Source organism: Colossoma macropomum, unplaced genomic scaffold (genome assembly GCF_904425465.1).
Source record: "Colossoma macropomum unplaced genomic scaffold, Colossoma_macropomum, whole genome shotgun sequence".
Lineage (NCBI taxonomy): Eukaryota > Metazoa > Chordata > Actinopteri > Characiformes > Serrasalmidae > Colossoma > Colossoma macropomum.
Genome location: NW_023494894.1, coordinates 1,907,650 through 2,022,585, shown reverse-complemented (window position 1 = coordinate 2,022,585; position 114,936 = coordinate 1,907,650). Strand labels below are relative to the sequence as shown.

Here is a 114,936-nt window from a genome sequence, read left to right as displayed (position 1 = left end):
TGCTTTCCCACATATGATCATAACTTAACTGTTAAACATGTTGATGTGATCTATGACATTTCTTGTACTTATACAGGTGAGATTCCTGTGTAAACATGGCTGTTGAGGTGAGCTGGTTGAATTACAGTGAGACAGCAGATAGACGTCAAGCCACCTGGCCTGTTAAGAAAAGTACCCTTTATATCAAATTTAGTTCCACTTCAGTGCTGCCTGTATCTATATAATCCTGTACAAAAAGCCACCTGCTTGTTAAGGTGAATATTTTAGGATCCTCAGATCACAGAATCAGGATCTGCACAACATACACAACAGATTCAGGTCTCTTATGAGTAAAATAATCTTTCAGTGCTCATACATTCAGGCAAAATGGGTAGTTTCAAGCTAAGCTAAGCAAAGACGGTAAAGTTCCTGATTCTGTTCTTTTTTACTGGTTATTTACAGTTTTAATGGTCAAATGAAAGCCAATACATCATGCAAATCTGCCCTGCTAACACATCCCGCTAACCTGCCCCACTAACACATCCAGCTAATTTTCCACCGCTAACACATCCTGCTAACATATCCGACTAATCTGTCCTGCTAACACATTCTACTAACCTGCCCTGCTAACACACACATCCTGCTAACCTATCCTACTAACCCATCCTGCTATAACCTGCCCTGTTAACACTTCCTGCCTACCTGTCCTGCTAACACACCCTGCTAACCTGCCTTTCACTCACAAAAAGTGAAAATGTTCTGTTAAGGATAAAGAAATTCTATTTACAAGCAAGATCAAGAGTTAATGTTAATATTTCATTATAATTGTACTCGTTTTTATCTTTACCTAATTTTACCCAAATTTTATGTTTTTAAATGGTTGATTATTACTGTAAACTGTGATATTTTTGACTACATTATCAAACATCTCTAGACCCTCTAGATCACATGATCTACTTTTTGAATGAACAGTAATGAACAGTTATGAATGAGTAGTAATGGTGAATAAGCTGTTTTGGCTCTGAGCGTATCAGCGTGTGTGTGTGTGTTCCGATATCTGTTCATTATCTCTAAATGAGTGTATAATGTGTGTAAACTCATTGATTACTGCATTAATCACGTGATTTGTGTTTAGTTGCAGATAAAATTTCTTTCACAGAAAATGTGTCATTTTAGTGGGTTAATCTGGGGGAATTCTACACATGTTAAGAAATTACTTCATAAATAGCAGGTTTTTAAATTTTTTACGGTTTTACATTGTATAATTTCACTGAATTAAATGTGTCCTAGTACTTTTTGCTGTAAATATTAAATCCAGAGCAAATAGTAGAACAAAAAGTCATGGAAAAAAGGGTAGCCTGTGCATGTAATAATAAAAGTGATAAAAAAGAATTTTGCGTTTCAGGTGATAGGAAAATGAAGGGAAAGTTGCTAAAAAGTGAAAATATACCTAAACTGAAATATCAGCACTCTTAATCAACTCATAGATCTATTTTATATAGTTTTTATAAAGGATTATAATAACTTCCACATTTGTACAAATTTATTTCTTTCAAATATTCTTTACATTAGTTTTTTCATAGAATAAATGCTGATATCAAGTACATCCAGCAGAGGGCAGTGTAGGTAAAGGCTGTTTAGTAGCTTGATTGCAAATTTACACTTCAGTCTGATACTGAGTAATGCCGGACATGATAGCCTATATTAAAGCTTTTCCATTAATGTTAAATAAACAGCCACGTGAACTTATTGTTTATTGAAATGCTTGGTGATCTGCCAATATACAGCATTCATAAACATGTTTAATATTTTTTTTCCAAATATTGGGCTAGAATAGTCTTTTTTTTCGATAGTGAAATTCAGTGTTCAGCTCTGTGTCTCTGACTGCTGTAAGTTTTCACACATTACTGACCAAACTTCACAGTGTTCTGCCATTTGGAAAGATCCAGTACTTTAACACAACAGTGCTACGTTCTTTAAGGAGAAAATACTCAAGAACACGTCCAGCTGAGCCAGCGTCCAGCACAGCAGCATAACAAATGAATGTTGACATCAGTCTGTATTTTTTAGCTTCATCAGAAATGACAACATCAAGAATATCAGCATTATCTTAATAAATAAATGCACGTAGTCACTCTACAGAAATATTACACAAGCCCATAAAAATATTTAAATAACTTCAATGTAGACACAAATATCTGTATTTACTGCAAATAATTTAACTGCAGGTTGACAGTTTAATTATTTAATATTAGCTGTAGGACACTTTACTATTGGCTTTAGGTTGGTAAGGCTGTAATATCCAAAAGTTTCTCAAATACTGTAATAATAAGTGTAAAATACTACACAACAAATGTCAAACACAACATGAGGCCCCTCCTAACACAGTGCTTTTACAGGAAGTGTCTGTTTTGAGAATTCAGCAAGAAACAGGAAGATGGTGCTGAATCTTTTATTGCCACCATCATCAAACTGGACCCCATTAGCACTTTTAGCTCTGTAACACTTTTATGTCTGTAATCCTTTCAGCTCTGTAACACTGTCAGCTCTGTAACCCTTTCAGCTGCATAACGCTTTCAGGTCCATAACCCTTTCTGCTCTTTAACACTATAAACTGCACAGCGCTTTCAGCTCTGTAACGCTTTTAGTCCCATAAGCCTTTCAGCCCTGTAACGCTTTCAGCATTGTAATACTTTCAGCCTTGTAACCCTCTTAGCTCCATAATCCTTTCTAGACTGTAACATTATAAACTGCACAACACTTTCAGCTCTGACACACTTTTAGTCTCATAAGCCTTTCAGTCCCGTAACGCATTCAGCCCTGTAACCTTCTCAGCCTAGTAGCCTTTTCAGCTTAACACTTTCTACCCCCATAACCCCCATCAGCCTTGTAACTTCTACCTATCTATCTAGATAGTGAGTAAAATAATCGACATACAGTGTGAAAAGGGTTATGGAGCTGAAACGGTTACAAGGCTGAAAGCATTACAGTGCTGTAAGGGTTACAGGGCTGAAAGCATTACAGAGCTGAAAAAATATATATATAATACAAAAACATTTTTACTGAGAAACGTCCACATCACTAAAATTGAATCATTTGTTAATTAAACAGCACTCCTGTCATTCTTAGAAGATTTCTCAAACAAATAAAATGAAAAAAATCCTGACCATCAGCTTCAGCAGGACAGGAGTGAAGACGGTAAATCTCATTTTATGTATTTACTGTAAAACGAGTTTAAAATCTGATAAACTGAACAAATGAGCCGAGTGAAGATCTCAACCTACCTCTCAACCTACCATTCAAAGCTTTAGTTTATTTAACATCTGTTTCTGAAATAAATATCTGGGTTTATCTCTCACATTCGAGTCTTTGTGAGTAAGAGAAGCACTAGGGGTGAGCCTCAAAGGAAACAAGTGAAGAGAAAAAGAGACACACCAAAGGAAACACAAATGAAGCTCAGATCTCAAGACCTGCTGCAGAAAATGAGTGGCTTTTAAAGGGATTTTGGGAAATATTGCGTCTAAAATGACAAGAAAACACGGCAGGAGTTCAACTTCCAACTTGAACAGAGATCAGATTTATACTGAATAAATAAACTATTAAACTCTATAACTAGCATAAACATAAAAAGATAACAAAGATAAATAAGAAAAAAGAAAGAAAAGTAACATAAACAATAAAAGATTAGAATGTAATATTATAGATTTTCTTCTGCCATAACAAGTTCAAATCCAAAACTGATATTCACAAAATCACACTCATGAAATCTAAAATAAACCTCATTACTGAGAAGTAAGAAGGAATAAATTAGTGGTTTGGTAGATGTGAGGTTGTGATGTGTAGCTGTGAGATTGTGACCAAAGAAGGACAAGAAGGTGATTTTAAAGTCTGCTTTAATGACTCAAATGTCAATTTAAAAAGAGAAAACTACAACAATATGTAGTAATATAAAATATGTATGTACCTATAACTATAAAGTATTCAGACTTTAGAAATTTACAAGGATTATATTATTATCTGTTTAAACCCAAGGCATTCATTGAGATAGTTATAAGCTAAAAATATAGGAAATCATCATTTATAGGGTACTTTCTATTGAGGTGGCTGTCCCAAATTCTAACCCCTTAATTTCAGCTTGTGAAAATAAAACTTACTTTTTTCTGCATTTGTGAATGGTTTGTGCTAAAAGTTTCAAATGAAATTAAAAACTCCACAAGCAAAATATTGAATATCAAAATGCCCCAAATATGCTGCAGTTTTTGCTTTAGTTTTTATATATTTGTTGATTTTGATGCTATACTTTTTGCTTGTGGAATCGTTTGCTTCTGAAATATTTCTTTTGCCTCTGACTTCTGGCACTTTTTAACAGGGGGTGGGTCTTAGAATGAGGGAGTTCACCTGCACTTTCTATTGGTCAACTGATTTGGAGTGAAAGAACAGGTTGCCACTCAGCATGAACTTCCCCAGTAGGGTGATACAGTACACATTCAGTACACACTGTACTGAGTTCTGCCATGGGTTTAGTGTTGTACTGGCATATCTGACATTATAAGCAATATTTATCATATTCCTTTTGAATTATTAAAGTAACACGTGTAGGGATACTGTGTCAACCTGTAATAAAGGATATAACTGCTATTTTAAGCATTGACAGACATAAACTTAATAGTTTATGAATGTATGAAGCTGTACCACCATTCGAGTTTGCACCTGTTAGCGCTAGCTATCCTAGCAATGTCCTCTATGGTAGAGCTCTGCACTCCTGCAAAATCCTCCTGGACTTGGCACAATATCTTGCAGCATTGGGCTAATTTTCAGTGTTATCCCAGTAAACACAAAGCAGAAATTAAACAACAGAGTGGTTAGTTTTAATGTTTTGCTGGGCTCAGCAGCTGTGGCCATTAGACTATAGGCTCCACTTTCTCTGTAAGCTACAAGAATTTGCAAATTTGTTGTTCACATGATTGGTTGCTCGCAACTCTTAAGAAAGACTTCATTAGTTTTCATTTTTTTGTTATCGATTTATATTGTTAATATGTATGATTTAGTGATCATTCTACTTTATTTAGGCTAAGCTGAAAGTTGAAGACATTCAGCATCTGTTTCACTCTGTGGCTCACAGACGTGTATCAAACTGTACAGTGTATCAAACTGTACAGTGTATCAAACTCTACAGCAATTATATAATATTTCATAAATATTGCAAATGATGTAGATTCAGTATATTTAACTGATCATATTGAAGAAAAACTCAAAATTCCTGTTAAAGTTCTCTTTATTATTCAGATTCACTCCAGATATCAAATTCCCACACTGCCCAAAATTCAAGGTATAAAACATTCAGTTATGTCTGCGCTTCCTCTGCTAATTTCATTCTAGATTAACTTTATTGCTGATATGTGGTGCAGTAACTGATTGTGTTGTGTTGACTGAGTTGACAGTGTTGACACACTGAGATTCAACGCTCATAATAATACACACTAAAAGAAAGATAAACAAACAAACAAATACATACTTACATAAAAGTCTCCAAAATGCAGTATATTATTATGTTAGATGATCTTTTTGTGTTTCAAAACAATATTAGGCTGCTTTGGGGCTCAGAACTGGCCTACAGCTCTGTAAACATTTTTCCTCTTTGAACCTCAACATGCTGGTGTTTTAGTGGCTCTCAAAGCTCAACAGGTGTCAGACTCTCCTCTACGTTGTGCACTCCTAACACTGAAAAGTTCTGTTACTAATTTAAACTATTTAAACCTTTGCTTTTCACGTCCAGCACTGAAAACAAGTCAACAGGACAACAAATAGAACAAAAAAAGTGGCCGTTTTATAAAGGCACCAATCCACTTTTAAGTAATAGAAGTCAATACATAATTTTTTTTTGAAAATTGTGTGGATGCAAAAATGTAATCTTTTAAATGATGTGATATGATGAACTGTTCTTTATATGACCAGGAACATGAACTAACGATGTAAGAAAAAGCTTAGATTTCAGCTTAGATTTCAGGTTCAATTTGAACCTGCTCTACTGCAGCTGTACGGCAGGTGGCAGTAGTGTGCTCTACTGCTGTGATTGATTCCACAGAAGAAGGAGAGAAGTGGAGCTTAGCTCTGCTAAACAGTTTTAGAATAAAAACATTTCAAAAACTCTAAATTATAATTTTAATAGTTCGCTGACAAATCACGCATTTATTCCAGATTGACCTTCGGGACGGATTAAACCTTCGTGCTGCAGAATGGCGTCGCCGGTGAGATTTTACAGCTCTAAGTTCGGCTGAGTTTCAGAGTTTGAGAGATTGTGTTTGTGTTGTTTCAGGTTCTGTGTTTGTTTGTGTCTCTGAGTATCAGTTTTAGCTGGAAAAACGAGTGATTATATTGACATTATATCATATTTAGTGTGTTTTTTCAGAAACAAGGCTGAAGTTTGATCCTTAGTCGCCAACTTCTTATTCGAATTTTCCGTTCCACCTTAAACACTTTCGAAAATTCGATTAAGAAGATTAAAACTCCTAATTAAAGTGTAAACCGTGGGTGTTTGTTTGTTTACTAACTTTGTTTTGATGCCTCGTGGCTTAAAACGCTCTTAAAGTGCAGCTGATGTGGAAAAGTTAACGTTTAATAATAAAATAACTTTAATAAAAACATTGAAGACAGCAGTGAAGCCGCGAGTCTAAAAGTGAAAGTTAAACTCTTCATATTTGTGTAATGGTATGAACACCAGTAGAGAACAGATCTACACTTTGAGAAACACTTTGTTTACTGTCTTCTTGTTCTGTTGTCTGCTTAGATGAATTCAGTGCGGTTATGATGTGCACTAATGTGAGCAGAATTCCTGCTTCAGCTCTAGATCTGACTTGCAGTTAAAATTCGTTAAAGGGGAACTCCACTGATGTTTAAAATTGCTGCAAATTATATGGTTGAGATGTAAACAAAATCATTCAGAGGGGTTTGGTGTGAAATGCTCTGTTCTAGAGAAACTTACAAAGTCAGAATTATTCACGGTGGTGGAGACAGGAACCAAAAGTCCGCCTCTAAAAGCTCCCCCACAGAAAGTTATTACATGAAATGTTTATGAATACGCTGCCTGATGTCTAAGACATTGTTTTATGACCACTGTAAAGAAAAACGAGTCTCTACAATGAATCACTCTCAACCACAATGCAGAAATCTGTGGAATTCTCCTTTAATACAGACCCAAATTCTGCACTAAATCTCAAGAAAATTGAAGAAAACTAGTTTTTATATGAGGAGGTTATTTGTGTGTGTGTTTTTGTGTTTGTGTAGACAGTGGGTGAGTTGCTGAGCGCTCTCAGTGAGATGGGCTTTAGTCAGGAGCAGATTCAGGATGCTATACAGGCTGGCTGTTTCACCGTTACAGAGGCAACAGAATGGTAAAGTAAAAGTTTATTATTATTAATATTATTATACTTCATTAACACACTTGTTTAATCACATTTAGCTTTCAGAGTTTGTTATTTTTGCTGCTGATAGTGTCGCTTAGTTGATATTTATGTCCTATCATCAGTGTACTGTAATAAACAGTTGGATGGGGGGCGCTGTTTCCTCATTTACAGAACTGTGACAAACTTCTTTGGAATTTGTATTTCCTGATCAGAGAGGCTGTTTTACAATAAATTCTGAAGTAAAACATGTTAATGGAAGATTAAGATTAAACAGAATTAGAGTTTAGAATTGTGAAAGTGATGGTGATGATGGTAATGTTGAGAATGGTCTTGACTCTTTGCTGTCTCTCTCTTTCTGTTCAGGCTGTTGCAGGGCAGGGGTCCGCGTCACAGATTAACAAAGCAGGCCGAGTCACCCACAAATGCCTTCTCAGCGTTTAACCCACCAAAAAACACCATTGCGAGCCCCTCACATTCACAACAAACAGGTCAAAATTATAATAATAATATCAAACAATCAAATGACAACAATCGCAACACCACTAATAATAATAATTTTTTCATCATGATTAAATTCACTTTGATTAGGTTTGGTACAAATCAGATTTATTATTAAAAATATACTGAATACAGAACTATTTTCACACAGTAATGGAATATAGACAATAAAAACAGTCCTTTAAACTTTTTCTCTTTTTGTTTTTGGACATGTAACAGTTTACGTTTACATGAACTTTATTTTAACCAAAATGTGAGCACATGCTTTATTGAATATTATTCTAAACAATTACAATTGTATGTTACGTGGTTTAATCACCAACTTCACCTCTTTTGGTTTCATACGATAGAGTACAACTTAATAAAGTACATCTGAACATGTCAGTGAACTGTCAGAGCACCACGTGGGGTGCTGTGGCTTTCTGGATAATGGAACTTTTTTTTTCTCTCTCTCTTTTCTTGCTTTGAAGGTCCTAATCTGGTCCTGAATCACCCTTCTCTGAGTCCTGCAGCAGAAACAGAACTGCAGCCATTACAGTCGAGAATGAAGCAAGACCAGAGCAGCTTCCATCTGCAGCAGAGACACAGAGAGGCTCAGGAGGCTCAGCACGAGAGGAGGCAGAAAAAACAGGTAAACAAAAACACAAACACGCTTTAATCAGAATTACACACACAGATCGTCACCTTCACTGCTGGTGTAAAACTCTGCCATTCGTATTTCAATTAAGGGGAGTTAAAAATTATGGTGACATCCTTAATGTGTGAATTTGTATGTGTTAGGCTCTGCTGGATCTGCATTACTTTTCCCCAGTTAGGTTCTGTGATATAATATGGAGGATTGGTCAATTGATTTAGGATAAAATATCTGTGTAATCCCCCCAAATTTCCACAGACGGCTGTTATAATCCAGATGGTCACATCAGCGTTACACCACAGGGCATGCTCAATAACAGTAATAACACACTGTATGATCGTGTTTGTAAGCACGTTTTATTTTTCCATTAACTTGAGGTGGATCAGAACAGGACTGCTGTTCCAGAGAGAGCTCCGAATTCAGCCAATTAGAGAAGAACATTCACCAGATTGCAATAACTCCACAGTTGCAGTACTGTGGGACTGTTAAACCTACACATGCTTTAGATTTATTCTGGATTAAAATCACTCCACAGTTATTACTGTCAAACTGTAAAAACTACACATGCTGCATATTCATACCGGATTAAAATCACTCCACAGCTTTTACTGTCAAACTGTAAAAACTACACATGCTGCATATTCATACCGGATTAAAATCACTCCACAGTTATTACTGTAAGATTGTAAACATTACCACACATTAACACACTGCAGATCTATACTGGATTGAAACCCGTCTAAAACTAATCCAGGACTTTGCCTAACTGTGTTGAGCAATAATCTGGCTCTGAGAAAGCAGCTGTGGATGTTCATTTGGTAAATTTTGTCCAAAGTCAAAGTCAGTGTTTTTGGTGTCCCTCAGGAGCGTGAGTTAATCCTGAAGAGAATTGCAGAGGACCGGCGCTTGCAGCAGGAGAAGGCTCAGGCTTCCACGACCAGTAGCCATGGAAACACAGCAGTGGGGCATCGCCAGAGCAGCGTAGATGATCAGTGCATCCTTATGGTGAGGTATCGAATAACATAGCAGCATCTTTAACGCTTAGTCTCCTTGCGCGTTTGCTTTGAGTTCAGGTATAAAATCACCATCATGAATCTGTTACTTTTTTACATGTTGTTTGAAATCTTCTGTTATGTGTTTTTTGATCTGTAAATCAGAGAACTGCTTTTTAAAATGGAAACATAAACTTTCAGATTCTGTTAAAATGATGAACAGAAGTGATTTTGTTTGGTGATAGTCGGTGTACTCAGTGAGACTGCTGGACGACTGCAGACTTTTTTCTATCTAACTTGATCTTGAAGCAAACAGAGAAACTTGCCCACTTTGACTTTACAACATCACATATATAGCCATATTACGACTGGATTACATTAATATGTGGGTTTGGCATAATTTTAACCTCTTTTACAGCTGCTACTCTGTGATTTTATTTCCATCTGGACCGACCATGTCAGTGTTTTCTCCCTTTTTAGACCAAATTACTTACTATTTCTACTAAGTCAGCGGTCATCTGATAAATTTAATCCCATCCAGATACAAATCTCTCTGATTTCGTGGATTTTCCAAGCAAATGTTATATTGTGTTGGTTTTTTTTGCACTCTGCAGCTTGCTGTATTTAGTGTCCTAGCGTGCATAGCCATGGTAAACATTTTCTGAATCGTGAAACGGTGGATGCCTTGGAAGTATTTCAACCATTAGCTTGATCTGAGTGGTAAAACTTTGTTTTCATTCTCTGTACACTGGGAGAGCATTGCCAGAAGTAGAAGTCTATTAGAGAAGCGAGGTCTCAAAGGCTGATTAAAAGAATGAATTAAGGTGTAACAGTTTAAGTGTACAGTATTCGATTGATGCGCACTCATCATATGATCCTGATACTCAAGACTCATGAAAAGACCAGGTGTAAATGGAGTCTAAATCTTGTTTAAAAGCTTCAAAGAAGACTTTTGGATAACTTTTTTAAAGATTTATCATACTAAGTGAAGAATATGTTACATATGCATGCCATACAACTTTCAGTTGTCTGTGCTTAAAATAGAGCTGAAGTGTAAAAAAGTAAATGCACGCTCCTGTCTGTTTGACGCTAATATAACTGAAGATCTTATAGAAAATTATAATTAGCATCATTTATAGAGTTATAATAGTTAAATAAAGTGAAGGTTATACATTAAACACTGTATTGAAATGCAGTGAAATTGAAATGTGATGGGACCATGTTCATGATAATCTGACGGGATATTAATGATCATGAAATGAGTGGAATATCTCGGGCTTTATTTTATGTTGTTACAGATTTTTTAGTGTTTTCAGCCTGAGCACCATCATTGCTCTTGTGCATCCTTGTTTGTTCATAACAATATAAAATATTATATAAAAAGTTTGTAATTGTTCATGATGGTTAAAAATGGTTAAAATGTTTATTACTGCTGTTAAATCCTATTTTTACTTAAGTGTGTCACAGTTTAGCTTTTCTGATTGTTGGTTGTTTGTTTTCTGTGTAGATTCGTCTGCCCTCCGGTGAATCGATGCGCGAGTGCTTTCCGGCTGATGCTCTGCTCCGCAGTGTTGTTGAACACGTCGCCACTCGTCACCCATCTCTTCCTGCGTTCTCACTGCTGCAAGGTTTTCCCCGTAAGCGTTTCTCTGAGGCAGAGCTGGCATCCTCCCTGCGGTCTCTGGGTTTAACTCCAAACGCAGCTCTGTGTATTCAAACAGCACCCCCTGTCAACGCGCCACAGGATTCCGAGAACCTTCCTGATCCACAGCACAACGAACCTCCACGCCTGCAGGAGGAAGCAGAGTTACAACAGCCTGTATTACCACGCCCATTTCCACACCAACTTTGGGAAGAAGCAGTAGGGCATGCTGGGTTTGGACCTTCAGGACCTTCTCACTACTGGGGTATAAACCACTAAACACTGCAAGCGTCACTGTACATAACACTATAAACATATGTAAGCACAGTCTGTGCTGAGGAAGATTCATATTTTGGTAGAATCCAATACAGATGCACTGAAATTTTAGTCACAAAACATTTTTGGCTAAAAAGAGTCAAAATTGGCTCTTTCTGTTTTCAGTCAAAAGAGAAAAAAGACCAAAAAATATTTGTACGTTCTATAGAAGAAAAAATGTTCTATATGCTCTTTCACTTACATACTTTTAATATTAACTGATAAAATGAATATATTTAATGAAAATTACACAAAGTTTTGCAAGTTGTGACTGTAAACTCTTGTATTGGTTAGATCCTGTTGGCATGGGTTCAGGGCTGTTTTTTGTCTGAATGACAAACACTAAAGCGACTTGTGTGCTAATAGCCTCCCCTGCTGGAGAAACTTCAGCCTGCTAGACAGAAGTTCTAAAGCCATGCCCACTCGCTTTACTTATTAAATAACAAGGTCTTTTCTGTCATTGTGACGGAATTGCTCTGGAACTCAGCTTTGGACGCCTTTGGGAAACCATAAAATGTTACATTTTTTAGAATTTTAAATATTTAATATTGTTTAGCAAGCTGTTTGTTGGTCCTCAGTTAGCCAGTTATCGCCTAAAGCATTGTGAGCTTCATAGCTTCACATTAATTCAAAAGCATAAATAAAACACCAAATTATGTATAAAAGAGCTGTTTCTTTTAGTTTCTGTTTCAGAGTGAGTCCTCAATTTCGGTTTCGGTCAAGAATTTTTATTTCGGTGCATCACTAGAATCCACGTTAATACTGCGAATGTTTCAAGATTTATCGTATGATTAACCAGGTATAACTTATTTTAGGGTTGTTATCTTTTACTTTTTCTCATTATGTGTGTGATGTCATACTCCCTGTTCAAAAAGGTTTTGATGGGATTTGATAGAATTTTCTCTAAAACGTTCTCTTATTGGTCAGGGCGTGGTCAGCGGCTGGTTCCTGGTGAGGCTGATGATGAGCACTCAGATGGCGAGGAGCAGCCTGAAGAACCAGCAGTGCCTCTTTTCAATGGTACTATATTAGAATGACAAATTGAGCCATAGTTTAGACAAGATCAGCAGTATATGTGGTTCTGGGTTAATTTTTTTCTTTTACAGCTGCTGGTCTGTGATTTTATATTCATCTGGATCAGCCATGTTAGTGTTATTGTCTTCTGACTGAATTACCTTCTGTTTTTCACTGAACTCTGATCATTTTAGTCTCGTCCTGGACACACTTCTCTGTAGCTGTCCAGGTAAATGTCATACCTACGTTAAATCCATATTAAAATTGCGAAATGATGAATGCTTTAGAACCATTTTCTTGGCCTGGGTGGTGAAACTTTGTCTCCATTCTCTCTACACTGGGTTAGCATAATCAGGAGGAGACAGAAAATAAACTCATTCATAACATTGATGTCCAGCTGACTAAACGGTAGATTATAATACAGATACTGGTATAAAGCATCTCTTTATATTCAGTGTGATGAATTATTAGTTGTCTATGATCATGTGACCAAATGTGATGCAAACGTGTTCATAGAAAATACAACCACAATAAACTCTCATCATGTGTAAAATGTTATTACAGATGTTCTCCTGATAGTCTAGTCTTAATAGGACTCATTAAGATAAAGCGACCCTTATTAGTCCCACAACGGGGAAATTTCACCTCTGCATTTAACCCATATGTGAAGTGAAACACCACATGCACACTAGTGAATGCACACACACTAGGGGGCAGTGAGCACACTTGCCCGGAGCGGTGGCCAGTCCTATCTGCGCCGCCCCGGGGAGCAGTTGGGGGTTAGGTGCCTTGCTCAAGAGCACTTCAGTCACATACTGTCGGCCGAACCAGCGACCTGTCGATCGAACCAGCGACCTTCCAGTCACAGGGCTGGTTCCCTAACCTCCAGCCAATGACTGCCCCCATTTTTCCTCGCATAGAACTGTTTCTGAGCCAACCGTCTAAACTTCTCTTTATCCTGAATCCCAGCAGTCTTGGGCCAAGGCATCAACATCTGTAAACACCTGTTAATACCTGGTGTAGGTGTGGTGATGTAAAAATGTGGCTTGGCTGAACTGGATGGGTTTCGAAACACTGAGCTCAACTTTTTGTCCAGCTGCATTCTTTTAGACTCTCTTTAGAGTTATTTTATGACTGTGACTGAGAGACTTTAACCAAACTTAGCTTCAGTAAAGTAGGACCTGGTGATGGTTCTGATCCAGTGTTTTGTTAAATGATTGTGAGTCAGATCTCTATTTCAGAAATTCACAGTTCAAACATGGGCAGAGCAGAATTAAAGCCTGTTCATACCAAGTGCGCTTTGCCGTTTGTCCCACTGAATCTGAATCTGAAACTGACTGACTGACTGTGATTCTGTGTAAATTTTTCAATCAGAGCCAGTTGTCATGGTTACAGTCAATCATGTGCATCATGATGGTAGCAGAGCAGTTTGGCTTGGTTGTATCAGAGCACAAAAACTTAACGTATGTGTCTGTGTCTGTGTGTGTGCGCATCCATGTGTAGGAGTTCCTGGGCTGCCGTTTGGAGCTGGAGTCGTTCTGGAGCCGCAGCATCTCTGGCCTGAACAGGGAAACAGACTGAGGTACAAACCTACAACCCAGAACCAGAGCCCCTCCCTCAGGGAGAGATAGCATTCCTTGGTGTAAGAAGCGTGACAGAGAGTGAGTAGGGAGATTAGAGGCTCTGAATGAGAGAATGGAAATAAATGGAGGAAATGCCTGAGTACCCTGAACAAACTGCTGTTTTGTTGATCATAATATAACAAAATGATTCCTGTTTTTTCGCTTTAACGTTTCCTACATCTCCATTCTTTAACAAGCTACGAAGCTTCTAATACAGAAAAAACAAAGGTTTAGTGAGACGAATAACAGCAGATAATGCTGCGACCGTTAAGGATCAATTATGGCACTTTGCCGGCATCTCAAAAACTAGTTTCCTTACATCAGTGAATGGAGTATAACCAACGAAAGATTAAACACTAAGGAAAAGTATGCAATAATCGACTGGTAAATATCTGCATATTATTTTTTTAAATAGTAAAATAACTGAAAATGGTATGATTTATGTAGTTTCTCAGCCCACATAAACACCTTAATGATTGTCTGAACAACTCATAAATCTCCAATAATTAACTTGGGACTAGGTCTAGTCAGCTTAACTGATAGCAATTTCCTTTGTTTTACACCAGAAAAATAAGTTGAAGGAGGGCAAAGTAGCACGCATCTATAACTGGCAAGCCAGCAAACATCCAACCTATGCTCTTTTTACGCTAATTTAATTTTGTTTCACAATCTTCAAGCAATAAAAGGTATGGTGATGTTGCACAACAGCTATTAGCAGACAGTAACCAAAAAAAGGGTTTCTAACAACTGCTATAAATGCTGTTAAGGTTAGGTTGATTGAGTGAGCTGGGTGTCTACAGAGATGTGACCTCCCACTGACCTCACACTCTATATATAACGTTTCACATCTTTTATAAACATCCCAGACAGAATATTATCATGAATCATGTCTTCTCTAATACTCAGATAACTCGTGTTCACTGTTCCAAATGAGCCATTGATGAGATATGTATTAGAGCTGAAGAAGTTTACATTTTGTTCTTCAGTCGTTATTTACAAAACAAAATGTTGCACATTTGTGCTCTTATATTTGTTGTTGCTCTGTTGATGTAAGCCAGATCATAAATACACCAAGAGTTTTAATGAATATGAAAAAAGTGAAACAATATGTATTCTTATGGAATTAGGATATTGTTTAATAGTCTTACTGCATTCATCATATTCATTATCAATCATAGCAGATTTTGCCTCAAAGCCGAATAGCAGCTCTGTAGTTTTACTACAGTAACTATTTGTTATAAACAGTTGAGACAAGTAAAAGTATATTGGCTGTAAAGTGTAGAATTGTCCCAGTAAAGTAAATGTCGGGTCAGTATGACCCATCAACAGTACATTGATTGATGAGTAGCGAACAGAACAGAAGAGTTTAGCATCTACGTGTCTTAACAGCTTCAGTCCTGTCAATTCAGGATTACAGTGGTCTCTCTGATGAGTGAGTGTTCCTGTGTGCTCTAGTCCACTCTTTCGAGCAGAACACAACACTGACTTCCCCACATTCCAGGATGAGACCTGTAGCATGTCTCTATGCTACGGTTTCAACAGACATGGTTAAGAACAGTCTGACTGACCAGCAAAATCACCTTAATCTCAATCGCAGATGGAACAGCACATGCTAAAACAGAAGCACAGGAACTCTAAAATGTGCACCAAGTCAGTGTTAGAGTGCACTAGAGTGGACGAGAACTCTCTCAGACTGACTGCTGTAATCCTGACCTGAAAGGTCAGGAGCTCTCATTAAGTTAAGGTGATGCTTAACCAAGTATTAGAAAAAAGGAGATGCATGAGACTAATTATCATCCATTCCATGTTTTAATATAACAGTAATAATAATAACAATAATAATAATAGACTTCATAGAGCACTTTTTGTATTCATAGCAGCTCAAAATGCTTCATGTTCAAATATTAAAGTTTATACATAAAAGCAGAAACATGCAAGGACAGAAAAATAGAATTAAAAAAGATCAAGAAGACAAAGATAAAATGAGAAATAAATTGAATTACGTAAATATTTTAAATAACAACTAAATTAAGGATTAAAAGGACAAATTTTCAGATGTCTGTTAAAAATGTGAACTAATGTGTCCATCAGTAGTCACTGATTTTCATAGATGTACTTCTCATTTGTTACTTTGATAGATCTCATTGGTTGTCATTGGTTAATCTGAATACTTCTGTCCAGTGACAGGTTCATTTATTTTCTTTTCCTATATCCACTGCTGTACATTAATAGTTAATTCTTTATCCTTTACACTTATTACTCTTATTGTGTTAATGGTTTGCTATCCAATGTTGACCAGAGGAGGATGGGTTCCTCTTTTAAATCTTGATTCTTCTCAGTTGTTCTTCCTCTTTCTCTGAGGGAGTTTTTCATGGTGATATTAATTTGTGGCTCCAACTCGGATTTTCTTAAAGTGGCTTTGTGACCACACGCTTTATAAATAAATTTGAATTGAACTGAATTAGATCAATAGTGAACGATAACAAGTTCCACAGTTTATAAGCAGAAAAACAGAAATATTCTCTCCACTATTTCTGTAATTTATGGAGGGAATCTCTGAAAACACTGTATTATCATGACATGATGAATTGACCAACAGAAGTGATCCAAAAGTACTTAGAATACTTAGAGTGATTGCAGGAAACATTATGTATCCCTCCTGCTTTATGGTGTGTTACAGAAACATTTTTATTATTACTGTAATTTATTTATTGTTGTCATTAGGCTCTCATCATTTGAGCCCAATATGATTTCATATGAATATGATTTCTGTCCTTCTGTCCAGTATGGTCATCATGTATGATATTTGCACAGGCAGACCTTCTGAAACAAAACTCATGAACTCCTGACTGAGTTGATTAACATCAGTGTGAACAAAACAATAACTAATTTTTCTGTGTTGTGACAGATCTGTGAGTGAAACAGATCTGTCACAACACAGAAAATCAGGGAGGGTCTCTGAGCTCACTATGCGTTTTTGTACATGACAAGTGGGATGGTGTCCCCACCACACGGGGGAAGAGAGGGAGGAGAAACACGGTATTATTGGTCAGAGGTGTGGACTCGAGTCACATGATTTGGACGTGAATCAGACTCAAGTCACGAATTTGATGACTTCAAACATGAAATTAAAAAGATTTACAACTCACTCTTGGACTGATGCAGGATGTCTGTGTTGAGACTTGCCTGTTACTTGCAACTCAGTGACTCATTTTCACTTCTGTAATTTGTTGATATTATTTTTGCCCTGCCCACTGGTGCACAGTGGAGTCATGATAGGATATGATGTGATGAATTGTGCTTAATATGACCCAAGAGCACAAACTAATGAGGTAAAAAAGGTTAGAAATGCGTTGATCTTTCATGAGGTTTGGATATGGGAAGTTAATATGGTGAGAAGATGCTGGATGTGATACTGGAAGGTTAATAAAAGAATGACTGAGATCTGATCCTGTAACAGATTTGTCCTGAAACAGCTCTCACTCACACTGCATGTTGTGATGTAGTTGGCTGTGTTGTCCTTTCTGTGGGGTTAGTAGTGACTGAGTAGCTGTAACATCACAGACTATGTTTACATTATCCTCATCATCCTCATGTGCTTCAGTAAAACACATTTTAAAGCACAGTAGTAGTTAAAGAAGTAAGTTTAGATCAGTATCTGTATCAACACTGTTTCAGTATTGGAAAATAAAAGCGATGTTATGCCATCTCTAGTTTATATGGATCATCATAATTGTTAAAAAAAATCCTGTAAAATTGTGACTGTTGATTGAAGTCTTTGTGTCTTCTTTGCACACTGTAGGTGGGACAACAAACAACAGTCCTGTAAAATTCTGACCAGTTGTATAAATTTACTGATTGTCTTTCTGTTTGTGTTTGTGTATGCATATAGAGAGCCAGGTCCTGCTGACCCTGCTGATCCGGGGGCAGGGCGGATGTTGCCGGGTAATGCAGCAGTTCAGCGGCTGCAGAGAGCAGCTCAACATGAAGAACCATCACCACCAAAAAAACCCTTCAGACCCCCCAGCGTCCCCTCGCTGTGTTCTCTCGCCACCAGAGCCAGTGTCTCACTCATTACAGGTCAGAGAGAATTATGATCATAATATTATTACATACACATATTGTACTATTAAAGGGTTTAATCAGTCATGTTTTTACAAATAAATGGGAACAAATACTGTTTATTATAATTCTATTATTTAAAAAAAAATGCAAATGAAAAATGTAATTTTAACTTGTGCTAAAACTGATGTTTAACTCTTCTTGTTTGTGAGGTGAATTATCTATTTTATAAGCTTTTATAATTTTGTAAGCTTTTTATAAGTTTTTCGCAGACATCTTTATCAGAACCCAAATGAGTTTATTCAAACTAGTTCGCGTGAGTTTAACTGAACAAGTTTACAAGAGTTTACCTGAAAAAGTTTACCCAAGCAAGCGTGTCTGAACAGGTTTACCTGATGAGCTTGTTTAGGAGTTTAGATGTGATGAGTAACATCTGCGAGCAGCTCTTGACTTTAAAGGAGTAAACAAATAGTCACCCATCGCTCACTGACATAAAACTCTCTTTCTTTCTCAATATCACTCTCTCTGTCTCTTTCTTTCTTTGTTTCTTTGTTTGTCCTCTCTTACTTGCTGTCTCTCACTCTCTCTCTTTTTTCTCTCTCTGTCATTCTGTCTCTTTCTCTTCTCTCGCTTTGTCTCTCTCTCTCTCTCCTTTCTCTCGCTCAGCTCCCTGTATGCAGTACAGTAGCAGTCTGTCTGGTTTGACCCCAGAGTCAGCGGAACTCCTGTTGGGTCACATGACCTCTGGGCGCATCCTGAGGCCGCGGACACTTGAGCTGTTTTTCGGCTGCCCACTGCAGAGCTTTATTCTGAACAGCTACCCATACACCACCAACGAGTTACTACGGCAACTCAGAGCCTTCACTGCACTGAAGCACCTCAGCCTGGTCAACTCTCCGCTCATTACCGGTGCGTACGTGTGTGTGCGTGCATGCATTTATTTTTTTTTATTAAAATTTTAAACTGTTCTGTCAGTGAGTTTGAGTTTGATTTGATTTTGGAATGTGTAGCATATGTTCCTGTTCTGTCCGGTAGATGCTGGACTCTCTGTTTTGTCCGGACTGTTGAAACTGCAGCACTTAAACCTTTCGTCCTGCAATAAACTGACCGACTCCTGTCTGCAGCACATCACCAGTGAGTTTATTCATTCACTCTTCACCTGTAACTGTGGCTGTGCAGTAAAAACACAGCAGTCTTGGTACTGCATATTACCATAAAAGATATCAAGCAACACAAAATTTTGATCTTTAAATTCTGTTTTGTGTTCAGAGTTGCAGTGTCTGACCTTTCTGGCCCTGGATAAGACCAAAGTAAGTGATGCTGGATTACTGACGTATCTGAAGTCTGCTCCCTCTGTGCTCATTCATCTCAGTCTGAATGAAACAGGTATTACTGAGACCACACTGACTGCCCTGCCCCAGTGTGTACCGCAACTTCGTCTGCTCAGCATTGCCCGCACAAAGGTACCGCACACACAACCGCCCACACATAACTACCTACACACAGTTACCTACACACAACCCCACACACACATCCATGTACATACAAACAGCACAAACAACCGCACACACACACAACCCCTTACGCAACTGCGCACCCACACAACCCCATACACACATCTATATAGACAAGAACCACACAAATAACTGCACACAACCTCACACACATACAACCCCACATACCAAACCAACAGTTTTGGCTTTGTATGTCATATATGTGGATAATGATGACACAAACAAATATTTACACAGTAATTTGAGCAAGGTTATATTTAGTGTTATTTTTGAATTTATTTATTTATTTATTTAACACTAATAAACAGCTGGACATAAATTGAATGACCTCTTGAGACCTCTGATAACATGAGAAATTTCTGGATTTCAAATACAGTGTTTGTTGGTTTTTTTCTGATTTTTATTTTTAATTTTAATTCTACTGGTGGGAAAAACATTTTCTTTCAAAATTAAGAGTTTGAGTCCCTAAAAAGAAAAAAACAAATGTTTGAGACTAAATAATGTTTTTTAAAGTAACCCTAAAGTCATAATCTAAACCACCAAAAATGAATCAGTGTTGAATAGCTGTAGGGTAAATACTCACTATAAAGTACTGTATGGAGACCTGTTGGTCAGACTGGGTTGTTGCAGATGGACAGCGTGCTCTCCGAATAAAGACCTCACTCCTGCAAACCCTGCTCTCCTGAACTCTCTTCACTGGTGCAGAAAAAGATTTACAGCATTACTGGAAACTCCGTTTACAGTGGAAAAAGTGAATTCTGTGCTATAACACATTTGTTAGGATTTTTAGTCTATATAATCATATATAATCAACACCCTCCAAGTGGAGTTAACCATTAAAAAACACTTTTTAAGTAAGGGAGTTAGTGTATCAAATTAAATAATGTAACTTTGTTTGTTTGTTTTTGTCACCTCAGGTGAGTGACGTATCAGCATTGGCTGAACTGCGTTGCTTGCAGACTCTTCATCTGGATGGTACAAGTGTAAATGAAGACTCCCTTCAGGCTCTTAAAGCCCATCCCAGCTTGTCCACACTCAGCCTTGCCTGTATTCCCGTCGCTAATGGCAACCATGCGCTGGAGATCATTTCTGGTGAGTTTCTGTGTTGTATGATGTCTCAGTTTGGGTGGCAATACAGACAAAAAGTTCTGCTGAAGATATTTATCTACTGCTTGAGGATGAGCATGATTAATCAAATATACAAATATCTGATCTCATCTTAACATTCATTTACCAATATCAGTTATTTGAAAGCGTCATGTGTAAATTGAAATATAAACGTGAAATATATGATGTAGTGTATAAATAATTGGTAGTGTGTGTTTGTATAGCTGCATAAAATGTGGTGAAAAATAATCAGCTGATATTTGTGAATCCAAATGAACACGTCCAATCAGAGCCCTTCATAGAAACATTTCAAACTATAAGATGGTACATCTATACAGTATAAAGTTTTACCATGTAAAAGATTAGCTCTTACGCTAGCTAGATGCAGTATTTCTTTGTTCATTGCAGTGTATAATGTTTCACACTGGGATATACAAATGCTGTTTATTTAACAATTAGGATATCTAATCAAAAATATTTAAAATACTCATCGCTCTGTCCAAGGTGGTTGGCTCATGTGCCGCATGCAGATAGCTACCAGCACAGACCTGCCAGTGTAGAGTTTCTTATGTTTTTACACTTATGACTTGAACTGAAAGAATAGCTATATGAGTCTCACACAGGAATTTTAGCATTGGTCACATGCACTTGTTATATTCTGCATCTCTCTCTGCTATAGCTTTGAGACTGACCCACCTGACGCTGCCTGGCCGTCACTCGCTGACTGACGCTGGGTTGCTTCACCTCTCCAGACAGATTCTACTCTCTGAGGTGGACCTGACCGACTACACACAGATCACTGACCAGGGCATTACACAGCTCTCCACCATGAACAGGTACAAATCACCTAACGCATGAGGACCATGCATTAATCAAAACAAACAGGGTCACTGTGGGTTTACTCTGGTTAACTGTGAGTGTATTTAGGCATACTATGAGTGTATTCAGGTCTGCTCACATTTACTATTAGATTACTCAGGTTTCCTGTGATTTTTCTCAGGTTTACTATGAGTCTATTCAGACTTACTGTAAGTTTATTCAGATTTACTGTGAATTTATTCAGGTTTACAGTTACTCTCTGTAATAACGTGATCTTTTATGGTCAGAAAGTCTTATATATCTTTTACGTAAACAGATAAATTAATAAAGGTAAAGTACTTACCAGTTGTTATTTCTTCAACAGGCTCAAGAAGCTGTCTCTCAGTAACACTCAGGTAAGTGATGCAGGACTGGTTGCCTTGGTAACTCTGAAGGAGCTGGTGGAGCTGTGTCTGGACCGAACAGCGGTAAGCAGCCGGGGTGTTGCTGCTCTCATCACACACCTGCCTTATCTACAGGTACTCAAACGTTGCTCTCCTGCATGTGATATTTAACTGAATGTTAGCTGCATAAACTGTGAAATGTGAAAAGTGTCATATTTTCAGTCACTGCGAGTTTGACTTGTGTGTAATTATAGGTGATCGGTTTGGCCTGTACACGTGTGGGCGATACAGTGGTCAGACGTGGTTTAGTTCACTGCCCTCAGCTCCTCAAACTCAACCTCAGCAGGACACGAATCACTGACCATGGTACGTCTACACACATACGTCTGGCTGTCTTAAATTTCAGAAATAACCCAAAACATCCAAATCCCAAACCTGACACCCTCATTCAAAGTAGTCAAATATGAAAAGAATTTATTGGCTGGGCTACATGCCACCCATCACTGATTTAATTTTATCTGCACTCTCATTGCTGTGTGTGATCGCCCCCTACTGGGTACATTAAATGGCACTAACAGGCTTACAATTATGGAAGTTCAAAGATTTAAAAATTTAACCTGATTTCTTTCTGTTTTGCAGGGGTAAAGTTCCTTTACTCAATGAGGTTGAACCAGGTGAATCTGGATGGTACAGGTGTGACTGTGGAGGGTGTGGCCAATCTGATCTCTGCCTGTCCTCAACTGACCAGTGTCCGAGCAAGTAACACCCGCAGCATCCCCCCCGATCAGCAGTCCGATGATGATGAGGATCACCTGCTGCCCTAAGGGGAAAAAATGGCCGCTTTATATGGAAGACATAAAACGATAAACATTATCTTTTCTTTTTATATTGTGTTTTACAGTGAGCACAGTTTGTATCATAAACTGGATTTAAACTGCGGTGCTGGAAATTTTATATCTCAGTGAATACTTCTGTATAGGAAGTTCCTCAAATAACGGCCTTGAAAATGTGTTTATCGATCAACTGTCAGTTCCTTAGAATCACTGCTTCTTCATAACTTGCAAATCCAAACAACAGATTGTTCAAAGGAAAAAAATAGAAGCAGCAAATTTGGACAATTACAAGCAGTTTTGCTTTATTTTTGCTCATGAAATATTTACCTGCAATTTTGGTAATACGCATTTCGTATAGATATTTAGTAGTAGCTCTAATTGAATAAATGTTTTAAACATTTAAAAAATGATCTTACTGCTTAAGATCTTAGATCCTACAGACTAGGCAGTTGCAAAGATTACAATGTTTGTAATGCTAGTTTGGAATGCTATGCAACGCTACATAGATTTTTCTTCTTAAGACAATTATTTGTACAATTCTAAGTAAGTCATGCAATATTTTTGATTATCCAGTCTTGTAATGTAAGCAGTAATATATTTAAGTCCCTATTAAGCTTGAAAGTATAAAACTGTAAATTGCTACAGTCCATTAAAAAAAATCTCATTGTAAAAATTATTTAGCATTTGACAATACTGTATTTTGTAAATGATTTTGCTATTAAAATATACAAACATTAAACCTTACATTTTTAAACTTTTTTATTTTAGTGTTCACTAATTAATTAAGAAAGTCCAGTCACTAGCTCTGCACAAACTTATCTTACTTATGCAGAGCCACGCTTCGGACTCTACCTCTTGTGCCTGGTCATGTTTTTAGCCCAGCTGTTAAGGAGACTCTAGCTTTACTTTTGTCCTTAACAGAGTCACGCAAACTAGAGAATGCAAAGCCATTTTGTTTTCATGCTTGCTGTTTGTTGTCTGGCAGCACAGAGTGGTGCAAGACAGATGGACTGGGAAAAATGCCTGGCAGCATATCAACTTTCTTATGCTGTGGGTGCTCTGGCTAGCACCAATATTTTCTCCCAGCCCTGCAAGGGAGACACGTTCTTGTCTGCTCAGACAACTTCTATGCAGTTTATTACGTGAACCACTGTGCTGGCACCAGGTCATGGGGTGGTGCTGAACTTTGCACAGCAACTGTGGACATGGGCTTACCCCAGCTTACTCTTCTTGGGAGAAGAACACCTAATGAGTATGACCAACGAGACGGCGGATGCCCTCTCACACCGCACTTTGAGCTCCAGCAACTGGAGATTGTGTCTGGATATGGTCAGGTTGATTTTTGCAGCTGTTCAGAGAGGCATGGGCGGACCTGTACACTTTGTCGGACAGGACCCACTTCCAACTGTGGTTGTCGGAGCAAGTCCAGGACACCCCATTAGATTGGGCTGCTGGGACTTTTGAACTTCTGGATCAGTCTGCTCTTAAGTGAGTTACTTTAAAACCTGCACAGGCTTTCCGCAGCTGACCCTGTCTGTGAGTTATGCGCTTTCATTACCCCACTGTGTCTCCAGTGGAGCCTGGACAAAGCTATGTCCTGCTGAGGCCTAACCCGGCCTTCTTACCCAAAGTTCTTAACCCAGGGTTCTTTAATCGTTCCATCTGCATAGTTTTCATGGATGTCACTCCTACAGATGGGCTTGCAGAACAGATCAGGTGTTTGTATGCTACTTTGAGGCGAGATGGGGTTTGCTGCTCTCTAGACGTAACGGCTCTCCCAGTGGATGTGATCAAGCTGCCGTATGTGGGGCTGCTGGCCATTCCCTGCTACACCTTTGATACACTCCACTAGAGGCATAGCAGCCTCTGGAGTAACCCTGAGAGATGACCTTCCTCTGGATATCTCTGAAGCAGCTACATGGTTGTCACTGCAAGTTCTCCCACTTACAACTTCAACATTCAACAGTTACAACTTCAACACTGCCACGTCAATGTATTACTAACAGTCCGTAACCGAAAAAAAGTTGAAATTTTACATCAATTTTAAAAAGTTAAATTAAGTACTTACACCTAGTAACATTGCATTCATGTTGAGCCAGGGTGCACATTTGAATCATGTAAAATGAAAGCAAACTTTGTTTTCACTCCCTGTAACATTGTATGTCATCCACTCAGTTGAGAACCACCCTCACAGTCAGAAGGTACAAAACACTAGTCACATATGTACCTGTGGTTGTGTGAGTAGCTGCCAGGGTTCCAGGTCATTCAGAGTTCCAGGTCCCAGAAGAAGCTGATCATTTGGTATACTTTCTTGGTCTGCAGCTAGAAACCTATCCACTCTGTAAGAACGGTCCTGGCTTTTGTTCACTACTAACTTATCCACAATTACACACATAACTAGCGTTAACTTACATACATACATACATCATCTAAACCGCTTATCCTTCTGGGTCGCGGTGGGGTGCTGGAGCCTATCCCAGCTGTCATTGGGCAGAAGGCAGGATACACCCTGGACAGGTCGCCAGTCTATCGCAGGGCAGACAGACAGACATACACATTCACTCACTCACACCTAGGGGCAATTTAGCATGTCCAATCAGCCTGACTGCATGTTTTTGGACTGTGGGAGGAAACCGGAGTACCCGGAGAAAACCCACACAGACACGGGGAGAACAGGCAAACTCCACACAGAAATGACCCTGGTCACCCGACTGGGAATCGAACCCAGGCCATTCTCGCTGTGAGGCAACAGCGCTACCCACTGCGCCACCGTGCCGCCTAGCGTTAACTTATCTGTATAAATTTGAATTATGACCTTTTTTGTCTGTATCGGCTATAGTAGACTAAGTTAAGAGAAGCTAGCCAGCAAGTTAACTAATCAAGCAGTTTAGCCACAGCTACTGGTTTTCTTATTTACTGAATTAGTACAATCTGAAAATAAAAGAGTTAAGTATCTGTTCTTTTAACTCAGGAAAGTAAGGTTTGGGGTTTAACTTATGGTAATGTCACTGTTGTAAAACAGTTTGTAAGGTTAGTGATTTCCATGTTTGTAAATATGGAGATTTATTGGCTTTTAATTAAATTGAATAGAAGAGGTGGGAGGAGAAAGAATGATGGTCTTTAAGAGTTTTTAAATCACTGGCATTTTCTTCCAGTTGATTTGAGTTGGACAGGATTAAATTTGGTAAAGAAATTTGCTAAAATAATGTCATAAAAGTACATTTTGTATATTCAGAAACACTGAGGGTGACTGCAGAGACACAGTGGCAGCGCACACAGAGAGAGACAACAGCAATATACACATACAGCAGCAAAGAAAGGATATTTCTAATGGTTATACCACAGTAAATACATATTAAGACATTAATAGGTTAGAGCCTCTTCTTTTTTTATACTGCTTTCCCCCTTAAATTATGTAGCACGGTATCTTTATCATGTTGTTGTACCGCTTTTCTTATATACATAGTACAATAAATTTTCCCATCGTATTAAATTCTCAGACTGAAGTACTACTATAGATCTATACTATGACATTAACCAGCTCTGGTGCTTATTTCTTGATACTTCTTCATGATATAGATGTGGCTCTTAAAATACTGAAGTTTGAAGAGAACTCTCAAAATGAAAAGCTTCTCTCTGTGTGCAGAAAAGGCTATTTCCAAAGAGCCTACGATGTTAACATTCAGCAATCAAGATATTAAGATAGGAGTGGGCGATATGGCAAAAAAGACATTTTAACAATACATGTGATAAGCCTCAAGATATTTAGTTTTATGAGATGTAATAAGTTGGAATGGACAAAATAGAACCTGTAGTGCCACATAAAAAATACAATGGCAATAATAATAAACCTACAACTACACTGATTTTATTCAAGGTTCTACAAACTGCACTGCACTATATTCAACTAAACAGGCCTAATTATGCCCAAATTGGAATAAAACATGTCAATCGTTTTTCTTTCAGTTCTGACGATATCCACGATATGCTCAGGGAATTGTAAAATACAGTAATATTGTCCACCCCTATATTAAGATGTCAGAGTTAATTGTTCTGCAAAACAGTTTTGCTGAAATTTTGATCAATATCTCAAAACCTATTTTCACTTAAGAAACCATACCATTTGACCGATGGTTTTCTTTTGCATATGACTGTACATATTTGTAAAGATGATGACCTATGACAAAGGGTACCTCAGTCATGGAATCGCCTAAATATACCTGTGTTTAGGTAAAAGTATTACAATTTGAAAATATCAAAATTTTATTTGAACACATAAAACTGAATACATGCAAGTAGAGGAACTATGGAACTGGCCCACCTCTATAAAGAACAGGTCATGATGGTAACTGTGGTAATAAACCCAAGTCCTGCTGAATCGTACACTTCATTCATTCCGTTCCTATTTATCATACTGTAAAGGACACAGTAATTTTGCTTTCCTGCTTTATGAGCTCGTGAGTCAGCAACCAGCTACCGCGGTCTTTCCCGCAGCCTGCTTACACATACAGGACCCACCAGCGCGTTTTAACTTCATCACGTTTCTCAGCTCCCTCACTTGCTCAGCAAGCCGAAGTGGGTTAGTGTTTCTTCTGTGGGGTCTTCGGCGTTACTCGTAGTCTGTGTCATTTACTGGCATGCGCCGCTCGGAATGTTAAAATGTGGTGAAGGCCTTTTAGCTGGGCGCGCCCACGCTCACTCCGGGCTCGCAGGAACGCGCTTGCGTTTCTCTTCCCACGCGCAGCCCTTGTTGTGTTTTTTACCCTACCCGTACTCCGGCAGACTCCGCCCCTTCGCGATACGATTGGCTAATCGGTCCTGTTCGCCAGCGGTCTGCAAGTTCTCTGAGACGTTGTACATTTGTTCATACATTTTATTTATTAATTTTAGGCGTTATTTTTGCACCCGTATTTAGACGAGCAGTCTGTAGTATTTTTTGTGAAAAAAAAGAAAATATAAAATAAAATGTAGGCTATGCGAAGTTGCGGGCCTCACAAGTCGCCTGTTTTTCCGACGTTTAGTCCTTTAAAGAAATCGAAGCAGAAACACAAACACACACGTGTGAATACAGACTACTGGCCAATCCCAGCGCAGAAGGCGGGGTCTGCCGGAAAACGGGCGGGAAGGAAACCTTAGGGTAATACCTGCAATTGGAAACCTACACACGGCCCCATATCGGGGAATCCTCATGGGCGTTGGCGGTAGAAACTCCGCTGTACGGTAACATGTCTTAACATGTAACATGTCTTAACCTTCTCCCCCAGTATTCCCTCTGTATTTAAGGCAACACTGCGGCCGATGCAGACCACCAGAACTCTCCAGGCAGGGTACTGAACACTTAGGCCCCCAAACCGGTGAGATTTGAGTTTTTATTCAAACCGTAAAGTTGTTTTTTGTACATTATAAACAGCGTAATGGAATACTGTAGGCTGAATGCAAGGCTCTGGAATTCTTAAACTCCTAATCAGACCTGTGTAAAAGTAACCTTTAAAATAGATATATGGCAATTCTATAAGATTTCTACAGTAAGATTTCTATGAAATACGTAATCTGTAATATTTTCATTTTTGTATAATGTTGCTGTAATACTGCTTAGAATACTTGTGCAGTATCATGTAGTAACTGTAGTTACTGTCTGAATGTACTGTAAAATTCTTATCATCCTTGAAAGAATGGTTCTTCAAAGGTTTTATGTTAAAGGCAATGTTTATCTACAGAGCCATGAACAACCAAATAAACATTTGAATTCTTAAATGGTTTTATAGCATGGCCTCTATGATGGCTCTTTGAGAAGCTTTAAAAAAATAGTTACATATAGCACCAAAATGGGTTCCACTTAAGTTTTTTTTTGGTACTATATCAAACCATTTTTGCTAAGAGTGTAGGAATGATGTAGAAATGTAGTATTATGTAGTATCATACATATACAATGTATACATGTATATATACATATATACTGTAATATACCAATATGCCACTAATATTATAATAGTTTCCAGAAGTAGCCTAAATGTTTAAAGCATACTTGTTTGAGAAAGAGAAAGAAACTGTTTGCACTGGTTAGCCTACACTCATCTGAATGAGAAAAAAGAGCATGAAAGGGACTTTCTAACAGTGTGTTTGTGGGTGTATGGTTGTGAGAATGTTGACTGAAGACTGCTGCTGATCTATTTCACAGAAACAGCAACCTTCAGTAGTGCTGTCTACCACAGAAGAGCAGAGTGGAGTAGAGAGAGGAGAGCCATGGATGGACAGCATTCGGACAGGTAGTTTGTACATCCACACCTCACCCTACATGGAAAAGAATACACTGAAAAGAGTATTCTTATTCAATACAGTACATATGTAGGCTCTATATATCATTGTTGTTGGAAACAAAAGCAGTTTTAAATTGTTTTTCTACATAATTTAAGGGGCGAGCTGCCTATCACATTGTGTCTTACATGATACAGGAATAGGACACATTAATGTATCTTTACAGTAATAATTTGCTCTTTTTTAAAATGTCCTTTGTAGATGTGATAGTAAAGAGCTTGACATTCATCCAGGGTTTTGGATTAAAATGGGCTATCCTACCCACAATCCATCAGACCATGACACAACACACACACCTGATTCACAGGTGAGGAAATAATGAGCGCTGAGTTTGTATATGTGTGTGTATGTGTGTATGTGTGTGTGGGTAATTTTTTGCGTGTGCATTACTGGAAATTCAAAGCAGCATCTCTTCATCTTCAGGGCACTGAAACAGTGCTGATATGACTGTTCCTTCATTCTTATTTGACTGATAAGATTTCAGTGTGAGACGTGACGCGTGTTTTACAGGTGTCAGAAGTAAGCATGCTCAGTTTACACATCAAGCTTTTGAACCTGAGGAGGGAAAAAAAAGAGGTCAGTATTGTCAGATTCAAATACACATATCAACAAAACATGTAATTTGAATTAAATTGGGGTGTTCATCTAAAATAAAAAACTTCTTAACTTCTTAACGTCTAATGTATGTAGCAATATTTTGATATGTCATTTTGGTCATGAAATGTAAATGTAAAGGACAGCTGGCATTTACAAAATAAAAGACCCTCCACACTGTGTAAAAATAGATGTAGACATTGGCGTAATTTACAGAGGGGACATGTCCACACTTCTTTTTGAAAGTGTATTCTGTTGAAAATATTTGATATAATAGCTCGCAGCAGAAACCGGTCCCACCATTTACTAAAAACATTACAAAGATCATGCGGTAAAGTGTCTTTGGTCATTACTTACTATTAAATTGACACGACAAAACTGACATGTACAACAGGGTTATTACTGAGGTCCCCACAATTCTCAAAGCAACTTTACACACATTAGTGTAGATTTGCAGAAGTTAGTCTAACATTAGTTTAGCTTGAGAGCAGTCGTTCAGGTTCAAACGTACCCAATTTTAAGCTAAACCTTTATCACAGTAACCAAAACATTGGATTGCCCTTTCAGTTATAAAAAATGAAAAAGCACTTTACAAAGCCTGGACCATTTAGTTGTTACTCGTTGTTAGGTAATTTACACAGACTTTGTAGAATAGCCCAGTTCCTCTTTGTTTTGTTGTACAAAGTCAGGACATTTTATGAGCTGATACATATGTAAACATAACTGAAGGGGAATGTTTTTATAACTGGCTTGTATTCTTGCTATCATCAGCTACTCTACATAAATAAGAAATGGGCCGAACAGTACAGTAGCCTGAAACAGCATTTTGAACACCAGGTAAGGACTTTCTCATCTCAGACACAGAAGATAACACCTTATAAACTACAAACTAACTTTACTTCTCAGCCCTTTTCACATTTGAGCACTTCTCACTTTAGAGACAAATGTAAAACATGGTGTGTAATTAGCAAACTATTTTTCTTCAGATCACCGAACTGAACAGAAGGTTGAAAAGCTATGAGCAGAGGAAAGAAGAGAAAGAGAAAAGGATGGAGGACTTCTCTTCCCTTACAGATAACACTAAAGAGAGCGCACAGGTAAAAATACTGATCTGATTTAGAATTATTTGCACTTCAAACAGAAAATGTGAATCTATTTTTAAAAAGTGAATCAGTAGTAAGTTATCTTAGAATCAAAACCTTCTGAGTGAACACAATCAAGTTGACAGCTCTCGATGACGCTAACCCATAGAACAGTGTGCACAGGAATAACCCTGATTACATTACGCGGAATATGACTCAGCACATTACCATTTTCATTTCTTTGAACAGAGTGGTGCAAATGTCAGATTGATCCTGACATGTAAGGTTTTGAAATGTAAGACTTTAACTAATTTGTTGTATATGCATGAGCAAATACTTGTATAATTACATGTACAAATATCAAGGCTTACATGATTACATGTATAAATATCAATGCCCTCACTTGAAAATATTACAGAATGAATATTATATAAAGGAATTATATATTTTTGATATGTTACTTTCTGCATGTATAGATATAATGTATCAGTTCAGCTTCTATATAAACAAAGTCCTACTGTAGCTCATCAGACAGTTTGTTGGACACTGAACAGGTGCTATCAGAAACACAAGTAAGGGCTTTGTGTGGTGTGGAGCAATTTGGTAGTTTCCACTGATGTATTTAACCCAGTTAGTCACTCAAAAATATGAATACTAGACGGTCCAAAAGGTCTGGACAAGTGTAAACTAGGCTACATCTTGTCCAGCCAGTTCTCCTACCCCTTTAATGACACACATACCACTTATCTATGAAAGGAAACCTCCTTGTCATACTTGTAGTGGAATAGAGTAGCAGGAAAATAGCTGTTGTGATGTTTTTGACAGGAGACTGAGCTGAAGTCTCGCCTTCAGAAGGCAGACAGAGAGATAAAGGGGCTGAAGAGACAGTGTGACACTCTGACCAGCAGAGGGCAGCAGCAAGTGGAGGAAATCGGGAGACTGAACAAGGTACAAATAATAATTTTGATTTTAGTAAAGCACAAAATAGAACCTACAAACGTCATCACTTCTTTTGAAACATTTGATTTTCACAGTTACTTTTCAATTAAAAAAAATGTAAGTTGTTTTAAATGGACTTGAAAAGCTTTCTGCACACAAACTTTTTTATTCTGAATTATTGTGTAATTTAGTTAATTTATTTGGAATTATTGTATTTGATTTCTAAAGTGGGAAAAAAAAAAACTAATCCTAGTTTGAGTTTATAATTTTTTTAAATTCTTTTTATGTGTCATTTAAAAGTACAAAATGACACATAAAAAGAAGAAAAAACATATAAAATGATCCAGAAACTTTACACAGGTATAATGTGGTATTACAAGTAAGTGCAACTGTTTTTCTAAAGTAGTTGTGTGTGTTTAGGTCCTGCAGAGGGCACAGAACAGCTTGGCAGTGCAGCAGGAGAGCCAACAGACAGAGGAGAACATCTGGAAACATCAGGTACTGAATCAAAACTCATTATATGCTGAGATACTATACACTTTTTCAGTTTATTAGATATCTACATTGTGCCAACACTCACTGAACGTTTTATCAGGTCCATCTACCATATAGGTGTAAATTAGCTTTGCTGAATAAGTCTCTTCTCATACACTACATGACTAAAAGTGACCAAAAGGATACCTGGTCACAGCCTCAGACACTCTGCCCATAGACGTACAAACTGTTTGATATCTACTGCACCCAAAATTGGCCACAACTACTGGAAGTTTGCAGGTTGCATTCTGATTAGCCAGCTGCACATCTGTGTGTATAAACCACCTATGCAGTGGTTTTAATCCGTCAAAGGGGAACCATTACCTGCTCTGTGTGCAGTTATGAGTTGTTTAGAGTAAGATATAGTAGCTGGATTGGAAAACGTGATTAAAGTTCATGCCATCCCATGTTTAAAAGATAATCATCAGTTTTCTTTAAATCTTTTCAAAGCTAGTAAAGGAGAGATCCTCACATGTTTGTCAACGCATACCACTTAGTTTTTTGCTGTAGCACTGTTTTGAAAACCAGTGTGATATGTGGTTGGTTATTTAGTCTCCTTCTCATCAAATTAGGTGTATCCTGGCCATGTTAGGAGAAAAAAAGCACTAAGTTCTCTGATGATAGGCAAATGTCAGCCAATGTGTCATGTGTCAGCCAATGTGCTTTCAAAACAATGGCCATTAAAAAAATGAAAATAAAATCTGGATTTGCATCCAAAAGTATTACTGTCCCAAGAGCATTACTAAGATCAGGCATTTAGGAACTCAATAGTTAGTGTTGCAACCGAAGACTGATGATTTTTACATGCTGTGTGCTTCAGCACTGGTCAGCAGTGGTCCTGCTCTGTGAGCTTTGTGTTGCTGCTAGACATTTCCTTTACCCAATAATAGCAATTACAGTTGACTGGGGCAGCTGTAGCAGCTCAAAAATGTGACAAATTGACTTGTTGAAAAGTGGCATCCTATAACAGTGTCACGTTGTCACAGAGCTCTTTAGTACGATTCTACTGTCAGTGTTTGTCATTGCAGATTGCATGGCTGTATGATTGGTTTTATGCACCTGTTAGCAGTGGCTGTGGCTGAAAAAGCCAAACCCAATAATTAGAAAGAGTGTCCACATTCTTTGACCATGTAATGTATTTTCTTCACTCAGTACCTTCTTTTCTTTACCTTTTCCCCATGTTTAGTGTTAAAGCTGACCACTACAGAAACTGTGTGTTGTTCACAGGCACTAGTGTATAAAGAGGACTTCTTAAAAGAGAGGAAAGACAGGGACAAGTTAAAAGAGAAGTATGCAGAGCTGGAGAAGAAATACAAGAAAATCCATGCAGACTTACATATGTACAAAGCACAGGTGAGCTTCCCTGGCATCTCCATTTTTGCACAATTCGCCAGAAGGCAAGACGTATAGTCAAGTTAAAGAGTGAATGAATGAGTGAGCAAATGATTGATTGAGAAATAATGATACAATATAATCTTTATAATTCTTGATCTTTCTAGGTACGGTGGGATACATCAACCTATACAGGCCCCTCACCACACACGTGACCCATGTGACCCTTTATCTGAGTCACATTCAGCTACACCACAAAAAGGGCACTTTATTCATGGATTGCCCTAAGCTGTGGCTATTTTCTCTACATCTACACATAGAAATGTGCAAATGTGTTTCCAGCCTTATGTTAGTGTATATAGCTTGTACTATTATTTAAGCCCATAAATAAAATAATAAAGGTAGATTAAATTATATAAAGTCAATAAAGTTATGTCCACCATTACTGATTGTGTATTTAGGCCCATGTTGACCAGACTTTCCAACAGGGTCATAAAGATTCTGTGATTCAGTGAACACAAATGTATTTTCAAGAAGGTTGTTCACACTGACCCTACTGAATACAATTAACAACTAATGCTGTGGTGCTGATTTGTGTTGGGTAACTTTATTTGAGATTAAATTATTGAGTTTTTAAAACTTTTTACATCTTAATTTGGGCCCTGAACACAAAAGTGGTAAAAACATTAGCTAGTATGAAACATTTCATTAATTATGCTAAGAATTGGTCCAAGATAAGTTTTACATGGCTGTAGTCAAACTACTCATAAAAGCCTGCTTAGACACACAATCTAATGTTCTAGGCTTGATTATATGATATGCTTTGTAAACTATATTAACTCCAGCCTTATTGCTTGGAGTCTGAAGCGGCTAAGAGAATTTCAGCCAACTAATGATGTTACTAACATTGATTTATTTTTCTGCTTTTTATTTGTTTGTTACTTTTTGTTTATTTATTTTCATTTTTTTCGGTTGTTGCTTTTTTGCTGCTCTTTACCCACTGACACGGCGCGACGTCTGAGTAGTAAATGTATTTTCACCTAATTCTAAAAGATAAAGTCATGACATAAGCTAACATACTTTGTGAGTAAATAAGGATGTTTACTGGCCAGAGGGAGTTCCTGCGTATCTACCAGCCACTACATACACCACTAGCAACTAGTCAGGTGGATTCAGACATTACAGGATGATGTGTTATTTAACCTATTCATGTCCATACCTGATGTTTCAAATCAATCCCTGTAGCTAAAACATTTTATGACTTAATTTGCCATATTAAATCTAGTCTTTTGTTCACATGGGACTACTCGTTTTTAACAAAATAGAGAATAGTTGATTGTGAATAAAATAATAAAAATGACATGTTACTACTATTAAAACTATTACTACTATTAAAGTGGTCACTGTTAGCTTTTAAAGCTTCACTATATAAGTTTTGGGGATTTGAAGACCTCTCTGGTGGAAAAATGTAATTGCATGCAGCGTGTGGAATTGTCCACCCGTAAGTGGATGAATCTGATGATTGCGTGTGCATTGAAAGGGTATTCAAAGAGAATTCAGTAAAAACTTTTGGAAGGACTTGTCGTCCGAGGATGCAAGTGAATTATCTACTTTTATCACTTCTTCATCAGTTTAATGCTGATTTTGCATTTGAGCTCTAAACACTGAACCTGAGCCTGGTTGTGTCAAGTTAATACAAAAAGACATATGACATGGTCTGAAAAACTCAGGACCCGACACCTCAGACTTTTAAAATACTATTTCAGGCTTTACTGAGTGACTTGCAGCAGCTCATGAACACTATATTTTAGCATGTTTTTTTTTCTCCTGACTCAGTAATGCCATTTGTTTCAGTTTGAACAAAAATACCTTACATAGTTCAGCTTTAATCTGAGGTATAACTATACAAAATGTATTATTTTGAACCAACTACAACAAAATCTGTCACATTCTTCCATGTTGTAGGGGAGATGGCCATGCAGAGCGGCCACTGCATGTCCAGGGGCTCTGCTGTAACTCTGCGGGGTTACTGGGATGGCTGACCCTTGATTGGGGGCTATGGAGTGTCCCGCTGCTGGCTCATGCTGATAAGGGAGCATTGGAGGCTTTGCCATGCATATCGGCCATGCACACAGGCTTTAGGAAGCGACTTATTTACAATAAATGTTTAGCAAAGCCTTATTGTAAAAAAGCTGCTGTTGTTAGCTTAAAGATGTGCACATGTGTTGTGTCATTGTGCATCAGGTAGTTTGCATGGGTTGGTGTCTACCGTGAAGGATAGTTGTGAATGGTTATAAGTGACTGTTTCAGCAGTGCTGAGTCGCCTTTAAACGCAATGTTTCCAGCATCTTTTTTCGCTGATGCCACAATAACTAATACCATACTAATTTTAGATACTGTTGATATGAACAGTTCATAGGCCCTGAGAAAGCCATTCTTTTATTCAGCTTCCCACTGCATTCTATTTCAATTAGCCTTTTTACAGTATTTCCTTTTGCTGATTTATTAAGAATTCATTAGTAAACCATCAGATGAAACTCAAATTACTGACTGTTTAACTATCTTATATTATATGGTGTCCCATAATACCTGAATCCACCACCTTTTGCTGCCATCATGCATTTTCTGTGGCTAAAACCCATCTGATCCTTTTTAATACTGATATGCAGCCATTTGGTTCATCACTGTGCCCAAATCTCCACGTTAATCGGGGGTTGAAAGGGGGTTGCCTACGCCAGGTTTGTGTGCAGCGCTGGATTACACAATCCACTAGGTCCAAGTACAAGGCCTTAAGGCCAGTCAAACTGTAATGGCAGCGCCAGTGAAGACCACGCGGTGGCGCTTGTAAAGCCTCTGCAGCGCTGCAGGCGTTGTGCTCACACTCTGGCTTCGTGTTCCTGCTGCAGATGACAGTGATGAGTCATACATGAGCACCCATCAACGTAGCGACGAGGGCTCATGCAAAGCGCATTTCCTGCTCGTCCGGTCCGCTCGTCCTTTACACAGCCAGACGTCAGCCACAAAAGGGCTTTGATTTAGTCGCTGTGCTCATGTGAGAGGAGGCGCGTTCACGTGGCTGACTGTGTGTAAGAAATAACTGGGGGGCAACAAGACCTTCCACCAAAGGTATGCCGCTGAAACGCGCCAGAAAGTGCCATTCAGCCGTTTTTTGGTCAATATTTTTGAGTATTTACGACTGAAAACCGCACCGTGGTGGAGGATGCGCAAAAGCGGCTAACGGAACGCGCGCGAGACCGAATTTGGTGAAAACACTGAAAATATACGTCGCGTGCGGTTTGTTTACGCGGGAAATGCCACGAACAGGAACAACTGACAGCAGCTCTCTTCACACAGAAGACTCGCTCGGCTAAAGGGAGGTTCGTTGCTTCGTTTTCGTCGGTTTGATGCGAACTGGCTCCAGTGTTCTGTCATGTTTGGACTGACCGGGAGATGTAAGTGCAGTCTGGCACTGTCGCTCGTCCTCTCGGCGTGCTGTGTGTTCCTCTTCTGCGAGTATGGCATCTATTTCCCCGCCATTCTGCGCTGCTCGTGGCCGGAGATGAAGCAGAGTGAAGACTCGCCCCGACCGCTGAGGGCTCTCTTCTTATCGGACCCGCATCTCCTCGGAGCCATCAGAGGACACTGGTTCGACAAACTCAGAAGGTGAGAGCAAAGCCAAAACAGAAACTAACACAGAGCTTCAGGACACCGCCTGAAACCGGTCACTGCTGCCTGGCTTTGTTTTCTGACTGGACCTCTTGACCAGGGGCGGATTTAGTGATTCTGGGGTCCTAGGCAAAAGACAAGAATGGTACCCCCGGGATGCACATTTTGAAATTAGCCAATTTTAAAATTTTGTGGGTTTATGTACCAAAACACTCATCATTTATTTCTACATGACACATTTCTAGACTCTCTTTATTCCTTAGAATTAAACAGGCTGTTTTTGTTACTGTGCCTTGAAGACTGATATATGTAAATGAGCTCTGTTATGACTGGCTAAATGTAAATAAGTTGGGTTTTTCATGACATCACAAAAACAGTTAATTCAAACCTGGCTGTTTCTAAAATGTGTGTGTATGTGTGTGTCATATTAAGTGATTTAACGTCAATACATGCAGTATATTTAATCTGTATGTTCATGGGGCCGTTATCACAATCATGGAAGTCCAGGCAGATGCATTTACCATTAGCTCATGGTGTAGTAAAGTCTGCACCGGTTTCATGGCAAACATGCATTATCCAAAATAAATATGACCAAATCTCCTGGTCCTGTAATGTGTCATTTCCTGTTTAGCGAGATTAAAGACTGTAATTCAGAGCTGGCTTTGGAAACCAGTGCTGTAGATATAGATGCATACTAAACCAGTGGAGTAGAGTGTTCATTTTTACATTTTATTTGTATGATACATTTCACAAAAGAAATTGTCACAAAGCAGCCTTATAAATGTCCATGTTCTGACCTCCAATGAACAATCCGAGGGTGACAGTGGCAGGAAAAAACTCTCTAAAAGCAGGAGGAAGAAACTCAAAGAAACCAAGACTGAAAAAAGTAACCCATCCTCCTATAGTCAACACCAGACCTGGGAACTGTAATACAAGCAGTAAGTTTACATGTTTAAACTTGCTCAAACAGCAGATCATAGAGAGGAAAGATCCATTAGATAAACCACTGACGAATGTTAAACCAGAAAAAAATATCTAGTATACTACTGATTGTGTTAGGATATTAAGGACATTAATCTGCTTAATGCCTCAATCAGTGTCACCCATTTTATCAAATGCTAAGAGCTTTGCTCGTGATTGAACCTGGTGTTATATAAGTGAAGAAAAAATTAATTGTCAAGCAAAAAAGCTCATTCAGTTACTCCTGTGTCAGCCATTGCCCTAGTTCATCCATTTCTGACCGCTTGCAAACGTCTGTGCTTATCAATTCACTTTCAACCTTAAGCCACTGTTCTGCTTCTTCTGCCTGATGCAGATATAACATGTTCAAACACGCTGACTTCAGTCTTTTTGGTGCATAAAAATAGTGGTCACAGCCCCAGTAGGCAGCCTATTTAAGGAGATTCAATAGGGCAGTAATTGGACTTTGTTTTCAGGGCTTGGCAGTGTAGCGTTCTGATGTATTGACATTTATGGCAGTTGCGAGACGCTCTTATCCAGATTGATCATTTTACAGAGGTAGACAAAGGTAGCGTTGGGAATATTTGCAAAATGACTCTTATTAGTATAGTTAAGGGTGCTTGAGGATCAAACCCCAATCTGCATCATGAAGGGCAGAGGTGTTACCTCACTACATTATACCAACAACATAGATGTTATCATTGATCTACTTCTGTTGCTTTGCAACATTTCGTCCAGTGCCCTAGCTCTATTATCTCGCTGTGTAGGTCTGTTCAATGTGGAGGTAAAAACATGCAGTATAGTATTTTTGCTAAGACACAACATTATTGCAGTTATAACAAGCTAGATGTAGTGCTACTTATTTTGACTAGTCTGTTCTGAATTTTGCTGTGATACACCTCTTTCAAAATAAGAAATACAGCATAGTAAAACCAAAAAATTAGATTTCGGAGTAGATTGTTTTCATAGACATTGTACAGATGGGTTGACCCAAATGTAAAAGCACATTGGCCTATTTGCATACTCTGCTTTTACCAAGTTACACACAAAAGGCCTTTCAGTAGAGCAGAGGGAAAGAACACATTCAGAACTGTGCTGATGACGTACATGAGCGTAAGGGTGTGGTTAAAAACCTGTCTTCATCTGAGACTTCTTTACATTCTGCAGAGAAGAAGCTATTAACATTTCTCAACCAGAAGCCATGGTATGACAGTGGCATGCTTCCTCAAAGTGTGAACTTGCCTTGTGTAACTGCTTCTGCGTCTGGCTGGACGTCAGGTTCAGCCTCCGCCTTTGGGAATGCACATGTCCAGTAATTTGGCTCAGACAATAATTCTCAAGAATGCTCAGTGACAGATTTTTTTTAAACACAAGGCACGTCTTTACTTACTCAGACAGTTTGGTCTGCACGAAACAAGTCTGATGTAAAAGCACCTATAGTGTTCTGCATCTCTTATTTAGGCATGATGGGAGCTGGAATGCAATGGAAAAGTATACACTAGCTTTGGGGGACCTGAGGCTGGTAGAGAACTAAAGCCAATGGCAAATCAACCCAAAATTCTCCAGCAAACATGAACACTCTGATGTTGGCTGTTGGCTTTTCTATTTTTAGGAAAGAAAACACAGTGAATCATTGTAGGGAGAACAGTCTAGAGACTTGTTGGAGAATGCTGTTTTTATCTACAAAGCCTTAATGATGTGCGAAAGTATTAGTACAGAGAGTGTTGCTTTTTGCATCAGAGGTTCTTTGAAGAGAGACATTAATACTCATTAGTTTCTTTCTGCCCTACTAGGGAGTGGCAGATGGAACGGGCATTCCAGACGGCCATGTGGCTGTTGAGACCAGAGATGGTCTTTATTTTGGGCGATGTTTTTGATGAAGGCAAATGGAGCTCCCCTAAGGTAAGGCATCACAGAGGATGTTAACAATGAAGCGAGTGAGAAGCTTTAGAAAAAGTGTCATATTCCAAAACAATAACATGTAGGCCTAAGCCCAAACCTAACATAACTTTTCTTTGTTTTGTTAAAAGTACTTGTGAAATGAATGTTTGTTTTTTTTTATCCTCACCATCGTAGTTCTGTTCCTCTTTGTTTCATGCCTGCATAGTTCTGCAATCTCTCAAACTTTAACCAATCACATTTGAGCAGTGTTATCATAGTTGGCTAGATACTTGGCTATTGGCAATGACAGTGACATTCTTTACTTTTTGTCCTGTCATTGTTGTCCTCAAGTCCAACAATACCTTTCTTTGCTATTAGTAAGTTGCTAAAAGAATCACAGTTTGCATTTCTGGTTCATAATTTAGGATCAAATCTATATCCTGAGCATCAACTGAAAAAAATAGCTTAATTATTACTGTGCGTACAGATGACTTTGCTGATTAAAGACTGTTTGTTTTAGTTAATACTATTTAGATGGGTATTTAACTATATTTTGTAGGATATTAACTATGTTTTTATGATATTTCAGATGTTTACCATATTTTGACCAGTATTTTTTTTCTTTGCTATTTTTCCTACAGGATTGGGAAGATGACGTTAGACGCTTCAAGCAAATCTTTCGTCATCCCAGTGACACTGAACTTGTGGTCCTAATTGGCAACCATGACATTGGATTCCATCATGAGTGAGTTTGAAAGCAATCTAATAACAAAGTCTGAATAGAGCTGTTGACAGAGTTTACAAAGCATGCACATTTTATCACTGATGTAAAGTTGCCTAAGCTGTTGATTAAAGATTAAAATCTGAGTTGGCCTTGTGGAAATGTGTTTTGTTGTTTTGCCAGGCTGTTTATATTTTGCCTCTATATGGTGTCTCATTTCTTATTCTCCTCTAAACAGAATGACTCGCTATAAACTGGAGCGCTTTGAGAAAGTATTCAATGTGACGTCAGCGCGCATTCTCACCAAGAGGGGAGTCAAGTAAGCCGTTTTACACAGAGCCTTTCATTTTTCCATCACTGATTAGATGAGCCTTTTTTAGGCCTCTGCTCTTTGCTGTGTAATGTACCCCTTTCCTGCCAATTAACAGCATGTGTGTACGTGTGTGTGTTTTTAGTTTCTTGCTGGTGAACAGTGTGGCGCTGCATGGAGATCACTGTCCCATCTGTCAGAGTGTAGAGAATGAACTATACAGTCTCTCACAAACACTAAACTGCTCCACACAGGTAACACCCTCGTCATCGTAATCCTAACCATCGTTATAACCATCTCATAATCAGTACAGTCTTAGAGCAGATCACCATCATCATCTCGGATGTTACATTTCTTTCAGTGAATCCTAACATCCTCAGATACAGCTGTTACTGTTGGTATTGTGAACCTTTCATGCTGTAAATCCTTACAAGCTAGGAATGATTCATGTGAGATAAAACTGCAAGGCTGCTCTGAACAGCATTTTACAGGCTTTAAGTACTCATTGGTGTTTCTGAACAAATATTCAAATACTCACTCTTAGTACTGCTCTTAAAAACAATAATATTACATTTAATAATTAATCAGAATTTTAAGTTTAACTCTTTGTATGTTTTTAATAGCTTTTGATTTGTACACGTGTATACTTCCCTTTTTGCAATGGTCATCAAAAAGATGCTGTGAGACAGATATGCTGTAACATTAGAGGTGAACCAATCTGTGTTAATGCCGTGCCGTGCAGTGCTGGGCTGTTAAGGCCTGTTCATACCAAGTACGATTTTTTCAGAAGAAACAAACGCATGGGATTTCAACACAGTGTGACCTTCACACCAAGTCTTAAGTTGGTGTGAAATCTTTTTTTTTATTATTATTTTAAGCACTGCAACTAAACGGTGCATACACTAGGTACATCCCATTCTACAAAAAAAGAGAACAGCACGGGGAAGAGCTAGCTGAAGCTGCGTGATGAGCGATTGTGCAGGTATTTCTATGGATGAATTGGAGGCTCTGCTTCCACTTGTTGCTCCTTTCATTAAAATAGAGCGAATGAACTTCAGTTAAATACAGTCGCTGTAACATACTCACCAGCATTGCCTTTCATTCATAGCCTTTCAGCTCTCGTCCGCCATATATTGTCTTTAACCTTCGAATTTTTTAAGTTATGAGAAATTCCGTCCGATTGCCAGTCGCATATTTGGGCTGAAAACTGTCCGATACAGATACATAGCCATTTGATTGCTCCATCTCTATGTAACACTAGATAACATGACTGATCATAATGACTAGATTGTAGCGATGATACAGAAGTTTAAGACCTCTTTTAACGTCTTGGTTCAGCGATGTGCTTTCGTAGTTTTATACCAAATTTATATAGTTCTAAAAGCTGTCCATACAGCTAAATCAGCTAAACCGATTAGCTCGCCTGCTATCTATGTTTGTCTCCATATCTCAGCTCCATGTCAGGTAAACAAGTGATGGAAGATGCACTGAGCTTCTTCATCTGAATGTCGTTTAACAGTCAAAGCTATAGGCAAACAAATGAACGTGTAATTGGCTATTTGTCTTTGTTTAAACGTTCATTTTTAAACGTTAAATGAAACGAATATAATGAACATATACATGAATATTTTAAATACTGCCACATTTATTTTCTGAGTATTTTGTCTTAGTTATAGAATGACTGCCAGATGAAATACTGCGGTATAAACCCAGTGAAAATTGTATTGTTTCATCTCATCAATTGACATAAGAATTAAAGAATAAAGAATTCGCATAAATTTACCTAACCTGAAAAGACCATTACCGTCTTTTCAGAAAGTCACAGTAGGAGAATAATAATCTCCTCCATGCAAAGCATGCTCCAGGACAACACGTTTACCTAGTTATAAGCTAAACAGTAAACAGTAGTAGTGCTGTTGATAATTTCATGTTTATTTAAATTGTAGTTGATTTTTTGGTCTTGTAAAGAAATACAAGAGGTACAATGAAAAAGTATATTAATATAATATTTGCAGTGAAATGATTTCATTGTGAAGTGCTTTTTAAACATTTACAGTATATTTTAACAAAACTGTGATAATGTGAAAAAAATCAAATGTTGGTCACTGATATGAAAGGAAAAATTTCATCCTGCACCGTCCTTATGTTGTACACAGTGTACTTTAAACATAAGCACCTATTTTTTATTTTTTTATTCGCATTAAGGATTTGTGGTGCATTATAGTCAAGGTGTCCCTCATGGCCATCTGTGTGTAGTTATGTGTGTGATACAGCGCAGGACAGAGCGTATGGTCGTGATGGTGTAATCCCTGAGCTCATCACCCTCTATCATTTAGTCTTAAACAGGGACTTCCCCATGCATAGCTACTTGATGCTAAGCATCCTTTTCAACTTAGACGTATAGAGTTTTCTGCTTTGGTCTTTCCTGTGTGGAATGATGTACTCTTAAATTAGGGGGTTTCATACACATTATCTTACTGTTTGGCTGTTTTATCATTCATAATGTTTCATTAGTTTTGTGTTTTTAAGTGGCACTACCCTTTCAGCAAAACACAGAAAGAACACCCAATGTTGATCTTAACCAACAGCTTTGTTTAGTTGTGGCTTTGCAGTTTTATGGATTATAGTCTTAATATTGGCCATCATGTCCTCAGCTGACTAACATCTGGATCCTGCACAATTTCATCTTTAAAACAGGATCTGATTGAATCAAGTAAACCCTAATTCCTGGAAAACATTTTAGCGAGAGCTCTGCACTGTAATGTTCATCCGCTGGGTAGGGGTCATGCCTAAGCAGTTAAGCATGCAATTCACTGGATTAAATGACATGTAGTTGAAATATTGTCACCCAGATGGGAGGGCTGATGCAGGCATGTTGCTACTGTATTGTAAACAAGCTGTATGTGTTGCAAGCTTATTTAGAAGTTAATTTTCCTATGAAAGGCTTTCTCACACCTGCTTTACTAACATCATTTTAACCAGTGTGCACAGCAAAATAGCTCTTTTGGAAAGATAAGAATGGATAAGAAGGAATTAGCAAATTTGCAGAATTACAGATTTTAGACTATGTTTTAGGTAGGCTATTGCACTATTCTGCAATAAATTGTTGTCAGGAAACCACTCTGATTGCTCTTTACAATTTAAGGTATTATTTCAGGCAAGTTCTCATGGTAGGATTACTTCCTAAAAAAAACTTTACATCTGAGGAAACAAAAATGTTTGTTTTAGCATGTATTAGTGTCAGGCTAAATGTTTTACTGTTGAAATCCTCAGAGCCATCATTCTGGAAGTATGAGGCACCGTTGCAGGGACATGCAGACATATGTATCAACGCCTCCCATTATACTGCAGGTAAGCTTGCGTGTGCATGATGTAAAAGTGCAAGACTGAGTCTGAAAGATTCTAAAAGCATGGTAGTCTTGGAGTGAAATTTGATTTATATATAGCTAAAGGTGGGCGATGTGGAAAAAATATTGTATTGCAATACTTTAAAGGCATTTTCATGATACATGATGCATATCACAGTATTTTTTTTGTCTGAATGTAAAAATACTGTGATATGCTTTGCGTGTACTGAGAATGCCTTTTAAGTATTATAATACTTATATATGGTCCATTTTGTCCATTTTCCTGAAATTTACACACAATGTAAAAGGCAACAGGCATTTTCAAATTATGACAAATTCAAAATCGACAAAAACAATACAAAGTTTTGTTCAGACAGCAGTGTGTATGTGTGTATGTATATATATTTTGTTTTTTTTTTTGTATTATAGAATTGTCCAAATTTTGACTCTTTAGTTTTTTTTTATTTGTTGCTAACAAATACAATCAATGGTCACCAAAATTGTAAAAATGAAGCTGCCTCAAGCTCCCATAGTTTATAGTATATTCTTGGTTCTTATGACCACTGTTGTAAATAAATCTGTAAGAAATCTGAGTCTCTACAAGGTGCCATTTCCCATCAAACCATTCTGAATTACTTTCTTACATTCTGATTAATAGAAGGTAGAATTCCCCTTTAAATTCTAAGAGCTAATGTTTAATTCTCTGTAGCTAACATTGCTAACAAACATAATCAGTAGTCACCAAAATCTTTTTTTTTTTTGTAAATACATCCCAAAAACTTCTTTCAACGTGCTCATCCAGATCTTCATTAAGGTTGCGCAGACTTGTTGATGTGGTTTAGGAAATAATATGACTTACCATGAGCAACAACCCCATTTCCAAAAAAAAAAAAGAAATTGCTGTGCAAAATGTAAACAACAACAATGCAATTATGTGCGAAGTATTCAAACCTTATGTTGTTGTTCCCAAATGCTTACAGATTGTTGTTAAAAGAGGAGATGAAACACAGTAGTAAACATGCCCTCGTCCCAACTTTTTTGGAACGTGTTGTTGGCATCAAATTCAAAATGGGCATATATTTTTCGAAAAAAAAAAAAGAAGTTTCTTAATTTCATCATTGGATATGTTTTCTTTATGCTATTTTCAATTCAATATAGGGATTAAATGTTTGGCACATATTTGCACTCTATTTTCATTTACTTCCCATTTTTTTGCAAATGGGGTTGTATAAAAATGAACAAAACTTGCCCCAGCTGTCTTCCCTTTGACCGTCATGCGGGCAGTTGGTCACCACCGATTACGTTTGTGATGTCCTTGTTGTTTCCAGTTATAAATAGAATATATTATTTCATATTTTCAAACTGAAAATATGTTCATAAGTAGAAACAATAGAGATCACAAGTGTAATCTAGTGTTCATGTGCCTGCATGACGTAAATGCACTTGACAAGACTGGGATTCTGTGTGGGAATTTGGCACAACACCAGTTGTCTAAAATAGCTGCCTATAGCGTTCAGATGCACAGTTTGGTCAAAGTTTTTTTTTTTTAAATGTTTGTAGTTCACAGTAAGCTATACCGTGTACTAAACCGCATTAAGTCTTGGTGACCTTAATAAAGAACTGGATGCAGAGTTCAGAGACAGAAAGGATTTGGGTGATTTGAGATTTGATTTCTAGTGTTTGCTAGCAATGTTAACCTTGACACTAAACCAAAGAAGCAGAATGTATTTGGACGCCCAACATATCACAGCTGATCAAGTATCGAGTAGGAAACTGAAATGAGCAGCAAAGAGTAGGCTCATTCATGTAGTTATATTTTAACCTCAGTGGCATAGTGTCACGCACCTCCATGAGTTGTTTGTGTTTGTGTCTGTCACTGTGTTTTGTTTAAAGGGTGAATGCTTTGCAATGTTGGTCTATGCACTTTCTAAAGGGGAATTCAACAGATTAACTATTCCACTGATAAACAAAGTCAGTCAGAGTGGTTTGATGTGAAATGTTCTGTTCTAGAGAAACATGCAGAGTCAGAATTGTTCACAGTGGTGTTTATAATGAACCAGCCTCTAAAACCTGCCTTACAGACCTTAATGATTTATGATACAGTTTTGTGATGAAACCGTGGCCTACAACCTGTTTTTTCAATTCCTTAATGGCAGAGAGATACAGTCAGGGTGTAATAAGAAAAAATAGTACCAACAAAAATGTTTCAGATTTACAACTATTTTACCATTAACAGCGCGTCTTATAAAAACTATTGATGCTTCCTAGGCCTGTCATGATTAATACATAATTGCCTGATTGCAATGATTTGTGCTGACCGTGATTATTTTCTACAGTGATTTTATTTCAAACCCAATATATAAATTAAATGATTTTTTTATCACAACAAATAAGGTGAGACAAATAAACTGACTGAGCATTTGCTATTTAAAAACTGATTGCATAAAGGAAAAAAATAAAATGTACTTTTCCCTTTACTCCAGTTGTAGTTGATGAGTCAAGTCAATTTTGGTGTCTGAAGTTTGCTTCTTTAGTTTTAACACTGGAGCTACGAGGCTTAGCTAACGTAATGGAAGATTATATACATGGCTTAGCATCATTCGAACTGCATTTGTAAATCACCACACACTCATCAAACCCTAGCGAACCGCAAGCAAACTATTTGCTATAGAACATGCAGGCAAACTATTTTAAATGTAATTTGTGGACCCCATTGTTTTAAAGAGCAGCTCAAGCAAACTCTGCTTGCTATGGCTAAATTGCTTTGGCCAAAATCTCCTTTTGGCTGTCACAAATGCCTTAACAAAGAGCTAATGTTCAGCTCTGTTTGTTTGGTTAATGTTACCTAGCAGTGCAGACTGTGAGCAAACCTCAGGGAGCAGTGTTGTATTATGTTTCCTAAGCATGCCTGCTAACCTGATTTTCCCCTTAGTGAGGTGTCCATCTATTGGCCCAGTGAACTTTTTACGCATTCGACTCACCAGGTGTGAAATAACACCTGCAGGGACAGGCTGGTCTTGCAGATGTACAGTGAACATTCTAATACAGATGATTTTACCATATAACATGTCCACTTACTCTAGACTAAAGTTGCATGAGTTCAGGCCCCACTAGCCCTAATTTCCAGAACAGACTGCAGCCTGGGTGATGGTATGAACTGACCAATATTCATACCAGTCCCAGTACTGGAGACCCCATGCAGCACATTGAGGTTCCCATGCTCGAACACTTCAGTATGAGCTTGTAAAGCGCTCGACAATTACCTGATTATTTCTATAAAGTGCGACTGAAATAATCAGCTCCCGAAGGACCCTGGCATTAGGAACTTTTGAGGACATGATCTGAGGTCAGTGGTTTCTAAGACAACAACAGAACATGGTTAGCATTGTGTTTCAGCATGAATATCTGTTTCTAAGAAACAAGCTTGCTTTTTTGAAAGATGAACATGCTGTTCAAGTGAGTCATTTGATGTCATAGCAGCACACACAGCATAGCAGCAGTGTACGATCATTTTTCAGCCAGTCATAGGCTGTGTTCAAAATAGCCTACTAATACTACTGTTCATGTACTGATTGTGCCCAAAAGCATTAGATTATATGCAGCCAGAGCGATCTTCACGATATGCTGCATCCCAAAATGTAATGTGGCAATTTTAGGAGGACAAAACCACTTACGTTACCATCTGGTTTACGCTGAACAGTTTAATTCAGTCGTAGATTCAAAATTATATGGATACATAAATGATGGCAAAATGAAAGGAAATATTTTGTCCAAATGCTACTGTAATGCTAAAGTCCCATTATTTTGCTCTGCTGGTCTTGAGGTGGGTTTGCTCACTTCATCTATTTAATAATTTACTGCACAGATAACGTGGTTAAAACAGTAACTACTAAAGTTGGTCTCAGCCAAACAATCCACACCGCATTAGCTTTTTCACATTCATGTGTGGAGTCACACTTCTTCCTATTTGGTCAAACTTGCTCATGTTACTAACGTAGTTAAATGAATTAAAATAAAATGGACTGGGCTGATTCACCTTTAATAAATGTAGGAAAAACATTTGTTTCCGGAAACCACACAGTTTTACTAAAGTTGATGTTTTTTAAGTGTATTTTTGGCTTAGAGATGGGTAAAAAACAACACCCTCCATTCTGTCAAGGTATGTTTCAAAAGTCATCCAATCACAAAATCTGTTGACCGAAATGCATCCATATGTGCTGCTAAATAGCTGAAAAGTTAGCAGCGGTTGCAAAGCAGTGATTGGAGGACCAAGGAAAGTGGGGTGGGTCTTGAGATGGGTTTGATGGGTTCAGTCCCTCATATTGGCAGTGTAGTCAGTTAGCGTCCATACCTGGTGGATAGTTCTGTGCCTCCACATTGTTACCAACAGAATGAATATAATTGTTTTCCAGCATTACCCTCTGTATCGGGCCAGTGATGCTGAATGCACAGGTGTGGATGCAGCACCACCTAATGAACGCTACCAGCACTTTCATGAACGCTACGATGTGCTTTCCCAGGATGCCTCAAAGATGGTAATAGACATACACACACTTGCATATATGTACACAAACTAAATAAACTATAAGAGTGTCTTCTGTTGTATACAAACCACTAATAAACATGTATGAAGTGGTAAATGGTCTCATAGCAGTATGGGAGTACACTGAATACAAACAGCTCTCTTCTAATCCACAGTTGTTGTGGTGGTTCCAGCCCCGACTTATTCTAAGTGGCCACACCCACAGTGGCTGTGAGGTCCTCCATGAGAACCGTATCCCCGAGATCAGCGTTCCATCCTTCAGCTGGAGGAACCGCAACAACCCCAGCTTCATCCTGGTAACCATGACTACTGTCTATTCAAATACAGCGACACAATGTAACTTTTGTTTTTTGTTGTTAAAATCTGTTGGTCATTCATTAATTCTTACAGTCTTTAAGCAGGTTATATTCTGTTACGATTAGCTGTTAATGCTTTTTTGCCATCATGGTCCCACATTTAACTAATGAACATGCATTTTAACTAATGAACAATTTATGAAAATTGGCATACTTTTTGCAAGAATACTGGCTTCTATTGTTTTTTTTGTTTTTTTTGTAGGTTTGAGGGTTTCACTTATCTGTGATTTTGGTATTAACATGATTTCACCAGCTTGTCTCGCTTGTATAATTTAACTCCTGTGAAAAACAGTGTCAAACTGTATGCATTATTCGTTGGTTTCGTAACATCTCCACACCAGTTTATTTCAAATTCTATGACTGTGTTTTTATTAGCCTGCATCATGTCAGCTCACTGATGTTTTGACATGTTGTGTAGGGCTGTCATACTGTAATATAGGGGTTCCCAGTCCTGGCAGCCCCATTTTTGTGCTTTCTCTTATCAAGCACACCTAATTGAACTTACTGAACTAATTAACAAGCTTCTGTTGGGCAGGTCTTGTAGATTAAAGAAAACACAAAAGCACATGCAGAGCATGGCGTTGCCAGGACTGACTTTGGGAACCACTGCTTCCATGAACAGTGTCAAAGTTGTTTGTTTTAACCATCAGTGTTCACTGGGCTCCTCTTAGAGAGCTACATTTGCTATCTGTGGACACTACATCAGCTGTTTTCAGACTCATACAGGCATACAGGAAATCTGTGCTCAGCACGGAATATTTAACTAGTATTTCGTTTGATAACAGTCATGAATGAGATAATTTGCGTTTTTACAAGGTTTGTTCGGTTTTCTTTTTCATTCTCATTTAATCTTATTTGACTGTCCTCTAAATACCGCGCGCTTCGGTGCCGCTCTGCACGCGCCAGCATGAACAAGAAGAGACAGTGTTTTAAATTACTAATAATTTCATCAAATAATTATATAAATTAATGTTTTGTGCAGATTACATTCCATTTTCCTGGTGTGTGATCTGCCCATAATATCAGGAGACGACAGCAGTTCATAGCGCTCACATTATCTACTTTATCACAAAAGTGTATGATAACGAAAATGAAATTAGTAATATTAACAATGTACGTGTTCACCTATGATTCCTTTTCTTACTTCAACGTCTTTCCCCCAAATTTAACGTCTGTCATCAGATTAGCACGTAAATGCAACTTGCCTGTATCTCTCCATTTGGGCAGTAAGATGCTGGTTGAGTCCGCTCGTTGGTTGAGTAAAGCGGTTCACGCAGAAAACTCTGGTTCACGCTCACTGACGTCATTAACGTACATAAGCCACTGTTAGAAAGTCCTAAAACTGGAGCTCAGAAGCCTCAAAAAGTACGGCAGCAGTATTGAACTACGTTATGAATATAAATGCATATTTCTGCATAAATATTAGTGAGCGTTTACAATGTCCCATAAGAACAAATTGATTTTGGACCCGGAGCGCCCTCTAGCGTTTGACAAACCTGTAAGACATTGCGTTGCAGTTCTCCTCACTAGGAATTCTCTGCCGTTACTCAGAGAGGTGGTGCGTCAAATGGCAGCTCTCCGCCGTTGTTCCGGCAGCAATGCTAAAGGGCGACCTATCATAAATGCATTCTGGTGGAGAGCCCTCTAATAGGTACGTGCCTGATTGGTAGTCCATGTGTAAATTGATACTTTCTTTAAAAAACGCGTAACAGTGGAGAAAAAAAAGTAAAGTACAACAGAAAGGATTTTACAGAAATAAAACTACTTTAATGCAGAATGATTTACCGACTTGGAAATCAGATAAACCCGTGGAAACGTGACCTTCTGAAGAAGGCCTGAATGCAGAAGTCAACATTTAAGTCGATTCAGCCGGTAGGTGGCGCAGTTTGACCGTTCCCAAATCAAGTGCCTTAGGCGTTTTATATATATACAGTGTTTTTGACTATTTTGTTTCTGTTTTTTCTTTCCCACTGTGTTTGTCGCAGGGCTCGTTTTCACAGTCTGATTATGCACTTTCTAAGTGTTTCCTGCCAGAGGAGAGCAGTGTTATAGCGGTGTACTGTGGTAGCGCTATGGCGTTAGCACTGATCACTCTGGGCCACCTCAGTCTGTTCCGGGGAGCGCTACATACGGCAAACGTTCTCCTGGGAAAGCAGAAGTCTCTATGACCCACACACACAAATGTATGTGTACTTTCTCCTAGTGCACAACTGTGTGTATGCAGACACACATTCTCATACATACTGCATGTTTACACGAGGTACATAACTGGAACAAGCTTTCAGAAGCATCCAAGCACAAAGACCATTACATTATGGGAGGGCTACTATTACTTTGTCTTCCTATGAGCTGTATGACCTTACATGTTTAACACTTTAATGCTTTATGAAACAGGTCTGAGGTACTAAACAGGCATACTTTTACACTTTACTGTTAAGCTTAATTTTAAGTTGATAAGGAAACTTGAGCCAGATATCATTCCAGTACTGCACTTTATTACTGCTGAGAGCCATTGGATATCTTTTGACTGATCTGAAACTTGTGCGAGTGGACTCCAAGGCTTCAATTTTAGCTAAAGTCATTGGTCCATTCATTTTTTAAAAGTTTTTTCTTTTACACTTTTAAAAATAAAGGTGCCAACATGGTTCTGTGGAGTGATGCCATAGAAGAACCATTTTTGGTTCTCTAAACAGTTGTGATCTGTTTGGTTTCTGAGAACAACAAATGGAGAAACAAACTGGACATTAAGTGAACCTCTGGTAAATGAGAACATGCCTGCATACAGCCTCGAGATTTTACACAAATACAGTTTTCAGTGTTATATTGAAATGTCATCATGAAACTTGTGTACAAAAATCGCCGTATTTCTAGTCAAATATTCTGGCAAGATGAGGAAAGGAAGTAAAATAAAGTGCTCCTAAACTTATTTTGGTAGAACATCTAGTAGCAGTGTGACTCTAAACTAGGCCTGGACCATTACCATGATATTTTCTTATCGTTTAAATGTTTCTCTTCAAACTGTGCATCCAAGCCAAGAACCAAATTGGAACCATTACTTTTTAAGTTTAGTGAATTGTGTATGTGCAATTCCCAGCCTTATATAAATGAGCTATGTATCTTGAACAAATGGATTTAAACCTTTTAATTCCCAGGGAATGTTTTAACTAGTGTTGACATGCAATAAATATATCTAAATCTGATGACTTGTCTCACCTTGGTTGAGTAGTAAAACACACACACAATTTCTTTTAGAGGTATTTTATTTGCAAAATTACATTTCTCCTGACATTCTCATTCTAAACAAAGACAAAGGTCTTCTAATGTGCCTCTTTATTAAAATAAAAATTAAGAAACAACAACCAAAAAATGTTTAAGTCCTTGAAGGCCAGACACAGTTTTTTTTTGTTTGTTTTGTTTTGTTTTTCCTTCACTCAGTCATCACTCTTTTGAACATGTAGAAGCCTCAGAGGAAAGAGAATCTAGCCTATCTAGCAGTGCTGTAGCCTCACTGTACAGCCAGAGTCAACACACAGCCTCTTCCAGTCACCTGGACAGTGGATCAGTCTAAAAAACGGTGGGCAGATGTGTTTTGGAGCTTTTTAGGCAAACCTCAATGGACATTTCTAACTGTTTCGACTTCACTTCTGTGTGCAAGCTGTAGGCAGGTACAAAAGTCATTCAATACAGCCTTCAGACTGTCTCATTCATCGATTTGTCTATGCTGAAGTGAAATGTGGCTCAGAAGTACAGACCAGTGCTCTAAAATGAAATGGATCTGACATGCTTTACTGAATTCACATGGAAGGTGATGGTGGAAAGCTATGTATAGCAGATTAGTGCAAAGATATGGAGCAAATAAAGTCTCCCCAACAGGATTTTAATGCTCTAAAAATGAAAAAAAAATACATCAATAAAAAACATTTTGGTGACCTGGGTGTAGTTTGATGGTGAACAGATTGAAAGTAAAATTGATGTATAATGAATTAGTACAGAGAGAAAAAATGTCACTGACGTGATGCTAATGCTCTGAAAATGAAAGAAAATAAGTAAACAAAAGCAATATATTTTCATTTAGAGGTCTAGGTGAACTTGGCTTAGTTTGAAATCCCCTTGGGTAATTAATAATAAAATAAAAAGACGTAGAACAGATTAGTGTGAAGAGACAAGCAGAAAAGGTCTCTCTTTTAAATGGAATGATTAATAAGTAAATTTCACCTTACCGTAGTTTGATGGCCAAAATCCCTTTAAAGCCTAAAATAATTTTTAGAAAATCACAGAAATAATGGATGTAAACAGGAAAACACAATATACACTACTAGTCAAAAGTCTGGCAAACTTGATTGTATGTTTTTTTTTAATTTTGATCTAAATGCTTATGCTTAAAAAGTTTAGTTTTTTTCTACGACAAAAATATTCAATTTGACGCCTATGTATCAATTTATGTCCTAAACAAAAACAAAAAAAAACAAGTAGTTTTCATGTAGGACTTCAGTAAAATTTAGCGTCGGAAAATGTAAACTTAATTAGTGAAATGTCCGCCCTCGTTAATACCTTTCAGCCTATCAGTTGCGTTGTAACGAGGGAGGGTGGTGTCTAAATATTCCAATTTAGAGGAAAGTAGGGCTGAATGATTTGTGGAAAATATCTAATTGCGATTTTTCTGATCAATATTGTGACTGGCATTTAAATGCTATTAATTTCTTTAGATTAAGCTCTAGACCTTTTTCACCAAGAAATGCAGCACATCCATTTTTTCAGGCTTAAGGCTTGAGCACAATGTAGTGTGCCAGAATGCCAGTTCACAAGCTCTGCATTTTAAGGTCATGTTTCTCCCCTTAAAACTTGTTAAGAAAACTGGGATTAATGTAGGATATAATTAAAATCGTAGCTCTTGCGATTTGGAAATTGCACTCTTTCAAATTGTGAAGATTAATCTTTCAGCCCTTGTAGAAAGATTTCTGACTCATTCCATATGAAGTATTATATAGTTCTGATCTTCATTGTTATAGTAAAATGTGGAAATTGGTGGAAAAAAAAACTACAAAGAAAACCTATACGTATCGCCAAACTGCTGACTGGTACCGTATGTGTGATTACATATTAAAAACGAGGGTCAATGAGGGCACAATCTTTCTGCCAAGCTTTTTACATAACTTCAGTCTGATTGATGGCACGACCTGCTAGTGCTACTCTTACACATTAGACTGTCCAGTACTGAGCGTTTAGGCTGAAAAGGCTGTGCGAATTTCTGTGGCTGTGACGTGAGACGGTCAGTGCCTACATGTTCTGAACACCGCGCTGTCCTGAAAGTTGAAGGGACGGTCGACGAACCAATAATCTCTCTCGCCTTCCTCCTTCCTTCTAAAGTACACCTATGTATATGCATGGCTGTGCATAAACGACCTCGCTAGACATTCATAAATATGTATACGCGTAGGCACACACATTCTATGTATAATTGTACATATATATTTATAGAATATAGCTTCTTTTGTAACTTTTTATAAATGTATATGTACACATATAAATATAAAAATGCAGATGTACAACTTCTGGGCATAACACAATGTGTGGGTATGTTGGTGTACACATGCACACATGCATGCAGGCACACGCACATACGCACATTTCCCCGCTGTAACCCTGTGTACACGCCTCACACACACGCACACACAGTTCATGTCTAAAAAGATGCTTCCTACTCAAAACATCAGCAGGCTGCAAGTTTGGACACTGCCAAGGATTTTCCAATGGATTTTTAAAGCTGTCAATGAGTCCTAGAAAGGGGAAATGAAACTCGAAGAAGGAAAAAAGAAAAAGAAAAAAGGCATGTACTCTATATCTGCAACTTCTCAACATCAGCAAGTGGTTAATTTTGCATATTGTATACAAGATTTTTTTGCCTAATTTTCTTTTTATACTAAAGACCATATTGTTTTGTCAATCTTTATAAACCAGAGAAGAAAATGCGTTTCTACAGAGAGAGAGAGACAGATTCCCCATCAGCAGGCTGTGCTGCGGTTAAGATTTGACATCAAGCTGTACAACGCTGTCAAAAATGTACTTACATCTAAATCCCCATTTACAGGTACAGCCGTAATCAAAGGCACGAGGAGCTTCTACAAGTCAAAGTTTGTTTTTTTTTTATTTTTTGTTTTTTTTCTCTTTTTCAATGAAGTTGTACAAAATAACATTACATTTTGCAGGCCTGTACAAGATAAAGCAACCTTGCACGTTCCTTAGGATAATAAAACAACCCCCCAAAAAATATATTATATATTTATTTATATATATTTATATAGGACTAGCGCCCACCATATCGAGACACCTCCCCCTTGTTCTACGAGAGGTATCGATTGGCCAATCAAGTGTGGTGGTTCTCCCTAGGCAGAAAGCAGCTACTGCCTATTGGCCAAGAGGTGCAGAGGACTACAAGTCCAACAATCCACCACTCCTACGCCTAGTCTGTGCTCAATGGACAATTCCAACCCCCCTGGCTATCCTTGCAACCCTGCACTCTTGACAGAAAACCGAGCAAAGAAAGGCAAAACACATAAAAAAAAAATACTAAAGAGGAAAAGTGAAGAATAATAAATATGGCGGTGCTACATAGTGAATTATGCTTCCTGGCCTTCATTTAAGGAACCTGATGCAAAGTGCATTTATCCACCCCCTACGTCAAGTATTCTACTAAAAAAGACCACAAGATTTGCGGAGAAGAGGTCAAACGTCAGACTACCTTCAGACTAACGTGCCTGAAATTACCACAGGTTTCCGTTAGGTTAGCTGGTCCACGTCCAACCACAGCTAGCAGAAAGTAAAAATCGGAAAAGTCCTCAAGACTGAGAAACAGAACAAAAAAGGATGAAAACAGGAATGACCTTTGAGTGATCAAAAATGCAACTCAAACAGCATCTTCAGGTGCACACACACTCACACACGCGCCCACACACACATACACCTCACGCTCGTCTCAGAAATACAGGCTATAAATAAGGAGATGAAACGGAGGAAAAAGCATCAAAAGAGGAAAAAAATAAATCACATGACAACAATGTCACTTGTCAGTAGTTCACATAATCCCGCTGCGATCTGGGAGTGGAAAAGAAACGATCCAATCTGAGGAGCAACTGGCTGCGGCGGCGAATCACAAGAGCTCGTACTGGCGGAGGTGCATCCTCTGGATGATGTCACGACAGTCGTTGAAGACGCGACGGATGTTCTCCGTGTCCACGGCGCAGGTGAAGTGCGGGTAGCAGTAGTGTTTGTCCGAACCACTCGCTGTGCTGATCCTCTGCAGGAACACAAATACAGATAACGAGTTATGTCAACAGCACAAAAGTTTTCCAGATGAAAAATGTAAAAAATGTGCATTCACTTTTGAAGATAAACACGCATATTAATTAAAGGGTTCTAACACTTTGTCCTACCCATCGGATAGACAAGTGGGTGTTTACAATGTTAATTCAGCCTTAATTCAAGTCTGTACAGACTCAGGCGACCAAAATGTCCTATAACACAATTTTGGATATCAAAATATTCTACTTGCATTTTTAGCGCTGATAGTATTTTCTGATAAGGTTATTTATGCTACTAAAAATCCTGCCTACAGTTTTAATGCTGGTAGCATTTTCTGATAATGTCATTTAGGCTATCGAAATATCCTACTTACAGTTTTATGTGGGAGCTACCTATGATTATGCACTATGGTAGGACGATTCGTCAGAAACTAATGAACTGCAATCCTGTGTAAAATTTTTAACTGGAGCAAGCACAATTTTATGCATTAAAAATCAGCCTGAGCAATCACAGTCAAACAAAGGTATCACAACAATAGCAGAACAGTTTTTGAGTACAAAAACTTATAAAACCTTTATATATAACATACTGACTATAAAAATGTGGAGGTTAATTAAAATATATGACAGATAATAGCTGAAGGGCAAGAAAATGACTGCAATTACCCTAGTACAACATAGTGATTTTTTTCAATTTATTCTAGTCTGTTCATACTCAGGAAGAATTGTAAATGATGAGCTTCTCTTGCTGAAATCCTTGTATATTTATGTTTAGTTTGTTTGTTAGTTTTGTAGTGGAAATAGTAAAAAAAAAGGTGAAATTTCCATTTAGAAAGATAATAAACATGAAAGAAAACAAAAGCAGGCTGGGAGCAGAGAAAAGGGGTGGACATCTATGACAACTATAAAGATTCTAGTCCCACTTATAGAGCACAGGAGGTAATGTAGAAATATGTTAACGCACTGGACTTAATGTGAACAGTACACACATTTGTTTTTTGAAAATCTCGTGTGAATGTGCCTTAACAGAGCAACCAAAGCTAAAATTGATGTCTCGGCCACAAAAACAGTTACAGTTTTCCTATTACCCCAGTCAAACATGTAGCTTCTTTTTTGTTTTGCACTGGATCTACAAGGTTGCTGTAGCTAACAAGTAAATAAGAAGAAGAAAACCAAACTGCATGCTTAAATCATCACACACATGCCTCAAACCATGTTGATGTTGCTAAGTAATGTCAAACAGGTTTAGTAATGTGGTTACTCACACTGTGTATTGTACTTTTATCTATAAAGATGGACAAAAGGACAATAAAAGGTTGCAGCTACTACTGTTTATAGCTATGCTATCTATTTTTGTTCATGTACTTTGAGGCAAATTTGATATAATGATTTAGGAATGCAATTTGCACAGTATTAACTGGTGGTTAAAGTTGTATTAATACTTAGCTATATTAGCCTCAGAGCTTCAGTGCAAAACTAAAAAAATCAATCTTTGGACACCAAACATGTCCTGGTTGACTGACTACAACTGGAGGGACATTGTGTGTATATTTCTTTTTTGGTTGCACTACCCCTTTTAGCAGTTCAGTGTGCATAAAGCAAACACACAGATGCACAAGATTCAGACCAAAAAACAAGAGCAACGCAAAGCAGACCAACCAAATATGCGCAGAGCTCTCTCTATATATTCCTCACTCTCACAAAACATTGTATCAAACATCAAGTGAGAACAGCACAACACATTCAAAGAGAAGCAATGACAAAACTTCAAACGTACCAGAAATTCATCCCGGATGAAGAACTTAGCCCTGGTGACTCTTGGGTCCTCCCCAGGGTCAGGGGTGGCTGTGCATAACAGAACAAATGTCAGTAAGTTTAGTGTCACAATGTAGTGACCTTGTATTTTCAGCCAATGAAGGATACTGTCACTGTCCAACAAGCAAGAAATTTTCACACAACATAAAGGACAGCTGCTGTGTTCAAATACCATAGAAAAATAAAAATAGAAAAAAATTGAAGATAACCATTTTTTGTGGACAGTGACAATATACAGATCAAAACCTTGAAAAATAACTTGATGAGAAAGTAATAACTGTCTTGATTGATTAAAACATGGATAAGATGCAGCCTCTTTAGCAAACAAGTTCACATTATTACAATTCACTGATAAGGCTTTTGTGCACCGCTGTAACTATTTTCACTCTATGTCTATATACATGCTACATTTTCTACCTCCTATGTAATTTTACACATAACTGTATTAGGCCTAAGGGCTTGAATAAACTGAAGAGGCAACACAAGTCAGTCTGTTTTTAAGTGTTATGATGCCAGCAGTATGATATACAACAAGAACAAATGACAGTAATTTCAGATTACGGTCCAAATTTTGTGGTGCTCACCTTGTCTATTGCCAAAGCAGTTTTACATGCTTTGAATAGAGAGAGAAGACAGAGTGTGAAACCTTTGCACAGTTTGGTGATTTTCCTGCTCAAACACACCTGACAAAAAACATCTGTTAATTGCCAAGTTTTGTTGGGGTGTTGGAGCAGGAAAAATCATATAACAGTGCTGGAAATTGGCTCAAAGATTCTCACCCCTGGGATACCAACCAGGTTGTCTGCAAGCATCCTCAAGATAAATGTAGTACTTTATAAATGACACTTTAAATGTAACCTTAGGCCATGTATGGAGTTGTGTTACTGTTTTACTATACAGTGTTGATCAGAGGAGGATGAGTTCCCCTTTTAAGTCTTGGTTCCTCTCAAGGTTTCTTCCTCTTGCTCTTACAAACATTTCCTTGCCACTGTCACCTTTGGCCTTTTCATTTTTGGCTTGGACCTGGATTTCTGTAAAGCTGCTTTGTGAGAATGGCCATTGTAAAAAAACGCTATACAAATAAATTTGCACACAACGTTTGTATGAGCCACATTCTGATAATTCCCTCAAAATGGGCAAGAAAATGTTACATCAGAGCACATTTGGTTTAGTGTCACTGTGAGTAAAGAGGCACTTACCTTCAGCAGGGACTGTGTAGCGAGCATACTCGGGGAAGTAATCTTCAAGTTTGGATTTGCCAGCCAGAATCTTCTCCGCCAGCATGTCCTGTTTGTTCAGGAAGAGGATCACCGAGATGGTCCGTAAAAACCTGAAGGAGTCACACAGGGACAGACATACAGACAGACAGTTAGTCAGGATCTCTCCAGCACTTCTCAAATGCCTCTTTTTGAAGAAAGCCAGGTTTCTTATCGTTTGTACTAGTAATAATGCATTTAGGCACTTTATATTGCTTACTAAACCAATCTAAAGGAAACCAACAGAGAACATACATAGGCAGCAAGTTAGACAGATAGGGGCCTATGCTTGCAGAAAGAATGAACACAAATATAGGAACAAAAAAAAGAGGGAAACAGAAACAGAAAGGGGGAGGGTGGAATGGAACCTGTTATTCCAGATGCTGCGGAACAGGTCTAGGGACTCGCGCAGGCGGTTAGTGCTGTTATCTTCTCTGATCACCATGTTGTAGCTGCTGCTGGCTGCCACAAAGATGATGGCCGTCACATCTGGAGGCACACACAGCAACAAAACAACATTTAGGACATTAAATTTGTATTTGTATTTGTATTATTACCATACTGAAAGCACAAGTCATGTTTAAAAATGTTTTGGCACTAATTTAACCTTGTTGTTAAGTTGATTAAGTAAATTAAAATATTGAGACTAAGTAACTAAATAATGTCATAATTTTCCCTATTTAGAAAAAAACTGCAGTGTAATTTTTGGGTACCTCATTTATTGTTATGATTATGTTCCAGTGATTATCATGTTTTGTTTTTAGTAAATTTTTATTAAATATCACAAAACAAAATACAGTCTAATACAATCATGTTTTCTGCTCTGTACATGTACTGTTAGATCAGTACACCTTCATTGCCTTCTTTTGTGCTGTTGTTTAATTAAGGTGACTTGGTTAAGTTTGGTAAAGTTTTCACTGCTTCCATTAGCAGACTGTTTTATGTATTTTTATGAATTGGCCTACAAATATGTTAAACTCACCATTAAAGCACTGGATCCACTTTCTCCTCTCATCTCTCTGACCTCCCACATCAAACATGCTGAGAGAGAGAGAGAGAGAGAGAGAGACAGAGTGAGAGAGAGACAGAGAGAGAGACTGATTAAAAGATATTAAAAGATCAGCTCGCCATGTTGGAAACAAATTATTTTAAAATAATTCATCATTTTTAATGCATAAAATACCTCAAAGTCAACTGAGGACACATTACCATATTGTGAAAATAGAACTGATTATAATGTTTATTATACAACAGTGGCCCCATGTGGTCAAAGAGGATATTGCATTGACATTCTCCACTTCATTATCATAACTCTAAGCTGTTTCTCCAACATCAAATGAACACAGGATACTATAGCTTTTGATAAATCAAGCTCTAAATCAGCTGAACTCACAAAGTGTAGATAATTTAAAATGCCATTTAATGAAGTGATTACAATCCACAAATGTCACAAAATGTAAAAGTATTAAGATTAATAGAAGTGGCAAATTAAAACATAGACACTCACCAAAAGCAAGATAAAAGGAAAACATGCATCATTATGTGGTCACTTACTGGAAGTTGACTTTGTCTACTTGAAATCGTGTCTCAAAAATCCCTGAAGTCAAAACTCGGCACCTAAGCAAATCCTGAGTACAGAGAGAAAACGGAAGTCAGTGTAGGTAGAACATAAACCATAATTCATCAAAAGCACAGCAGTGTTCATTCTAAACACTTTTGAACTGTACTGTAAAACTTACTTTGTCTCATTTGTCTTTAAGTTCCTTTGATTATTATGCTTTGTATAGTCAAAATGTATAGTAAAATACAAAATCAAATGCAAGTCAATTTTTTTCCAGTCATTTTTTCTCTTTAAAAGCACACGCAATTAAATGCAACTGTTTAGGAGTCTATATAAAAATCTCAATCTGTTTTTAATATATTTATATATTTAATATATTTCATTATTAAAGCTTTAGAATCATGTCAAAGAGACATTTTGCACCAACTGATTCCAACAATTAGCAATTAAAACAATACTCTTTAAATCACAAATGTTTTTAAGTAATGAATATATTTGTCTATGAGTATCTAGTATCTAGATAACTTCACAGATCACATTAGGCATGCACTAGTTTGGTTACGTATGTAAAGGTATATTTATGTAAACTGTCACTTACAATATTAGTGCAGTAAATTGCAATGTTAATAAATACATAAAATTAGTCAGTGCTGGCTGGTAATCTCAGAGAGCTTCTATAATGGCCATAACTAATAAATATGTCACACATTACAGCACCCCCACCTGGTCTGTTGGTGTGTAGTCATTCTGTCGTACTGAATCAATTCTGTCCAAGAAGCTGGAGGACACAAATAAACAAATGTGAAAATTACACAGTGTAACTCAGACAGTCCAGAGTGTTATACAACTGATCTACTGTAGAACCAACACTTGAATATTTTGGAGATTTGAAGCCTGGATCAGGAATCATAACCTGCAGGCCAGTGTTTAGAACAGTAAATGAGGCTTTCAATGAATCATTCTCTCACTGAACTATACAGCTTGTGCATTTACCATGTAAAAATAGCTGTTTTGGCCATTCTTGAAGAGAAATTCCAACAAAGTTCACTGCTGCATTTAAACGTGATGTTTTAATGGCCTTGCAGAATAGCCCCAAGGTGGGGATTCCCTGGAATTATGAGTAGTGACATAGTTGAATGGACCAACACATTGACCTTTGGACCCCTCCTCTTACACATATACACATCCTTGCTGTGTTGCCATGGCAGTGTGTTGTTGATTCACATAGCATATCTATGTGCATGAGACCACACAGGCATGCTGGACGACTCCTTCAGAGAGCAAAGATTTAAGACATTCCTTACAAGTGTTGCCATGGTAAATCCCTCCCTAAACATACAGAATAATCTATATTTCTCTGTCTCATGTTATCTTTGCTTCTCTCACTTACACATACAATGCATACAGTATTGCGCAAAATTCAGAGGCCACTATTCGTTTATTTAATTTCCAGTAAAACGGCCAGGAGTCAAAAAGCTATTACAGAAGCCTCAAAAACTACACATAATATCCAATAATTTCAGTAATTAATGTGTCCACCCTTTACCTTTATTACAAACTTCATTCTTTTCAGGAGACTTGCTGTGAGTTTTTGAAAAAAATCTACAGAAATATTTTTCCACACCTTTGAAATTCAGTCTTAGAAGTTGGTTGCATTTCGTCTCATGATTCAAGTAATCCCAGTTACAAATTTCCACATCTCAGATGTCCAGTTTCGGTGTTGTGGTGAAAATATATATATATATATATATATATATATATATATATATATTTTTTTTTTTATCTGTTTCTTTTTTTCAGTACTGTCTTCTTGAAGATTTACAAGAGGAAAGCTTTGAGTACTATTTATCTGATGCTGACAGTTTTGGTGGTCTACCAAATCTTGCATGGTTGTTAGGAGTCCCAAGTCCACTTTTGGAAACTTTTTTTCATTTACATTTCCCTTTGACTTTACCATTCCAAAGATTATCTCATATCTAATCTAATCACAAATATCTCCTAAAAAATGAATAACCTGTACTTAATGGCCATATTGGCTAGAAATTAATTAAATGAAAACTAGTTTCTGATCGTGTATCCCTAGCATATAGATGAATACTGGTTAAATTCATGCAGTTCCTAATATTCTTGTTTTGTATTGACACAGGTTAGATTCAATACATGTATATTTACTCCCTCCCTGCTCCCCAAGACACCATGAGTAATACCCCCCCCCTTTATGTACCTATTCTATCTGAGCCAGATATAGGACTGCCTCCTTACTGTCCAGCAGAGGGCATGCACACACAAAAACACACTGGAGGTGCTCTCTGGCGGTAACAGAAGGCCCTAGTTGCTGCTCCGCAGTCAGATTTGCATGTGGTTTGTAAAAATAAAGGTTAGAGTTTGGCTAGCGGTGGCTTTTAGCGACCATGTGAGGATACAACAGAGAGCTTTGTCCTCTCAGAGCTCGAGCCTGCCCTGCTGATCTCAGACACGTTAGGCATGGCCTTAAAAACAGTCGCAGCCAGGATCTGACTAGAAAAAACAAAACGAAACAAATAAAAAAAGACTGAGCAACTGTGTCCGCTTAGTTAAGTTATGATGGGATGATATAAAGTTTCCTATCATGATATCAGTTGTGATATTATCATACTGTTGTTAAAATATATTTAAATGTTTAAGAAGCACTAAATACACACTTGCATCATTTTTACCAAGTAATTCACTAGAAAAGACCTTTACGCTTGGAAGTGTTGAAGGCAAGAGAAAAAGAGGACGAGCAGCGTCAAGATGGATGGATACAAACAGAGGAATCGTGAACAACTGAAGCCAAAAGAACCAAACAGAAGACAGGATATTTTGGAGAAACATTATCCATATGCTCTCCAGGAGTCGGAAATTATTTGAAGCCATTTAATAATAACATTATATTTAAAATAATCTTAAATCTCGTTAATATATCAAATATTTTACCTTTTGGGATTGCTGTAAGAATATTATAATATTAATTATTTCCAGACATTTTTACTTGATTGAGTAATTCTAGAGCAGGGGTGGTAGCACACCAACCAAACCTGTTAATTAACTGATGAGGTAGATCAGGAAAATCACCAAACTGACCTAGCAGTTATTTTTTGTGGTTTGATGTTAACCGCTTCATAAACTGTCATTTTTGTTGAGACTTGGTTTTATAACTGAGATACATACTACTAAGCTAAATGCTAACCCAAGTTAAATCAGCCTCTCATTTACTTTAGCCAGTTAACCCTAAAACTCTGATATCATGTCCCCCTTTCAGACTCAAACACTGTTAGCTGTGGGACAGACAGTAATGCTGACCCTTTCGTACAGCTGACCTGGTTCACGGAACCAGTGCAACCTTTATTAAAAGAGTGGTGCCTTTTAATTGGCTGAGGGGAAAGTGCCAATCGATACTTTCCAACTTCTGAATGCCCGTTATCATCAGAGTGGCCTAGATGCTCGCTGACACATGCGGCAAAAAAATCCACACAGGTGCAGCTGCCTTTTTTGATGTTCTGCAGTATTAAAATTAGGAAATATAAAACTAACTAAAATAAAACTGCACTAGACTCTTCCAGCAACCGTTTTACATAATGCCTACGTTGCCATTTTTAAACTCTTGACCTCAGCTCCGCCCTTTTTCTTTGAACCTTTGCCCTCTTTTAGATCCCAACCCTAAAGATAGACACGTTCTACATTCATATCACAATCTACCATTAATCAACTCGGATACCTATTACATAACGAAGTTGTTTGTGAACGTTTTATTACTTTGGATACTTAACAGACATGTTCAGTATTAAGTCTCTTAGAAACCGTATTTGTGATGTGAAGCTTTTTGTGTTTTATTCTGTGTAACCATGCTGTCTTTGAGTGTGTGTATATACACGCATGCTGGAAAGTTTAGTAATTGGAACGGAACTACAATAAACAGAGCTGATGTCCTAGCCCTGGCCTCATTGCGTGAAATGCTATCACATACTAACCAGAGTGTTGATTTTCTCCAAATCCAGAAGGCCTTTGGTTCATAAACACTTTAGCCAAAAGTCAGCTTTTTCATATATATTCACATTAAGTACAGAGTTTGATTATGAGCAGACAGGGAGCAACGCTAAAGCCCGATGCTAAGGTCACTGTACTTGAGCTTATTATTAACCAACAGTTATATCTTTACAGCTGCACTGCATAATCCATTAAACAGTAAATCTCAAGTAAAACTCAATAAATATATGTTTTAAAAACATTATAATTAACGCAATGTTGGCCTAATCTTAGCAAGCTAAGCTAACTAATATTGCTACTGAAAGGTGAAAGGAGTGGGAAATATGACAATATTTTACTGTACTGAGATAAATTACATCAAAAATGCTTTTCTGAGCATACTGTGAATATCGTCAGTACTAACCCTATCGAAATGAGCAGCTCCCTAGCTATCCAGTCTGAGAATTTGGCAATATCATCTTTAACATGTTAAAATTTGCCGCCGGAGCGTGTGCATGTCCATATTAGCCAGAGTGAAACATGTTAACATGTGGAATCAGATCTTCCTGGGTGCATAAAAAAGCATGAGGCTTTCTTTATTGTTGGATGCACCATATAAGTGCACTAGCTCATTCTGATCGGTGAGAGCTTATTATCACTTTTTAAAAAAGTAACAATACAGCACAAACTACATATAAATCTACAAATCTTTGACTTTGTTAGATCTCGTTCTTTACATATCAAATAAATGGAGCAACAGCACTGTCTGAGATACAAAAAAACATGTCTATGAGTTACCCATGAACCATACAGTGATTATTCACTAGTGGTTCCCTCTGGGCCTGAACCACTACCTGCACTGCATATTTTGGTGTTCCCCTGCTCCAGGACACCGGATTCAACTAATCAGCTCATTAGAAAGCTCTTCCTGAGTTGAAGTGGGTGTGTCAGAGCAGAGAACACATTAAAATTTGTAGGACAAGGGGTACTCCAGGGCTAGTCAGAACAGGTGGGCTTTCCCAAGTGCAGTGGACTACACAAACAGAAAACGCTAAAGCAAACTCTACAATATCCTCAGAGATTTACATACTATTTACATCTGTAAATTTAGGATGTACATTCTGATTGATTTTGATATTCAAGTATCCGTACGATGGACATTCATGTTTGCGAAGGAAGAGAAGAAAAGAGTTTTGGGAGAGATTTTAATGTGTTATCTTACTCATAGTACATAAACAGGATAAACAGTGCACTAAGGCTAGCAGGCTAAAGTAATACAAAGAAATATTTAGCAGCAATCAGAGATGTATATTGAAAAACATTTCTTTATTCAAAACTGGCAGAGGGGAATCTTTTGGTCACTGAGGGTTAAGCATGTAGGTTTTTGTGTTGGATAAGGCTTACATAACAGATGCTTGCCCTTTCACCTAATAATTTAATGCTAACACTAGAAACAACCAGTGATGTGCGAGATGATTCGTGGTAAATGGTGATTTTTTTTTTCTCCTCAGTCAATGATAATATCAAAATATCAAAAATACCACCCTAAAAATATAAAAAAGTCACACTAACTAAAAAGACCAAAAATACCACTGTATAAAAATGTCACACATTACAGAAATACCAAAATATCACACTTCCTCAAAGGTATCAAATTTGACAAAAATACCAAATATATTAAACTAAATCAAAAATACTGAAAAAAAATCACACTTTACAAAACAGGAAAATTTCATGCTACTTCAAAAGTACCACAAATATCACACTTCACAAGAAATCTCAAAAAGTATCACATTACCTGAAAATACCAAAAAGATCATACTACTTCAAACACACAAATAATATGACACTTAAAACACTGTCATCAGTAAAATATCACATTTTTCAGCCCTATTAAAACTTAACAGTGTTTCACTGACTTGTTGGCCTGTTTATTTCCTCACTCCTTCCACGGTACAGTGTAAATGATACCTGAAGAGCGATTCCAGTACTCGAATACTGTCTGGAACAGTTAACAGAGTTCTCAAGTACCCATGCAAACAGCTACTGTAAATCAGTCAGATTCCTCAGACTGGTTTCTGGTTTAGAAGCTACATAATGCAAGCTCTGTTTTCATGTGTATCAGTGTGTAAGCATGTGTGTGTGAACATATGGTTAACTGTGGAAAAAAAACTGCCAGAGGTGTCAATTACGGCATTCGACAAGGGGAAAAAAACTTTGCAAAAATGTCAACAAACTTCGTCAACAAGAAGCTGTGAGGTGGAAGTACACAACAAACCCAAACTGAAACTAGTGCAAATTTAGACCAAGAAAAAAAAATCTACCACACACACGCAGCAGCAATTTCCTGTCACTAGTGCTAAGTCAGCAGTGACCCACCATATCACAACACAATCTCAATCTGCCTTCCTTTTGTCTTCCCTGCTCTTTTCTTCTTCTCCTCTCTTCACTTGCTGTTATCTTTTTCACCTCCATCGCTCCTCCACTGGCTCTTTTTCTGCTCCTTACCCTCAACTCTTTCTCTCCTTCGATCCCTATTTCTTTCTCTCCTGCTCTTTTTCTCAATTCCCCTCTTCGTTCCCCTCTCGTTCGCTCCTTCTGTCCTTTTTGAACTCTGTGTCTCTCTCTCTCTCCTGGCTGCGTGAAGAAGGTTTATGTGAGAGGAGACAAGACCATCTCACATCCTGACAGCTACAATAAACAGACAAAGCCAAAGCACCGCTGAAAAGTACAGCCTCTCTCTCTCTGTTTTCCTACCCCTCTCTCGCCCTGACTGTTCATCTGCCTGTCTTTCTGAGACTCTTTCCTTCTCTCTTTCTCTCTCTCTTACACAGATACACACGCACACTCACACGCACACACACACACACACACACACACACACACAAATACATACACAGCTGCGGGAGCTAAAAATAGCTCTGGGAACGGAGTCTCTCACACTAGTCCTGAGGACATAAACACAGAGGCACCAGTGAAGTACCTGCCCAAGATGGCCGCCAGCCTTGTCTTTGTCCACCGCTGCTGAAACGGCTCTATGTTTACAAGCGAAGGGCTTCGAGGAACAGATGCTCGCTTTTAGTTCAGAACTTTTTTCGAAGCGATATTTCTGGCCAGCCCTTGATCCTTTAGTGTATACACACTGGGGCTAAAAATGGAGCTGAAGTTTTTTTGGCTTGAGCTGCGCTCGATGCCGGGAGATACCCGCTGTTTTGGCCCTGAGGGAATCCAACTCAGAAGTGCAAATGTAAACTCCACTATTGCAGCAGACTACACAAGTCCGCTTGACCATCGGGGTTTAAGATCTCGTCTGAATACGAACAATTAATTGGCTTTTTTTATTATCACAACAGCTGCAAAAGCTGATCATATGACGAAGAATGAGAAGACTTCAGTTACACAATATAGACACAGAGAGAGAGAGAGAGAAGAGTGAGAAAGTGAGAGAGTTGCAATGCTCTGATAATACAAATGCAAACTGTCATGTCAATACAGCAAAAATTTAACAGAACTGAACTAAATTTAAACAGTAACAAGAGATGAGGGAGAAAAACGGACAGAAAGAAAGAGCGAGAGAGGGTGGAAGGGAGGGAGAAGGAGACTGAAAGAGTGAAAATGTAGAGAGAGGTAGAAAAATTGAAAATAGAGTTAGAGAGAGAGAGACTGACAGTGAAGCGAGAGAGAGAAGAGAGACAGAAGAAGTGACAGAGAGTGAAGAGGGGAAAAAAGAAAGAGTAAGAGACAGAAAGAAGAAAAAGAGTGTGTGTAAATAAGCAAGAAACAGAAAAACAGGGAGAGAGAGAGAGAGAGAGAGAGAGAGAGAGAGAGAGAGAGAGAAAGAGAGACAGGATGCATACAGGCCTGTAGACTGCTCATGGACTCCATAAGCTATAAATGGCTCTTCCTGTGCCTGGTCTGGGATATTAGACACTGTATCAGCCTGAATCTACACTCACTCAGCCAAATCTCACAGGATGAACTAAATGTGCAGCTGTTGAACACACAGAGAGAGAAAGAGAGAGATACAGAGATAGACAGATTCATGAGGCAGCGAGAAAGAGCAAGAGAGTGAAGAAGTGACAGATACATAGATAGAGGTAGAGAGAGATAGAGAGAGAAAACCGACCATGTTGGCTAGGGCCTGCAGCTGGATCACCATGGTAACTCTAACTGGCAGGTCGATAGTCAGAGCTCCTCCCCTTCCTCTCTTTAACCGGGCAAGAGCAAGAGAGCACTCGTTTCACACACACACACACACAGCATCCGGTCTTATAAATGCACTACATAAACTCCTGTGACTAATTATGACATGTAATGTTTTTTATGGTGAGGATGAACTATACCAGAAGATCACCACATCCACGTATTTTCTCACCTCAAATCCTTTTAGAAAAAAAAATATATATATAACAATAAAAATATATATAACAGTATATAATTTCTTTATCCCACTAAACTTTGATGCATTTATATACATGATACTGCAACAGAACAAAATGAATCCCTGATGTGCTAGAGAGCAACACACTAGTTGAAATTCTTAGGTATACAGGTATGCTACAGGTATACTAGTATGCCACAAACAAGCACAGATAACGCAGTGTACATATAGTGTAAAACATGCAAAAGTTATCCTGTTTAACTGCTAATGGACAGTTTATCTCAACGGAGTCAGAGATGTTTCAGTCAGTAAAGAAGAAAAGAAACACAGAAATATTTCAAGAATAGCCAGTCACTTAAGGTTAGCCACTAGCCCGCTTGCCACACTTCTGTTTCCTCTCGCATAGTCTGAGAAGCCGCCTTCCTAGGTAAGCTGCATCAGAGGACACTGTAGTCTTAGGAAGGAAACCAAGAGTGACATATTTAAAAAATACTATTGAAAACTATGATCACAATGATATGCATTCAAAATTTCTCACACTACACTGCCCTGAAACCAATTAAACAGAACCAATGTTGCTCTCTTTATAATGAAACATGCAATTCCTCAACTCTCTCAGAAAAGCAGCCCTACTGTAATGTCTATCAAACTCCAGCGGCGCCTGGCTATCGCAGTGTGAGATGCGTATATGAGACTTACAGGGAAGAATTAACATTTAGTGCCATTTTTGCCAGGCCCAGGGAAGGCGCTGCTTGCTTATAAGTACACACTATAGGTTTATCTATATACTGTTGAGTTCCAGCTTTACTCAGTGTGGAAGCTGAGTGCACCCCCAGTCCATTTTGCTGCCACAGGCAGAAAGACGGAGACAAGCAGGCGAGCTAAATGGTTTAGCTGATTTTTTTATAATATATAAAATGAATTTAGTATAAAACACTGAAATATTTGTCATCAATCCTGAATGAGAATTATATACACCTATCAAAGTTATTTCACTCGTTATAAAACTGAACATGGACCCCAATGCAACATGAACTTGGATTTCCATTCAGTAAACCAGCCAAACTGACTATGAAAACAAAGATTTTAAAAGACTTACGCCTTAAACTTATTTCTGTATCATCGCTACTATCAAAGCACAATCCAGTGAGATTGATCATCATCTTATCTTACTCTATATCTGTCCTAATGTTACAACACATCTAACTCACGCTGTCTTTGGAATGTGTAAAAGGGAAGTAAATATGTATAATTACTTGTTAAAAATAGAAAACAAAAGATTTTGATTAAACATGATCTAAAACAAAGGGACACACTTAAATTTATGGTTTATCATGACATGTAAGAATTATTGTTTTTAAGGGTGATTTTTAGAATGAGTATTCAAGTACCCTTTTGAAAACATCAACGAGTAACAAGGCTGTAAAATCTTTCTTGGGCCAGCCCTAACCATGACATGTTTTTACCATATTGTCCATCCTCATGCAGATGTATCATAGTAATGCTCCTGTCTAGGTACCCTTGTCTTGTTGAGACTGGTGTGCTTCTCTGTAACAGCAGTGCTGCTGACCAAAAGGGGTGTGTGTGTGTCCGTCCATATGTGTGTGTATGTGCACAATAGACCCACACGTGCACGATTATGTATGGACACAAACCAGTAGCATGGGGCTGACTGGACAGAACGGACGAGCATCTCTCGCTCTCTCTCGCTCACTCTCTCTCTCTCTCTCTCTCTCTCTCTCTCTCTCTCTCTCTCTCTCTCTCTCTCTCTCTCTCTCTCTCTCTCTCTCTCTCTCTCTCTCTCTCTTTCCCTCACCTTCTGCTGCTGACCTTCCTTTGTTTACTGGCCATTGGCCGGATTCTCCCTTTGATTGGACCGAGACCATGTGATCGAAGCCTGGGTAGAGCTCCACAAAGCGAAGCTAAATTTAGCAACGGCCTAGCCCAGCTCCACAGCTAGTTTACATATGCTTGCAGGAGGAGGAAGGGAGAGAGAGAGAGAGAGAGACACGCAGAGAGAGACAGAGTGAGAGAGAGGGAGAAAGAGAGAAAGAGAGATCCAAAATTCAAGCTAAAGCAGTGTTTCCCTCTAGCTACAAACACAGACATGACAATGCTAACTTTTTCCACTGCTCAAAATGTTACAGTGATACAAGTGAGTGAGTCCCAATCCTTTTCTGCACTCTCTCTGTTTCCTACTGCTCGTTTTACCCCCTCTTCCTCCTCTATACAAGCCACAAACCAGAAGCGGACAAACAAAAATAGACGAAGTTGTTCGCTGCTTGCTGTTTTAGCCTGTGTGAGATGGCGTGCGTGGCTAGTTAACTCAGTAATGGCCAACTCAAAGCAGGCCTTGTGTGCCCCTCTCCATGAATAGCTTGACTCCTCAAAATGTTCTTGATGCTGGCCCAAGTGAAGAAATCAACAGCCACCCATCAAGCGGTGATCACAGTAAGGCTACATAACATTTTTGTGCTTGTATTGTGACACCAGCCTTTGCAGTACTGATATTGCATAGCGTTAACAAGCCAAAAAAAACTACATATTTTATTGCATGCTGTGAGCATCCTGAACTCCAGATTGAGTTTCAGCAGGTGTTTATATTCATCAAAACTACGGCTGGCACTATCAACTGTATTAGTAATCGAGTAATCTGCAGATTATTTATGATTAATGGGATTTAATGTTTTTTTTAAGAAAAGGTCACCCTAGCCTGACCTTAAGCATGAGGACATGTTACAACACACACACACACACACAAAAAAGAAATTTTAAAAGAGAACTAACAGACAATAAAAAGCTTCCACTTATCTGCTCTGCAATAAAGTTTTCTACGAAGTAAGGCCAGACTGATATAAAGAGCAGTGCAAAAGTCAAGAGACCAAACTTCATATATTTAACTTCCTGTGAAACAGCCATTAAGTACCAGTTATTCGTTAAAAAAAATGAAAAAAAATATTTAACAGACAATTACACATCTCTCAATAATTAACGATAACAAGTCTCAATAATTAAAAAAAATTTCAGTATATAGTGTGGCCACCCTTGGCCTTCATTATACCTTCCAGAAGACTTGCCTTAAGTTTTTCAAAGAAATCTTCAGGAATATTTTTTATAGACTTCAGAAGTTCAGTCTTAGAAACTGGTTGCATTTTCTGTTATTCACAATTTAAGTAATCTCAAACATATTCAATAATGTTGAGGTCTGGGCTCTGGGGTGGCCAGTCCATTGTTCTAAGAACACAAGCAGCTGTATGATTTGCTAATGTTCTTCTTTTTTGTATATTTTCTTTCCTCAGTAACAGCTTCTCGACAGCTACTTATCCTTTCAGACCTATAGTGTTGATTTGTCTTTTCACACTAGAAGGCCTCTGACTGGCATTGTACTGTGTCGTTTGGCTGAAAATATCAGTCAATACTGAGCTCCTGATAGAGCATCCATATTTAAGTGCCTTTTTTATATTGCAATGAACCGACAGTTCTGATGTGAGGAAAACATGATTTTTGTTGACTGCCAGTTTTTACTCCACAATCTAAAAAGATAGGTTGAGTTTTAACTTAAAAATAGGTAACTATAAAATGTAACATTTCATTGAACTTAAAATAATGAGTTAGCAGAAAGTAACACACACAATTATTGTTCTTACAACTTACTATTTGATGTCTTAAGACAGCCACTTACTTGTTCACATTCAATACAGCAATACAGGCTGAAATGGTAAATTTAATTAATTTGCCAGAAAGTTACCCTAACTCCACCACCTCACCCATTGAGAATAAACATATTTTTACACTGGCTTATCATATTCATATGTTCCCTGTACCATTTTAAGTTATCTAGTAATTGTATCATATAGTGTTATAAAATACATTTTAAAAACTCAATTAAAAAAAATTACCTACCTTTCATCTTTATAGGCTATACTATTTTGTATTTTGGCCCTGGGCCCACCAGAAACATTGCACTTTGGCCCCCAAGACAAAAAGTTTTGGCATCCCTGATTTAAGACTTTTTTAAATTTTCGCTAATGTTTTTTCATCAGTCACAACATTTTCACACAGTATGTGTACATGTAATTATCACACAGTACATGTAATTATCTCAGCTAGAAGGGAATTGTCTGAAACTTCAGACTGTTCTCACACTTTGCTTAAACTTCATAACTCCATTACATTAGCTTTTATTTAGGATTCATACAAAAATTTTTTATACATACATTTATTTTTTTTATCATTTTGTACAATAACAGACACTCTAACAATTTTTGAGGCTTTCCTGAAATATTGAAATCCTCACTCTATTAACACTTACCTGTTCAGATGGTTCATAGCCATCCTGTGCACCTCTAGTTTGCCAGTATCTATGGCAGCTAGCTATGTGTTTATTCTATGCCTCGGAGCTCCGTTTGGAGAACAGTGAGCCCTCTGTAGTCACGGTGAGCAGAACCGGCCGCTTATCGGCCTGAAGCATCTACAATACTTCCTATTGAAGAGAAGCGCAGAGGGGAACAGCCTTTGTGGCGCACTACCATTCAGGACGACAGAAATATAACACTCATAAGATCGTATTAAAACAGAAACACAGCCCTGGTACTGCTGAGTCTTTTTGTAAGTTTCAGAGCTCAGAGAAGAAAAAAGAAACTTCATAATATTCATAGTTGGAATCCTTTTGAACAACGGTCATTTTCAGAAATCTGGAACTTTGTTGCCTATTTTGTCGCTGCCACATTAAATTCTTGGAATGCAATTATTTCGCTGTTTTTATCTTTTGCATCATTTGAAAATGTTAGCTGCTCTTTACATAATGTGAAGATTTCATGACCAACGGATCAACAGAAATCGTCTAAAATTATTTGAAATAAAAGCTTGTTATGTGAACCAGCACTAGCATTCAAAGGGTTAGAACCTTTCAAAAGTTTGGAATCACTGCTTTGTTCATTATATAAAAAGAATTTTGTAAATACACATTTGCTAATATTCATATGAGGATTCTAACATGATGTTAGCACTCTATAACGTTACGTTACTCCTATAACGTTACCGTTTCAGAGACAATTTGTTATGGTTTGTTTTGGTTAATTTAATCCTCAATTCATTTTGTATTCACTATGTATTTATTACATAGTGAGTTACATAATGAATTAGATTTACATATGATTTACATTCTGTTTCAACAGGTTCAGGTTGGTACTTCCTTTATTTTGCAGTCTGCTTTGATGTCAAAACATGGCAAAAATTTACTTTTTTCCAAAAAGGGACCATATGCACAACAATAAATTTTAAATTTAGATCATAATAAAATACTTTTTACTTACAAAAATGTGGTATGAATTAAAAGTTACTTCCAACAGTTTCTCAGCTTGTGAGCTACGAGCAAGAAACGACAAATCAACAATACTACACTATACTTTTGCCAACACCATTAACTTTTAAGGGTTTTCCTTCACAAAATAAACTAAAGTGTAAATATTCCTATAAATATGAAGTCATTTAAGCTAGTCAAGCTAATGAAGGGAGCTGATGCGAGGGGGCAAAACTAGTGAGTCAGGACATCTATATAAAGAAGCCAAGGAGCCATAAGAAGGGCTGAGTGCTGGAGACGATATCAAACGTGAATATGGTGAGTACAAACGTAGCCCTCGGTTAAGCGTTCTCCAGGCTCCTGTGCTTTTTCTATTGCATTACGGCACATTTGACTTTGTACTCGGCATGTTCCAATGGCCTGGAATGTGCTGCCAAATATAGCCCTCGATCAATTCAAACACAGACACATATTCCTAGCCCTGAGAGAGAGAGAGAGAGAGAGAGAGAGAGAGAGAGAGAGAGATACATACAGCAGCAGAGAATGGTAGAAAAAAAGTATAAGATACAGTGTAAGTAAAAGACAAAGAAGCCGAGACAAAATGGAGAGAGAGAGAGAGGGAGAGGGGGAGAAAGAGAAAAAAGAGAGCGAGAAAAAGAGAAAGCGAGAGTGCGCGTGCAAGAGAGAGCGAGTGCATAAATATCCTGTACTTGGTGGCTATTGAGCGCGTATGGGCCAGTTCGATATTGATATGGACATCCTCTTTGACACAGCAACTTGGAATAATCTGGCAGTGTTTATTTCCAGGTCTCAATGATAATCAAGCTAAGATAATTAAAGCTCTTTCCAGGCCTGGCCATTTAGCTGCTAATGACCGAACCAGGTCTGATTGGAAACACAGACAGATTTGGGCTGTGCAACTTTTTACAGATAACACACCTAAAACAGGGACACTGAAAACAACCCAATCTGTAAACAATTACATATCATTACAATATAGCTTTAAACTAACCACTCTGTTAACAGGAAAGATGATAGAAACTTGAAATAGTAAAGCAAATTTTAATACTGTACTTATTTCTTTCATTTCTTCCTTCTCTTATGACTTGACAGAGTAGTGCCCTGAATAGTGTTGGGTTGAGAATCGCTGCAAGGAAAACATTAAATGAACTTCTTAATTTGTAATTATATTACTTGTACACGATAGAGAAACAAAAATTTGAATACTTTTGTTTTAGTATTATTATTGTTGTACTTCATAATTATTGTTGCATTTTATCTTTATGGAAAGGTGAACTTACATGCATACAGCAGGGTCCAAAAGTCGAAGACCATGAGTGAAAATGCATCTATTTTGCATGCTTTTCTAATTTAATACAGTTGTTTTCAATACAAGTTATTGGCACTAAAATTTGAGAGGTAGAATCTAAAACGTTTTATTAACATGAACTTCAGAATCACTTAGTATTTGGTCCCCCTGTTGCTTTAAAGACATCATGCACTCGAGCGAGCATGAACTCCAAAAGCGTCTGATGAGTAGATCAAATCTACCTGAGAGTCGCCGTCTAAGGTGGTTGGTAAGGTGTTGCTTGGTGCTTGCTATGGTGTCCCAGGTTGTTGCTAAGATGTTGCAAGGTGGTTGCTACGCTATTAACTACATTGGTACCTTAAATCCACTGCTTCCACTTGACACCTTAAATTTACTGATACCTTAAATCTCTTGCTACCTTAAATGTGCCCCCTTAAATTAAATGCCTCCTTAATTCCACTGCTACCTTAAATTCACTGTCACTTTAATTTTACTGATACCTTAAATCCACTGCCACTTTAAATTTACTGATACCATAAATCCACTGTCATCTTACATTCACTGCCACCTTATATTGACCGATATTTTAAAATTCACTGCCACCTTAAATCTATTATATGAGCTGTTATTACTGTGCATTAGGCTGTAAGTGTGTGAGTCTGGGTGTACTGTGTATGCATGTCTGTCTGAGAGATGTGCATTGGGACATCACTTGTGGCAGTTACATTTGGATGTCCTGAATATTCTGCCATTTCCTATAGGAAAAATATCATCTCTGAACGTGGGTTTTATGAAAACCGTATGTTGGATCACTCAGAAAAGCACAAGCAACCTCACCGGGGTATAGGTCCTACGAAGTTTCATTGTTCTAGCTTGAAAACTGCAGGATGAGAAACATTTTATATATTGAGCATGGAATAATAATAAGAAGAAAAAGATTACAAGAACAGTAAGTTGGCTTTTCCAAGCCAACCTAATAATACTACTACTACTAATAATAATAATAATAACTTCAAATTAAATGCTTTTTTATGGTAGTGTACACACGAACTTTGTAATGGATTCTGAGGCACAAATCTGCTAAAATAATGAGTCACGTTAAGGTTATTTCTAACAGTGGCAGGCGCTGGAAACAGCTTAATGTTTTACAAAATTAAAGTAGAATTTTACACAATAATACATCCAAGGATTACCATGGAGCCATATCAAAGCAGCACATTCTGACAGCTGCATAGATCTGAACGTGCAATGTCATGGCTGCAAACCAAATGTAAAGCATTACATGATGCAAAACTAAACTGTGCTGGTGAAGTCTATTAGTGAGCCTTCACTGCTCTCCTTCCATTCCCTTCACATCCACAGGTGTTCCCAGGGGCAGTCGAGCTTTTAGCAGGTGTTATTGGAGCACATCAGACCTGATGTAACCAGGCCCTCTGGGAGGGATCTGAACAAACAACCCGGTTACGAAGCAAGCACTGTAATCGCTACAGCCCTCAAGAGCCAGCTACTTAGTTTACAACTTGTTACATTACAAAGAGCTGAGCATTTAATCAACAAGGTACATGCAATTGTTTGAAAAAAGACAATGGAATATTTTGTCTGAATACTTTGGTATTCATATATTAGTCAGTGGGGAAATTCCGTTTGCCAGTAGTCTGAAATCTAACATACTTTCTGAAAGCGTTCTCGAACGTCAACCAGCTTGTAAAATAAATGCCACAGCATTCAGTGTGGGTGACTCCTTCACATTCCTGGGGAATGTCCAGAATGCTCTAACAGGATGTAGATATCTCCTCCATCACAAAGAAAGCAGAACAGAGTGACAAGTATCCCATTTGTTTTGTAATACTGAACTGTGAAAAATGAATTTAAGAATTATTTAACTTACTCTTTAATGTTCAATGAACTCAAAAATGCAAGTTAATTTTAAGTTAAAACAACAAATCTTTCATGAAGTACATGCAGTAAGTTAACCTGAAATCAAAACTGACCTCAACATACTAAACCATTTAAAAGACAAAAATCTTCATTTGCTGTAAGCTTCACATGTCTGGAATGGTCAAAAATGTACACCAGCATTACCTTAGTGCTTGCATACAATTAGAAATCTCATTAGGGGCTAGCAGAAATGAGCACCACTGTAAAAGTGGCCGAGTTATGAGGTTTCTGGCACAAACTAAGGGCTATCTCTAATCATGGCTCACCACTGGAGTATACTAAACTTTGGCCTATGTGAATATACTATGTACTGTTCACTCAAAGACTAGTCAAAATTAGTATTAGTGTTCTGTATACAACTGGGGCACAGTTACATACTTTCTACCCTGAAGTGAAATTCTGTTTTTCTCAAGCCCAAACGTGATTAGCTGGTTTTGATTAACAGGTCTGTAAGATCAAGAAAAACAGTAAACTATCCAGTAGCAGCACTGGCAAAGACTGGCTCTACAATCTAGATCACCCAGCTCATCCTGGTGAAGTTCTACAAGGCCAGTGCTAAAATTATCACCATGTCCTCCAACGCTGTCTGGTTTGGCTCATAGATATTTTCTCATAGCCACCCTTTGAAAGAGCAAAATGCAATAGATCTGTGGAAAAGCTAATAGCTATCACCTCTACACACCACAGAAGTGCTGACCTGCCTGAGATAGTATTACCATATCTACTGGTAAAACAGGCACCAGAATTAGACACTGTGATGGTAAGTTAGAGAAACAATCACTATTAAAAACTGCACTGGAAACTTACTCTCAGATATTGAGCAGAAGGCAACAGGAATTAGAAACAGATACATAAAAATACCCAATTACCCTTTAGGTACTGCTGCTAATAGCACAAGCATGGCATTACATTTTTGCCATCAAAACAAGGGAAAAAGTCAGACGCACTGGTTTCATTATGTAACTAACTTTGTAGCAATTCTATAATTATATAAGTAATTTCTATAGATAGTACAGCTAAAGAATTCTTGACTTCTTAAAGTTATCAACACCTCTGTATTCAGTTAATCTACAGGCATTTCTAAGAGCATGTACCTATTTAAAATTATTAGTTACAATGTTCCAAAAACAATTCAACTGACTTAGGAACAGAATCACCTCTCGCAAATAGTACCAAACAGGCCAATGACGTCTAACGCATCTTCTGTATTTCGGAAGGAGAAGTCCAGGATTGCATGTGTTACAGAATCAACTTCATTATGTCGGGAATGTGCAAAAGTCAGAGACCACCCTTCATTTAATTTTCAGTCAAATGGCCATTAGGTACAAGTTATTCATTTCAGCATCAGGAAAAAGGCAGAAAACATATATTTAACATATATATAAACATATATTTAATTATATAGTGAATCACAGAGCATTTTTCCACACCTCCAAAGTTCAGTTTTAGAAGTTGGTTGCAATTTCTGCCTCATACAATTCAAGTAATGCCAAGTACATTCAATTATGCCGAGGTCTGGACTCTGTGGTGATCAGTCCATTGTTCTAAAAACACCAGCAGCTTCTTTGTGTGATCTTTAGATTTCCTTCTTTTTTGTATATTTCCTTTTCTCAGTTATGGCTCCTTGACAGCTACACATCCCTTCAGACCCATAGTGTAACACCTGTGATTTTTTTCAGATCTAAAACAGGAATGAAGCTTGGTTTCTGTCTCTCACAGATGAAAGCTTTAAGTACTGATGGTGACAATTTTGGTCATCTACCAGGTCTTACATGGTTGTTAGAAGTCAAAATTTCTCTATACCTTTGGGTGATTTTTGGAAACTTCTGTTTTTTCCACATTTTGTCTCTGCCTTTGATTCACCTTCCTTATGCAAGTTGATTATCTTACACCTAATCTCTTCAGAAATATCTCCTGAAAAATAAATACTTCATGCCTGTTTAGACTGGAAATCACATAAATGAAGGGAGGTCTCTGACTTTTGCACTGTATATGCTGGCTACACTCCAGCCAACATTTTCAAACACCCTGTTGTGTTTCCGTCCATGCAGCAGTGTGTGGATGAGCATGTTTGTGATTGTATGCGTGTATCCACACTTGTGCATACTGTGTGTGTGTGTGTTCCAAGTTATATGCTCATAATGTGGAGCTTCCTGGGAGAAATGAGGTATGACGTTTAACTGACGTCACACATCACAAAAAAACACAATCTGCACGCTTCAGCGCCGTGTCATAGATTAGGAGAGGACAGCCTGTGCACGTCTCATGGTCAGTGTGTGTGTGTGTGTGTGTGTGTGAGTGCTGTAGGCAAAGTGACAGTAACTGAGTTACAGATAAGGAAGTAATCGACACTGCACAAACTCGCTTAGATCAAATACACACAGAAGTGTGTCAGCTTTTGTTATTCTCCCCCCCTCATCTTTTTTCCTGTGTTAGTTCATGTCCCTGGTCATATTAAGTATGAGTTATCATGTCATACCATTTAAAAGACAAAATTCTTGTTTTCCTGTTATCTTCCATCAAAATAATGACTTTTGCCCACCTCTAAAACATCTTCTGATTTTCGATTATGTCACCAAGCACCAGCGGGTGCACTGTCAGGAAAAAAAGGGACTGTGCAGGTACATCAAGGTACAAACAATGTAAATTTACCCTTCAAGGTACGTAAAACAGAGGTTTTAAGGTCCAGCTGTACACCTTTAATACTAAAGGTAAAGTGACAAGAGGGGTACCATCTCAGTGACAGTTTAGTACTTTCTTTCTGATAGTGTGGAAAGAATAATACAAACTAATAATATCATGTTTCACTTCCCACACCAGCCACCCTCACCTATCATCAAAACGTTCTGCTAGCTCAGAGACCCTTCCTGATACTATGTTTCTCTTGGAAGTACATAACAACATGGAAGGAAAAAATTCCCGATTCACATTGACTTCAGCAGTCGTCAGTGGCTGTGCTAGAGGTGGGCAATATGATGATATTTTATTGCTATTGCGATACATTTTGTTGTCATAAAAGACAATATGCTTTCCTGAGCATATTATGGATATCATCAGTACTTAAAGAACGCTGACCAACTACATGTTTCATTACAAGGAAAGCATATTTAGTCCAGCGCAGTGTGTGAAATGTTGAGTAAAAATCATTATTTGATGACAGTTTCTAAATGTCTATGAGTCCAAAGACCATGATACATGTCATGTATCATGAAAATGTCTTTAAGTAATGTGAAATCATACTTTTGCCATATCGACCACCTCTAGTTTAGGCCTCTTCAGTGAGGTGAGTGTGTGTACCTCAATGTGTACTTCATTTCAACATGAACAACATACATTACACCAACACAGCTACTGTCAACTAAGTAAACTGAAAGACAAAATTGTCAATATAATGTATTATATGATGATGTACACATCTAAATCAAGTAGTTTAATACATTACATATATTACATTCATCACTGTCGTTGCCCTCTTGTGTACCTAATGTGCAATGATCAAATACACACAGAAATAGTAATTTTAAATATAATATAAAATAGTGCCCTTTACTTTATTTTTATTAAAAAATGTAAGTTTACATTATGTAAACATTTTATGATCAATGAACCAATACAACTGGTCTTTGACTTGCACATTGTTAGGTTCATTTTTCACATCCATTAAATTACCATTTTAAAGATATAAAGTTTTGTTACGACAGTAACGATAAGGTGTTTCCCACATCAACAAAAACTTTGCTAACCTCTTTCACAGAGCACATATCTTCCATTTGGAGCCAGCATCTAGATACTCTCCATAGCACTGTTTGAATAGCTACAGTGATATGGATTTCCACCTGATTATTTCTTGCTTAAGAAGCACAAATGCAATCTCGCAGCAAAATGTAAAATATTGTTAACGCATGTATGGTCTAAACCAAATTTGCTAGTTTTATTTGTTTATGTTGCACATATACTGCAAAGGCAAATGAACTTTTTCCAATCAATTTGGGAAATGAGATGCAAAAAAACATTTCGAGGTTGCCGTGTTATTACTGCCGGATGTGTTTTTCCTCCACAGTTAGCCACAGAACTCTACAGCTGACCTCAAAGCAATTTCTCTCTACTTTTTCTATCTACTTTTCTCACACTCAAACTTCTTGTTTAGTCAGTGTGTCTCTTAGGAAAAGTTTAGGTCATACATTGTGGATTTCATTTCTTGATTTTCCAGCCAAGAGGACATGATATGATACCCAAACACTTTGCAACTGTCTTTGGGTTATATTCCTGATTTATGCCTTTTACTCTATGCTTAACATCCAGTGTTATTTACTCTATTCTTAGTTTCCTGTCCTGTTTAATCAGGGTGTGCAGACCTGGGCTTGAAATTTACTTTCTTGAAGATGGTGCGCAGGTTACCTAACAAAACGTATTTTTTGGGTTTGACCCCTATTTCAGCAGCTCTAGTAAAGCTAAACAGAGGAAACCTGTGGTTTTGACCTGATTTGCACAGTTTGTTTGCAGTTTAGTCTAAATGTTCTAGTGGAAATGTATTTCATCTGCATGGTACATAACTTTTTTAGGTAAAACTTTAGAGCCAAATAGTGACCAGAATTACACACATAGCTGTAGATGATCCCATAATGACTGAAAAAGCTGTAAAACATTGAGAATAATCTACTTATAAAATGACCATCCAGAATTCCTCATATTTATAAAGTGGTGATAAAATCTCAGATAGATAACTTATCAAAAATACTATCATTTAATAACTATTTGGTGTTCCTGAAGAAACTAGAAACTTTAACAGTATTTCAATGTACATTGTATAAGTTAGTACTGAATAAAATAACAGTTAGTATTATTATGACAAGACTTTTCACTAGATTAAAAAAGATAAAAAAGAAGTAACATAAAAATATAGAAGTAAACATCATGCCTTTGTTATACATTTAAAAAAAAAGCAGCTGAAAGTGTTTTTAAATTTAAAAGTACATGTCAAACGGAAGCACACAAAGTGCTTGATAACGTCTTCCAAAGTGTGTCAGAGGAAGTGAAAAAATGCTAGTCTGTAATTACAATAAGCTGACACAAAAAACATATTTGTGGTAAAACATGCGTGCATTACTCATTAAGCAACCTGATCCTAATGAGATAAGGTGTTTTACTAGGTGTGATACTGACTCTCCTGTGAGCGCAGGTAACTGATCCTCAGGGACATCAGCCTATGATACAACAATTACCTCAGTCTCCGCGCCTAGAGTGACACCACGCCTAAAAGCACACTATTCTCCTTCTCCAGCGCTACAGCATGGCCTGCTTCACTCCTGCCTGTTAAAGAGCATGGAGGGACACGTGCGGAGGAAAACCAAAACCGCACACTAAACACGACCAGACCAAAACAGAGCAGAAAGGGAAGCGGGGAGAAAGTCAAAGGAAGCGATAGAGTGGAGTGAAGGAGGGAGGGCAAGAGAGGAAGGGATTGAAACGGGAAGGACAAACTGACGGACACAAAGAGAGGGTGTATGGCTAATTGAGAAAAAAAAGAAGTGGTCAAACAGAAGAAGGCCAGAATGGCAGAGAAAGGAAGAGAGGTACAAAAGGGCACTCAGAGAGCACTTTACACAGAAGTGTAAAGAAAATGAAAGCGTTCTCATGGACTGGGCCGCTATTTTGAAGCACCTAAGTCTGTCCAAAGAGCAAATCTTTCACTTTCCCTCATTCATCACACCTGCTAATCATTAAGCTAATCATCAAGTGTTCTAGAGCTAGAGGGAAAAAAAAAGAGTGCGCAGGCCAGAGGTTCTCTTCGTTCAAGCTCTATTTCATCACCTCTAGTAAAGCTAAACACATAGGAAATTTGTCTGTGGTTTTACGCAATTTGTAATTCAGCCTAATTTTGTAGACCGCAAGAGAATATGTATAATACACGTCTGTATTAAACAAAGATTTCAGTATTTTGTACACAATTCTTGAATAAAGAAACAGTGCTGTTTTAAGTATAACAAAAAAATACTATGATTTTTTATACTAACAATGACAAAAATGAAAAGAAAATGAAAACATACTGCACCTTTTATACATATAAAATGTAGGTAAAAGTTACCAGGCCCCACAAAAAACAAAGCCACTCATTTAAATCTTCCGAACTTCTGAGGCATGCACATTCCTGCTGAAAACAGTACTCAGTGTGTAGAACCACAGTTTTCCATGCACTACCATGTTTTCTCTTAATATATGAAATATGCACAAGGCTTTCTTTATTGTACTGTGTTTTTATCCAAGCGAGCATGCAAGCACATTCAGAACAGTAAGATTTGTTCAATCAGAATAACAATAAAGCGCAACTGATGTGACTTACATTCCCATTCAGCCATTTTCTTATTGAATAAGGTAGTTTGTGACACAAACTGACTAAAAATCTTAAAAATGTAAAGATCATTTTCTATACATATAAACAAACGAAACAATAGTATTCAGATATCACATTATTAACGGAAAAGAGTGGATAAAATGGCAAAAATACCCACATTTTTGTGTCAAACTTAAAGGGTTCAAATTACAAGAACACATGGCATCTTTCACTTTCTCGCATTCACCACACATGCTAATCATTAAGCTAAGTGTGCCAGAGCCAGGGAAAAAGGACCTAAAGTGTGCAGGCCAGGGGATCCCCAAGAATGGAGTTCAGAAAGCAGAATCAGTAAGCAAGAATCTTACTGCAATGCAATAATTCAACTTGGTACAACTTCGCTACAGAGCGCAATTTACTATGGGTGTAAATCTCTAACCTCACACTGATTCTATTCAATTATTACTCTTCAGGAAAGGATTCAAGGCTTTATGAAATCTCATATTTCACAGGCATGTGCCTGTGCCTTCTAAATGATAATTTGGGTTTAACACTCAATCAACACAGATTACTGTTTGCTGGTTTTACAGCTGCTAAAAAGAAAATTCAACAACTATGGTACACTCTCAGTATGGTACACACTCGGTATGGTACAGTCTCAGGCTGTTGTATTTTTATACCCCTAAAAATGTTTGAATAATGGTGCAGTAATACCTCCCATTAATGTTGCAAGGGTATCTCCCATTTCACCCTTTAGAACTGCTATTATACTCCACTTTATTAACTTCACATTTAGTATATACTTCACATAAGAATGACATGTTGCTGATCTGTTGACTATTACAGCCCCTCAACAGATTTGCTGGAAAGTTTGTGGGTGATCACAGCAAACCCAAGCAGAACGTGAAAAAATGTTCACTTTTTATTTAATCACAGTAATACGCAGTATATGCTACTTTTTCACAGAGGAGAAAGGAGTACTCACTATTGTGCACAGTCGATGAGCTGGTACTCGTTGGAGCGTTCAAAGCAGGCCTTCACGCCCTCATCATCCCAAAGCTGTTTGGCATGCTCGAAAAACTCCTGTTAAAAAAGCAGAAACCAAGAAAATCAGGAAAAATCAGGAGCTGCCCATTGTCTTTTCTTAGTTCTACTACTTCATTTTTAGTTGCAAACACATTTCTGGGATACAAAACTGAAAAAATCCAAGAAAAAGTAACAGTTTGAATCGAGACAACCAACAACAGAGTATTATTCTTTGACAACAGTGATAATAATAATAAGAAATTTTATATAGCTTTTGTCTAGTAGTGTCACGCTAACACAAACAGCCTTCATCTGGACTCTATCAGCCCATATAGTTGGTAAGATGGAGGAAAGAAAGGTTAAGGTTGTGGACACAGGGACTTTAGCACTGATTACTGAGATGCTCTTTCACCACTTTCAATTAGTAGGACTCCACCTGATTCACATGTAAAATACATGTTTATGATTATTCATCAGACTTGTGAATTAGCATGAGGTCTCCTTTCTCTCTGTCTGATTCATTTGCCGAGTGAAAGTACCAACAAGGGCTCCAAGAGAGGAAGAGAGGAACTGCCCCCGCACAAATCAAAGCGTTTAGGCCACGGATGTGATGCCATATGAACATTTTGAGCGAATGGCAATGATTGATATGTTCATGCCTGTTTCAGCGTAAAGCTGTAAGAGTTCAGTGCATGTTTGTCTTTAGCAATGTGGACACTAAAATTTTTATTACATTAAAGTATGAATATTGATGATAACAGATCATATTACACAAGCTCAGAAGCTTTGATGTGAAGATAAACATTATGTCATCACTGCAATTTGCTGGAAATTTATCTAGCGGTAAACTCCACAAGCATGTCCGTTTATCCAGAGCATGGGCTAATAATTAATACATCACTATGAGAGCAATAAACATTCGTCAAATCCTACTGAACTGATTCTGATATGGTGATTTTTATGAACCAAAAGGATTGTGCGACTTACAAACTGAAAATACTTATACAATAACTTCAACTGCTCATACAATGATATTTCATACAATTAATTTTTTGGAATGCAAATGCCAAGAGGGTGTTATACCTATTTTAGGCTTATAATCAGTTATTCTAATTAACGCAGAATAAATATTAAGAATTGTTGAAACAGAATTATCCACCGAGATGAACGTCCAACTTCCGGAACGGCCAGCTAACTTAAAAAAAACAAAACAAAAAAACATAGGCTATGAGAGGTGATGCATTTTGCCCATCATTCAAACAAAACTCGCCCGTAAACTTCTCCCCTCCAACTGCCCCCAGCAGAGTACCACAAGGGAGACAAGTAAGTAGGAAGACAGGGAATGAGGGAGGAGAGGAGAGAGGAGGGGGGTCTTTCTCAGAAAGAGACTTGTTTTTCCCTACCTCTTCCTTGGAGAGTAGAGACAGCTATACGGTAATTAGGCCCCCAGTGAGGTTCCATCATATAATCACCACAATACAGCAAAACAAATGGCTACAGAGACGCAAAACAAACCAACGAGAGAATGCACCATGGCCCGCGAAAAAAAGAAGCATCACCACACTTCGCAACCCTTCATGCTCTAAAATGCAGTCTCTACGATCTATTACAATTGTAAGAAGGACAGCAGGCCAGAGCTCATATAAATCAAGCATCTTATAGGAAAAGATAAGCTTTTTCTGCAATTAACTGTCTGTAAAGGGTTATTTATTAAGTTAGCGAAGGCAAAAACTGATCCAAGATTAGTACTCTTGCAATAAATGAATAAGTAATAATTTGGATTCAACTAAATTATAGACATCTTAATGCTCCTTACTTGGAAAATGTAACTATTCTATTAAATATAAACATAACGACAGTACTGTGTAAAAGTCAGAGTCTGCCCTTTATTTATTTCCAGACAAAAGCAGCCATTAAGTACGTTATGAATTTTTAGATAGATATAAGATTAGATATAAGATAATGCACTTGCATAAGGAAGGGGAAAGTCAAAAGAAAAATAAACAGAAAAAAAAACGTTCAAATGTTTCCTAACAACCAAAACTGTCACCAGCAGATGAACAGAACTTGAATCTTTCATCTTTGAGAGAGAGGAAAAAATCTCCACTCTTGCTTTAATCTGAAAAAATCCACAGGTGTTTCTGTCCATGCTCCCATGATGAGAAGGCAACTCAACGTTATGGGGATGTGTAGAATGTGGAAGGATTTGTAGCTGTCAAGAAGTTGTTACTGAGACAAAAAAAATTGCAAATCAAACAAAAAGCTGCTGGTGTTATCAGAACAATGGACCGGCCACCCCAGAGTCCAGACCTCAGCATCTTAGAATGTGTTCAGGATTATTTGGATCAAAAGCAGAACAAAATGCAACCAACTTCAAACTTAGGAAAAATGTACTTGCACTTTTCTTTGAGAAACTGAAAGCAAGTCTCCCAAAAACACTGTAAAAGGGTGGACACCTGAACATTTTTAGATTTAGATTTACTTGTTGAGGCTTCTGTTGAATAGATGTCTTCTGTTTTTTTCATGATACTGAAAAACGAATAATTTGTGCCTAATTGCTGTTTTGACTAGAAAATAATAAGGACTTTTTTGAACTGTACTTTCTTATGTCTGTCAAACTGTCCATCTTTCTGCTTATACCACAAACATTCTTTCCAGTCGGATCTGTGATCTCAATGGGAATCATCTATTTCACACCTTTTGCCAAGCTCTCGAGTTGCTTCAGTCCTTATAAAAATACTGCAGTCCTTATTTCCCCGTTGTGCCACTGATATCACGCAAGGTTTGCTGGCCCCCACCACTGAGTGGCTGAAATTTCTCCATATTCAAATCACACTTAGTCTGCCTGGTGGACTTCCTGGTCAGAGGGCATCAATCTCACAGCTCTATTAGCATTTTCGCATGGTCACAGAAACATAATATTTCACTGTCCTATTGTATGAACATACTAGCCCAACGGATGCATCAATTACATTATGAGCTAAGGATGCCAAATACATAGTGAGTTACCATAATTAAAGGAATATTTTTTGCAAAAAATCTACTTTACATATTTTTCCTTTGCCCCAAATGTAGTCATGTTTGGTGTCTTGGGGTATCTTCGGTTTTGTAACTGGGGATACAAGGATAATTTAGCTAACAGGCAAACTGCTTAAATCATTCCCATAATTATCTCAAATTGTGTCATATTGTAAAGTAATCTTGCCTATGTGGTATTACATACTGTTATCTACACAATTCAGACTTCAAAATGACTGCTACTACTGTTCTTAGCAATATGACACACTTTTGTCCATTTGCTAGCTACATTGGCCTCATAACTCCTAGTGCTAAACTACAGGTGCCATTCACAACATAGCAGAAATATTTACCCTTACATTGGTTTTCATTTTAGTTATTGTGGCTATGACAGTGAATCCATACTACTATCACAAGGTTTTTAGGGTTGGTGCATGGATGATCATGTATTTCATAGCTAATCTCCCATTTCCTCAAGCTGATACAGTCCTCACATTGAAAGTCCAATTCAGTGAACTTCCTTCAGAGAATGTGACCCAGCCTTGGTTTGAGTAACCAGCTTGGTGAAAAAAAAACAACGCTAGTGGCAGCGAGGGTGGTTTTTGTTTGCCCAGGTACAGCGAGGTGGCTTAGAGCAGTGCTCCCTGCTCCTCTCGCACACTCCAGCACAGCAAGAGATGAGGCAATCCCGTTGGAAAACTCGGCGTGACAAGTCGAGGTGTCTGGGGAGCCCAAACAAAAGGAAAACATGAAAACAAACCTTAACGACCATTAGTGGCCTTTCATTCAACAGAGCCGCTCTCTACCTGAGGCCTTCATTAGCAAGTGGAGAAGGCAAAAGAGTCATTAGGAGAGAGGTAAGTAGGGCCACCAGGGCGCATCAGAGACTGGCCTAATGACAGCCGGTGTTGCTTTGGGCCTCCCACATGCCCCGCTGTACTGTCTCCACTATGAACTCCACCAAGAGAGCCCAGGGATCCAACACACACTCTGACACACCTTAACACACATACAGATACAGATATACTTACACATGTACACACTCGCACACACGGGGCAAGACAAGGTTGTTCAGGATCATACTGAAGCCCCATATTGACACCAAGCTGCATGAACAATGCATACATGTGATCTACACTGTAACTGTGTGGACTAACTTTGAAAGTAAATACATTATAGCCAAACATTTAATTAAATCTAAACACAAATCCTTCATCCAATTCAAAACAGACTACTAATTTGCGTTGAAATATGCAAGAGGACAAACACATTCAAATTCAGTTGCTTCCGCCACTCAAATGTTCAAACTAAGGGTGGGCAATATGGCACAAACATACACTGAAAGCATTTTGACAATTTATGATATGTATCATAATATTTACTTTTTCTGACCTTTCTAAGTTAGCTGTTTGTTACTGTACAGGCAGTTACTATATGCTGGTTGTTGTTGTTTACAGGCTTTCTATAACCAGTCTAAATCTTTTTTTCATTGCTCCACCACTGGCCATGAATCAGTACCAGGCTGTGGATTATTTGATACAGGGCTGCAACAATACAGCAGTGAGTAGGGAGGAGTTACAAGAACAAAAAAAGATACCAAGAAGAAAAGCATTATTCTATTGAAAATATGATGGTAACATAAAATATGAATCGCCTTTGGGGATGCCAATGCGTCAAAACCACTGTGTGTGGTGTTAAGAGAAAAGATTGTCTATTTGGAGACAAAACTGCAAAACATATGATACACCCAGAAACGTATCAGTATTTATAATGCTAACAATAACATGTCATCATATTGCCCACAATATGAATTCAAATTGCTCTTCAGCAGTGAGTAAGAAATTCTTCTAAATGATCACCCTGCCATGTAACTCGTACTGAGCCTCCAACGTCAGATATAGGCCTTAAACCTCTTTGTGCTAATTGCCAAAGTGCTACACTAAAGCTAAGCAAAGCTATGGCTAATCACATTAGTCTAACTTCTTTACTGTAGACTCTGTTAGATCTGCTTACACACTCTAAGCCAAATCTTATTCTTACAGCACGGAGATAAGTATGGCTAAGATACATCAACAATCACCAGTGAAAAGAAGTTCAAGTCAATGTACAACAGTAGTTCAGCAGGGCTGTCACTATTACTTCAACTTGCTTACATAATGATTAAAACAAATCATAGATTAATATTTACCTTCTTAATCTGCAATGACTGGCTGGCAGCTGGAATCACAATAATATAGATTTGAAATTCTGCTAGTGGACTTTCAAACAGCAAGAAACAGAGCCTGATACACCCATTCTATTGTTTTTATTGCAAAACAGTGTTTTATATCCTTTTTAAAGGCTTTCTGGTTTTGAAAGGTCCATGGTTTTGTTATTGTTCAGTATAATTATCAAGCATCTCAGATTGCTCCAGGAAATTCCAAAAAATGTTTCACAATTTCAGCATGGTTCAGTTGTTGAGATTTACAAAGAGTCATGTAGAGTGGTTTGAAATGGTGCATTTTAGGAAAATGTATAAACTCAGAATAGGTGTGGTGATAGGAATCTGAGGTTGCAATGTCTGCAACACCAATACAGCCATTTTATTTACTCTTCAAAACCACCAGTGAGTCTACAAAACTTCTTAGTTTTTATAAGTAATGTTGATAATAGTAAAATATGAAAAACCTAAGATAAATATGATTTGTTTGGGTATTATTTTGCTTTAAACTGTCAGAAATTAAGTGCAGAGGTGGACAATATGGCAAAAACGTAATATCACAATATTTCAAGAACTTTCCACGGCGTGATATTTATTGTTTGATATCCGATAATTTGTAGCAGACAATGCAGTGTCACATTTAAAATTACTATCAAAAACTATAAACACAATGACTTGTATTCAACATTTTACATAACGCACTGCACTAAATTCAATTAATCAGGACTGATATTCTGACATAAGTTATCACGATAATGATAAATTTTGTCATACTGACCATTCCTAAGTAAGGGTACTGTGCAGATACATTTTTTTGTCCCACGAGATACAAACAATGTAAACACAACCTGAAAGGGCCTTTAAGGTCCTACTGTTTACCTTAAAAGGAAAAAGTCTGGAGTCAAGAAAAGGTAAATGGACTTGCAACTTAAAAAATTATCTAACTGCAACTGAATAAGGTACAATTATGTTCCCTAACTAAAGGTACAGTAAACCTGCCTTTTAGGGTACCATCCCAGTGACATGAAGGGTACCCCTCCAGTGATAGCTTAGCACTTTTTGAGTGAGTGATGCCCTGCTTGTACCTCTTCACCATCACTGTATTAACAACAAAAAAAAAAAAACTATCATATATCACTATCACAATGTCTCAGGCAACAGGCAGCGTATTCTTAACCATTTCATGTAACAACTTTCTGTGAGGCACTAACGGCTTCAGATATCTGGTTCCTGTCAGCACAGCTGTAAGCATTTCCCATCAAACTACTCTAAAAGACTTTGTTTGCATCCTGATGATTAAATTATGCAGAAATGTAGAAAAAACTATCCCTTCAAGAATACTGATCTGAGATCAGGTTCCATCAGTTCGTCTGATTTGACTCAGTGTTATGTAAAAGGCAACCCAGATCAGCATTCTTATTCTGAGAAGTTTGATAAATATAGGTCCAGGTTTCTGTCAAATGGAAAAACTTGAGACGGGTTGGCTGACAGGTTTGAGATACAACAGCACACATATGGTTACAAATAACTTGAAGGAACTGGTCCAAATTTGCAAAGTTACTCCATTTGTGGCATCCATGTGATCAGAAGAATAAACATGCAAGCAAGGTGTACACAATGCGCAACAAGGCGTGCTTTACTGTTGGTTAACCATACACCTCCAGGGTGTAAAGAAAACAAAACAGCAGAGGCACAGCCAGCTGTAGAATACACATTATGGCTGCAGAACATCATTTGTTAATCCTTATTGTAATGCACTCATATTGATACTGCAAACGTCTGCAACATGCAAATTAATGATTTACTGTGTGCTGTCAGCATCCTAACCAATCAAAAATTGTTGGTTTGTGACAATTTAAAGTTGCTGAATGCTTCTATTCAGAGCAATTTACAGTTTAATCATGGTGCAGAGGTTGACAAATGTAGCGTTAGTAGTCTTACTCAAGGACACTTATTGGTAGTGTTGGGTAGTTATGCAAAAGTAATCCACTACAAATTACTAATTACTTTTCACAAGCTGAAACAGGATTACTTTACTTCTTGGGGAAAAAAGTCATTACTCATTATTTTACTTTAGTGTTACTCTCTAAAGCCCATACAAATCTGTACCAACTGGAAAGTACAAGGGAAAACCCAACAGTCCTTCTTAGTAATTTAGAAAGAAATAGCCAGTGACAGTAAACATCATTTAAAAGGCATTCCCTAGGGCTGTGTTAAAAATATCAATACAGTAATATATTATGGGCAAGCTTGTGGCAATACACGCATGGATACAGTGATGGCTGTACCGATATTTATAAATTTACTATTACAGTCGCAGTAATAGAGTGAAACAGAATCTGCATCCAGGTCTGAGAATGTGACATTATACAGCATCCAGCATGTGGTAAACATGTTCCAATACTAAGAGGTTATTTATTATTATTTGTATAAAAATCTGGAGAAAGACAAAATCTCTGCTCCAGTCCAGTCTCCAGTACCTTCTGAGAGCTGCACGCTCAGCAGGAAGTTTATTCATTAGTTTACTGTCTGTTGCTGAGTATCATTTTACTAACTGTTGTTAAGGTCCGTATGATCCTTGTTAGGTATGTATCCAAGTTATTTTCACTTTCACAGATGTGGTTTTGTTCACAGTTGTAATGAGTTATTCGTTTTTAACTTTCTGTGGTTAGCGTTTTGTGTTGTAGCGCTGTAAAAATATAAAAGGATGATGATACTGTGCTGCTTGTGATTACATGTGGCACATGTAAGTGAACATTTAATTGTTCACTGATAGTTTTACAGCCACAGACTGTCACACTGCTGCTGATTTTGGGATTGAAGGTACAGAAAGTTCACTCCTCTGCCTCTGCTCTGAGAAGCACCTTTAAATGACCTTAACAATGTATGTAAGCTTAAAATTTTAGGTGATCCAAAAAAGTTGAGGTAGTTTTCAGAATAAATTTTAAGGCAAACATTAACCTAAAAAAAAGGTCTGTTGCATGTTTTATGTGTTTTATCATTGTTTCATATTGAATTGTGATGCTTGTATTGTGATACATATTGTATTGTAGCCATACTTGCCTTTAAACAACACATAGCCTGTTATGATGATTAAAATTATGAATGGTTGATGCTGGTTTTTTATGAATGGTTTACAGCTCGCACTGAAGTGATCACATTCATAATCAAAGTTGCACAGTCAGCTGTCATATGTAGCATATGCACAAGCAAATTACATACAAGGACAGGCACAGACAATCTATATAGAGGAAATTTATGTCTCAAATGCAATGCGCATAACAAAGATTCCTCCATTGGAGACATCTGAGTAATATAATTGCTATTAAGTCACTGTAAGTAACTGTAATGTGATTAAAAGGCTTTAAACTGTAATTTATTACGTTACTTTGTTATGAAAAAAGTAATCACATTACTGTAACACATTACTTTGTACAACTTTACCTCCAACGCTACGTAGTAGTATAGTGTGGTGTGCTGGCTTAAGCAGGAAATGTAAGTCAAAGTAGCAAGACTTAATTCCAAGTCATTCTGGCCTATTTCTATTGATCCATACATAAGAGATGTTCACACGTAAAGGGCAGTTGGCATTTTCAAATGATGTTAAAGAAAAAGACAAAAAAGCAGATATAACGTTTTGTGCCAGAAGTAATGAGACGTTCTTTGGGTATTTAAATGTAAAGGAAATAATTTTGGACAAAATAATAAAAGCCAGTCTTCAACAATGTCAAATCAAGAGTTCACAAATATGCTTTTAATACATCACATTCATAACACGCAGCTATAAAATCGCAATGCCGTGTTCTGTCTATATCGGACATCCCTATACACACACTAATACACAGGCACAAAATTGGCAAAAACACACACACTCTCCTCCGTGTTCACCCATCCATCACTGCATCATCCGTGCTAAAAACTGCACTCTTGTCCTTTGTGTAACATGCTTGTCAGTTTCCATATCGAGATGAGGATCTTACTTCAGAAAAAAAGGAAAAAAGGGAAAGTGCCAGTCCTTATGAGCTCAATTAAACACTTAAATGCTCACACATCCTTCAGCGTGGTTGCTACTGGCTTATGTAAATGTGTGTGTGAGAGTTAGAAACAGAAGAAAGCAAAAAGATCCTTGCGTTTTCTTTAATCTTTGATGTTGGTAACATATGCTGTAACCACATCCGGTCTTCAGGCGCACGCATCCTGTACTTACCCCTCTCTGAAAAACACACAGCTCAGTCAAGCACACGTCAGTGACTACGACTTCATTCTCTCTCCATGCACAGCTTTTTTTTTGCTGAGACGCTTCTTTTTTTTTTGTTTTTTGCCAAGGCCTGAAGATCTTTCTCTGCATATGAACCTTGTACTATGTAAAGACATTCAACTGGTGAATTAAAATAACAGCAGCATAAACATTTCCACTATGCATGGCAAGATTTGCATGGCAAGATCTGCATGAGAGATTATTATTAATTATTATTATTATATTCTGCAAAAGTCTTCTGAGAAAATGATACGTAAAGCCATTTATTTTTTATTTTAATATTTATTATGAACATTTGTTGGTTCAAAAAATAGTAAAATTAGAATAAATACAAATAAGCTAAATTTGATGTTCTGGCAATTTGGCAAAATGGTGATATTTTATCATTATTGTGATCAATTGTATTACAAACTACACTTTTCAAAGTACATTTTGGATATCTGTACTTCTGAAACATGGGGTGACCACATGTTTTATTACAAAGACAGCATAATCAGTCCTGTTTAACTGAATTCAGCACAGTGCAGTACGCCAAATGTTTCATAAAAATCATTGCAATAAGTTTCTGATAGCTTTTTTAAACCTCTTATGCTTGTGGGTATATTTTGTTTTTTCCATCTAAAATTACATGCCCAAATCATAAGGCAAATTATTCAGTAACTGCATGAAATAAATGTAGTTTTGGGCTTTTTGTAAAAGCTCCCCTCAAATTAACAGAAAATGTGTTTTATGATCATACACATATTGCTATAAGCTTACAATTTACTGCTGAAAGCCAAAAATCTTACTCTCTTTGTATTTTTTATAAAAATAAATTTTACAGAGCAGATCACTGAACAAACACCATCTGAGATCCAGTTTATAGCTCAGATTTGTGGAAAATGGGTCAACTTTCAGTAGAAAAAAAAAATTGTTCAGAGTTCAGCTTCTTTTATTATAAAGTTTTAAAATTACATTACCCATCTATTTGACTGGAAAAAAGGCAATTATGACACCCACCTTTTGAATGTAGCCTATGATATATTAAAGTTATGAAGTAAAGAATATGACGAAATGCGTTTTGGAACCATCGGTGGCTCCACAGAGTTAAAGAGGTTTTAAATAATTGGCACTGTATGCTTTTTAATTTGTACCTACTTATACACCCTCAGAAAAACTATATATTGGGACACATATTGTATGTCGCGATACTTGAAAATGTCTTAAAGTATCATAATAATATATTGTTGTCATATCACCCTTCCCTACTGGTAATAGAATTGAACAAATCCATGCAATGGCTGGAGTGGAGCAAGAAGTCAGGAAACTAATTCTGTTCTTTCAAACAAGATATTAATAACTTTTTTAATACTAAATTATTTCTGTCTTTTACTGTGTTTTTGTTTTTTTGTATTTATCTTAATGTTATACAATGAATAAAGTTATGTAATACATAATGTTAGATCATTTTATACACAAAAGCAGTTACTGTCAAGATAAACTGTTTTAAACAATGTTCATGCCAAAGACTTTTGCACAGCATTGTAAATTTGTATAAAAGTGAATACCAGTGGTCCACTGTGGAACTATTTCCCGGTTTCGACGAGGGACATTAGACCAGCTATAATCTATGTTTATACCAAGTATTAAGATTGGATACAACAGCCAAGGATTTCTCCACTACAGGTTGATATGAAGAACACAGCAAAACAACACTAAAAGGAAAGACCCTGCTAGCACATTGACACCATTTGTCACCTAAGTTTTTAAAATGAAATAGAAATTCACAGACAACAGTGCCAAAGTGCAAAGTACAACTAAAAATAATGGAATTCATTGCCTTGGACAACTAACTGTTCTCTGTTGTTGACATTTAACTGCATGGCCCATACTTCAGCCTACATACTGTGTAAGTTCATAAAATACTTTGTTTATTTTGTGTAGACTTTTTTTTTTGGTCAGCTTTATAGTTTTCGAATCTGGCTTCCAGCCTAATTAAAGCAGGCGTAAAAAACAGACAATTTTACCATCATAACTGATGAACTTCTTGAACTGATGAACTTACTGAAAATGTTCATAGACAGTTGCGTACTATAGTCTAAAAGCTCAGACATGCCATGTCTGCATATCCACTATCACCAATAGCCCAGTACATAACAAGCACAAGTTCCAGTGTTCTCTGTACATAGAACAATTAATATTGCATAAATGAGAAGCAATCATTAGTTTGAAAGAAATATTGTAGGTTAACCTATTAGGCCAAAACACAGCTAATATCTTACTTTTAATCTACTCTGCGGTCACTTGATGTTTTAATGTGTAAAGAAAAGTATCTACCAAAGCTAAAAATCAATTAAATTCATTTCACAAATTTTGAACTAAAAAAGAAATGTGTAGGAACACATCTCCTATTTAAGTTACACTTAGAAAAGATGGTTCTTCAAGGGTTCTTTAGTAAAGGCAATGGTTTTATTTAGAACCATGAGTCCTACACACCAAAAAGGTTCTTCTCTTGTAACAAGCCTGACATCATAACAATTGAAGAACCCTTTTTGGTGCTATATAGAACCAATTTCAAAAAGGTTCTATACAAAACCATTTACAGCACATTCTTTATCAATCTGAAGAGCCATTTCACGATGCAAAGAACCCTTTAATCATGGAAAGGCTTCTTTAAATGATCATGGTTCTATATAGAACCATTTTCTTTACTAAAGAAGAACGCTTGAAGAACCATCATTTTTAAGTGTGTATATAGAACTATTGCATGCTTAAATGGTTCTTTGTATGGTGATATTCTTCTGATGGAGAATATGATGTATATGGTTCTATGTAGCACAAAAAAAAATCTTCTATTGTTATGTTGTCAAGCTTATAACAACAGCAGAGCCCTTTTAGCCCTATATAGAACCATTTTCCAAAAGGTTCTACATAGAACCATACACAACACATTCTCCATCAACTGGAAGAACCACTTCACCATACAAAGAACCATTTAAGCATGAAATGAACATTTAAGCATGAAATGGTTCTATATAGAACTCCTAAGTAGAACCACTGTCTTTACTAAAGATCCCTTGAAGAATCATCTTTTTAAGTGTGTACCTTTTATTGTTACTCTGATGAAAGTAGCCAATACTAAGTTCTTAATGATGTGAATTCCATTTGCAGTTCATCCAACAATAAAGGCAACATCTTCATTCTTTTGTACAGTAATAGAAAACATAGCACACAGAAAACTTCCAGAAAAATGACAAAAAAATCCATGTTACTATGCCCAATGCGGATTTTAATAGCTCAGATGAGATATTGCCAAAGCCCCTGAATTTATGACCAATGATACATTGGGTAAGACAGGGTTAACATTACTTAGAAGCTAACTGGTATCTGTATGAGGTCCTGAGTGAAGCATATGAAAGGTGAATGAAGGCCTTTCAAGACTAAACAGGTAAAGGTTAACAAACATCAGCATTCTACTATAGACATTTGGCTTTACACTGCCCAGAAAAGAACTGACAAGTTGTGCTGACCCATGTGAAGGAGGGAGAAACTTGCTTTCTATCAATCACACAATGGTACTGTGCACCCACTCGACGTATGGGTTTGTTCATGTTTATGTAGCAGGTGTGGAAGGTCTCCTTTGAGTTGATAGTGATGTCTTCGCATCAGTTTATCAGACAGGAAGTTTACCTTCTTCTTCATGTTTAGCTACGCCTGCCACACATAAGGCCACAGTGAGTCATCAACGAAATGAAAGGCCTATTTTTAGCAACTGATAGTTTGATGGGGATGAAAAAAGTCTCTAAACCTTGGGTGCAGGAGAAAGCAAAAGGGAAAGAACAAGAGCTAGAGAGCGAGAGAGAGAGAGAGAGAACAAGGGTACAAGAGACAGAGAGAGAGAGCTTGAACATACAGCTAATGCAGAACGATCACTCGTCTTTTGATTGGGTTATCTTTCGGAACCAAGCCATGCCTTTCCTGATGTGGTCTGAGGAATCTCCCCTAGCTTTGGGGTTTTTGGTCCACTTTTTTGGGGTTTCTTTAGCTTTGCATTGGAGCTATGAGGCTACTGAAGCTGACAGAAGCTTGTATCCCACCAATCAGCAGCATGTTAATCATTTTCACTCTTAAATCATAACATATTTGCCTCAAATGGAATAAACTTATCCCAATATGAGTATGATATAAACTCCCTTAAATAGACTCGCTTATGTGGTTCCTGATGTTAAAAGACAGCCTACAGTTCAGCCTGAAAGGGCTGCTATCTTCCCCTAGGGCTTTTGGTCCACTTTTTTGGGAGTTCTTTAGCTTTGAATTAGAGCTGTTAGGCTATAGTAGTCAACAGAACATCATACCCCACCAATCACTAATGCACAGTCTTCACTCCTCACTGATTACATTTTTGCCTCAAACTGCATCAAATTGTTAAGTAATCTCAAATAGACCTGTTTATGTGTTTTTGGCATTGTATGACAGCCCACCGTAATAAGCCTTTACTATCAGTGATAGGTTTTCACTAATCAACTACATTTGGGGTAAGGGGAAAATTATGCACACTTGTACATTATCCAAGATTGTCCATGGTGTTTCCTCTCAAGCCATCCCTTTCCTGATGTGGGATGAGGAATCTCCCCCAGCTTTGGGTTTGATCCACTGCATTAACCAGCGCTGAGCCAGGGCCTGCACTGCTGGAGTGGAAGTATCAGGAAATGGAGATCCAGACTAAAGCAAAGGAGCACAGGAAACAGGATCAGCAGGAAAGTACAAGGGGGGGAAAGTGAGCACAGAAACAGAGTCCCAAGAGCGGACGTTTCTTTTACCGGCAGTGAAGGACCTGTAAATTACTTAGAACTCCATGTGTCGTAACATAGGGATAGAAGCCAGCATTGTTAATGGATCTGGCATTCAATCATATGTTGGTTGGTTAACGTTAACCTTTAGAAGTAGCAGTTATTGCTGACGATAACAAAAGCATATTTCTCTGTCGTAGCTCATTAAAACAACTGAAGAAATTATGTCAGAAGTATAGATTCTAAACTTTCAATCAAATCCATATTTGTTTTTGTAAGCGAAAGAGGACATATTTTATTATGGTTTGATGTTTTATTTGACTTGGACCTGTCTGTACAGAATGTACATCAAATGTAAATGTAATGCCTTATGTAATTTACTATGTAATTAATTGTGTAATTATTTATATGTAAATAGTATAGAAAATTGACAGTAACACACCGTTTAATGTAGTAAATTCCATCAATTATTCTGAATTTTCTGCATAGTTCAGCTATTTAGAAGTAAATAAGGTAATTCAATGTAGTTTTATATAAAATGTGCCAACTAGAGAAACTTTGTCAGAGAGAATTTTCACATGGTTCCGGTGCCTGGTTCTGGTGACTGTAAAGATTTTGTTGGTAAGTTTTTTCTACAATGCAGCATTTTACATTAAACTGCTCTAATCTTTGTTTATACCTCAACAGCTTGGTTTTACAAAAAGTTTGAAAAATAGAGGTTAAATGGTTAAATCTGCAAGCTAATAAACCAAATAAACCTTGATGAGTTTCATTTTACTGTGCAGCATTGGCTACCATAGCAAATAACCAGCTTCAGAGAATAAGTCCAGATGCTATGTGCTGCTCGCCAGAGTAATCGAATATGTAACCTGGCTAAGTGAAAGAGTAGCCTATCCATGAGATTCCCAGTCCAAACACCACTTCCTCATCGACAAAAGCCCATTCTAGGAATTCCAATTCTATGAAAGTTAGAGTGGGTCCAGGACTCTCCTGAGTGGACTGATAACAGGGATGACAGTGTTGCAACTGTGGTGTGGTCACCGTGTGATGCGTGGCCCTTTTACTTGACAAAACAAGACGATGCCAGAGTATTTCTGGTTTTTGTAAATATTTAACGATAAGGATGCGCCAGTGGTCTTGTATTCTCCTTTGTTGCTCTCCCTGTCTCTCACTTATTTCCCTCGGTGCATACATGTGCTTCTGCAAAAGAAAGAGAGATCTAGAGAGATAGAGAAAGATACAGTGAGAGCAAGAGAGAGGCAGAGAGCAAGAGAGCAAGAGAAAGAGAGAGAGAGAGAGAGAGAGAGAGAGAGATGGGGAGAAACTCCTGAGGGCTCAGGCACAGTGAGGCTCGTGATACAGTGTGAATAAAAGCAGTGTGCGTTTTACTGCTTTAAACACACAGAGGAGAAAGAAAGAGCAGGAGAAAGAGGGAGTGGAAAAGAGAGAGAGAAAGAAAGAACGAAAAAGAGAAAAAAAAACTGTGAAAGAGAAAAAGAAAGACTGGGATATGGCCTGTTTAACACTGCTTACCAAAAATGGCTAAAAGCTGAATTTTGATATAAAAAATATTCATCATTCCAATAATGTCACATGTGACATCTGTTTATTGTTACTGAGTAATTATTTATAACTCCAAAAAGTTCTTAGCGCTTACATTCAAAAACAAAAAAACATAAAAACTGACTTAAATAGAAACAAAACTCTTAAAGGGGAGCACCACAGATATTTTAAAGTTTCTGGATAATTAAATCTTTCAGTCTCTAAAATCTACAACACAGAAAGTTAAATGTAAAGTGTATTGGGTATTTTTTTAAATCTGTTTTTATTTTTTTACATGCAGGGTATTGTAACTTATAACTTAACCATACACATGAAACTTACGGCAACTGGATGGCAAATATTTATTTGCCTATATTTGTGCTGTAGACATTGGAGGCCCTGGTTCCTACCAACACCACTGTAAAAAATTCAAGTCAGTGAGTTTCTTTACAATGCACTATTTCACATTAGACCACTCTGAATTGCTTTGTTTACATCTCGATGATTGAATTAGAAATTGAAGTAGAAATTTTGAAAAATCAGTGGAATTCCCCTTTGACCCTAGAAGCTAAGAGTTGTTTTGCTCTACTATTGAAATGTAATTAGATAATTATTATATAATTACACAGTAAGTTACGCAAAGAATTATATTTACGTTTTATTTACATATGGTTTCAACTGAAGATTTAGAAATTTCACTTTTGACAGATCCTCTGCTTGTTTCAATGTGCTATAAATGCAAAATAATTCATATCAGATTACACTATGCTTTTGTTATCTCTGGTGATAACAGTGACTTCAAAACTGCCTTCCATTTTGTAGCTGCACTGCATAGTGGTTAGACCAGATGAGTGTAAGAAGCCTTTGTGAAAGAGACTTCAGTTTTAAAGTCATGAGAATGAAGCTGTGCGGAGCAACTGCCATTCAGAAATGTAAACATCATTTATTTGCAGCATTAATAGTCTTGGTAATTTTCTTTTCTTGACATCTCAGCAGTTCTATCATTTTTTTTTTTTTTTGGTACAAATGAACAAAGACCTAAACATCTTGCTATTTTTGCCAGTCACACTCAGACCAAAGTCCTTTCCCAAGGGAAAAATTACAAGAGTATCTCCTTCATGCAAAGCAAAAGCCTTTCACAACCACTGTGCTATAATCTAAAGCCAAATGCAATTGAAAATCTCTTGACTCTACAGTTTATAAACAGTTTATCATGACCATGAATAAACGTAAAGCTGAATTTGATCTGCTGTCATTGGATCTGAATAAGTGTGAGAAGGTGGAAAACAGAAACAAGGCTTAATCTCATGTTGGACATGACAGTGGAGAGACAAAGACCAATGCATGTAAAACTGTCACTACACTAAAAACAGTGTAATTCACCCATTATTTTTAACACTGAAATTCTTTTTTTAAAAAAGGACACAAAATAAAAATGGACTGAACAACAGCAAACTATACATAGCTATACCTACATACATATACTGGAAAAGGAGAAACAAAGAAACCTGAAAAGAAGTTAATTTAAAAATATGTATACACACGTATATAAAAAAATAGCAAAAAACTGCACAAGTTGTCAATGAGGCTCTGATTCTTAGTGCAAAAATTGTAACAGAAATATATCTGTATCATTGTACAATATACATTTAAAATATTATGCAAGTTGCCAACTAATCACTGCTGATTCATCAATAAGTTTTTAATAAATTTTTAATAAATTTTTAGGAAGGCCCGGATGTGTGAATTGTGAGCTGATGCCGTTATCCTATATTTTCACCCGGATTAGCATTGCAGAGAAATGTGACACTTAGTTGTTCAAGGTTACAAATGCATCTGCATATAAAATATTTTAGCGTAGTAGTCCGGTGTTACCTAAATATTCTGCTCTTCTGGAGTACAATTAATGTATCGTCAAGTATGGGTCTGAAATATCAGCAAAATCTAAACAGCTGTCAAATGCTAATATTTTACGAAAATATCTGGAAACACAGATATGATTGTGATATTGTGTATCCCTACACTCAAATAGTGATCTGAATTCAAATGTGTACATCAGTTCCACATGAATAAAGTACATTACATCAATACAATTCTTGGTGAATTAAGTAAAATGAACGACAGTAATGGTCTTGACGTAATACGTCGTTCATGTGAAACCAGTGAACACATTTGAATCAGGTAAAAACAACATTTTTTCAGTGCATTAGTTATAATAATTTTATTTTTAAAAGAGTGATCAATTTTAATGCATGTCTGGTCTACTGAGAGACTCAAATCAGGCACATCAGAGCAGGATTCTTGGTGCTGGTCCTCTCTCTGTCCACTGCCAAGCCCTCAGCTAACATGTTGACCAACAAAAATCAATACGCCATTACATAATAGACCTAATTAATGGAGCTACAGCCACGGCTAAAAACATCTCACTTCCACTGCCCATGTTTTGATAGACAGTGTACAGTATCACCAGTCATGTAAACACACACACACACACAAACACACACACAGAACAAGAAATGGAATTTGACAGTTAGAAAGTCATAATGAACACAGCTCTACTGACTTTAAGATATCTGTTATTACATGTAACATTAAACCTAAAAGCATTTAGGCATCAGAATCAAACTATTCTTACTTATCGGGTAGGATGAAAACAATATTATATTACATATAACAGCAAATTCAATACTTTATGGTACTGACCTAGTTATATCAGCATCTGTAAGCCAATATACACTGATTACATGACTATTAATTCGATATTTTTTTGCAACTGAAGGTATTAAAAATTAAGCACATCGAGGTATCAGTATTAAAAAAAAAGATATCCAGGCCTAATCCTGAAGTATCCAGGCCTAATACTGATGTTTACAGTATTGCATATATGGAAAACACTTTGAAAGAAATGCTGTAGCTTTATTCAATATCAGTGCAGAATTACAATACATACTTCTATTTGTTTCATTTTTGACCTAAAGGATGCAGATCATCTGTACATAACTTTTAGACATTTCACAACAAATGTACTGTGTACACAAGGTACAAGATGAGCACTGCAGTGAAACAGACAATAAATATAGCCCAAAACTACATACGTTTGAGTTTGAATAAGTATTTTGAACGCTGATTGGATTTTTTAAACAGGTTTCCAAAAAACTCATTTGTATTAAACAGGGTTACCCAGATGGGAAACAGCCAAAAGAATACATGAAAAATTGTCATCAATGTGCGTCCTTAACCCTTAGAAGTTGCTAGTTATTACTGTTGTTTGTAATTATATAATTACATAATTAATTAGACGAATTATATTCGATTTATATGCTATATGTTTTGGTTTAAGTCGCACTTCCTACTTTTCTCCCCTTAGTTTATAAACTCACAAGTTAGAAACACAACTGTGGTATTGATTGAAAGTTTTAAATCAACACTTAAGACAGAATGTTTCAGCTTGCTGCAATGAGTCATGAGAAAATAACGGAGAAATACTGAGAAATAATTAATACTGACCATGCCCCCACTAACACTGACTTCTAAGGGTTCAATAAATCTCTCAAGATACTCTAACTACCAACAGCATTAGGGTTACGTTTAGGATTAGCCTGATGTTTTGCGTGAAGCTAAGATTATGTTACTGCCCTCACCACTGTCCAAACCCAGATCGAATACAGAGAATCTGCTATGATGCCAAAGCACTTCATACTGAACAAGAAGATTTGTTGTTTTAACGTAAAAAGTAATCTGGCTGCCTCTAATTTTTTAGTTCCCTGAACCACAATAATAACTTACCAGAGCAATAACCTGTGTCTAACATTCGGATTATTCTTTGAAACATAACTACAGTTGTATGCAAAAGTTTGAAAACTCTTGGTCAAATAACTTGTTTTGATTTTCTAAGTAAAAATTAGTAAACACACCCTCTACAGGGAACTGAAATATGGCATTTTTCTGCAAATGTAAGTGCACACTATTTATTTGTTTAGTTTAACATACTGGAAAAAAACTAAAATAAAAAATGTGTCATAACATCATAACGTTAGCTCAGGCTACACCTCCCATTATGGAAAACTTAGAAGAATAACAGTAATCGTGTATTAAAATGTGCAAAGGTTTGTTCTCTGTAGAGGTTGTGTTCACTTATTTTATTTATTTACCTCTTAGTTTATAAACTTACAAGTTAGAACGACAGGGGAAATAAGGGAAGGCCAGGATGAAAGTGAAAGAGAGAGAGAGAGGAAGAAGAAAGACAGTGGGAGATATAGGCCTATGTGTGTGTACGAGAGAGAGAGAGAAAGAGAGACCTTTTTATATCGGCTTTTGACATTCGAATGAGCCATATAAAACTCATGACATCCCCACTTCTTTCTAAGACTCAATTGAAAGGGTTTTTAATTAGATAACAGCATACACATGCGCACACACAATGACTCTCCACCCTCATCCAGAACATCTACCCTGGAGCAGCAGTTACCAAATACAAACTATTTTAGCTCCAAAAGGAGCAACTGTTTGGAAATCTTTCGTAACGTCCCATAAGCAACAGCTCCGGCGTTGTCTTGCTGTATCTGCCCTATCGAACCTTAACTGGATCAAACCGTCAAACAACAAAATGGGTGCCATTCATTCAAACATCCAAATGCCAAATTACTACAAGTTGCGTAAGTTCCTCCTAGCTCAGCTTGGCTAGTGCTCAGACTCACAGGCTGCTGTACGTCACGTACAGAGACATCAAATTAAGACATTAAGACAATGAGACAGTCCTAAACAGAATGACGTTCAGATGTGGTTTCTGGTTCACTGCTGGGATGTGGAAAATACTGAAATACTGAAAGCAACAAAACCAGCATCCTATCCAATAGGATCCAACCAATATGCATATTTTGTGACAGATACCATTTTTGTTACTGTGCCTGACATATGGAAATGAGCTTCGTTCTGATTGACTGCTCTGTATCGCGCCTCATTCAAACAGCAGTTCAGGCTAAAACACTCCTTATAACCGTAGACTGAATAGTGGGATATATGAATATGTGTTGGTTTTCAAAATGGTTCATGCAGCTTCGTACTGTATATGGACTGTATGAACTGGGGAGTGAACAGTACACTTTAAAACAATGTTTACAAGCTACATCAAACTCATTTTAAAACTCATTTTTTGTTTTAAATGACATAGGGCTTTTTGTGACAGCACAAAAACTGATTTTTACATGAATAAGGATATTTTTACACGATTTTTAATATAGACCCTAAATCAGGTTTTTTTATGTATAAGCCCCAAAACATATATTTTATATAGGGCCTTCTGTGACAGCACAGAAAACAGTAAATTCAAAATCTTTCATTTTTTGCAGCTTAGTTTTACATTTCGACTGCCAGAGTATACTTGGGAGTGAACAGTATACATCGAGACAATGTTTACATACTACACCAATCTCTTTTATTTCAAAAAAGCAAGGAAATTCAATTCTATATGAAATGGGCCCTTATGACATTACATTTTTTTTTATTTTATATAGGTGCAAAAACTGATTTTTGTGATTCAGGCCCCTAAATAGTGTTAATATAGGCCCTTTGTGACATCATAAAAAAACAGTGAACTCAAAATAAGCCAGTTTTGTTGCTTAGTTTTATACTGTATGGACAAAGCAATGAACAGTACACTGTGAGACAATGGTTACACACTATATCAGTCTCTTTTAAAAAAAAAAGGAAATTCAGTTTTATGCCTTTATTTACGTTAATATTACTAAAAAATTCTACTAAATATTATATAAAGGAGCAATATCATGGAAAATTCAACTGTAGCACCGGGGGCTTCCCAGAATTCTTGGTGGTTTTGTTGGTCCTTTGAACTACCTATTATTTTACTCATTAGTTCTCAGTATAGACAGTGTTTGGTACATTTGACATATTTTTGTTTTGTTTTAATGATAGCTTTTTTCTTAAATTCACCAGTTCCTGACTGTTTTGCTGTAACTGCGCAAGTGGTGACTGTTAACTTACAAGTGCCTGTAAATGGTTTTCCTCACACCAGAGGTTGGTTTGTCAGGATACAAAACAAGATACTAATTATTGGTCCTTCAATACTGATAAATCGACAAGAATATTGGCCAAATGACACAACAGTCGGGCCCTAAATGGAACCAACAAAAGCGAATTCACACTCTACGTACATCATAGGACAGTGAGAGATGCACAAAATTAGAAAGCTCAACAAAATAGTCATTCAGCTAATCAAAAACATTGGGGTATGGAATCTCCATAGTGTACTGAAGCTCCACAGCGTGAGATCATACAGATAGACAGTAAGATATACAGGCTAAGCATGCTCTGTCCTGCCCTGCAAACAAATCGCCCAAGCCTGCTGGTGGCATAGCTAGAGTTTCACCTGGTCTTACTTTCTACACCTGAATACAAAGCCAAAGACATGGCATTAGCGCCTTGGAATCTGCCCCCAGCCAGTGAGGCTAAATGCAAGACATGATAGATGCACCTGACGATTGTACATGCAGAAAAGATGCGTTGTTTAATTAGATATTCATAGCTCCCTTAACAATCAGCTAGCTAAGCACAAAGACACTAGCATAGGATGATAAAAGTGTGGAACCAAACTGTCACCCGTGAATCACAATCTTTAGGATTCATTCCTGAAATAAACGCATGATTTATGGGTGTGTCTTTCCTCTCCTTTTCATTTTTACAATGTTTTGCTTGAACTCTACACATCAGAGATGATTACCTGTTGTGACACATTTGTAAGCCAGCAGTTACGTTTCACAACTCTTCCATAAGGTCACACAAAATTATCAACCATCATATACAGTACACATTCTGCAACACAATAAACTCATTTTCCAAAATTGCTAATTGTTTTTGTTCCATTTAGTAGTCCCAACAGAACGTGAGCTGCCACAGTGTGCAATTTTCTGCCCACTACAACACCAGTAGTCAGAAGTTACAGTAAGAACTCTGTCAGTTTTCCACCATACCGGCCACAAGCCGGGAACAGAAATGCTGACTGCTATCAGTCTGAGAGATCAGAGACGCCTTACCTCTGTGTAGTCGAAGTCTGAGAGCGGGGCTATACTCTTTATGTAGTCGACTCGGAACTGGTTGGCCGGGTTGCCGAGTGGCACTGGGGGTATTAAGGTGCTCATAGCCGATACTATCGTCTAGAAAGCGGATGAAACAAACACACAGCGCTAAGCAGGATAAAAGTGGGATAAATCGCAGGCTAAGCCCCACTAATCATCCAAATGGGATTGCTGGATACAACAGCCGTGTTGGGTGCAAAAATATAAACATTACTTTTTTAATTTGGTAAGTTTTAATTTCAACAAAAGAAACTTACCACAATGGCGTCCTTCACATTTTTTCGGATATCCAAGATTTTCTGCTTTTTTTCTCTGAGTAGAGGAGGGAAAAAAGTGAATGAATGAACAAATGACTAATGAACACATAAATGGATGAATGAATGAATGAGTCATATAACACATGTAACAGCATTGAAAATCATCATAATTAGGCATTCAATAAAATTCTAGTTTCACATAGTAAAAGTAGGCCCAAGAGAACATGTGATATAATCAAACTGCATGTAGGCCCACCAGTACTCTACCAAGTATCTGAATGAGGTCAGTCTGTAACTATTAGGCCTGCAATAATCCAACTAAGCATTAACTGCTATGGAACTGTTCTCAGTGAAAGTTACATGGGCTATTTACCCAAAAGGCTCTGTCCACAAACCTACCTAAATGTGTTGCACTGAATACAGATGAAACAACTGCAAAATGCTATATATGCAAACCTAGCTGTGTGGTACTGAGCACAGTTAGACGAAATAACTGTGGAACCCAGCTGTGTGGTAGTGAACACAGCTGGAACAACTGCAAAAGGCAATATACACAAACCTAGCTATGTGGTACAGAACACAGTTGGCTGAAACAACTGCAAAAGACCATATTCACAAACCTAGCTGTGTGGTACTGAACACAGTCAGCTGAAACAACTGCAAAAGACCATATTCACAAACCTAGCTGTGTGGTACTAAACACAGTTAGCTGAAACAACTGCAAAAGATTACATACACAAACTTAGCTGTGTAGTACTGAACACAGTCAGCTGAAACAACTGCAAAAGGCTAACACTGTGTACATAAACCTAGCTGCGTAGTACTGAGCACAGTTAGCTAAAACAACTGCAAAAGGCTATATACACAAACCTAGCTGTGTGGTATTGAACACAGTCAGCTTAAACAACTGCAAATGGCTAACACTGTATACATTCAAACCTAGCTGGGTGGTACTGAACAGTCAGCTGAAACAACTGCAAAAGGCTATATACACAAACCTAGCTGTGTGATACTGAACACAGTTAGCCGAATCAACTGCAAAATGTGCTTCATATGCCACTTGCCAGAACAAACACTAGTCGTTTCACCACACACCTGAATAGCTTCACTAATGTTACTGGACCAGATAGCTAGCTGCAGCGGGAATCTCTGAATCTAACTAACCTACCTACATACCCATATCTTTCAACATGACGGCTTTATCTCGCTGACAGCTATTAGAAATCAGCTGGACAGAGCAAGCTTGTCGCCATGCTGGCCCTATCCGTGGGCCTTCTACGCTAAAATAAAATCGGACCAAATGGCAGAAATACGAAATGCGACAAACTACAGTCCAAGCTTGCTAAGAATAGGCAGACGAGGGTCTAAAGTATTCATATTTTGAACAAAATGATGTAAAAATAACCACAGACTCACTCTGCGTTAAAGCCATTGACGTGCAAGATCCTCATCTGCTTGACAATGGTGCTCTTTCCGGATTCTCCAGCGCCTTCACATGAAAACAAATACAGAAAGAAGAAAATAGTGTTAGTGTAATGTAGGGCAGCTACTAATGGCCCAGCACTGTCTCTGCGAGCCACAAAATTCCATGTCGACCGTCCGTCCCATCCGTACACTGGCCATACATAATATCCTGACCTGTCAAAGGCGTGATGTGGACGGGAGGCGAGCTGGAGGAAAAGAAAAACACGCCCGAGCTGGATGTGGCTATAATCCGCCAGTACGTCCATCTCTGTCGGGCTTACCTAATAACAGCAGCCGGTGCGTGGCTTTGTACGCCTGCCTCTCCTTCTGGAGCTGCTTCTCTATCTTTTTGTTCGCCTCTCGCTGAGCCTTCTCGTCGATGCGCTGGTCTTCGGTCTTGCTGTTGCCCAAACAGCCCATTTTCCGCCTAGCTCTTCTTCTCTTCTCGCAAACACGATTTTAAAAAAGGTGCCGGAATTCTTCTTACTGCAAAGATGTGGAGGCGAGCAAAAAACGAGAGCGAAAAAAAAATCCGTGCGCCACTTATCCGTCGCCACGAGAGAGAAAAAAAAGGTTTCGTTTTAACCCCTTCGCAAACAGAAGCTGAAGAGACAGTCTCAGTGAATCCCTGTGAATGTGTGCATCATCACAGAGAGAAGAAGAGACTGCAGGCAGCAGGAAGTGGAGCAGGGCTGGCAGTGCAGTGGATCGGGCCGTTACGGCTCGGCGGTGGCTCCTCTTCCCCCCTCGCTGTTCGCTGTGTGTGTGTGAGCGTGTGTGTGTGTGTGTGTGTGCAATGCTGTGGGTGGATGGGTGGCTTTAACTCAGCACTGCTCGCTGTGGTTAGAGGAAGTAGCCGCACTGCTCGCGCCGCCGTGTCCGCCCCAGGCCGCACAGCTCAGCCATGAGCGCAGAGACAGGTGAACTAACCGTGTGTGCGTGTGTGTGTGTGTTCACACAGCATTGGCCAACATGGAGCTGGTTGGTTGACAGTTTTGTTTTTTTCTAAAAATCCCATGACCTTGATGATGCTCCTCGCACTGCCCAACATAAGAATGAGAGCCTTTGTAAATAAATAAACAAACAAACAAATAAATAGTTTTAAAATATATAGAACAATTATAAAAATAATACAAAGTAAAATTAACAATAATTATTGCAGATTATTATAACCTAGATAGAATAAATAAATAAAAATCTAAAATATTATACAGATATAAATATAGGAATAAGAATACTTGTTTCTCATTATTATAGTTTGCATTATTATTATTTTCTTACTCTTAAATGTATGTTCTACTTTATAATATAGATTTTTTATAATAATATAGTATGTCACTTTACTTCATAGCTGTTATAATATTATTAATATCAGTATTCTAGTAACAAACAGCAACAGATTTATTACAACAGAATTATTATTATCATTATCATCATTATTATTATTATTATTATTATTATTATTATTAAGAGCAGTGCTGTTGTTGTTGTTGTTTCACAGTTAAAGGTTAACTTAGACTGTTAACTGTATAAACAGTCAGCAGGTCATTTAAGGAGACCAACTAGTCCAGTGGTTCTCAAACCCAGTTCAGGACACTGGTTTTCCCTTACCCACCTCATGTCAGTCTAATTCGATGTGTTAAAGCAGGCAAAGGGCATCAGTGAAAATGAAACTTTATGTTTTAATTCTTGTAGGTACTGATAACAATGATGGAGCAGTTTGAATGAAAACAATATGGTCCAATTTAATGACACATTGAAATTTGTCATTGAAGATAATTTCACAGTGGACGCATGTGATAAATCTGATACAGACTGCCAGTTTCAGGGAGGGATTAAATGAATGTTTTGACCACTGACAATTTGGTTTCAATAGAAAAAAACGTGGAACACTGTACAGTTCTGTGGGATAGTTTCAACACTGTTTTCACAAAGATTTCATACGAATCGTTTTCCTTCTCAGTAAGTGTTTCATGCCACTGAAGGGTGTCAGGTACTTACACAAACAAACAACATGTTTGTTTACTCAAAGCTCAGTAGTGCTGGAAGGCATTCTTAACTCAGGCTGCACCTTGCTGAAAGGAAACAGGAGGACGTCTGTGGCGGGGACAGCAGGTTCGGCCACGTTTACCTCTAATAAAAAACGGGCAGGTTGCAAATACAGCAGATGTTATGCAAATGTGGAGCTAATTTTGCATAGCTGCGCACACAGTTGAGTTGCCTTTTGGTTGGAGAGGCTGAAACCTGTGGATTCACCTGACCCAGGAGAGAAAAGGCCTGTTTACACTTGTTTTATGCCATAGATCGTCCTTTGATCATATTTAACATTTTGATGTGAACCACATCATATGGTCCCAGTGAAACCGATGCAGTTGATTTTGATGTGTCTAAATGTATGAAGTAAAAAAAAAGAGAAAACAAAGGGGTTTAGAGCTTAATGTGGGACAGATTTAAGTTATAAAAGATTTGGCCATGATGGGACATTAGCTGAGAGAGGTCATACTGTTAACTAGCGCATTGGTTCATAGGAGATGTTTTAATGAGAAGGAAACATAATTCTCAACAAACGTCTGAATAGCTGAACACAAAATAAAAGTTCCTAAATGTTTTTTTTTTCGTACTGTTCTAGGAAAAATCTTTATAGGGGATTTGACTGATTTTTAATTTTGTTGCATAATTCAATTGTTGACCTGTAAACAAGTCATTCAGAATGGTTTGATATGAAATGGGTCATTGTAGAGAAATGTACCGATAGTGGTGGTGATAGGAACCAAGGGTTGTAATGTCTGCAGCACAAATATAGCCATTTTACTACTAACCAAAACAACAAGTAAACCTACTCATGTCTTCTGAGCTTTTTTATGTGATGTTGATAGCAGTAAAGTAATAAGTAAATCAGAATTATGATTTTACCATGAATGAAATTTAAAAATCTATCTCCAAATTACACTCTTAAAAAAGATGGTTCTTCAAGAGTTCTTTAGTAAAGAAAATGGTTCTATAAAGAACCATAAACACTCAGAGAAACCCTTTCCATGACTTAAGGGTTCTTTGCATCATGAAATGGTTCTTCAAATTGAGGGAGAATGTGGAGGTTCAAACAGCCCATTAACAAAAAAGGTTCTTTAAAGAACCCTTCATCGAAAGGTTTTGTTGGGAACTATTTTTGAGAATGTGTGCTTACATTTTCTTTGATCCATAGGTGGTTCTTTATTGTGCCTAACCGTAAACAGCCTGTTTTCTCTCACAACAAAGCTGACTGGCTGGCCACATGATGACCCCTCAGTCTCTCAGGTTACCACTGTGGCTTTTATTTTTCCTTGTTTGATTGTAGATCAGTTCATATAGAAGTGCTTCATGATTTCAGCATTAGCTTAATAGGACTGATTTCAGTGTTAGCTTCAAGTGATGTTTAGTCTACAGGTTTGTGCACATGGCCTTTGATGTCATGTGCATCTGCCATGACCAGTTTTGGCAGGGAGTTTGTTTGGAAATAGCATAACAAGCTAACCGAAGAATGCAGGATGGCCTGCGTGTTGTAAGGGAAATACAACGACGCTGGCCTCAACTACTGTGCCATGATCTGAATTTGCTGTTGTTCATCAAGACTGGAAGAGCCATTAGCTTGTCAAACACAAACAGGGCTCTTACAAACATGATCTGGATGTTTGGAGGGTTTAGACAGGTCTTATCTAACCATGATAGGGACATGCAGAAAAGGACACTGGTGTCGTATGAACAATGGAAAGATTTTCCAGTGCAAAAAATGGAAATGAGATGCAAAGTTGATCTTAAAGGAGTTTAAGGCCATGGACTGGCTCCAGATCATGCAAATCACCACAGTACTGTGGCATGGAGACACATGGGGCAAAAAAATAGGTTTCATGCAAAGGGAATGAGTGGTTGCCCTCATTGAGGAAGGACATTTTGACAGGAAGCTTTGAGCTCCCCCTTGTGGCCAGTGACAGGCTGTGCAACATGTCTTCCATTCTGTGGCGTAAATGCTAAAAAAAACAGTTTTCATTTTAAGCTATTTTTGTCAAGGAAAATGTGCCCAGTTACTAGAAACACCAAATAGAAGATGGACTAGCCAAAAGTATGTACACCAATTTTCAGTTGCGGTCCTGGAGGGCTGGTGTCCAGCAGAATTTGATGCCTTCCAAGAATGACCCCTGATGTACACTATGAGTCCCAAAGTTAGTAGACACTTGATCATCCAACATTTTGTCTGAAATCAGAGTTTGTCCCCTTTTTGCTGCAGTAACAACCTCTGCTCTTCTGTGAAAGCTTTACATTAGTTGTTAAAACATTGCTGTGAGGATTTGATTGCCTTCAACCACAAGAGCATTAGTGAGGTCAGATACTGATGCTGGATGATTAGTTTTGGATTACAAACACCACTCACACTCATGCCAAATGTGTTGGATGAGTTTTAACACCCTAGAGGACACAATTCCACCACTATACAGCTCAAAACAGGGGGCTTTATACCGTTTTAGCCTTTGAGAATGGTGACCTGTCTGGATACTAGGGAAGCAACAACATGTCAACTGTAGGCCCATGTATATGTCTGTCAATGCTAAATCTGATGCTGATACATAAACATGTAAAAAATATATAGAAATTGTAATGACATCTACCTCAATCAGTATTCAAGAGATATATAACAACAACTTGTAGAGGGTTCCCAATACAGTAAAATGAATAAAATCAATCTTTTTTTGCACAGTAGCTATGTG

General features: G+C 37.7%; 4 protein-coding genes across 6 annotated transcripts; 3 read left to right on the top strand and 1 right to left on the bottom strand.

Annotated features, from left to right (window-relative positions):
* The first annotated feature begins 6,053 nt into the window (after positions 1–6,053).
* On the top strand, positions 6,054–22,809 carry si:ch73-173p19.1. The gene is made up of 17 exons (XM_036560679.1): positions 6,054–6,227; positions 7,264–7,370; positions 7,746–7,870; positions 8,351–8,511; positions 9,379–9,519; positions 11,014–11,413; positions 12,391–12,483; positions 13,981–14,059; positions 17,992–18,179; positions 18,828–19,070; positions 19,197–19,295; positions 19,431–19,624; positions 20,593–20,767; positions 21,462–21,618; positions 21,966–22,119; positions 22,239–22,350; positions 22,624–22,809. Exons 1-17 carry the CDS (start codon positions 6,216–6,218, stop codon positions 22,806–22,808), a joined length of 2,625 nt encoding a protein of 874 aa, XP_036416572.1. The 5' UTR covers positions 6,054–6,215; the 3' UTR covers position 22,809.
* Positions 22,810–27,906: 5,097 nt separating this feature from the next.
* Positions 27,907–33,892, top strand: LOC118800440 (TNFAIP3-interacting protein 1-like). Of its 3 annotated transcripts, XM_036560668.1 has the most exons (11): positions 27,907–27,954; positions 28,082–28,171; positions 28,996–29,083; positions 29,334–29,439; positions 29,643–29,708; positions 30,498–30,563; positions 30,713–30,823; positions 31,634–31,756; positions 32,168–32,245; positions 33,509–33,634; positions 33,781–33,892. In XM_036560668.1, exons 3-11 carry the CDS (start codon positions 29,061–29,063, stop codon positions 33,826–33,828), a joined length of 747 nt encoding a protein of 248 aa, XP_036416561.1. In that variant the 5' UTR covers positions 27,907–27,954; positions 28,082–28,171; positions 28,996–29,060; the 3' UTR covers positions 33,829–33,892. The 3 variants fall into 3 exon arrangements, with proteins under 3 accessions (XP_036416561.1, XP_036416560.1, XP_036416562.1); XM_036560667.1 differs by lacking the exon at positions 27,907–27,954 and having other exon boundaries at positions 28,001–28,171; XM_036560669.1 differs by lacking the exons at positions 27,907–27,954; positions 28,082–28,171 and having other exon boundaries at positions 28,947–29,083.
* A 2,574-nt stretch (positions 33,893–36,466) lies between these two features.
* Positions 36,467–52,597, top strand: mppe1 (metallophosphoesterase 1). Its single transcript, XM_036560665.1, has 9 exons — positions 36,467–37,276; positions 40,033–40,141; positions 40,762–40,865; positions 41,080–41,160; positions 41,297–41,405; positions 44,425–44,502; positions 48,911–49,033; positions 49,197–49,337; positions 51,383–52,597. The coding sequence occupies exons 1-9, from the start codon at positions 37,044–37,046 to the stop codon at positions 51,563–51,565; spliced, it is 1,161 nt and encodes a 386-aa protein (XP_036416558.1). The 5' UTR covers positions 36,467–37,043; the 3' UTR covers positions 51,566–52,597.
* A 42-nt stretch (positions 52,598–52,639) lies between these two features.
* gnal (guanine nucleotide binding protein (G protein), alpha activating activity polypeptide, olfactory type) lies at positions 52,640–111,006 on the bottom strand. The gene is made up of 12 exons (XM_036560666.1): positions 110,479–111,006; positions 110,150–110,222; positions 108,734–108,788; positions 108,435–108,554; positions 85,558–85,655; positions 62,051–62,105; positions 61,321–61,394; positions 60,749–60,807; positions 60,135–60,255; positions 59,710–59,840; positions 58,473–58,540; positions 52,640–56,691 (listed from the first exon to the last, which is right to left on the bottom strand). Exons 1-12 carry the CDS (start codon positions 110,615–110,617, stop codon positions 56,545–56,547), a joined length of 1,140 nt encoding a protein of 379 aa, XP_036416559.1. The 5' UTR covers positions 110,618–111,006; the 3' UTR covers positions 52,640–56,544.
* Between the last annotated feature and the right edge of the window lie 3,930 nt (positions 111,007–114,936).

Excerpts from the sequence above, each read along its gene's own strand:
- si:ch73-173p19.1 (XM_036560679.1), top strand. Across the intron at positions 14,060-17,991 it reads GAACAGGGAAACAGACTGAG|AGAGCCAGGTCCTGCTGACC; the intron begins GTACAAACCTAC and ends GTATGCATATAG. Across the intron at positions 22,120-22,238 it reads CACACCTGCCTTATCTACAG|GTGATCGGTTTGGCCTGTAC; the intron begins GTACTCAAACGT and ends GTGTAATTATAG.
- LOC118800440 (XM_036560668.1), top strand. The coding sequence starts at position 29,061 with ATGGATGGACAGCATTCGGACAG. Across the intron at positions 29,709-30,497 it reads TGAGGAGGGAAAAAAAAGAG|CTACTCTACATAAATAAGAA; the intron begins GTCAGTATTGTC and ends TGCTATCATCAG. Across the intron at positions 31,757-32,167 it reads AAATCGGGAGACTGAACAAG|GTCCTGCAGAGGGCACAGAA; the intron begins GTACAAATAATA and ends GTGTGTGTTTAG.
- mppe1 (XM_036560665.1), top strand. The coding sequence starts at position 37,044 with ATGTTTGGACTGACCGGGAGATGTAAGTGCAGTCTGGCACTGTCGCTC. Across the intron at positions 37,277-40,032 it reads TGGTTCGACAAACTCAGAAG|GGAGTGGCAGATGGAACGGG; the intron begins GTGAGAGCAAAG and ends CTGCCCTACTAG. Across the intron at positions 40,866-41,079 it reads GACATTGGATTCCATCATGA|AATGACTCGCTATAAACTGG; the intron begins GTGAGTTTGAAA and ends TCCTCTAAACAG.
- gnal (XM_036560666.1), bottom strand. The coding sequence starts at position 110,617 with ATGGGCTGTTTGGGCAACAGCAAGACCGAAGACCAGCGCATCGACGAG. Across the intron at positions 108,555-108,733 it reads ATGTGAAGGACGCCATTGTG|ACGATAGTATCGGCTATGAG; the intron begins GTAAGTTTCTTT and ends TCCGCTTTCTAG. Across the intron at positions 58,541-59,709 it reads CTACACAGTCCCTGCTGAAG|CCACCCCTGACCCTGGGGAG; the intron begins GTAAGTGCCTCT and ends TGTTATGCACAG.